The 121,896-nt window shown below is 37.4% G+C and overlaps 16 protein-coding genes, 1 long non-coding RNA gene and 1 pseudogene across 17 annotated transcripts; 10 read left to right on the plus strand and 8 right to left on the minus strand.

Moving 5' to 3' along the window:
* Positions 1–25,856: 25,856 nt before the first annotated feature.
* Positions 25,857–47,879, minus strand: LOC123865627. The gene is made up of 4 exons (XR_006796009.1): positions 47,869–47,879; positions 47,211–47,215; positions 33,332–33,341; positions 25,857–31,042 (listed from the first exon to the last, which is right to left on the minus strand). It is a non-coding gene; the product is annotated as an uncharacterized LOC123865627 (long non-coding RNA).
* On the plus strand, positions 39,692–41,755 carry LOC123865626. Its single transcript, XM_045906779.1, has 3 exons — positions 39,692–40,027; positions 40,873–40,996; positions 41,273–41,755. Exons 1-3 carry the CDS (start codon positions 39,842–39,844, stop codon positions 41,317–41,319), a joined length of 357 nt encoding a protein of 118 aa, XP_045762735.1. The 5' UTR covers positions 39,692–39,841; the 3' UTR covers positions 41,320–41,755.
* On the minus strand, positions 42,594–46,026 carry LOC123865624. Its single transcript, XM_045906777.1, has 3 exons — positions 45,632–46,026; positions 44,815–44,900; positions 42,594–43,560 (listed from the first exon to the last, which is right to left on the minus strand). The coding sequence occupies exons 1-3, from the start codon at positions 45,861–45,863 to the stop codon at positions 43,012–43,014; spliced, it is 867 nt and encodes a 288-aa protein (XP_045762733.1). The 5' UTR covers positions 45,864–46,026; the 3' UTR covers positions 42,594–43,011.
* Positions 47,880–50,200: 2,321 nt separating the features above from the next.
* On the plus strand, positions 50,201–51,694 carry LOC123865625. The gene is made up of 2 exons (XM_045906778.1): positions 50,201–50,991; positions 51,264–51,694. Exons 1-2 carry the CDS (start codon positions 50,734–50,736, stop codon positions 51,576–51,578), a joined length of 573 nt encoding a protein of 190 aa, XP_045762734.1. The 5' UTR covers positions 50,201–50,733; the 3' UTR covers positions 51,579–51,694.
* A 990-nt stretch (positions 51,695–52,684) lies between these two features.
* Positions 52,685–61,893, minus strand: LOC123865623. Its single transcript, XM_045906776.1, has 2 exons — positions 61,682–61,893; positions 52,685–54,931 (listed from the first exon to the last, which is right to left on the minus strand). Exon 2 carries the CDS (start codon positions 54,928–54,930, stop codon positions 52,810–52,812), a length of 2,121 nt encoding a protein of 706 aa, XP_045762732.1. The 5' UTR covers position 54,931; positions 61,682–61,893; the 3' UTR covers positions 52,685–52,809.
* LOC123865799 lies at positions 58,183–60,456 on the minus strand. Its single transcript, XM_045907034.1, has one exon. The coding sequence runs from the start codon at positions 60,454–60,456 to the stop codon at positions 58,183–58,185; it is 2,274 nt and encodes a 757-aa protein (XP_045762990.1).
* Positions 61,894–74,025: 12,132 nt separating the features above from the next.
* LOC123865800 (zinc finger BED domain-containing protein 5-like) lies at positions 74,026–83,619 on the plus strand. Its single transcript, XM_045907035.1, has 5 exons — positions 74,026–74,036; positions 80,839–81,327; positions 81,438–81,614; positions 81,718–83,081; positions 83,463–83,619. Exons 3-5 carry the CDS (start codon positions 81,444–81,446, stop codon positions 83,617–83,619), a joined length of 1,692 nt encoding a protein of 563 aa, XP_045762991.1. The 5' UTR covers positions 74,026–74,036; positions 80,839–81,327; positions 81,438–81,443.
* A 1,992-nt stretch (positions 83,620–85,611) lies between these two features.
* Positions 85,612–87,451, plus strand: LOC123865801. Its single transcript, XM_045907036.1, has 2 exons — positions 85,612–85,698; positions 87,066–87,451. The coding sequence occupies exons 1-2, from the start codon at positions 85,641–85,643 to the stop codon at positions 87,449–87,451; spliced, it is 444 nt and encodes a 147-aa protein (XP_045762992.1). The 5' UTR covers positions 85,612–85,640.
* Positions 87,450–89,628, plus strand: LOC123865802. The gene is made up of 3 exons (XM_045907037.1): positions 87,450–87,860; positions 88,812–89,324; positions 89,618–89,628. The coding sequence occupies exons 1-3, from the start codon at positions 87,575–87,577 to the stop codon at positions 89,626–89,628; spliced, it is 810 nt and encodes a 269-aa protein (XP_045762993.1). The 5' UTR covers positions 87,450–87,574.
* A 225-nt stretch (positions 89,629–89,853) lies between these two features.
* LOC123865404 lies at positions 89,854–93,955 on the plus strand. The gene is made up of 2 exons (XM_045906405.1): positions 89,854–90,276; positions 92,484–93,955. The coding sequence occupies exons 1-2, from the start codon at positions 90,102–90,104 to the stop codon at positions 93,260–93,262; spliced, it is 954 nt and encodes a 317-aa protein (XP_045762361.1). The 5' UTR covers positions 89,854–90,101; the 3' UTR covers positions 93,263–93,955.
* On the minus strand, positions 90,278–94,325 carry LOC123865398 (protein ANTAGONIST OF LIKE HETEROCHROMATIN PROTEIN 1-like). The gene is made up of 2 exons (XM_045906401.1): positions 93,903–94,325; positions 90,278–91,309 (listed from the first exon to the last, which is right to left on the minus strand). The coding sequence occupies exons 1-2, from the start codon at positions 94,184–94,186 to the stop codon at positions 90,391–90,393; spliced, it is 1,203 nt and encodes a 400-aa protein (XP_045762357.1). The 5' UTR covers positions 94,187–94,325; the 3' UTR covers positions 90,278–90,390.
* Positions 94,326–95,312: 987 nt separating this feature from the next.
* LOC123865408 lies at positions 95,313–98,021 on the plus strand. The gene is made up of 2 exons (XM_045906410.1): positions 95,313–95,329; positions 96,624–98,021. The coding sequence occupies exons 1-2, from the start codon at positions 95,317–95,319 to the stop codon at positions 97,415–97,417; spliced, it is 807 nt and encodes a 268-aa protein (XP_045762366.1). The 5' UTR covers positions 95,313–95,316; the 3' UTR covers positions 97,418–98,021.
* Positions 95,356–98,493, minus strand: LOC123865402 (annotated as a pseudogene).
* A 114-nt stretch (positions 98,494–98,607) lies between these two features.
* On the plus strand, positions 98,608–104,748 carry LOC123865803. Its single transcript, XM_045907039.1, has 2 exons — positions 98,608–99,000; positions 104,254–104,748. Exons 1-2 carry the CDS (start codon positions 98,650–98,652, stop codon positions 104,746–104,748), a joined length of 846 nt encoding a protein of 281 aa, XP_045762995.1. The 5' UTR covers positions 98,608–98,649.
* LOC123865407 (protein ALP1-like) lies at positions 99,139–108,300 on the minus strand. Its single transcript, XM_045906409.1, has 2 exons — positions 106,654–108,300; positions 99,139–99,149 (listed from the first exon to the last, which is right to left on the minus strand). The coding sequence occupies exon 1, from the start codon at positions 108,298–108,300 to the stop codon at positions 107,431–107,433; it is 870 nt and encodes a 289-aa protein (XP_045762365.1). The 3' UTR covers positions 99,139–99,149; positions 106,654–107,430.
* LOC123865406 lies at positions 99,465–102,180 on the plus strand. The gene is made up of 2 exons (XM_045906407.1): positions 99,465–100,027; positions 101,602–102,180. Exons 1-2 carry the CDS (start codon positions 99,680–99,682, stop codon positions 102,178–102,180), a joined length of 927 nt encoding a protein of 308 aa, XP_045762363.1. The 5' UTR covers positions 99,465–99,679.
* LOC123865401 (protein ANTAGONIST OF LIKE HETEROCHROMATIN PROTEIN 1-like) lies at positions 101,762–103,671 on the minus strand. The gene is made up of 2 exons (XM_045906404.1): positions 103,366–103,671; positions 101,762–103,205 (listed from the first exon to the last, which is right to left on the minus strand). The coding sequence occupies exons 1-2, from the start codon at positions 103,639–103,641 to the stop codon at positions 102,384–102,386; spliced, it is 1,098 nt and encodes a 365-aa protein (XP_045762360.1). The 5' UTR covers positions 103,642–103,671; the 3' UTR covers positions 101,762–102,383.
* A 9,134-nt stretch (positions 108,301–117,434) lies between the features above and the next one.
* Positions 117,435–120,614, plus strand: LOC123865395. Its single transcript, XM_045906395.1, has 2 exons — positions 117,435–117,443; positions 118,063–120,614. The coding sequence occupies exon 2, from the start codon at positions 118,070–118,072 to the stop codon at positions 120,575–120,577; it is 2,508 nt and encodes an 835-aa protein (XP_045762351.1). The 5' UTR covers positions 117,435–117,443; positions 118,063–118,069; the 3' UTR covers positions 120,578–120,614.
* Positions 120,615–121,896: the final 1,282 nt, after the last annotated feature.

The following is a 121,896-nucleotide window of genomic DNA, read 5'->3' on the forward strand; positions in this document are numbered from 1 at the left end:
TCTTTATTAATTTAGGTTTGAAACCCAAAAATGGTTAGGTTTACAATGTAGAACTGGGTATGACTCATGTGTGAGTGAGTCCATCAAAGTTGACTCATACCGTATGAGTCAACTTTGATGGACTCACTGGTTTATTTATTATTAGGGTTTGAAACCCACAAATGGTTGGGTTGACAACGCAGAACTAGGTACAACCATACTATGTCACACAAAAGAACAATAACAGATGACATTTCAACTTTTTATTTAAAGCATGCCATACTAGCTTCAGTATTATAGGATATTTTTTTTAATACTGAAGCCAATATGCATTAAATTATTTTTTAAGTCGTTAATTTGATTGACTCACTAGTATATTTATTTGCATTCGCAGCCCAAAAATGGTCAGATTTACACTGCAGAACAAAGAACTCTTTGGTAAAATACATTAACAACAACTGACTGACTAGTGAAGTGGGGCTTCATTTCTAGACATGATACAAAGTGCATCTGTTTGAGGGGGCCATTGAGTCGAGAAGAACTGACAAATATAAACTTTACTTTTCATGTCTGCCAATACTAGCTTCAGTATTGTAAAATAAAGAATATTGAAGCTAATATGCAAACACTTATTTATACATGTTCGAAGTCATTATTGCTGGACTCGATTTTTAGTTCAAAATCATATGATTAAGATTACAATCCAGGACAACACTAAGCCAATATTTTATAGAAAACAACAATCAATAACAGATCAAGATTGCATGTCCATATAATCATGGCCAAGCTTGAAACAAACACTCAATATCCATTAAGATATAATATAATTCGTTTTGTAGAAAACATCACCATAGAACATGTTACTAGATACCTCAAGACACCAAGAAATTCTTGTTGTTAGGAATTACTGAGGCAATGAAATTCATGGGCACTATATAATATACACATGGTAAACAAATAACTGACAAAACAGTTTGAAGACCGAAAGAAAAAATCTTCCACGGGGCCAGCATACTGAATGACGGAACCCTTTATCAAATAACCAAACAACGCAACAAGAACGCGACTGAACCACGCGCTTCAGTAAGCAACACCCATTGCTTATTGCTTTGATATTGTTGTTGAAGAATTGAAGAAGCCACCGACTCAAAAAGTAAATTTTCAAAAGCACAATTTTTTTAGCTTCTTACGCCATCACTTCTTTTTTTTCTATCTTTCATAGACATCACATTTTTAACACCTTTTCCTGGGCAGTCATCGCCAGAGAACCACAGTAATCACAGTATACTATTGCAGAGAGCACCATTGAATTTAATAACAATTACCTACGCCTAATGGTGAAACCACGTGAAGTGGTGAAACAGAGGAGTGGAAAGCACAGACCAATAACTTAAATGGTGGAAAGGATCTGAACTATTCGTATGTTGGTAGAAGCCTTTTACCAACCTACGAATAATAATCTACTATCGATATATCGATATGTTTGATATAGGTATCGTTTTTTCAATAATAGTTTTAAAGGTACCGCTTCATGCTTGTGGCAAACAACATACAGTAAGCAACGGCAAACATCACAGAGTACTTTTTTATACACAGTGTTTCGCTGAGGTTTGGCTAGCAGCTAATCGGATCAAACGACAAGCGCTCCCTACAATTGCATTCAATTTTCAAAACAAATCAATTAATTTTTGAAATAGTTGAGTCAACATAAACTCACTTCACATTGTTTGTCACTATCTGTTGAACGGAGTGAAGTTATGGCAACCCAGAGGCCAGAATGTCCTCTTGTCAGTCGGTAGTCAACTTGTCAACCTAACATGGTTATGGGCCCAGCACGCTAGAAGAAATTAGAATATAAAAGAACGGTACGCCGCAATGGAGGAACACGACAAAAAGAACAATTAAGGCGTCATGCCATTTGCCGGCTCAAATTACAGTAACTGGTTATTCAGAGTAAAGATTGTATTGCAAGCGCAAAATCTATATAGTTACGTATTTTCTTTCGTCAGATTCAGAAGAAAAACCGGATTCAACAAAGGAGACAAAATGCATAGACATTTTGGTACAATGCATCAGTACTTGGTAATAATCAAAGAATGTAAAACGTCTAAAGAACTATTGAAGAATGATGACAATTTGAAAGTGTATAGCGTCACAGTTAATTACAAGAAAACGACTATTAACTCAAAAATATGATGGAGTGAAAGGTCTTGAGAATTACTCCATTGTTTTTGACAAACTGGTCAGAGAGTTAAAAGAATCGGGCACTCAACCCAGTGAGAGTGAAATTTGCTGTTATCTTTTACTGGCTATGCCTTCAGCGTTCCAGTATGTGGTCACGGCCATAGAAACTTTGAATAGTTCAGATATTACATTAGAATTTATTAAGAAACGGTTATTAGATGAGGAAATTAATATTGCCAAGGATGGTGAGATATTAAAGGCACATGAGACAGGAAATATTTTTACAAAGGAGGTTAAATTGAAAAATGTGCTGTTTGTGTCAGACCTGCGATGCAATCAGTGAATAAAATAGAAAACTCCGGATTCGGGATAACATTTGAGAAAAATAAGTTGACTATTCACAAGAATAAGAAAACGATACTAGAAGGAAACAAAATAAATAAGTTGTACAGATTAATTCTAAATTTGAAAAATGAAGAATTGTATGGCATATGAGACTGTTTAATGAAGTTACCAAATTAAAAGAAATTCCCAAGCTGCAAATTGATAATGATGCAGCTATAAAAATTTCTCAAAATCCAGAGCTTCATCGACGTACGAAACATATTGCTTTAAGACATTTTTATGTCAGAGAATTAGTTTCAGAAAATTGATCTTGAAGTCAAATATGTTCCCACAGAATATCAATGTGCAGATATTCTTACTAAGCCTGTCCATAAGCCTAGACTTATGTTTATTTGTAAATTAATCGGCTTGGTGACATAAATTTCTCAAAAAGGGAGGATGTTAAAGAAGGTTTTGTATTAATTTATGTCTCACACTGGCCGTTTATTTTATTCTAATTCTGTTTAAAATTTGGAATGTCACTCTAACATGTCTTCTAATAAAAATATGTTATCTCAAAGTATAATATTTATTTTAATTGAATTTTATCGATCCTAAAACGGACTCTAATACAGAGTTGAGGAGTTGGGTCCTCGAGGTCAACGACAAAGTCTTTACTTGGTACAGATACCTTCAATAACAATCAATTTATAACCGACAGTTTCTAAATCCCATCAGTATTGATAGTGAGATCCCCTGCAGCATTAGGATTGAGGAGTTGGAATCCAATTTTTTTATGAAACAATGTCACAAAGTTCCTTTATCGATTAAAACAAAAATTACGCAAATCGGTTCAGAAATCTCGGAGATTTCGGTGTACATAGGTAGAAAAATACAACTCCCTTTTTGAAAGTCGGTTAAAAAAGTAGCCTATGTTACTCCCTGGTCAATCCTCTACTTGTCTGTGAAAATCTCGTCAAAATCGGTTCACCCGTTCCAAAGATTAGCCTTTTCAAACAAACAGACAGACAGACAGACAAAAATTTTAAAAACGTGTGATTCAGTGTCGGTATCGTTCAAATAACCATATGAGCTTAATATGAAGTAGTTATTTCGAAATTACAGACAGACACTCCAATTTTATTTATTATAGTATAGATTAACTATGAAAATGAAGTAAAGTTTGATTTTATAAAAATAAAAATAAAAATTGTGAAAAAAGTAGTCATTCATTTTGTATTGCTATTATATTTATTTTTTTATATATTTCAGCGACTTTTTACTTTTTCTACATCTGGCAAAATCTAGTGACTTTTTGAAGGCGTATTTAGCGACAAAAGATTTCAAAGAGTTGCCAACACTGGTGGTTAAAAATTTTCGGAAAGTTGGCAGCACCATCAAAAAATGCAAAATGGCATAGTGGCATCAATAGACAATATCCTATATGTTATTGGTCTGTGATCAAAATGGCGGTTCTTTTCTAATTTCGTTGTTTTCACTTCACTATAATTTTACTTTCTGTTGTCGATTTTTTGATAAGTTATAGTTATTTTGTGAGAGGATAGTAAGTTTTAACTTTTTAAGTGTTCATTTGATATTTTCATAGTCAGTGTTTGTATAAAGTTGTACCTTGTTTATCTTCAAAATTATCTGATAGAAATAATCTCGATACTTATATACATCGATGCTTATTTATGATTGGAATAACCTAATTGTTCATTTACCGCTAGCTATTGTAGAACCAGTGCAAGGGAATGGATATGTAAAGCTTTAATTGGACCCTTTGTCTCCACATTTTGCAGTTGACCCCCAGAAATCTACACTGACCTATTCAATGTTCCTACACAAGGGTTATGAGAGACCCCAAAATGAAATAGTCTTTAAACTATGTACACACGATTAAACTATGTCTTTAAACATGTATGTATGTAAATGGGGTGAATAGATACAGCTTGGAATTTTGAAATTGACATTCTCATTGTTTTTGATTCGTTTCTATGTATTTAATGCAACTATTATAGGTATTATGTGTCAAGGTTGGTTTTTTCTTGTGCTTCTCCACTATTGAAGGTTGGCCGACATCTCATCATATAGGTACTTAATTTCCTATCTTTCACCAAACTGAAACATTGTGCCATTTTGGCTATTCCAGCCCATTCTGGGATGTTCCTAAGCAAGGCTTTCATCTTCCACTGATGCTTGTCTTTCCTCAATTTTGCCTATTATGATGGTCTGAAGGAGAAGGCACTGGTCGGAGAACATACCCCAGATAACTGATTTGAGCATCAAACCAAACTGAAGGTGTTTGATTGTACCTACAACTTTCAGGACCATAAGCCCCGTCAAATAAAGATTCTGCTCACACTACTCAATCAACTAAAGTATTTTATAATGTTTAGCAGATCATTAGCAGTCAAAATCAAAGCACTTAAATCTTGATATGCTGCACCCATCGATGTCTGCACCTTGTTCAAGTGTAGCAAGCCACAACTTTTTAATAACATCTTCAGTTTTCCCAGTCTTCTTTCTTTCTTTGGTTTTTTAACAGTACAAGCATTTTCATTATCTTTCTTACCTGCGTCAGATAGTGTTGCCTAAGTTTAAAATAAAACAAAGCGTTGACACTTGAACAAAATATCAATTCACACAAACTCTTACAGCAAAAAAGCTTACAATTAAATCAAAAACTACATTCGAATGAACGACCACTGTCTAAATTGGTTGGATTTTCCTTCTTTACAGGTCATGGATATTCCCAGTTTTTCCCCACTCAGAACATAGACAAAAACATATTTTTTGAGACATTCCTTGTTCTTGGGTAAAATCTATTGATTACAAATGAAGGGTCCACTGCAATAATGATGAATGTCCTTTACTCTTTGTTTTAAGATAATTAAGTTTAAATTTTATAAACAGTGAAAAAACCCCAGAATAAAGAACAGAAAATAAGTTTTATTCTGGTTAAAGAATAGGTTTCACAATAATATTCCTTTGGCAAATAATAGTTCTTTGGTTATTATAAACTAATTAAAAAAATTATAATCTTTTTAGTTAGTTTAAAGGTTTTGTTGGAGGGTTGTTTGGTTCGAAGTGGGATGGGGGACATGGGGAAAAGGGGTTTCAGGACTCTACTCAGGTGTTGGGGGTGTTACCGGAGCAGTTCCTTTCTGTCCAGGGTTCTGGGGACACTGGCAATCCTCAACCCCGCTAACCCGCCCGGTTGCATCAAGGATGCCTCGTAGCCAAACTAGCCAATGTTCGGGGGCTGCCTGATATCGGCTGGGTCCCAGAACATTAACTAGTTCTACCAAGCCTGGGTTTGGATATTTATTAAATAATAAATATCCAAATCATATGAAAATCCTGACGCACCGCATAGCACATGTACTTTGTACCCCTATTTGACAAATAGGGAACAGCAGAAGCGGAATAGCAGAAACGGAAACAGATGTCAAAAGTAAATCTTAACGGAAGCGGAAACGGAAACGGAAGCGGAAACGGAAGCGTTAACACTATGAAAAAAAAGCACAATTGTACATTTAAAACTTTTTTTATTAAATTTCTATGTTAGTAGTCAAAATTAAACAGCGGCAAGTTATATTTAATAAAGAGTAACTTGGCCGCTTTTTCACCTTTCAGCCTATTTCGATGTTCTTCATATATTAAACCAGCTCCGCTAAATAATTGCTCGCTGGCTACACTGCTGGGGGGAGCTGATAAGTATTGGCGAACTATTGGCAAAATATTATTATATTTGTGCGCATTTCCATTCCACCACATAAGGGGATCCTCATGAAGAGGTAGCCTTTTTTCTTTCTTGTACTCCCGAAGGTGTGACTGTATCTTTAAAAGTAAATTGTCACCATCGTCAGCTGTAGAAGAGTCCTCCTCCTGGTCTTCATTTACACTTAACATCGATTCCAATATTTGCAATGATGCTGATGATTTGGAAGTAGAAGGCTGGACTTCAATGTCTTCAATTGCAATTTGAGTTCGGCTTCTTTTGGGGGAAGGTTCGCAGTCATCATCTTGGATGGAATTGGATTGTCTGGTTCTAATAGTGTTAATCGTCATATTAAGTAATTTAGATTCAACCTGCTCTGCAATGACGCTGGTGAAAAAATGCGATTTGTATCACGGATCCAAATACGTCGCAATAGTGTATTTGTCGTCTTCGACCAGGTTTCCAAATCTTACACTTGAATTCAATTCATCGCGTAATTTTGTTATAAAATTTATGAATTGTTCTGAAGTATTAGGTTTCGTCTCTTCTTGTTGTAATGTGGTCTTAAGAACTTGAATTAATGGTATGACTGATGAAATACTGATTTGAGAACTACTTAGATTTCTTGTTATTTCTTCAAATGGCTGCATCAATTGCACAAATTTTTGAATATTCATCCAGTCTTCGGGGGATATCATCGCGATTGGATTTGCGCTTAGGTACAAGACAAGCGAATCTTTGAGTTTTGAAAACCTTGCCATCATGTAGAATGTGCTGTTCCATCTGAAATTAAATCAAATCAATTCAATTTTACTTGCTAGAAATATGATCAATAAATAGATGGTCACAGAAAATAAAATGTTAGATATTTCACCCAATGATGGCTTGCAAAAATTTATACAAAATTAAATGTCAAAATATTAGTTCTTTTCAAAATATAAATCCAAATTCAATTACCTAATCTTAAAAATATATTTATTTATAAGTACAATCAAAAAACTCCTATAACTCATAAAAACATTTGCTTATTAGTAATTTAATAGGTATTTATATTTACCTTGTAGGACAATCCTGAATGACAGAAAGAGGAGACTGATTAAGGCGTTCCTTTTGAATTTTTGTAAGCTCTGCCTGTGCGACCAAGGAATGATTGAAATGGGTGGCAATTTTTTTCAATTTAGCAATAAGTTGTAGGAGCCACTCTTGAGATTCAACACCTGCTCGTATGCACAGCTGAATTTGGTGTATTGCGCAACTGATATCCTCAAAGCCTGACAACTGCATTGCTCTAACCATGTTGGATCCACGATCACGAACCATGCAGTGAACTTTTTGGCGATCAATGCCCCATTCTTCAAGTCTCAAGAATCGTTTGAAACTTTGTTGATATTATGGTGCCGTATGACGTTCATCCATGACTTCACATTTCAAAATTATAGTCTTTTTGCGAAAATCTTTTGAGATCCCATGAGCAGTTAAACTAAGCAATGAAACAGCAGAATGAAGTTCCGACCATATGTCGCTTGTAAAAGATAACTTGTCAAATTCTTCAAGTAAATCTTTGGTTTTCTTTGCTAACTTATTGTACAAATTGTCGCACACATAGGAAGAAAAAAAATCACGGCCTCTTATCTTGTACTTTGGAAGAGCAGCTTGCATTACTCTACGAAATCCTGTACCTTCGACAAAATGAAAGGGTAAGTTTTGGAGGGCAATCATTTCAGCAATCGTACGATCCATTTCTTGAGATTTGTGATGCGATGAATCCCAATAATCCTTTACTTGTAGACTTTGTTGTAATGTTAATTGTCTTTTAGCGTTTTCGGTTGGAGTTAACGTAACCTACAATTACAACAACATAAATTGGTTACGATTACTTCACGAAATAAAACACGTATCCATACTAATATTCGACCACTAGGCCACGCACGACCTCACTTACTCAAAGTTGGTAAAGTAAGTAATAAATAAATATTAACTGACCATTTGTTTTTTCGTTTCCGATGAAAGTTTGACAGCATCATTTAACTTCTCAAACTCTGCAAACCGTTCGGCATGAATTGATTTTAGGTGACTCTTTAAAGCTGTAGTTGTGCGGCCTTTTCGCGAATACACTTTTTCACAAAGTTTGCATTTGGCACTCGAGTCGTCGATTTCATCAAAATAGTTCCAAATGGGACTTGTTTTTGGTTTCATAATTGCACTCTTATTGCACTAAATACAACTAGGTATCAAGCAAACAATAACAGAAGAAAAAACAACTGAAAATGTCACTACTCAAAGTCACGGGGCGCGGAGATGCGCATAGTGAACTAAAAACAATAATTAAATAAACGAACGAACTCGTTGTGACACGTTTGTTTACCGCGCGCCCCTCCCTCCCAAAATACGCGGAAGGGATTCGGTAATTATCGGCAGCACGCGCGCCTGGACGCTCGACGCTCGTGTCATTCGTCCACGCGCGGCCCCCGCAACCGCCCGCGCCGTGCCGCCGGCCGTCGCGTCTGCTGCGCCGCTCGCTTTCTCCCCGCTTCCGTTCAGAGTTCTGTTATAAAATTTGCGGAACCAGAAGCAGAAACGGAAGTGAAAAAACATGCGGAACTTCTGCAGTTGCGGAAGCGGAAGCAGAGTTCTGTTGCAACACTACTATTTGTGTGCCTTTTTGGTGTTATATTGTTTCAAGCCACTTTGTCGAGTTTTTGGTTGGTACTTGGTATAATTTGTTCTGCGAGAAATTCTTTTAGTCAGATATTGCTTCATACCACACCACTGCGAAAAGCTTTTCTTGACTCAATCCTGGAAGAACAAAACTTTCATTTAAGGCTATGATTCTAGGGCAGAACATCACAACTTTTTACAACAAACCTTTGCAGATCTGCTGAGTAGTAATACTTGGAAGACTCTGCTTCATTGAAGGATCCTGTAACATCTTGTTGGTAATAGGTATGTGCTGTTTGGTATTTCTTGCTTTTTCTTCTGGTATTTGGTATTTGGTACTTCCTCTGGTATGAAATACAACCATCAATTCTGAGTGTCTTTGCATGCTACTTGATGCAGTTTGAGGCTTTCACATTGCTCGCATTCTTCATTGCCTAGCTGAGCAAAAGACACATTCATATTACCTTTTCTTAAGAATTTTCTGTCATATTCTTTCTGTCAGGGGCGGATTTTAAACTTTGGCTGCCCTAGGCCTATGGAAGATTGTCGCCGCCAACACAAAAAGTTGAAGGAGCTATAGCAATTAAAATGAAGTATCATGCAACAAAAGTATTTTAGTCATAAAAATGGTAAGCATCAGTGTCTAGATGCTTATCTTTTTTATTTGTTATATTTTGGGTATGCTTCTCGCGTTTTCGTAACTCGCAAAGTTAAACTATGATGATGACCAAAAACGTACAGAATCGTAGTTTTTTCCCGAACTCATTTCCGTTCGTTCAGCAGACTCGTCGAAATGTCAAGTTTACTTTTTTTGCGCTTCATTCCTTTTTCATATTCCTCTATTTTAGACATTTTTAAAGCTTTTTCTTCGTAATCATCGAAGTCATTCCGAGTTTCTCGGAATCGGAATAGCGCTGAATATGTCGACTCGACATCTACAGCCTATTTCCTCTGGTATGAAATACAACCATCAATTCTGAGTGTCTTTGCATGCTACTTGATGCAGTTTGAGGCTTTCACATTGCTCGCATTCTTCATTGCCTAGCTGAGCAAAAGACACATTCATATTACCTTTTCTTAAGAATTTTCTGTCATATTCTTTCTGTCAGGGGCGGATTTTAAACTTTGGCTGCCCTAGGCCTATGGAAGATTGTCGCCGCCAACACAAAAAGTTGAAGGAGCTATAGCAATTAAAATGAAGTATCATGCAACAAAAGTATTTTAGTGATAAAAATGGTAAGCATCAGTGTCTAGATGCTTATCTTTTTTATTTGTTATATTTTGGGTATGCTTCTCGCGTTTTCGTAACTCGCAAAGTTGAACTATGATGATGACCAAAAACGTACAGAATCGTAGTTTTTTCCCGAACTCATTTCCGTTCGTTCAGCAGACTCGTCGAAATGTCGTCAAGTTTACTTTTTTTGCGCTTCATTCCTTTTTCATATTCTTCTATTTTAGACATTTTTAAAGCTTTTTCTTCGTAATCATCGAAGTCATTCCGAGTTTCGCGGAATCGGAATAGCGCTGAATATGTCGACTCGACATCTACAGCCTGCAATTTTCTATTGAATGGCAATATTCAACCGGTTGAGTAAGAATCCTCAAAAAACGACTCCAAGTACTGCCAAAATCGTTAGCAAAAAAGGTACATCCAATCCAATAATAAATAAAAAAGACCATACAATGCGTTACGTAACGCCATGCCACCTGGTATGGCGTTACGCAACGCATTTCCACAGGAAACAATTCTCGTTTTAAGCGTGTTCAGAAGCTATGATATGCTTTGAAATATATTAATTTTCAAAATAATTCTTCTGCTTTCTGGCAGGATTTAGCTTTTTACTAATGTCTTCAGTGGTTCTCGATGTACGAATTTTGGTTAGTCAGCAGTAATTATAAACTGATAAAATGTGGACCAACTAAATTATTATTAATACTAAGTATACCCATCCACACATTTAAAGAAAAACGTCGTTGTGAGCCTTTTGGTCTCTTTTTGTTGTTTTGATCTATCTTAGGTGCCCAGAAGTGTGCATTATGGTAATTCGTGATCCCGTCTTGATCAATCTTGGACTCATCTGTCCATAGAATTTTTCTAAAAAACTTTTAGTTTTTCGTAAAAAAACTTTTTATTGTACTTGCCAGCGCTTTAATTTTTATCCTATTGTCTAAAAATAACAGGCGACTCTGGCTATTTATGCCTTTGTTTTGTCTGCACAGTCACTAGATAATGTTTTAATGCTCTTTTTATCATCCGAGCGGGCTGATTGGTGCACGTGTTCACACAAAAGATCAAGATATATTTCCGCCAATTTCTGATTTCTGGTACCTTATTGTATCTCGTAGGATAGCTGAGAAGTTGTTCATGTTTTTCATGTGTTCTGCCGATAAATTACTGCAGTAGTTTTTCTCATCTAATTTTGCTTTAATTATTATCAATGCTGAGCGCCGATAACTTTCCGTTTTGCAACTGTGTTAACACATGTGAAACTGATTTTAATAAACTACATAGCTGAAACTAGGTCATCCATGTAAAATGCCTGTGCTTCAATTTTGGTAACATCAGGATAGTTGATGTTCTATCCTTTTCCATGGTTGCTTTGATCCTGGTCCACCGCTGCTTGCATACATTGCCTGTAACAATAAATATTTTTTTTTTTGTTTTTTAGCCACTGGAAGTTTTCGAACCCTTTCATTTTGTGGTTCTGGACGTCCGCGTCAGTCCATTAACCAACCGGTACGTTGAAGATCAGGAACCAAATTCGAGTCGTTTTTGTATTTTTCTGCGTTACAAAAGTAAGCAACGTAATTACCATGGTCTCGTAATTTGCTGTATTTTTAATATCTTTCTTCAGACATTTAATCCTTTTATCGTGATTTAAAAGCTCTTGTGATTCTCTATAATTTACTACTCCAGTTACCGCCTTTCTTAAACGCAAAAAGTTTTCTACAACCTTTTTCCAAGCTTCACTGATGCAAAGTCGTTGTGGTTATTTGTTTTTTTTCCAAGTGCTATAAATTCTGTTGCAGATATTTCGTTGCAAATGATTTATATTCTATTCCATGCATTTCTGTACTTTTAGCAAAACCTCCTGCAATAATGTCTGATTCTATACCATTTGCACTACCAGACCAATTTTTGAAACATCTATGTTCAGATACATCTATATTGAGTTTTATACAATACCTGTATTTTCTAACACTTAGGACGAATCATTATTGGAACTGTTCATCAAATAAAAGAACCATGTATCGTTTATATCACATATGAAGAAGACTTTTATTGTGTTTGTTTTTACAAAATAAAATGACAAATCACAGAAGCATTTTTCTTTATACCATTGACTATATCTCTAGCATACTACATTTTTTCCCTTACAAACTTAAACACCTGAATTACTTCAGTCAAGGTACTAAGGAGATGTATAGCCAGAGGGTCTTCTTCTCAGTTTTTTGGGACGCTCGAAGTTTCTTTATTTATTTCATTTCTTTTAACTTGACATTCTTTTCCTTCTAGAATGAGTGTCTTCGTCCACTCAATAGAACAATTATTAACATTCACACTGTTACAATATCTGATACATCTGTTATAATACAGTAAGTTGGCATCGTGCGGTCGCACAGCACAGGCACCGTTGCTAAAAGGACGTCTTCCCTTCGCTTAATCCCGTCTGCTAAGGTGATCGTCACGGTTGGTTTCAGGAACTTACATCCGCGGGCTTTGAGCTGAGTGTAAAGCTGGTATCCACATAGGCAATCCCTACTGCGTCATATATGCCTATCCCGATTACGGGCCTCGGTCGGACGTCCGTCCTCACATTCAGTGCGCAAAAATCAACCTGCGCTTCTGTTTTAACGGCTTGCTTGGTGGGATTGCAGGTAGGACACCGACTGCGTACCACGTTTGGCGCGCCACAACCGTAGCATGAGATAGCCGGCTGTGACGGCGAGGGCCCCTACAGAGACCTTCATAGCGTGGTGCCGATTTTTTTTCCTGCAAGCCTCCGTGGTGTGTCCGATGGGTCGGCAGAAGTCACACCTCAGTTTCTTAAACTTTACTTCATCCGGAATGTCTGCCGAAATAGAGGTCTTTTCTCTGAGCAATTGCTCATCGTTGCGGGCTGAAGTTATTAATTCATCAAAGGTATTCACTGTATGGCGTTGCACCTTCTCCCGAATCTTCTGATGCAACTGACCGTAAATTACATCCATCTGCTGTTCTTCGTTAAATGGCAGGGAGTAAGGCCAACAGTGCCCTGTTTTCGGCTACAAATGTTTCGGTTAGCATGTTCTCCTGTTGCCGATGCGCTAATATCCTGAAAAATCATATAGCCGGATTTCTTGGGTGCGAACGCGTCTCACAGCCGGTTCTGGGAAGTCTCATCACGTCTTTATGCCTTCCTTCACGCCTTGCCATCACGTAGCCGCTTCTTTTTCAAGGATCAAAGGTAGACTAGAGATTGCGTCGTTTTCCGTTATACAAACATATTTTGAGATGTCTCATTTATTCTAGTTATCGATGATGACCAGTTCAAAATTGTCAACTTTCACGGCAGATTTGCAAACTCTTATCTGTTTGTGCGGATTTTTAATCGTTACGTAGTATTCTGCACTAAGATTTTTTGGTCCTCTAGATTCATTTTTTAGTCTAATTCCAAAACATTTCACAATACGGCAGTGCTGCAATATGAAATTATCTTGATCAAGTTTATTTCGCAAGTTATAGAAATTACGGTGCATCCGAGCAATGTCTTGCGTCTTTATTGTCGAGCAATAAAAAGTTGTACTTTTTTTATAACTGCACTGTGGAGGTTGCGGAAAGGATTTAGGAGCGGATTCTTGCTTGGATCCCTTTTGGAAACGTTTCAACTATATCTGACATAGATAGGAAAAAATTACGTATTGGGTCGCTATGGGGATCACGCTTTCTTTTCTCTTAAAGAAATTCTTGAAAGACTGTAGCAACATCTTTGCCTGAGTGTGGTGGTGTCTCGTTCGAGTTAGAAGTGCTTGGACGCATTTCAGATTCAGAATTAGATGGTGTCGATGGTGGTAGTGGTGTGCTAGGAAGCGAAAAGTGCTAGCGTGCTTGCCTTTTCGGTTTTTTATGGCTTTTGTGAAGTTATCTCGCAGTTTCTGCCAACGCTCCTTGCACTGATTGGCTGGAAATAATATAAAAATTTATTCATAACAATATAAAAAGCTGGAATTGCTGATTTAGGATCGTCCAAGCAAAACGTTAATAAAATAAAAATGTAGGGGTGACAGGGGGAATGAAAGCTGATTATGGTTATTACTTATTTTTTTAAACGCTTTTCATACATAAATGTCAAAAATGCGTTTCCTACATCCGTCACACTCGCATGTGAGGCGCTAGTGTCGCAGCCACGAGTCGAACTCAATTAGTAGAATAGCAAATGTGCTACATCTAAGGTAACATCCTAAGTGCAACCGATGTAAATATAATTTTACACTAGAGAATCATACAGCAGCATTGTATCTGTTATGAATACTGCAACTAAGTTCTGGATAGATGTTGTATTTCCAAAATTAAAAAATATATACAGGTTGTTTTTTGTTAATTAGTATATAATGACGACACGTTCCCATGCTACCTTGATCTGATAAACCCAATGCTGAAGTAAAATGACGAAATAAAATTATAACACCCCCCCCCCCCCCCCCCCCCCATACAATACTAGTGTTATCTACGGCAATACTATTCCTGACCATTTGTAACTAACTTCACAACAATAGCCACCAGTGCCATTTGTCTGCTGCGGGAAGTGAGATGTTTATTTCTACCGGTCAAAAAACGTGCCGCCAAGAATCTACTAATGGCTAAACTTAATTGTAAAATAAAATCACTACTTTATCGTCTTTTATGTTGTACAATTGTTTTCAATATATCATAAGTAGATAATGAGTTACATCAAGATTTATCAACAAGGTAGCTGCGGCCGCCATGATGGTAACGTACTTCGCCTACCCCTAGGGTTGTCACTTAATCTTTGATAAATTCATTTGTACCTATTATTTGAGATAATATAACATTTGACGAAATTGGCAAATTATATTTAAATGATATATTAATTAAAACACGTAGATATTACCTTTACTATTATAACCTAAAAGAAGAAATTTAATATTACACGAAACAAGGTGGTGTTTTCACTAAAATTAGTTTTGAATGCTGTGTAAAATTGGTGTTGAGTTGACTATTCAGCAGCTTTTTTATAGAATCAAATCTAACTTTAGTACATGTACAGTAATAAAATAAATGAATCTGGAATAATTGCAGGTCTTCACAATAAGTAAAAGAGCAAAAATTAATCCTACAAAAAAGAAGCGACAGTATACTAGTCAACATGACATGTCTATAGTAGAAATAGCTTTAGAATTAATGAGAAATAAAAAATATCCTCATATGAAGCCGAGAAAACGTTTGATATTCCGCGGAGAACACTTTTAGATAAATAAGTTACACAAAAAGCATCCACAAAATCCTGGAGCTAAAAGGCGTCTTACAGAAAAAGACGAAAATAACATCGTGAGGGTTTTAATAGCCGCCGGTGACAGCCCTTTAACACTCTTAGATTTAAGAATTGTAGTTAAAAATTATTTGGAAGCAAATGGCAGGAAGGGATATCTTCCATAACAAACATCCCGGCAGAAAATGGGCATATTTATTTTTAAACCGACAGACATAAGACTGAGCTCACTAGTCGTTCTACTCAAAATATAAAGAGGAGTCGTGCGAAAAAAATACAGACGAGATTTCTGAAAGAATTTCTTTAGATGGAGCACCTAAAGAAAACTTGGTTAACTATGATGAAACCAATTTTGCAGATAATCCTGGTGCACAACGATGCTTATTTTGAAGAGGTGTAAAATACCCGGAAAGAGTGTTAAACCACAGCAAAGGTGCCATTTCAGTTATGTTTGCTATTACCGCTGCTGGTATCACTTTACCACCTTATGTTGTTTATAGAGTTCAACATTTAAACAGCCAATAAATTGGCCGAAGGGTGCACGATATAACCGTTCTTCCTCTGGGTGGTTCGATACTGTGATTTTCGAAGACTGGTTTCAAACAATAATTATACCTTGGGCTAGAACCAAATCTGGTCTAAAAGTAATCATAGGAGATAATTTAGCATCACACAATCCTAAAATTGTAAAACTCTGCGAAGAAACAACATCCGTTTCATGTGTTTACCTCCAAACTCGTCACGTCTGACTCAACCTTTAGATGTGTGCTACTTCGGGCCGTTAAAGAAAATTTGGTGACAAACTACCGCGAACAACCCGCACTTGACAACGGACAGTCCGGTTTCTTCGGAAAATTGTTTAATGGCTTCGTCTTCTTTCTCCTTTCCATAATTAGTCGCAGGAGTGCCTTTAAATTGTGAATAGAGTAATGATTTTAATAAGCCTGCAACCGAGGTTTTTCTCCGAAGCTTGCATATTTTTCCAAAATTTGACGCCGTGATACGCTTGCGCCTTTCCATTGCCCACAATTCATTCTCACTCTGACCAATTGTATTTGCAAAGATTCAAGTCCGTTAACAATAGCCAAATCAATAATAAGAGTGGGTAGGTAAGTTTAGGTATTAGAGTAACGCAAGCTGCAGTCGTCGACATCCACATCCGACTAAAAGCAAAGCAAGCGATCGGCGGAGGTGCGGGTTGGGAGGGGCGAGGGTGAGCGTGGGAAGCGGGCGGCTGGCACACAAACACACTACTCGTTCACACATTGATAACTCGTTTGGTACTCATGTGATCGGGCGCAGCGCGACGGCAACAGTTTCTTCCAATACCTACTCGATAAATTTCTTTCGTCTCAGGTTTGCTCTTAATCCAACCTCCAGTGATGGTCCTGGTAGCCGGCTTACATTGTTTTCTAGGTGTAATAAATAATTCTAACCATTTACCTTCATTTCGTTTTTCTTGTGATACTACTAACAAACGGCGGATCCAGTACACTACATCTAAATTCTTGTCAGGGTGTTTTGTGACTTTCCGACCAGATTGCCTATGATCCGCAGAATCTGTCTTGGAACCAAAGGCTGGCCACATTATTATACAGTTGCCATCATCTGTAAAATGTTCTGGATCCGTCCTTAGTAGAGTGAGATCATGTACTCTTCGACCCGTGTGACGGGGTAGGCCGTCACAGGAGTAGGTAAATAAAAGTCCCGGGTGTGGGTCGATCCTGCCTTTAATCGTCTTTTCCACCGCACGCACCCTGCAGATGAGTTAGGACAAACGAGACTGGCCTGCTCCAGGAGGAATTCCGTGGCCTTCTGGGGTTCCGTCAGGCAGGTTAACGACGTGCTCCAGAGGCAGCTCCTCGGTGTTTGAGCGTTGCACCAGGCAGAAAGACGGCCGTTGAGTTCAGTGCCTATGCAGCGGACCTGGAACCCCAGAGTGGGTAGTGTGAGGAGAGGCCAAGTTGCTCGTCCGCCATGTTGTCTACGGTCCAGCGACCGCAAAGCAACACTACAGCGCACACAAAACAGTTTAGTTACAGTTTAGTTATTGGAACTCACCCCAGCGGGTCCTTATGGAGCACAAGCACACCTGTATTTTAGATAGGTTAGGTTAATTTAAGGACGTGTAGTGCGTTTAATTTTAATTTCTATATCCAGAACAATGAACCGTCCGTGCCGAGACCGTGTAGCGAGTGAAGCGCGCGCGCCGCGCCGGCAGCCGCGCGTCGCGGCCCGTGTGCAAAACCAGTTCCTAGTAGGTAGGGTTCACTAGCCGCCCGCGCACTGCAGTTCAGAGTATGAAACACGCGACCGGCGCGAACGAAGCTTGCGGGTTCCGTGTTAAATATTTATTTAGTTTTTAAGGAACACGTTACAACGTTACACCCGATGCAAGCAGAAGTAAAGTAGCAGTACGTTTTGAAACCTGATAGAAATTTTCTTCATCTGGGCTCTGCGCACTTAGAAATTCTAAAAGAACCTTAGGATTCCATATAGGAGCCTTTTGACGTGACAACGTCTTATAATTCGATAGAGCCGGCTGCACGCACGAAAAAACATGACTCATGCGGCGTTACCTCGCTCTGAGGCGTTCCATGTAAGGCTTGAAGTGCAAGCGAGAGCGCGGAACGAGCGACAAAGAAGCACAATCGGCCTTTGTTGCCACGTTCAACTATCGTCAGTAAACTGACTTTAGGCCGCGTCCCCATCATGCACGGCGCGGCGCCGTCACCGTACAACGTCACGACGCCGTCGCCGGGCCATGACACGGCGCCGCGCCGCAGCACGGTGCCGCGAACGGTGCACCGTCCATTGCCCATTCAGTCGACATTTATTTCGCTGTTGATGAACTCGAACTCGAAAGCACTCGAACGTGCTGGAGCGTGGATATGGATCGCGAAAGAATTATTCTCTTGTTGTTACTAAGACGACGAATGAAAAAGAAACAGAAACCGAAGAATTTGGGTAAATCCGTATATTTTTACAATGAACCCAGACGGAGGTTAAGGTTAGGACCAAAAGGAAATATATGGCGCTAAAATTAAGTGGAAATGAGAAATTTTTTGAATATTTTAGAATGACCTATCAACTTTTGAAGAACTACTTACCAAGATAGCACCTCGTTTACAAAAACAATATGTGTTCAGAAAACCTGTTGAACCTATGGAGATGCTTAGTTTTACTATCAGGTAAGAAATAAAACATACTTATCATAAATCAAAATGTTTAATTATTTTAAGAAAATGGTTTAAATAAAGTCTAAAGTTAGTTAAGTTAAAGTTTGTTTATTGTCTTTGTCACAAAAGCTTCATGAAATTTTAATTTCGGTTTATAAATTCCGATACAAACAAACTTTACTATTCGATTAAGAAAAATCGTATTCGGACTCCTGTGTGTTTGATAAGACAGCGCTTAATTGATGTGAAATGTCTTCTATGGATGGATTTGGCGAAGTCTGGCCATGGATGCTTGCTGTTAGAAGTAAAATTTAAATTTGAAGCCTAATGTTGCCCGTACTCACTGAAATAGTACTGTGTCTGATATGGTGTCTATGACCGCTCTCTCTCTTCTCTCTTGTCGGTGATCTCGGAAGCATATCAAGTCGTTGTAAATTATAAAATATTAATTTAATTATTAAATCAGTGATATAAAGTCATAGTGCACATTTTATTACTCGCTTAAAATCAATAGGTTAAGGGCCCGGAAGCCCGATTAAATAAAAGTTGTACGTACATTGTCAAAACAACCTCGCGACAACGTGCGCCGCATTTCGCACTAAAATAATTTTTCACAAAAATGTCATCGGCGAATCCACTTACATTAATAGAAAAACTCACAGGAAGAGATAATTATAATACCTGGAGATTTGCAGTGCAAACATATCTGCAACATGAAGATTTGTGGTGTTGCATAGAGTACGGTGACAATGACCACGTGGATCCGAAGCTGGACATTAAAGCAAAATCAAAGATTATTTTATTAGTTGATCCTATTAATTACGTACACATTCAAGAAGCGAATACAGCCAAAGAAGTCTGGGATAACTTATCACGTGCCTTTGACGACTCCGGGCTGACACGCCGAGTAGGTCTGCTGCGTGACTTGTGCACTACGACACTTGACCGATGCCAAAACGTAGAGGAATACGTTAGTAAGATCATCACGACAGCTCATAAGCTAAGAAAAGGCTTCAAAGTGGATAATGAGTGGTTGGGAACATTGCTACTCTCCGGTCTGCCTGATTCCTACAAGCTTATGATAATAGCAATTGAGAGCTCAGGTATGCAAATATCGGCAGACTCCGTAAAGTCTAAACTTTTGCAAGATGTCAGAGATGCTCAGAGGTTAGCAATGACAAAAGTTTATTCAAAGATGTCCTGTATATGCCGGAACTTGCTACAAATATACTATCAGTAAGTCAAATCATAGTGGTGGCCAAGTAATATATAATAATTTGCTGTTTTATTATTTCTGTGTGTTATTGTGAATAACTAAAATAAGAGAGTGGTAACAGCCAGCTTAAACAACAATATGTACCGGCAGAATACCTCTAAGAGCTATGCATACATATCCGATGTTGACAAACAAGATATTTACCTGTGGCAGCAGCAAGCTTAATCAACAACATGTACTGGCAGAATATCTCTAAGGACTATGCATACATGTCCGAAGTTGACAAGCAAGATACTTACCTGTGGCAGCAGCAAGGTTAATCAACAACATGTACTGGCAGAATATCTCTAAGGACTATGCATACATGTCCGAAGTTGACAAGCAAGATACTTACCTGTGGCAGCAGCAAGGTTAATCAACAACATGTACTGGCAGAATATCTCTAAGGACTATGCATACATGTCCGAAGTTGACAAGCAAGATACTTACCTGTGGCAGCAGCAAGGTTAATCAACAACATGTACTGGCAGAATATCTCTAAGGACTATGCATACATGTCCGAAGTTGACAAGCAAGATACTTACCTGTGGCAGCAGCAAGCTTAATCAACAACATGTACTGGCAGAATATCTCTAAGGACTATGCATACATGTCCGAAGTTGACAAGCAAGATACTTACCTGTGGCAGCAGCAAGGTTAATCAACAACATGTACTGGCAGAATATCTCTAAGGACTATGCATACATGTCCGAAGTTGACAAGCAAGATACTTACCTGTGGCAGCAGCAAGGTTAATCAACAACATGTACTGGCAGAATATCTCTAAGGACTATGCATACATGTCCGAAGTTGACAAGCAAGATACTTACCTGTGGCAGCAGCAAGGTTAATCAACAACATGTACTGGCAGAATATCTCTAAGGACTATGCATACATGTCCGAAGTTGACAAGCAAGATACTTACCTGTGGCAGCAGCAAGGTTAATCAACAACATGTACTGGCAGAATATCTCTAAGGACTATGCATACATGTCCGAAGTTGACAAGCAAGATACTTACCTGTGGCAGCAGCAAGGTTAATCAACAACATGTACTGGCAGAATATCTCTAAGGACTATGCATACATGTCCGAAGTTGACAAGCAAGATACTTACCTGTGGCAGCAGCAAGGTTAATCAACAACATGTACTGGCAGAATATCTCTAAGGACTATGCATACATGTCCGAAGTTGACAAGCAAGATACTTACCTGTGGCAGCAGCAAGGTTAATCAACAACATGTACTGGCAGAATATCTCTAAGGACTATGCATACATGTCCGACGTTGACAAGCAAGATACTTACCAGTGGCACCACCGGATGGCTAATTTGAACTTAAATAGTCTGGAAAAGATGAAAGAAAATAGAAAAGTGTTTGCTTATTAGAAAAGAAAGTCACTTTTGCATGTGCAACATGCAAGGAAGGAAAGCAAACACCACTGCTCTTCAAAAGTCAAGGTTCAAAATTGAATCATAATATATTAGAACTCATACACTCAGATGTCTGTGGTCTTGTTGAAACCAAATCACTGGGTGGTAGAAGATATTACATAACATTTTTGGATGATCTGTAAGAAAATATTTGTGAATAAAATAACATATAATGTACCTAAAGAAAGAAATGGGATCCTAAAGCTCAGAAAATGATTTTCATTGGATATTGTGATAATACTAAAGGTTATAGGTTTATTGTACCCAACTCCAAGACCGTGATTAAAAGTAGAGATGCTACTTTCCTAGAATCTACTGTCAAAAGAAATTATATACCCGTGGAGTTGAATACTACAACAGAAACACACCAGAGAAGTGATTCGTGTGAAAGTGAAGACAATCCCTCAGATAGCTCACAAGACACTGTCACTGAAAATAAGTCAGAAAGTGAATACTTACCTGATGAGACTAGTGAGTCTAGTATCGAGTCTCCTCTGATTTCACATATTACATTGAGACCTAGAAATAAAATAAGTACAAGAAAACCAGAAGAGAATACTTACCTGTGTTACAATGAAGATGTTCTATTCTGTACAGCTCCTGAAACATACAGTGATGCATTGAGTTCGAGCGAAGCAGATAAATGGAGAAAATCTATCAGTGAAGAACTTGAAGCTCATGAGAAGAATGAAACCTGGACATTGGTAGAAAAACCATCAGACACCAAAGTGATTGGATGTAAATGGGTCTTCCGAATCAAAGACGAGCCAACGGGTCCACGGTTCAAGTCACGACTTTGTGCCAAGGGTTATGCACAAACTGAAGGTATAGATTACAAGGAAACTTTCGCTCCGACAGTCAGTGTTCCAGTTGATCCTCATATAAAGCTCGAGAAAGGAGAGTGCTCAGCTGACAAGAATATCCCTTACAGAGAAGCAGTGGGTTCACTGATGCACCTAGCAATAGTAAGCCGGCCCGACATCATGTTTGCTGTAAGCCTGGTGAGTCGATTTCTTAATTGCTATAATGAATCTCACTGGAACGCAGTCAAGAAAATCTTCAAATACTTGAAAGAAACCAAGAATTATGGTCTGTGTTATCTATCTTCAACGAACCATGAAATCCTGGGTTACTGTGACGCAGACTATGCCAATGATGTTGACACCAGACGCTCAATCACGGGCTATGTGTTTATAAAGAATGGAGCAGCAGTAACTTGGTCCAGCCAACGTCAGCAAACTGTAGCTCTATCGACAACAGAGGCTGAATTCATGGCAGCCTGTGCCGCTACCAAAGAAGCCATTTGGATTAAACAGTTATTAAGTGATATTGGTGAATATAAACAACAGACATTGTGCCTAAATTTAGATAATCAGAGTGCTATAAGTGTTATAAGAAATGCTAATTTTCATAAAAGATGCAAACACATTGATATTAAGTATCATTTTGTAAAAGAAAAGTACTATGATAAAGTAATTGATTTAAAGTATGTTTGCAGTAGTAATCAGTATGCTGATATTTTTACTAAAGCTTTGAGTAGAGACAAGTTTAGATTGTTGAGAGAAAAGATAGGCTTGGTAACACTTAACACTTAATTTTAAATGTATCATTCTGTTGTTAAATTTTTGTTACTGTTTATTTTTATAAGGCTTAAATTTAGTGGGAGTGTTAGAAGTAAAATTTAAATTTGAAGCCTAATGTTGCCCGTACTCACTGAAATAGTACTGTGTCTGATATGGTGTCTATGACCGCTCTCTCTCTTCTCTCTTGTCGGTGATCTCGGAAGCATATCAAGTCGTTGTAAATTATAAAATATTAATTTAATTATTAAATCAGTGATATAAAGTCATAGTGCACATTTTATTACTCGCTTAAAATCAATACTTGCAGATGATGGATTGCAAGTTGTTTGATAAGTTGCTGTTGTTTGTTGTAGTTTGTTGTGGTCTTTCGTAGCCACTTTGAAATGTTTGGTAGCCGCTGTATGACGGTTGATTGTATTGATATGTGGGTTGATTGAAATCTGTCAATATTTGCATTACGCGACTTTGATAAGTCAATGTTTGTTGGTCATCTAGTTTTTCCAGAAATGGTAAAATTGATTTAAAAAATGAAACGTGTTTGTTTTCTGAATTTTTCAAAGTTTGGAGAATTTCATTCTCAAAATCATCTTCACAGTATTTTCTTTTACGAGTTGAAGTATAAGATTGGTAACGAGACCTTTTACAGTAGAGCCTCGATAATCCGAACTACCAAAAAATAACCCCTGTTCCGACTCACGGAGCGTTCGGATTACAGTATGTTAAAAAAATGCAAATATATTTTGACAAAAAATATTTATTCAGGTACTATAAAACACATATTTAAACCACAAAATATGTTACTTATTCATAAAGTCATCAATTTTAGTTTGGCGGGTTCTATTTATTGACCAAAAAAAGGCTTTGTCCCTCAAATTACGCAGCATCATCTTTTCGGATAAAGACAAGTCATTTTCATCAGCCCAATCTAAACAAGTATTCAGTGCTGATATAGCTTGTGAATGAGGAATTTTCTTGACGTTTAAAGCTGAAGTATTGTCAACAAAAGACTTGTCATTCCCAGACTCCTCAGTCTCTTGCGTAACAAAATATAAGATCAGCGGTCACGGTAAGGGAGAGAGAGGGGCAGTCGGCAGTTCGGATTACAGCGGCGTTCGGATTATTCAGAGTACGGATTATCGAGGCTCTACTGTATTTTCATTTGGCTTTGGATCTTCAGACTCTACTTCCAATATACTACTGTCAGTTAGATTTGGTGCGTTTTACTGATGAAGGGACTGGATTCTGCCAAACAATTTTTGTTGTCTTTCCACTAACAGACACAACCAATCTCAGAGGTACAAGAGAACTCAAAAAGATGTCGGCATCATCGTCTGTAATGTTGCTAAATATTTGTTTAAATTGGGTTTGGTGTGATCCATCACAACCCCATTTGGATATTAAGACAAGATGTTGCTTCTTAAACTCTGATAAGGTTTCAATGACTTCTTTCAAATATTGAATTAGTCTCGAAGCGGTAAAGCTTGCAGTTCCACTTCAAAACTGGTTTCAGTAACTTTTATAGTATCTTCACTTGGGTAACATTCTTTTTTAGCTTTTTGTAAAAGCGAATACTCTTGGCAGAGCGGTCGTGGTCATCATGAAGTGACGTTTTGGGGGGCAGATGTTACACGCCTCACTGGTTCCTTTTTCGCCGAAAATATTATTTCTCGGAATTTTTTAGCCCTGTTGGGCGTTGACGTAATTTCTTTGATTATCTTAAGGTGCGTATAAATTAAGCGCGGCAGCCGCGCGAGCCAATGTTCGACCAGAGTTGACGTTCATTTGCCGCGCGAGCCAATATGTAGATATAAAAGTTGGACGTGACAGCCGCGCGCGGCAGGCGATCCATCACGAACAGACCGCGGCGGATAGTCAGACCAGTTCACTCTTGTAAACCTGCGAGTATGTACGCGCGTGGTCGGGCGGCTAGCTGCCGCTTTCATTGTGATTCACCACCATCTTATTTGTAAAAAATATAAAAGAAAAAGGCGTTGGTGGATGAAAAAATTATATCTAAATAGATCGCTATATGGCGTGAAACTTCTGGAAGACATAAGATATGAAGCGGTTGAAGACACTATAAAAATTTTTACGCGAGTGTCATCTACAGAGTTCGAATTAATAAAATCATTAATAGAACCAAGTGTTAGGAAAATGAACACACTATTTCGAGATTCAATATCAGTTACTGAAAGATTAGCAATAACTTTAAGATTTCTGGCAACTGGAGACTCCTATACTAGCCTGCAATACCTTTTTCGAGTATCTAAACAGTCAATTTCAAGAATTGTTCCTGAAGTTTGCGATGCGCTTTGCGATGCACTAAAAGACTGGGTAAAGGTGAGTAAATAAAATATCTAGTTTTCTTTTATTATTATATTTATTTATTGATATAATTTTTATTATCATTTAGGGGAAAAAATCGTCCATAGGCAATGGCGTTGGTTCACGTTCAGCAGTAGGTGGGAATATGTCGACTCGACATCTACAGCCTGCAATTTTCTATTGAATGGCAATATTCAACCGGTTGAGTAAGAATCCTCAAAAAACGACTCCAAGTACTGCCAAAATCGTTAGCAAAAAAGGTACATCCAATCCAATAATAAATAAAAAAGACCATACAATGCGTTACGTAACGCCATGCCACCTGGTATGGCGTTACGCAACGCATTTCCACAGGAAACAATTCTCGTTTTAAGCGTGTTCAGAAGCTATGATATGCTTTGAAATATATTAATTTTCAAAATAATTCTTCTGCTTTCTGGCAGGATTTAGCTTTTTACTAATGTCTTCAGTGGTTCTCGATGTACGAATTTTGGTTAGTCAGCAGTAATTATAAACTGATAAAATGTGGACCAACTAAATTATTATTAATACTAAGTATACCCATCCACACATTTAAAGAAAAACGTCGTTGTGAGCCTTTTGGTCTCTTTTTGTTGTTTTGATCTATCTTAGGTGCCCAGAAGTGTGCATTATGGTAATTCGTGATCCCGTCTTGATCAATCTTGGACTCATCTGTCCATAGAATTTTTCTAAAAAACTTTTAGTTTTTCGTAAAAAAACTTTTTATTGTACTTGCCAGCGCTTTAATTTTTATCCTATTGTCTAAAAATAACAGGCGACTCTGGCTATTTATGCCTTTGTTTTGTCTGCACAGTCACTAGATAATGTTTTAATGCTCTTTTTATCATCCGAGCGGGCTGATTGGTGCACGTGTTCACACAAAAGATCAAGATATATTTCCGCCAATTTCTGATTTCTGGTACCTTATTGTATCTCGTAGGATAGCTGAGAAGTTGTTCATGTTTTTCATGTGTTCTGCCGATAAATTACTGCAGTAGTTTTTCTCATCTAATTTTGCTTTAATTATTATCAATGCTGAGCGCCGATAACTTTCCGTTTTGCAACTGTGTTAACACATGTGAAACTGATTTTAATAAACTACATAGCTGAAACTAGGTCATCCATGTAAAATGCCTGTGCTTCAATTTTGGTAACATCAGGATAGTTGATGTTCTATCCTTTTCCATGGTTGCTTTGATCCTGGTCCACCGCTGCTTGCATACATTGCCTGTAACAATAAATATTTTTTTTTTTGTTTTTTAGCCACTGGAAGTTTTCGAACCCTTTCATTTTGTGGTTCTGGACGTCCGCGTCAGTCCATTAACCAACCGGTACGTTGAAGATCAGGAACCAAATTCGAGTCGTTTTTGTATTTTTCTGCGTTACAAAAGTAAGCAACGTAATTACCATGGTCTCGTAATTTGCTGTATTTTTAATATCTTTCTTCAGACATTTAATCCTTTTATCGTGATTTAAAAGCTCTTGTGATTCTCTATAATTTACTACTCCAGTTACCGCCTTTCTTAAACGCAAAAAGTTTTCTACAACCTTTTTCCAAGCTTCACTGATGCAAAGTCGTTGTGGTTATTTGTTTTTTTTCCAAGTGCTATAAATTCTGTTGCAGATATTTCGTTGCAAATGATTTATATTCTATTCCATGCATTTCTGTACTTTTAGCAAAACCTCCTGCAATAATGTCTGATTCTATACCATTTGCACTACCAGACCAATTTTTGAAACATCTATGTTCAGATACATCTATATTGAGTTTTATACAATACCTGTATTTTCTAACACTTAGGACGAATCATTATTGGAACTGTTCATCAAATAAAAGAACCATGTATCGTTTATATCACATATGAAGAAGACTTTTATTGTGTTTGTTTTTACAAAATAAAATGACAAATCACAGAAGCATTTTTCTTTATACCATTGACTATATCTCTAGCATACTACATTTTTTCCCTTACAAACTTAAACACCTGAATTACTTCAGTCAAGGTACTAAGGAGATGTATAGCCAGAGGGTCTTCTTCTCAGTTTTTTGGGACGCTCGAAGTTTCTTTATTTATTTCATTTCTTTTAACTTGACATTCTTTTCCTTCTAGAATGAGTGTCTTCGTCCACTCAATAGAACAATTATTAACATTCACACTGTTACAATATCTGATACATCTGTTATAATACAGTAAGTTGGCATCGTGCGGTCGCACAGCACAGGCACCGTTGCTAAAAGGACGTCTTCCCTTCGCTTAATCCCGTCTGCTAAGGTGATCGTCACGGTTGGTTTCAGGAACTTACATCCGCGGGCTTTGAGCTGAGTGTAAAGCTGGTATCCACATAGGCAATCCCTACTGCGTCATATATGCCTATCCCGATTACGGGCCTCGGTCGGACGTCCGTCCTCACATTCAGTGCGCAAAAATCAACCTGCGCTTCTGTTTTAACGGCTTGCTTGGTGGGATTGCAGGTAGGACACCGACTGCGTACCACGTTTGGCGCGCCACAACCGTAGCATGAGATAGCCGGCTGTGACGGCGAGGGCCCCTACAGAGACCTTCATAGCGTGGTGCCGATTTTTTTTCCTGCAAGCCTCCGTGGTGTGTCCGATGGGTCGGCAGAAGTCACACCTCAGTTTCTTAAACTTTACTTCATCCGGAATGTCTGCCGAAATAGAGGTCTTTTCTCTGAGCAATTGCTCATCGTTGCGGGCTGAAGTTATTAATTCATCAAAGGTATTCACTGTATGGCGTTGCACCTTCTCCCGAATCTTCTGATGCAACTGACCGTAAATTACATCCATCTGCTGTTCTTCGTTAAATGGCAGGGAGTAAGGCCAACAGTGCCCTGTTTTCGGCTACAAATGTTTCGGTTAGCATGTTCTCCTGTTGCCGATGCGCTAATATCCTGAAAAATCATATAGCCGGATTTCTTGGGTGCGAACGCGTCTCACAGCCGGTTCTGGGAAGTCTCATCACGTCTTTATGCCTTCCTTCACGCCTTGCCATCACGTAGCCGCTTCTTTTTCAAGGATCAAAGGTAGACTAGAGATTGCGTCGTTTTCCGTTATACAAACATATTTTGAGATGTCTCATTTATTCTAGTTATCGATGATGACCAGTTCAAAATTGTCAACTTTCACGGCAGATTTGCAAACTCTTATCTGTTTGTGCGGATTTTTAATCGTTACGTAGTATTCTGCACTAAGATTTTTTGGTCCTCTAGATTCATTTTTTAGTCTAATTCCAAAACATTTCACAATACGGCAGTGCTGCAATATGAAATTATCTTGATCAAGTTTATTTCGCAAGTTATAGAAATTACGGTGCATCCGAGCAATGTCTTGCGTCTTTATTGTCGAGCAATAAAAAGTTGTACTTTTTTTATAACTGCACTGTGGAGGTTGCGGAAAGGATTTAGGAGCGGATTCTTGCTTGGATCCCTTTTGGAAACGTTTCAACTATATCTGACATAGATAGGAAAAAATTACGTATTGGGTCGCTATGGGGATCACGCTTTCTTTTCTCTTAAAGAAATTCTTGAAAGACTGTAGCAACATCTTTGCCTGAGTGTGGTGGTGTCTCGTTCGAGTTAGAAGTGCTTGGACGCATTTCAGATTCAGAATTAGATGGTGTCGATGGTGGTAGTGGTGTGCTAGGAAGCGAAAAGTGCTAGCGTGCTTGCCTTTTCGGTTTTTTATGGCTTTTGTGAAGTTATCTCGCAGTTTCTGCCAACGCTCCTTGCACTGATTGGCTGGAAATAATATAAAAATTTATTCATAACAATATAAAAAGCTGGAATTGCTGATTTAGGATCGTCCAAGCAAAACGTTAATAAAATAAAAATGTAGGGGTGACAGGGGGAATGAAAGCTGATTATGGTTATTACTTATTTTTTTAAACGCTTTTCATACATAAATGTCAAAAATGCGTTTCCTACATCCGTCACACTCGCATGTGAGGCGCTAGTGTCGCAGCCACGAGTCGAACTCAATTAGTAGAATAGCAAATGTGCTACATCTAAGGTAACATCCTAAGTGCAACCGATGTAAATATAATTTTACACTAGAGAATCATACAGCAGCATTGTATCTGTTATGAATACTGCAACTAAGTTCTGGATAGATGTTGTATTTCCAAAATTAAAAAATATATACAGGTTGTTTTTTGTTAATTAGTATATAATGACGACACGTTCCCATGCTACCTTGATCTGATAAACCCAATGCTGAAGTAAAATGACGAAATAAAATTATAACACCCCCCCCCCCCCCCCCCCCCCATACAATACTAGTGTTATCTACGGCAATACTATTCCTGACCATTTGTAACTAACTTCACAACAATAGCCACCAGTGCCATTTGTCTGCTGCGGGAAGTGAGATGTTTATTTCTACCGGTCAAAAAACGTGCCGCCAAGAATCTACTAATGGCTAAACTTAATTGTAAAATAAAATCACTACTTTATCGTCTTTTATGTTGTACAATTGTTTTCAATATATCATAAGTAGATAATGAGTTACATCAAGATTTATCAACAAGGTAGCTGCGGCCGCCATGATGGTAACGTACTTCGCCTACCCCTAGGGTTGTCACTTAATCTTTGATAAATTCATTTGTACCTATTATTTGAGATAATATAACATTTGACGAAATTGGCAAATTATATTTAAATGATATATTAATTAAAACACGTAGATATTACCTTTACTATTATAACCTAAAAGAAGAAATTTAATATTACACGAAACAAGGTGGTGTTTTCACTAAAATTAGTTTTGAATGCTGTGTAAAATTGGTGTTGAGTTGACTATTCAGCAGCTTTTTTATAGAATCAAATCTAACTTTAGTACATGTACAGTAATAAAATAAATGAATCTGGAATAATTGCAGGTCTTCACAATAAGTAAAAGAGCAAAAATTAATCCTACAAAAAAGAAGCGACAGTATACTAGTCAACATGACATGTCTATAGTAGAAATAGCTTTAGAATTAATGAGAAATAAAAAATATCCTCATATGAAGCCGAGAAAACGTTTGATATTCCGCGGAGAACACTTTTAGATAAATAAGTTACACAAAAAGCATCCACAAAATCCTGGAGCTAAAAGGCGTCTTACAGAAAAAGACGAAAATAACATCGTGAGGGTTTTAATAGCCGCCGGTGACAGCCCTTTAACACTCTTAGATTTAAGAATTGTAGTTAAAAATTATTTGGAAGCAAATGGCAGGAAGGGATATCTTCCATAACAAACATCCCGGCAGAAAATGGGCATATTTATTTTTAAACCGACAGACATAAGACTGAGCTCACTAGTCGTTCTACTCAAAATATAAAGAGGAGTCGTGCGAAAAAAATACAGACGAGATTTCTGAAAGAATTTCTTTAGATGGAGCACCTAAAGAAAACTTGGTTAACTATGATGAAACCAATTTTGCAGATAATCCTGGTGCACAACGATGCTTATTTTGAAGAGGTGTAAAATACCCGGAAAGAGTGTTAAACCACAGCAAAGGTGCCATTTCAGTTATGTTTGCTATTACCGCTGCTGGTATCACTTTACCACCTTATGTTGTTTATAGAGTTCAACATTTAAACAGCCAATAAATTGGCCGAAGGGTGCACGATATAACCGTTCTTCCTCTGGGTGGTTCGATACTGTGATTTTCGAAGACTGGTTTCAAACAATAATTATACCTTGGGCTAGAACCAAATCTGGTCTAAAAGTAATCATAGGAGATAATTTAGCATCACACAATCCTAAAATTGTAAAACTCTGCGAAGAAACAACATCCGTTTCATGTGTTTACCTCCAAACTCGTCACGTCTGACTCAACCTTTAGATGTGTGCTACTTCGGGCCGTTAAAGAAAATTTGGTGACAAACTACCGCGAACAACCCGCACTTGACAACGGACAGTCCGGTTTCTTCGGAAAATTGTTTAATGGCTTCGTCTTCTTTCTCCTTTCCATAATTAGTCGCAGGAGTGCCTTTAAATTGTGAATAGAGTAATGATTTTAATAAGCCTGCAACCGAGGTTTTTCTCCGAAGCTTGCATATTTTTCCAAAATTTGACGCCGTGATACGCTTGCGCCTTTCCATTGCCCACAATTCATTCTCACTCTGACCAATTGTATTTGCAAAGATTCAAGTCCGTTAACAATAGCCAAATCAATAATAAGAGTGGGTAGGTAAGTTTAGGTATTAGAGTAACGCAAGCTGCAGTCGTCGACATCCACATCCGACTAAAAGCAAAGCAAGCGATCGGCGGAGGTGCGGGTTGGGAGGGGCGAGGGTGAGCGTGGGAAGCGGGCGGCTGGCACACAAACACACTACTCGTTCACACATTGATAACTCGTTTGGTACTCATGTGATCGGGCGCAGCGCGACGGCAACAGTTTCTTCCAATACCTACTCGATAAATTTCTTTCGTCTCAGGTTTGCTCTTAATCCAACCTCCAGTGATGGTCCTGGTAGCCGGCTTACATTGTTTTCTAGGTGTAATAAATAATTCTAACCATTTACCTTCATTTCGTTTTTCTTGTGATACTACTAACAAACGGCGGATCCAGTACACTACATCTAAATTCTTGTCAGGGTGTTTTGTGACTTTCCGACCAGATTGCCTATGATCCGCAGAATCTGTCTTGGAACCAAAGGCTGGCCACATTATTATACAGTTGCCATCATCTGTAAAATGTTCTGGATCCGTCCTTAGTAGAGTGAGATCATGTACTCTTCGACCCGTGTGACGGGGTAGGCCGTCACAGGAGTAGGTAAATAAAAGTCCCGGGTGTGGGTCGATCCTGCCTTTAATCGTCTTTTCCACCGCACGCACCCTGCAGATGAGTTAGGACAAACGAGACTGGCCTGCTCCAGGAGGAATTCCGTGGCCTTCTGGGGTTCCGTCAGGCAGGTTAACGACGTGCTCCAGAGGCAGCTCCTCGGTGTTTGAGCGTTGCACCAGGCAGAAAGACGGCCGTTGAGTTCAGTGCCTATGCAGCGGACCTGGAACCCCAGAGTGGGTAGTGTGAGGAGAGGCCAAGTTGCTCGTCCGCCATGTTGTCTACGGTCCAGCGACCGCAAAGCAACACTACAGCGCACACAAAACAGTTTAGTTACAGTTTAGTTATTGGAACTCACCCCAGCGGGTCCTTATGGAGCACAAGCACACCTGTATTTTAGATAGGTTAGGTTAATTTAAGGACGTGTAGTGCGTTTAATTTTAATTTCTATATCCAGAACAATGAACCGTCCGTGCCGAGACCGTGTAGCGAGTGAAGCGCGCGCGCCGCGCCGGCAGCCGCGCGTCGCGGCCCGTGTGCAAAACCAGTTCCTAGTAGGTAGGGTTCACTAGCCGCCCGCGCACTGCAGTTCAGAGTATGAAACACGCGACCGGCGCGAACGAAGCTTGCGGGTTCCGTGTTAAATATTTATTTAGTTTTTAAGGAACACGTTACAACGTTACACCCGATGCAAGCAGAAGTAAAGTAGCAGTACGTTTTGAAACCTGATAGAAATTTTCTTCATCTGGGCTCTGCGCACTTAGAAATTCTAAAAGAACCTTAGGATTCCATATAGGAGCCTTTTGACGTGACAACGTCTTATAATTCGATAGAGCCGGCTGCACGCACGAAAAAACATGACTCATGCGGCGTTACCTCGCTCTGAGGCGTTCCATGTAAGGCTTGAAGTGCAAGCGAGAGCGCGGAACGAGCGACAAAGAAGCACAATCGGCCTTTGTTGCCACGTTCAACTATCGTCAGTAAACTGACTTTAGGCCGCGTCCCCATCATGCACGGCGCGGCGCCGTCACCGTACAACGTCACGACGCCGTCGCCGGGCCATGACACGGCGCCGCGCCGCAGCACGGTGCCGCGAACGGTGCACCGTCCATTGCCCATTCAGTCGACATTTATTTCGCTGTTGATGAACTCGAACTCGAAAGCACTCGAACGTGCTGGAGCGTGGATATGGATCGCGAAAGAATTATTCTCTTGTTGTTACTAAGACGACGAATGAAAAAGAAACAGAAACCGAAGAATTTGGGTAAATCCGTATATTTTTACAATGAACCCAGACGGAGGTTAAGGTTAGGACCAAAAGGAAATATATGGCGCTAAAATTAAGTGGAAATGAGAAATTTTTTGAATATTTTAGAATGACCTATCAACTTTTGAAGAACTACTTACCAAGATAGCACCTCGTTTACAAAAACAATATGTGTTCAGAAAACCTGTTGAACCTATGGAGATGCTTAGTTTTACTATCAGGTAAGAAATAAAACATACTTATCATAAATCAAAATGTTTAATTATTTTAAGAAAATGGTTTAAATAAAGTCTAAAGTTAGTTAAGTTAAAGTTTGTTTATTGTCTTTGTCACAAAAGCTTCATGAAATTTTAATTTCGGTTTATAAATTCCGATACAAACAAACTTTACTATTCGATTAAGAAAAATCGTATTCGGACTCCTGTGTGTTTGATAAGACAGCGCTTAATTGATGTGAAATGTCTTCTATGGATGGATTTGGCGAAGTCTGGCCATGGATGCTTGCTGTTAGAAGTAAAATTTAAATTTGAAGCCTAATGTTGCCCGTACTCACTGAAATAGTACTGTGTCTGATATGGTGTCTATGACCGCTCTCTCTCTTCTCTCTTGTCGGTGATCTCGGAAGCATATCAAGTCGTTGTAAATTATAAAATATTAATTTAATTATTAAATCAGTGATATAAAGTCATAGTGCACATTTTATTACTCGCTTAAAATCAATAGGTTAAGGGCCCGGAAGCCCGATTAAATAAAAGTTGTACGTACATTGTCAAAACAACCTCGCGACAACGTGCGCCGCATTTCGCACTAAAATAATTTTTCACAAAAATGTCATCGGCGAATCCACTTACATTAATAGAAAAACTCACAGGAAGAGATAATTATAATACCTGGAGATTTGCAGTGCAAACATATCTGCAACATGAAGATTTGTGGTGTTGCATAGAGTACGGTGACAATGACCACGTGGATCCGAAGCTGGACATTAAAGCAAAATCAAAGATTATTTTATTAGTTGATCCTATTAATTACGTACACATTCAAGAAGCGAATACAGCCAAAGAAGTCTGGGATAACTTATCACGTGCCTTTGACGACTCCGGGCTGACACGCCGAGTAGGTCTGCTGCGTGACTTGTGCACTACGACACTTGACCGATGCCAAAACGTAGAGGAATACGTTAGTAAGATCATCACGACAGCTCATAAGCTAAGAAAAGGCTTCAAAGTGGATAATGAGTGGTTGGGAACATTGCTACTCTCCGGTCTGCCTGATTCCTACAAGCTTATGATAATAGCAATTGAGAGCTCAGGTATGCAAATATCGGCAGACTCCGTAAAGTCTAAACTTTTGCAAGATGTCAGAGATGCTCAGAGGTTAGCAATGACAAAAGTTTATTCAAAGATGTCCTGTATATGCCGGAACTTGCTACAAATATACTATCAGTAAGTCAAATCATAGTGGTGGCCAAGTAATATATAATAATTTGCTGTTTTATTATTTCTGTGTGTTATTGTGAATAACTAAAATAAGAGAGTGGTAACAGCCAGCTTAAACAACAATATGTACCGGCAGAATACCTCTAAGAGCTATGCATACATATCCGATGTTGACAAACAAGATATTTACCTGTGGCAGCAGCAAGCTTAATCAACAACATGTACTGGCAGAATATCTCTAAGGACTATGCATACATGTCCGAAGTTGACAAGCAAGATACTTACCTGTGGCAGCAGCAAGGTTAATCAACAACATGTACTGGCAGAATATCTCTAAGGACTATGCATACATGTCCGAAGTTGACAAGCAAGATACTTACCTGTGGCAGCAGCAAGGTTAATCAACAACATGTACTGGCAGAATATCTCTAAGGACTATGCATACATGTCCGAAGTTGACAAGCAAGATACTTACCTGTGGCAGCAGCAAGGTTAATCAACAACATGTACTGGCAGAATATCTCTAAGGACTATGCATACATGTCCGAAGTTGACAAGCAAGATACTTACCTGTGGCAGCAGCAAGCTTAATCAACAACATGTACTGGCAGAATATCTCTAAGGACTATGCATACATGTCCGAAGTTGACAAGCAAGATACTTACCTGTGGCAGCAGCAAGGTTAATCAACAACATGTACTGGCAGAATATCTCTAAGGACTATGCATACATGTCCGAAGTTGACAAGCAAGATACTTACCTGTGGCAGCAGCAAGGTTAATCAACAACATGTACTGGCAGAATATCTCTAAGGACTATGCATACATGTCCGAAGTTGACAAGCAAGATACTTACCTGTGGCAGCAGCAAGGTTAATCAACAACATGTACTGGCAGAATATCTCTAAGGACTATGCATACATGTCCGAAGTTGACAAGCAAGATACTTACCTGTGGCAGCAGCAAGGTTAATCAACAACATGTACTGGCAGAATATCTCTAAGGACTATGCATACATGTCCGAAGTTGACAAGCAAGATACTTACCTGTGGCAGCAGCAAGGTTAATCAACAACATGTACTGGCAGAATATCTCTAAGGACTATGCATACATGTCCGAAGTTGACAAGCAAGATACTTACCTGTGGCAGCAGCAAGGTTAATCAACAACATGTACTGGCAGAATATCTCTAAGGACTATGCATACATGTCCGAAGTTGACAAGCAAGATACTTACCTGTGGCAGCAGCAAGGTTAATCAACAACATGTACTGGCAGAATATCTCTAAGGACTATGCATACATGTCCGACGTTGACAAGCAAGATACTTACCAGTGGCACCACCGGATGGCTAATTTGAACTTAAATAGTCTGGAAAAGATGAAAGAAAATAGAAAAGTGTTTGCTTATTAGAAAAGAAAGTCACTTTTGCATGTGCAACATGCAAGGAAGGAAAGCAAACACCACTGCTCTTCAAAAGTCAAGGTTCAAAATTGAATCATAATATATTAGAACTCATACACTCAGATGTCTGTGGTCTTGTTGAAACCAAATCACTGGGTGGTAGAAGATATTACATAACATTTTTGGATGATCTGTAAGAAAATATTTGTGAATAAAATAACATATAATGTACCTAAAGAAAGAAATGGGATCCTAAAGCTCAGAAAATGATTTTCATTGGATATTGTGATAATACTAAAGGTTATAGGTTTATTGTACCCAACTCCAAGACCGTGATTAAAAGTAGAGATGCTACTTTCCTAGAATCTACTGTCAAAAGAAATTATATACCCGTGGAGTTGAATACTACAACAGAAACACACCAGAGAAGTGATTCGTGTGAAAGTGAAGACAATCCCTCAGATAGCTCACAAGACACTGTCACTGAAAATAAGTCAGAAAGTGAATACTTACCTGATGAGACTAGTGAGTCTAGTATCGAGTCTCCTCTGATTTCACATATTACATTGAGACCTAGAAATAAAATAAGTACAAGAAAACCAGAAGAGAATACTTACCTGTGTTACAATGAAGATGTTCTATTCTGTACAGCTCCTGAAACATACAGTGATGCATTGAGTTCGAGCGAAGCAGATAAATGGAGAAAATCTATCAGTGAAGAACTTGAAGCTCATGAGAAGAATGAAACCTGGACATTGGTAGAAAAACCATCAGACACCAAAGTGATTGGATGTAAATGGGTCTTCCGAATCAAAGACGAGCCAACGGGTCCACGGTTCAAGTCACGACTTTGTGCCAAGGGTTATGCACAAACTGAAGGTATAGATTACAAGGAAACTTTCGCTCCGACAGTCAGTGTTCCAGTTGATCCTCATATAAAGCTCGAGAAAGGAGAGTGCTCAGCTGACAAGAATATCCCTTACAGAGAAGCAGTGGGTTCACTGATGCACCTAGCAATAGTAAGCCGGCCCGACATCATGTTTGCTGTAAGCCTGGTGAGTCGATTTCTTAATTGCTATAATGAATCTCACTGGAACGCAGTCAAGAAAATCTTCAAATACTTGAAAGAAACCAAGAATTATGGTCTGTGTTATCTATCTTCAACGAACCATGAAATCCTGGGTTACTGTGACGCAGACTATGCCAATGATGTTGACACCAGACGCTCAATCACGGGCTATGTGTTTATAAAGAATGGAGCAGCAGTAACTTGGTCCAGCCAACGTCAGCAAACTGTAGCTCTATCGACAACAGAGGCTGAATTCATGGCAGCCTGTGCCGCTACCAAAGAAGCCATTTGGATTAAACAGTTATTAAGTGATATTGGTGAATATAAACAACAGACATTGTGCCTAAATTTAGATAATCAGAGTGCTATAAGTGTTATAAGAAATGCTAATTTTCATAAAAGATGCAAACACATTGATATTAAGTATCATTTTGTAAAAGAAAAGTACTATGATAAAGTAATTGATTTAAAGTATGTTTGCAGTAGTAATCAGTATGCTGATATTTTTACTAAAGCTTTGAGTAGAGACAAGTTTAGATTGTTGAGAGAAAAGATAGGCTTGGTAACACTTAACACTTAATTTTAAATGTATCATTCTGTTGTTAAATTTTTGTTACTGTTTATTTTTATAAGGCTTAAATTTAGTGGGAGTGTTAGAAGTAAAATTTAAATTTGAAGCCTAATGTTGCCCGTACTCACTGAAATAGTACTGTGTCTGATATGGTGTCTATGACCGCTCTCTCTCTTCTCTCTTGTCGGTGATCTCGGAAGCATATCAAGTCGTTGTAAATTATAAAATATTAATTTAATTATTAAATCAGTGATATAAAGTCATAGTGCACATTTTATTACTCGCTTAAAATCAATACTTGCAGATGATGGATTGCAAGTTGTTTGATAAGTTGCTGTTGTTTGTTGTAGTTTGTTGTGGTCTTTCGTAGCCACTTTGAAATGTTTGGTAGCCGCTGTATGACGGTTGATTGTATTGATATGTGGGTTGATTGAAATCTGTCAATATTTGCATTACGCGACTTTGATAAGTCAATGTTTGTTGGTCATCTAGTTTTTCCAGAAATGGTAAAATTGATTTAAAAAATGAAACGTGTTTGTTTTCTGAATTTTTCAAAGTTTGGAGAATTTCATTCTCAAAATCATCTTCACAGTATTTTCTTTTACGAGTTGAAGTATAAGATTGGTAACGAGACCTTTTACAGTAGAGCCTCGATAATCCGAACTACCAAAAAATAACCCCTGTTCCGACTCACGGAGCGTTCGGATTACAGTATGTTAAAAAAATGCAAATATATTTTGACAAAAAATATTTATTCAGGTACTATAAAACACATATTTAAACCACAAAATATGTTACTTATTCATAAAGTCATCAATTTTAGTTTGGCGGGTTCTATTTATTGACCAAAAAAAGGCTTTGTCCCTCAAATTACGCAGCATCATCTTTTCGGATAAAGACAAGTCATTTTCATCAGCCCAATCTAAACAAGTATTCAGTGCTGATATAGCTTGTGAATGAGGAATTTTCTTGACGTTTAAAGCTGAAGTATTGTCAACAAAAGACTTGTCATTCCCAGACTCCTCAGTCTCTTGCGTAACAAAATATAAGATCAGCGGTCACGGTAAGGGAGAGAGAGGGGCAGTCGGCAGTTCGGATTACAGCGGCGTTCGGATTATTCAGAGTACGGATTATCGAGGCTCTACTGTATTTTCATTTGGCTTTGGATCTTCAGACTCTACTTCCAATATACTACTGTCAGTTAGATTTGGTGCGTTTTACTGATGAAGGGACTGGATTCTGCCAAACAATTTTTGTTGTCTTTCCACTAACAGACACAACCAATCTCAGAGGTACAAGAGAACTCAAAAAGATGTCGGCATCATCGTCTGTAATGTTGCTAAATATTTGTTTAAATTGGGTTTGGTGTGATCCATCACAACCCCATTTGGATATTAAGACAAGATGTTGCTTCTTAAACTCTGATAAGGTTTCAATGACTTCTTTCAAATATTGAATTAGTCTCGAAGCGGTAAAGCTTGCAGTTCCACTTCAAAACTGGTTTCAGTAACTTTTATAGTATCTTCACTTGGGTAACATTCTTTTTTAGCTTTTTGTAAAAGCGAATACTCTTGGCAGAGCGGTCGTGGTCATCATGAAGTGACGTTTTGGGGGGCAGATGTTACACGCCTCACTGGTTCCTTTTTCGCCGAAAATATTATTTCTCGGAATTTTTTAGCCCTGTTGGGCGTTGACGTAATTTCTTTGATTATCTTAAGGTGCGTATAAATTAAGCGCGGCAGCCGCGCGAGCCAATGTTCGACCAGAGTTGACGTTCATTTGCCGCGCGAGCCAATATGTAGATATAAAAGTTGGACGTGACAGCCGCGCGCGGCAGGCGATCCATCACGAACAGACCGCGGCGGATAGTCAGACCAGTTCACTCTTGTAAACCTGCGAGTATGTACGCGCGTGGTCGGGCGGCTAGCTGCCGCTTTCATTGTGATTCACCACCATCTTATTTGTAAAAAATATAAAAGAAAAAGGCGTTGGTGGATGAAAAAATTATATCTAAATAGATCGCTATATGGCGTGAAACTTCTGGAAGACATAAGATATGAAGCGGTTGAAGACACTATAAAAATTTTTACGCGAGTGTCATCTACAGAGTTCGAATTAATAAAATCATTAATAGAACCAAGTGTTAGGAAAATGAACACACTATTTCGAGATTCAATATCAGTTACTGAAAGATTAGCAATAACTTTAAGATTTCTGGCAACTGGAGACTCCTATACTAGCCTGCAATACCTTTTTCGAGTATCTAAACAGTCAATTTCAAGAATTGTTCCTGAAGTTTGCGATGCGCTTTGCGATGCACTAAAAGACTGGGTAAAGGTGAGTAAATAAAATATCTAGTTTTCTTTTATTATTATATTTATTTATTGATATAATTTTTATTATCATTTAGGGGAAAAAATCGTCCATAGGCAATGGCGTTGGTTCACGTTCAGCAGTAGGTGTAGTGTCTGGAATCTGAGAAGACGGAGTCGAGGCCTGAGGAGACGGAGTCGAGACCTGAGGAGACGGTGTTGAGGTGTAGTGTGACTGTGAATAATTTTGGGTACAATACCCATAACTCGAATATTTTCCTATGTCAGCTTCAAATGTCACATTGTTAATCGCTTGCTTGACGTATATTAAAGTGCGTGGATCATATTTACGGAGTTCATTAGCAATGTGAGAAGCGTAAGAAAAATATGGGTCAGCAGATGATGCAGCGGATTCAATTAGAACCTGAAATGCTTTTTTCAGCATAGGGGAATCTTCTTCAGCGTTTACCTTTTTCTTTTTCTTTACTCTCAGATTATCTGGTGTTCCCGCTCCAGCCCGCCGTGCTCTGAGGGACCGCAGGTCGTAACAAAAAAACCACGGTTTGTTCTAAAAGGCCGGGCCGGTTTATTGAACCCAAGGACGAACACACTTGATCAATATTTTACATGAGTATATATTCCTTACATAATCGACCAAGACCGCGACATATTGGTCGTACAGCGCCATCTATTATCTGGCTTGGTAAACAGTATAATTGGTCTTGAACATCTGGAGCGTTCATAATGTCACTTGGTGGTTCTATTTCTTGTTCCATAGCAGAAGGTGTAATTGGTCCTGTATCATTATTTTGTGCAATTTGTGCTGTTGCCGACTATAAAAAAATACGAATGTTTAATTAATTGTTGCAGGTACCGGACTCAGAAGAAGAATGGTTGCAGATAGCACACGATTTCGAAAACAAATGGGACTTTCCTCATGCAGTAGGTGCATTGGATGGCAAACATGTAGTGTTGCAAGCACCTATAAACAGTGGTACAGAATTTTTCAACTACAGTTTTTTAGTATGTAAATGTGGGCTGTCAAGGTAGACTATCTGATGGCGGTATTTTCAAAAAATACAAACTTATACAAAAAACTAGAAGAAAAATCTATGAGACTTCCTCCTCCATCCATTCTTCAAGTGCCCTATTCCTTCAAAGTACCATATGTGATTCTAGCTGACAAAGCTTTTGCTTTAAATGAATATACTATGAAACCGTTTTCAGGAGATCTAGAAAGGGGTTCCGAGGAAAGAATCTTTAATTACAGGTTATCTCGAGCACGTAGGTGTGTGGAAAATGCATTCGGGATTCTGAGCTCAGTTTTTAGAGTTCTACGCAAACCTATGTTACTACAACCAAAGATTGTTACTAAAATTGTTTTAGCAACAATACATTTGCATAATTATTTGAGAAAAAGAACTCTGACAAGATCACAGTACACGCCGCAAGGATGTATAGATAGTGAAGGAAATGAGGGGCAAATTATACCTGGAACTTGGAGAAATGAAACTACCCCTACATCACTACTGCCTCTTAATTATATCCCAAGAAGAGCGGGAAATTTTGCACAACAAATACGTTCACACCTAGCCCATCACTTTGTTACCAATGGTGCAATATCTTGGCAAAATAGATATTAAAACTTGTACTCACATTTTCAGACATTGTGTCCAATGTTTCATTGGGTAGATCTTTATCCCTCATGAAATTAAAGTCATCGAAAGCAAACCACTTCGAAACGTAAACTTCATTTGTGGCTGTAATAAAAATTAAAATTATTTACGTTATTAAAAAATGAGTTTTATTTTTTGTTGTAAATGCAAAATAAATAGGTACTTACCAGAACCAGTTCGACAACTTTTAGCTATTCTAGATTTTTCTCTTCTGTAGGACGCCAAAAGTGTAGTCATTTTCTTTTTCAACTCAGGAATCAGGTATATCCATTTTCTTACTGATTTCTACCCACGCATCATACCTCAGCGATTTATTGTGGTATTGGGAGGATTTGCTGTTCCACAAAAATTCTTTAGCGCTAAACAATTGTATTAGTAAACGGCACTTTTCGTTGTCCATTTTTACGTATTCGCCGCGCGAGCCAAATCACCAAAACTAGAACCGTCCCCACTGCGCGCGAGCGAACGACTGAAGCTCCTTTGGAGCGGTCTCAAAAACCGACAGCGAGCGGATCGCCCCGCGGCACGTTCGAGCGCGGCAATTTTCGCGTCGCCGCGCGCGGCGATGCCGTCTACATAGAGCGCGGCCGCCACGCGCGCCAATGTTCGATGCTTTGCCGCGCTTCATTTATACGCACCTTTACGGCGTGTCCAAACATAGCGCTGCGAGTGCGCGGCAGCAACACGCGGCAATCGCGAGACACAGCTCTGATGCGCGACTAGTGTAGACATCCCAGAAATGTGTGCGCGGCAATACTGCGCGGCATGTCCTAGACACGCTGTGCTCTCAGTTTGCATTCGATCCAAAATGAAAGCGGCCGCGTGTGTTGTAGCTCTACTTATTATTCGAAAATTACGCAGAAGGAAGAGACTGAAAAAAACAAGGCAATGCTGGATACGACCACTTTTCCAACAGAGGGTAAAGAATTTGAAAGTGATTAATTATGAAATCCACTATCGAACAACACAGTTTTTAAGATTGACCTTGGAAGAATTTGAACATATACATACACTGGTGGAACCATTTATTAAAAAAACTGATACACACTGGCGTGTAGCAATAACGACGAAAGAGAGACTCGCAATAACTTTGCGATATTTGGCCACAGGAGACTCATATACTAGTCTACAATATATATTTCACGTGTCAAAGCAAACAATCTCAAAAATAGTCCCAGAGGTGTGCGATGCCCTAGTGAAAGCTCTGAAGGATGTGATAAAGGTAAAAAAGAACAACTTTATTACTTACATTATTTTTATTAAGTTTTTAATCAATCATAAATATGTGCATGTTTAATGTGCAGACAATAAAAATGAAACAATCACTATTTAATTATAAACTATTCTCAGTATTCAAATCGTTAATCAATTGTGTAAGTCCGGATCCCATACTAGAGTCACTAGAGGATGCCGTATTGGAGATATCGGTATAATGTGTAGTAAAATAACCTGGTCTTCTTTCATCGTTTTCTTGAATTGTAGACTGATTGAGTTGGTTTATACATGCCATATCAGCGTCAAATATTATAGTATTTATGGAATGTTTTACTCTTGCTAAGGTTATGGGATCGTATTTTCTCAACTCTGCCGCTACGTGCATGCCAAAAGCAACGTATAAATCGTTGCTGTTATCGCTTTGTTTTCGCATTTCTTCCAATGCATCTTCTAACATTTTATTCTCGGCATCATACTCCGGATCTTCGTGTGTTCTCTTTGTTGGCTTCCTTTTAGTTGGAATCGTAGATGCAGTATTCATGTTAGTCGTATTTAGTTCTGAAGTGCCTTGTTCTGTAGCGCTTTGTTCTGTAGCGCCTTGTTCTGTAGCGCCTTGTTCTGTAGCTCCTTGTTCTGTATTATGTGACTGCGACGATGAGCCACAATCCTGTAATCAAAACAACGATTTTTAGTTGTGTTTGTAGAATATAGGTATAGTCTTTGGGATTTAAGAAGTGTCTCCGTTTCAGCTAGGACTAAAATGCTTTCGTATGATGTCCGACTGTTTTCATTTATATCTGTCGTAGAATGTCGTAGTTAGATTTCCACGCGATTCTTTGAGGTTACCCACCCCCACCCGTGTTAAGATAAATTTCGCATTTTTTTAATGTGAACTTTATATTTTTCAGTTACCAGTATCGGAACAAGATTGGAAGATAGTCTCTAAAGAATTCGAGGAAAAATGGAATTTCCCATATGTCATCGGTGCTTTGGACGGAAAACATATAACTATTCAGGCTCCTTTTAGAAGCGGCACCGAGTATTACAATTATAAAAAATATTTTAGTATTGTACTTTTAGCATTAGTAGACTCAAATTACAATTTTATGTACGTTAACGTTGGAAGTCAAGGTCGAATATCAGATGGAGGCGTTTTTAAACATTGTGAATTGTACCGAAAGTTAGAAAATAATCAACTTAATGTACCAGCACCAGAAATTTTAAATATACCCTACACAACAAAAGTACCCTATGTCATATTAGGAGATCAAGCTTTTGCTTTAACTAAATATATGTTGACACCTTTTGCAGGAATTCATTCAAAAGGGTCTAAAGAACGGATTTTTAACTACAGACTATCGAGAGCACGTAGAGTAGTTGAAAATGCTTTTGGTATTTTGGCGTCTAAATTTAGAGTACTGAGAAATGCAATTATGTTAAACCCAACATCAGCTAAAAAGGTAGTTCTAGCTGCTGTTCACTTGCATAATTTTCTTCGAAACAGCTCTTCAATAACAACCTCTAATAACTCAATGAATGAATCAGTTACTTTAACACCGAACGAATGTATAGGTGGCACTCCAACCGATATTCGTAATTTTTTGGCAGAACATTTTATGGCAAACGGGTCGATTATTTGGCAAGATAGATATTAAATAATTACGTTATGAGAAACTAGATGACGCCCGCGACTTCGTCCGCGTGAATTTATTTTTTAAAATCCCTCGGGAACTCTTTGATTTTCCGGGATAAAAAGTAGCCTATGTCACTCTCCAGGTCCTCAGCTATACCTATGCAAAAAATCACGTCGATCCGTAACTCTGTTGCGGCGTGATTGAAGGACAAACCAACAAACACACTTTCGCATTTATAATATTAGTATGGTTATACATGAATGTATGTATGAAATTAGCGTACTTACCACTGTGTCAATAGGATTACCCCTATCATGCAAAAAGTGGAAAGATTCGTAGGCAAACCATTTAGACTTGTAGGCCTTGTTTCTATCTGTAACAATAAAAGTGTCAATTCTGTTATATCCATCTGCTTGTGAGAAATACTTTCCTAAACATGTGTGTATAAACTCACGACCATCAGTCTAGTTTACCAGCTGATCAGACCGTTAAACATATTTTACAACGGTCACATATTTTAACCAAAATATTTCGATGATGATTATACGTATTTCGAAAATTATTCAATCTACGTAATTGCATTAATTCATTGATTTATTAAAAACATTCATTCAATGATTTTGCGCTCTAAGAAATGTCAAACTCAATCGGTTTGCCATATTTATTTATATTTTGGGTCGTGCATGAAAAAACGTACTATACTTAGTTGAGCATTACAAACGTGCGAACTGCGTACGAACCATATTACTATCATTACCTGCTATAGTTCTTGCAATTCACGAGGGCGGGTGGCTCATGGTTGTGTGTGTATCGCATCTGTATAAGTGTGAGCGAGCGCAATGCATGCGCCTGACCGCTCTCACCTAGGCTCCGACAGGCACGCACACTTACACAATTATACATGTACACGACGTAACCACAAATAAAGCTCACTCGGCTACGTAAATTCCAAGAACTACATATACCACAGTATACATTTAACTTAGATACCTATATGTAAGTAGAATAGAATCTTTTGTTACAAGTACTTCATTTTGTTATTGTTTGCTGTAGGAGTACTTATTGTCATTTCATCAATATCATTAAATAAAAGATTAAACTTACCCGAACCAGTAATGTTACTCGTTTTTTCTCTGTTTCTCTCCCTTCTGTATGAGCTTAAAAGACTTTTCATTTTGGTTTTTAGAACTGCTTTCGGTTGCTCGAAATTTTTTGCGATTTCATCCCACATGTCTTCTCTTAAATTATTGTTATGATATTCTTTGCGCCTGGTGTCCCATAATGCATTAAATGAACCATATATTTCAATAAGTCGAATTGCCGTTTCGTTATCCATCGTTTACGTCCACACACCTTCACTGACGAACGAACACTACGCGCGCGGCAACCTCGTTCGCGCGCGGCAGCAACACGCGGCATTCGTGCGCGGCGGCCGTCCAAACACAGCGCGGAAATCGCGCGCGGCATGCCGCTCACGATTGCCGCGCTATGTTTGGACACGCCTTTAGTATTACTATCTTTAGTCGATGCAGACTATTGTTTTACGTATGTAAATGTGGGCTGTCAAGGTAGACTATCTGATGGCGGTATTTTCAAAAATACAAACTTATACAAAAAACTAGAAGAAAAATCTATGAGACTTCCTCCTCCATCCATTCTTCAAGTGCCCTATTCCTTCAAAGTACCATATGTGATTCTAGCTGACAAAGCTTTTGCTTTAAATGAATATACTATGAAACCGTTTCCAGGAGATCTAGAAAGGGGTTCCGAGGAAAGAATCTTTAATTACAGGTTATCTCGAGCACGTAGGTGTGTGGAAAATGCATTCGGGATTCTGAGCTCAGTTTTTAGAGTTCTACGCAAACCTATGTTACTACAAGCAAAGATTGCTACTAAAATTGTTTTAGCAACAATACATTTGCATAATTATTTGAGAAAAAGAACTCTGACAAGATCACAGTACACGCCGCAAGGATGTATAGATAGTGAAGGAAATGAGGGGCAAATTATACCTGGAACTTGGAGAAATGAAACTACCCCTACATCACTACTGCCTCTTAATTATATCCCAAGAAGAGCGGGAAATTTTGCACAACAAATACGTTCACAGTGTGAAGTGTGTGTGTGTGTAAAGTGATGGGCTAGGTGTGAACTTCACACCTAGCCCATCACTTTGTTACCAATGGTCCAATATCTTGGCAAAATAGATATTAAAACTTGTACTCACATTTTCAGACATTGTGTCCAATGTTTCATTGGGTAGATCTTTATCCCTCATGAAATTAAAGTCATCGAAAGCAAACCACTTCGAAACGTAAACTTCATTTGTGGCTGTAATAAAAATTAAAATTATTTACGTTATTACAAAATGAGTTTTATTTTTTGTTGTAAATGCAAAATAAATAGGTACTTACCAGAACCAGTTCGACAACTTTTAGCTATTCTAGATTTTTCTCTTCTGTAGGACGCCAAAAGTGTAGTCATTTTCTTTTTCAACTCAGGAATAGGTATATCCATTTTCTTACTGATTTCTACCCACGCATCATACCTCAGCGATTTATTGTGGTATTGGGAGGATTTGCTGTTCCACAAAAATTCTTTAGCGCTATACAATTGTATTAGTAAACGGCACTTTTCGTTGTCCATTTTTACGTATTCGCCGCGCAAGCCAAATCACCAAAACTACAACTGTCCCCACTGCGCGCGAGCGAACGACTGAAGTTCCTTTGGAGCGGTCTCAAAAACCGACAGCGAGCGGATCGCCCCGCGGCACGTTCGAGCGCGGCAATGTTCGCGATGCCGTCTACATAGAGCGCGGCCGCCACGCGCGCCAATGTTCGATGCTTTGCCGCGCTTCATTTATACGCACCTTTACGTTAACTTAAAACCGACAGCGAGCGGATCGCCCCGCGGCACGTTCGAGCGCGGCAATGTTCGCGATGCCGTCTACATAGAGCGCGGCCGCCACGCGCGCCAATGTTCGATGCTTTGCCGCGCTTCATTTATACGCACCTTTACGTTAACTTAAAACCGACAGCGAGCGGATCGCCCCGCGGCACGTTCGAGCGCGGCAATGTTCGCGATGCCGTCTACATAGAGCGCGGCCGCAACGCGCGCCAATGTTCGATGCTTTGCCGCGCTTCATTTATACGCACCTATAGGCTTTTGTGATGCGTCATCGCGCGGCTATGCAGTTTGCGTCTATTTACGCAGTATAGACGAGGGCGGAAGGGTTAAGGTTCGATTACTGACAAGCAAATCTAAGGTTGCCCCTTTAAAACCAATTTTATCAATTCCTAGACTTGAATTAATGGCGGCCGTGCTGCTAGCAAAGGTTTTACGATTCGTAATCAAAAACCTAACTGATTTTAATTTTTCCATAGTCGCCTTTAGCGACTCCAGTGTCGTTTTGTCACAATTAAAACAAAGCCGTGACACTATCGTGCGTGTAATTCAGTCGAACCATTTTGGTTCTGAGATTGAAATTTTAAATAAAAAAATTGGTTGTCTGTAAAGTCGGTTTACTGACGATAGTTGAACGTGACAACAAAGGTCGATCGCGGCGTTACCTCGCGTTACCTCGCCTGCGGCGAGGTCACGCGAGGATATATATGGATAGGTAGTTATATTAAGTTGTACTAACTTGTATTTACTTTGGTAAATGACAAGTCCGGCGCCTGCGCAAGACAGTGGCGCCACCAATCTACAACTCACTTGCCTTGCGGTTGTGAGCAAAGTAGGAGCTCGCATTTTGTGTTCCTATCACTTCCCAAGAATCCACGTGGAACGTTTCCCTAAGGATCAAACAAGTCAAAGGAGTCTCTGCCTACATTTCGAGTGTGTGTGTGCTTACCAATCAAGTGCGCCGTGCGTGACTAGAAGGGACGAAGCATATGTTAAAGAAGATATCAGGTTAGTGCAATACTTTCCTATCTATTTGGGCAAGAGATTTCGTCATATTTCCTAACAATTATACAGTCCACTAAGTAATAATTATAATAACCAGTGCAACATTCAAATTGTGTGCAAAAACCACACACATGAGCTCGATGTATTTGGGCGATTACTTTCTATATCTGCTGACTCAACATCTAATGTCTCATATGTCATGAGAACATCAAATATTGCTCTTTTTGCTTGTAATTTCCGTAAAGGTTTCAGTTTTCTTAAAACTGCTTTAACGTGTTCGGAAAAAGACGACAAATCATCATTATCACTATTTCTTAAATTTTCTAAAACTTTCTAAAGGGGATCTATCTTGGGTCGACGTTTGACTACTTTGAGACTCTTGTGTAGTGATGTCAGGGGGGTCAACGTTGCAAATACTCGATCGTTCTTTTGGTACCGATTCCAAAAAGGAAAACAACTTAACATAAGCGTTAAATTTAGATCTTGGATTTTTAGCTGCTACAGACTCAGTCCCACTCTTGTTTTTGCGTTTCTGACGTAAATATGTGAGTTGGTAAATATCAAACTGCTTTATGTACACTGTATGTAAAATTTGGGAAATGAACGTTTTGAGTTTCACATTTCTCTCAACTAATATTGTACTAACTCAGTGTTATTCAGGTAACTGTTGGTCTTTTGTACATATCTAGATGAACAATTAAATAATAATATTTATAAAAACCTAAAGGCAAGGGTAATCATAACAATAACATCGTACAAATTAAACTAGTGTCAACGCAAATCATACAAAATCAAACACCTCATCCATCAAGTATTCCTCGGTATTATTAAAGAATGTCGCCTTCGGTTTCCTGCACTTCACCACTATTGATCTCATTATTTTCTGTTTCTGATAAAACTTTTTTGTAGTACTCTAGAGACTCTAAATCTCTCCAGCTTTCACCATAGTGTTTCTTTAGTAAAGAATCCACATCTTTAAGTTTCTCTTTCTTTACTCTAGATGTCACTTTTTCTGGCTGTACCGATGAAATGTTTTTGTGTTTTTTGGTGACACCTTTATCAATCCCCGTGTCATTTCTATGCGATATCTCACCCCGTACGGTTATTCCGCGAGCCTGACGTTTCAGAATGATTCGTTTACATTTACTCAGTTGAAAGTGCCAAGTCTGATTGCCCTTTAGGTTTTGTTTGGTTGCTGATTTCCAATCAAGTACGGGTATATCTTTAACAAGACAGTGTAGTGTACTGTTGCATGTTTTGATATTATTTCACAATATCTTCCCTTAGCTTACAACACCGCTCAAGTCGAGAATTGGCGGTTTTCACATTTTGAATGCCTCAGATGTAACCGCTCATTGCGCGTCTAACCATTGGTCACATGATATAGATTTCAGCCAATAAGAAGCCGTAATTCGAAAAGTAGTGACAGCGCGCAAGTCGGTTGGCCTCTCAACACCGCACAAGTCGTTAGTCTGCCATACTTTACTCGTAAGAGTACTTTGCGCTCCGTGATTATTATATTTTTACTAGCTGATGCCCGCGACTTCGTTCGCGTGGATGTAGGTTTTTTAAATTCCCGTGGGAACTCTTTGATTTTCCGGGATAAAAAGTAGCCTATGTGCTAATCCAGGGTATAATCTATCTCCATTTTAAATTTCAGCCAAATCCGTCCAGTGGTTTTTGCGTGAAGGAGTAACAAACATACACACACACACACACACATACAAACTTTCGCCTTTATAATATTAGTGTGATGTGATGTGAGTTTTATCGCTGAAAGGTCTATGCAAGAAGTTTTAATAGAAGATTAAGAGGTAAGCTATATAATAAAGTAATGTTTATTGATTTACGCGTATTAATATAAAAAGAAATGAGCTAGCTTTCTTTTTTAACTTAGGCGGTGTTTCAAATTGTATTTTATTTATTTTAGAAAGCTCAATAATTGAAATTATACTATGGATGGAAAATAAATTGATTCCTGGAGTGATCTGAGTTCAGATGAAGAATGGTTGTGTGCACAATCACAAGAAGCAGGGCTGATGTCAAAACATATTAAACGGCGTAAAAAAAAGTTGCAAAGAATATAAAAAAAGAATTAAACTAGGTGAGTAGCGTAGGTTTGTTTTGAGGACCGCATTTTTTTGTTATTTATATTTTTAATGCAATAATTCCTATTATTCTTTTTAGAATTGAATCAAAAAGATAACACTAGTTCTTCTGATATCAAAGCATGCAATTTTCCTAATAAATACGAAATTATTGCAACACCAATAAACGAACCAAACTTCGGGGACTCCATGAAAGGCATTATAAGTAGCCAGAACAATACTGTAAAAACAATATTTGATCAAAACATAGACTTGGATATCGAAAACATTGACACTAACAATCTACAAGTTATAGAGATAGTTGGTAATGATCTGCAACAGGAACCACCCGAATTCGCTACGGTGGCCATCGAGTATCCTCAGCCTTCTTTATTGAATGCGCAAGACCCAAAATCCAGTGCCTCTACTACTCCATCGTGTTCCTCAAAATTGGTCATACTGAGTAATCACACTAATATTATAAAGGAGAAAGTTTGTATGTGTGTGTGTGTGTGTGTGTGTGTGTGTGTGTGTGTGTGTGTGTGTGTGTGTGTGTGTATGTATGTTTGTTACTCCTTTACGCAAAAACTACTGGACGGATTGGGCTGAAATTTAGAATGGAGATAGATTATACCCTGGATTAGCACATAGGCTACTTTTTATCCCGAAAAATCAAAGAGTTCCCACGGGAATTTTAAAAACCTACATCCACGCGAACGGAGTCGCGGGTATCAGCTAGTGTTCCATATCACGGTGATTTGTTAAGTCATAAAAAACGACAGAACAAGGCGGCAAAAAATCCCAAGAAATATCAACGCAATGTTAATAAAGAATTACGAATGAAAGGTGAACATTATTTTGGATACAGAAAAGCAAAGACTAATGAAAAATTTAAGGTGAAACAAGACGTATTTGAGCCTGCAAGATCCATGAAACCACCGTGCACTTCTCCGTTTTGCAAGAAATCGAAACTCGGATCATGTGACAACATAAACGAACAACAGCGGCAATATTTTTTTGAAAATTTCTGGAAGAATATGAACTGGCAGCAGTGAAGATCGTTTATAACTTCTCACGTTAATAAAGTACCAAAGAAAATTACAAAAAATCCAGAATCATCCAAAAGAACTAATAGTCAAACTTACGTTTTGACGATTGATAATGTACGTCACCAATTCTAAAAAAATGTTCTTGGCCACTCTTGGCATTAAAGATTGGTTTGTCAGATATTGGCTAACAAAAACAGACTGTGCAGACAGTCTACAGACAAACAGAATATAATCGGATCAGACGATTCTAAGGCCCTGTGAAATAGATCGGTCATTGTTTTTATCCGATCAATTTTCCTGGAATGGTGCTCACGATCACTTCTCCAATATTTATTTCTGGACTCGGCTGCTTGCTCGGAGAGCATACCAATTGGGAGTGTTGTAGATTTGATTATTTCAGCGCCATGAATCCATATCTTGTGCAACGTCACCGTCATAGGATGCCAGGGATAATTTTCCACATATTTATAAGCAATCTCTTTGCAAAAGTCGCCAAATTTTTGGTCGTCAATTGGCAAATCACTGGACAAAACGGTTAAAATCACATGTAAATCATCAATCAATCAATCAATTTATTTATTTGCTGATACAGGTATTACAGGTGTAATTATAGAAATAGTCCGGCTGTATCACGCCAAGCTGGCATGCAAATACATTAATTCAAAATAGTGAATAGACAAATTAAATTAAAAGTAAAATTTTCGTTTGTTTGAAATAAATGAAGTTATACAATTAAAGGAATTTACAATTCTGAATAGGGTCGTTGTGGCAACAGTGGGTCGCCCATTTTTCACAGTAATATTGCTCCGAAAATAAGCAAGCTATTGATGTCAAACTCTAATGGAATTGAGGTAGGCTAGTTAGCTTACTTTGATCAAAAAGTTATCTACATAAGTCTGACGGTTTTTGAAATAAATATATTTTTTTTTTAAATGGGAATTGACCCAGTGTGTCCTATGGGGAGTACACAGTGAGTCAGCCCTAGGGACACAGTGGGTCAGGAGGGTATTTTGATATAATATATATTTTGATTCTATAGGAATGACCTCTTTAAGTGTTTATAAAAAAATTATTAATTTGTAAAATAAATCAGCAATAAAACAAAATGGAAATCTCAAACAAAATAATGAATTCTTTATTTTTTTTATTGCCTACCAACTCTATGAATCACAATTATTGAGATCTTAGTAACTTGATATTTTTTATGAACTTCGACATAATATAAAATCAATCTCAACTAACGGATATCAATTTGGGAAAAGTCAACATTGAAATAGTAGTAAGACTGTTGGCGTAAGGTGCTTCCTCCTACACAAGGCTTAGGCAATATAAGTTTTACATCACACTCCTTAACGTATGACAAATCAGGATTACTTGGCATGTGGAACTGATATTTGCGATTTACACGGAGGAAGCTCACGTAATATTCTAAGTTTTCATTACGGTCTTGCAAAACTTTTCCTACAAAATAAATACTTTTCCTCTTAGTTGAAAAACGAACGAGAACGTAATCTTCCTCCTTCAGAACTCGAGGCAAGACATTGAGCTGTAATTTTTGATCAGTTAGAATTTCAATTTCGTCTTCAACTTCGTCTTCCTCGCACCAATCGGAGTCTTCGTCGTCAAGAGAAAAGTTTTCAGCGTCATCTTCTGATTCACTCTGCAAGATTTTTCTAACTGCTTTTTTATTTGGTTTATTTGTATTGTTTTGCTTGGGTAATTTTCTTTTTTTGATTTCCGATCTTTGTAGTCTAATATTTTCCTTCTCCGGTGTATCCGTGGCGATTAAGCTGCGACCAGGTTTTCTTCTTCTTCTTATGTTTGCCCTTGGCATAGCTTTGAGGGGTTGTCTAAACTGACTTGGGCTGACAAAACCACCTGATAATAGCGATGTATCTTTAGACTTAGAACACTGAGGCTTGGGTGGTTCTTGGGGTTGTTCTCTCTGTGACTCTAGAGGTTCTTGTCGTGAGTCATGCTCTGGCTCTTGCTGAAAAGTTGGAGAATTTACTGATGGCCCAAGGAGTGTTTCCTTTTCTAGAATTGTCGGACTATTTTGCTCAATTTCGCTGATATCTTGAAATGATACGTTAAGTGAATTTTGGGGGACATTAGGATTGGGACGATCAGTCACAGCGCTCGGTAAAAAGTCTTCTTCTGTGAAAACATTCCTATCAAAAGGATGGATCCCGGTCTTTTTAAAGGCATTAATAATATTTGTTGGCGTCATGGTTCTGATAAATGCGGTCCCTATCAGCTCAGCTAAATCATATATTGTTACACCTTTTCCTGGATTGTTTAGCAGCCATAATTCCATAGCGGCGTTGTAGTAGCTTTTAAATGGAGAATAAATGCCCACATCCAAAGGTTGCAGCTTTGCTGACGTATGAGGGTGTAGTGTCAATATTGTCACACCGTTTTCCTTTGCTATATCTAAGGCTTCAATGCACAAATGCGACTCGTGGTTATCCATAATTAATATTGAAGGGTTTTCTTTAGAGCTCGATGTGTTTTTGATGAAGTGTTTGATTGTGTCGACAAATAACTCGCTATTCATCCAACCAGATGGTGTAGCTAGCCCTAATGTTCCAGGGGGAGCACCTTTAATCATGTGATCCTTATAGTTTTTCCTTGGGAAAATAAGTACCGGTGGCAAAGCTTGACCAGCTGCACTGATAATGCAGCAAGTTGTTACTAGGGTGCCTTTTTCGCCACTTGTTACTTTCCCGATATTCTTACCTTTAGGACCTATTACTTTTTGGGGTTTCTGCACTGTAACCGTTGCCGTCTCATCAAGATTGTACACTCTGGTACCATCAGCAAATGCAGAATGTCTTTTATAAACTTCTTGTAGATTATCGAAAAAGACCTTCACGGTTTCCTTATTAAAAGCTGTTGCTCTAGCCAGACTGCAAGCTTCCGGTTTGCGTAAAGAAAGTTCATTATGACGCTTGCGAAAAGATTTTAACCAGTCGATACCTGCCATCTGGTTAACAATCCATGACTGTGGCATTTTAATTTTGTTTATAACAGCCATTTCATATGCAACTTTTCGACAATCTTTTGTTGTTAGGCCGTAAAACATAAGAGCGCAGTTTTTATAATATTCAGTAAGTGCTTGTTCTTGCTCATCCGTAAAAACTCTATTAACATCATAATTCGGAACAAGCTTTACATTTTCTGTACTTTTGGATGCTTTTACTTTGACTGCATAACGTTGTAGCGTTGAAAATGGAATTCTTTTATCCCTTGCTACAGCACGTATCTTTTTTCCTGACTCAATTTCTTGAAGCGCTTCCTTCATTTGTTCTTTTGTGTGATTACCAATTTTTCTACTTATCGGGCGTTTTTTTGGCATTCTGTAAAATAAAAATAGCTATTGTAGTCATCTGGCCGATTGTATTTAGAGACGCCTGGTGATAGGTACACAGTGGGTCGACTCACTGTGCCCCCCTTAGAAACGACCCACTGTGTACACTCATAACATTTTAATTTTATGACGCAATAAGAAAAACTTTAACTGTGCTGGCAATCTCTATTTATTGTCAAATGAGACCTTTTAATAAATACTTATTACGTATGTTGAAAATGATACATTGACTCGTAATCACACACGTTTATTTTCTCGTAAAAACACTGGTTTAAATTCACGTATTATTTGTACAAGTAGTTCGTTTCACATCTCGTTTTACTATTATTGTATTTGTAACTATTTTATGTACACATATCGCTTTAAACACTAAGAAACTGTAATATTAATTTGGAAAACATGTTACTTAAATGATCTTCGTAGTAAGACAAAGGAATTGTACTGTGACAGAACTATCTAATATTTTTAGGCTCGGTAGGCGGTACCCGCTTTCTTAATTTAATGAATCGCGCGAAGTAAACTTAAATCAACGACATCTATCTTACGTTAGGGAAACTACATTTTCCCTGAGATGCAGAACTATTTTTAACATTCCGCCCATCAAGAACTTCGTTCTTCAACGTAATCACAAAAAATAGTTCAAGGTACCTACTAAAAAGTAATAAACAATACAAGTAATTATTATAACATCCAATGTACAATGTAAAACATTGAGCCGCCCACCGTGATATAACGACAGTTACAATCCACGTAAAAAGTAAGTTAAAACCAGAGGCGGCTCGTGAGATTTGTTCATGGGTGTTCACAAAAAAAAAATCTTGCTTACTACTACTAAATACTCACTGTGCTATGTTGCTGTCAAGTTCGCACTGCCATCTTGATATGTATCTGCCATTCTTTTGTCACTATTACTTAACTGTCAATGTCAATGAACTTATATTAATTTACCCAATGACCTCTGTGTAGTACGGTAATCAACCAAACCTCTATATATTCCGGGATTGACTGATTCCGCAGATTCATCGTGCCCCCCGTAATGCAATTTGGAATGCACCACAAAAAACTACACAATCTATTAATCGTCTTAAAGTTAAAATATATCGATTTTCATCAACGCGTTCATTAAATTCTTTAATAGATTTTCGATAAGCAGAATCGAGCGCCTTACGAATATCTTGCCGCCCGATGGATGCCAATTGCACTTCATTTAACATATGTAATCGAGACTGTGAATGTTTCTTTACTTTAATTGATAGATGCGCTAAATCATCAACACCTGTTTCAGTCCATACAGACTCACCAGTACCGCTGACGCCAGATCCAAACACAAGACACGGGAAACAAAATAATTTGTTGGTATCTTTACAACCGCACAACCACGGTGTTTTAATATATTGTTCAGGTTTGAAAACACGCGTGTAAGTTTTAGTTTTTGCACTACATTTTTGAGTTAGTTGAATTGCAGGCCGTGGTGGCCCCTTGGCCTTTAGTTCGAGACGTACCTCTAAAGTCTTTTCACAGTTTTTTATAAAAGACACACTGATTTGTTCCATTTTAACAATAAATAACAACAACAACAACAACAAAAAAAAAACGCAAATAAACAATTTTTCTTATAATTAAACGCTATCTAGATACTCGTACAGTGATTAAGTAACAGCCGTCTTCGCGCGCAAAGTGACTATGAGGTCAGAGATGACCCTATGCCGGGACGTTTCAGTTTTCGTTTTCACAGATGTTTACATAAAATAGGCAACGCCGCATTATTGACCGTTCGGTATGATCCTTGAGGTTTGTTTTTCTAAACTGCGAACTCTGCGAACTGGCAACGTTGCATAGGAGCGGCGCACCACATTCAGCTAATTTCTCGTACAAAATCTTTTGTTTCACGTGTCGGAGCATGCTGAGCTTTCCCTTTCGCACCCCTTGAGTTCAGTATTGTTTCTTGTATGGAGATTTATTTCATAGGAGCGATGTTGCTGGCGCTCCACTCAGTAGTCGGTACAATTTTGCCCAAGTATTTAAAAAGGTACTAATTATACTCGTATACATTATATTAGTAGGTAAGTAAAAGAATGTGTTACGATAACCAATTAAGTAGAAATAATAAATTGACTTAAAAAAATATTTTGATACTTGTAAAATTTTGTGGGAGTTCACTGCACCAGCGCTCCTTAGAAAGAGCCGCCGGTGGTTAAAACACAAAGTTATTGTAAAAGTAAATCCAAAAAGTTCTAGTAAGTTACACACTGCTAAGCTAAATCTAAGTTCATGTAAATGGTAACTCAAAGCAAAAGTTTAGAAGTAACTATAGAATGAAACGTTTTTTTTTTCTAGTATTCCGTAGTAATGTAAAAGTAAGATAGTTAATTACATTCTCGTAAACCACATCAAAATTAAAGAAACTGTATACTTAATTAACTCAAAATCGTTTGGCACAACCGCCCATCGTGATAGTGTGTATCGAGCTACTAAGACTCAGTTAATAAAGACAAAGTTTAGTAACTGAATGTTTGTTAAAAAAAACTTAAATTCTCGCCTCACATCATCAAGCAAATGCAAACGATTGTTTACAATTTTCCATAAAATAAATTTTACAAGTAAAACATCGGTTTCTATGAATACCACATTTCGTATACAAATTCTAAGATACCATTTAGTTATGTGACTTAAGTTGTTCAAAACTCTGTAAACAATTAAATAATTGATCAGTTTCTCTCTATCTAAAATTACGTTTTGATCCAAGTACTTTGTATCAGTAATATCTAATAACAATTCACTTATACTAAAATGACCAGGTGTTAATGGGAGAGGGTCATCTGGGTTATGTGTTTGAACTAATAAAAGTATCGCGTTAATAAATGCATGCCCTAATTCGTTTACAATCCCCGATGACTCTTCTCACCTGAACGTTACCTCTTCGAACACCTGCTTCTTTCTTACGTACTCTCAATATCTTGTATTTGTATCTCGTAGAACTCGTTACTTTTCGAGGACCATAATTTAAAATGTTTGTGTGAGTGCTAATGATTAGCTGACTAAGAGGACACTTAGCTGAAGAAATATTTGTATACTTTACTTCTTCTTTAGCTTTCTTCAGCTTCACTCAGACATTTACCAACTCTTGAATTTCCATTTTCTTTGAAAAAGGGACGAGGAATGGGTATAGGGCTCTGTTTGACACAACCTCTGGTCTCTAATAATAGTATGTCCTCGTTGTAATTGTGTTTTTGATCTTGATTAGTGTAAGGCTGCAAGGGTTGATTCAACTCGTCTGGTGGGGATTTTCACTCTTTCTTCTTTGTGTATAATCTTCTTTAAACTAATCTCTCGTTTATATTGAAAATCAGGTCCACTCTTCCAAAGTTCATAATTCTCCAACGTGGTATGTTCGTCAGCGAGTGCAGTATTAATTCTCAGGTTTTTCTCTAACGCATATACTTTTCTCGTATCAATGTCACATGATTTACCATCTTGACATTGCAGCTCAGTAGTTTTAAACGGTAAACTCATTATTGGGTTTCCATCTTCTCGTATTGTATTTTTCTTGTGTTTCTCTTCTCTAGTTGTTTTTCTCTCAGTAGTGTTAATCTCGTTATCTATTTCCCAATTTCTTCGTAACTTGTCTTCCTTTATTTGTATATGTAAACTAGTAATGGTTTCACTATGTAAATCTTTTGACATTTTTCCAGACACAATCCATCCAAATATAGTGTTCTGGGCTATAAGATTTCCATACGGGCTCTTCTTAAATCCTTTCTGTAATATTTCTCCATACACGTCTGCACCGAGTAGTAGATCAACTTTTCCAGGCGATGCGAATCCAGGATCAGCGAGAGGTAAGTTTTTCAGCTCCTGCCAATCGGGGATATGTACTTCGTGCGACGGTAATAAAGAGGTAAGTGATTTAATAACGTAAGCATTAACAGTCATATTCTTTCCAGGTTCGTAACGTGACTCGACTTTAATACTAACCGCATGTTTGATACTTAGCTGACCGTCTCCCAAACTTGACACCTTTTCATTAACATTAGTACGCTTAAGACCTAGTACTTGTACAGTATCTTCACTGACAAAAGAGGCTTGAGAGCCTTGATCTATCAACGCTCTAAGAGCATGCGAATCGGTTGTAGGCGTCGTTTTTACAATAGCAGTAGGTAACAACACATGGTAAGTTCTCAAATCGCCTCTAGAAAAATTAGCAACCACAGTTGTCTCATCGTTGGTAGGTTGTTCTGCCTGTTTATCATTTAGTCTCGATGTATTGAACGCTTGCTTATCCTCTTTGTCAAAATGGAGCACCGTGTGGTGTTTTCGACGGCACCGGCGACAAGAAGTTCTCTGGTGACACCTAACTACAGGATGCGTAGGTGCCATGCAGTTGAAACATAGCTTCTTCGTTTCTGCTATCTTCTGTCTCTCGATTACAGGTAACTTCTTAAATTCAGCACAGTAATAAATGAAGTGTGAACCATCACACATCGCGCAGGTCGGTTCAGTAGTGCTCACTTTCTCTTCCATTGCAGAATGAAATGCCTTAGTTTTTACTTCTTGTTGAATGTTCTTCTTTTGTGTTGGTTTAGTGCTACTCGTCTGTTTAGTATCAATCATTTCCAAACTTCTAAATCTTGTTTCTAAAAATGTTTCCAATTGTGACCAAGTAGGTAGCTCGTCTGAAGTCTTACTTACTTCTTGTTCCCACTGTCGATGAGACTCATGATCCAACTTTGAAACTACCAAGTGTATGAGTATAGCGTCCCACTGATCAGTCTTGATGCTAAGATTATTGAGTGCTTTCAAACAAGAAGTTGTAGTGTCTAGCAAAAGTCTGATGGCACTGGCAGATTCATTCTGAATAGGTTTTTGTCCAAATAAAGTCTTCATAATTGAATTACAGTTATACCTCTTGTTGTTGTAACGTTTAGTCAATTGTTCCCAGGCTTCAATGTAATTAGCGGCTGTTGTAGGAAAGTTTCTCAATAACATTTCTGGTTCTCCTGATAAGTTTGATTTTAAGTAGTGTAATTTTTGTACTGGCGCAAGTGTAGTATTCTCGTGTATGAGTGAGACAAACATGTCAAAAAACGATTGCCATTCTGTATATTTCCCAGAAAATTTAGGAAGCTCTATCCTTGGTAATTTAACCTCTAAGCTGTTCACATTTGTCACTGTACTCGTGCTCGAAGCTGTCTTTGTAGTCATGGTGGTTGGATTTGCAAGTGTTATATATTCCTTTAGAAGAGCTTTATATTGTATGTAAAATTCCTGAAAGTTGTCCTGCATATCATCTTTAAAATATGGTAACTGTAGTGTCTGCTCTGTTGAGGCATTTGCAACAATCTCCAAGTGATTTTGACTAAAAGCATCTCCTAATTTATCCAACGCTTCCATTCTAGCAGTCAAATAACTATATTTTGACCGCATCTCTTGGTTGGCTTTCCTAAGATTACGCTCAGCTTTTCTTAACTGTTCAAATAACTCTTGTTGACCTTTTATTAGGCTTGTTAACTCCATGGTTAATTTCAAAAAGTATTAATGTATGCGTTAATAAGTAAAGATATCTTCCAAAAAAGTTCACTAAATGTTTGTCAAATCTTCCCAAAATGTTCACGTAAAATAGTAAAAAGTTTAGCTTCAAAGTCCAAAAAACACATCCAATAAACTTCCAAACTTGTTTAAAAAAGTTCACAAAAAAGTGCAAACAGATAACCTTAAAGTTCAAAATGAATATCTAAAAAGGTTCCAAAGTTGTTTTTTGAAAGTTCACAAAAAATGTAAAAGTCAATTTTGGATGCCTAATTTGACCGGACTATTTTTATTAATCTTCACATTTGAACGTCTACTTTGGCCGGACTATGTGTAATAATCTTCTTAAAATATTCTCGTAAAAGTGCATAATGGTAATTTTCTAGGTTCACTATAATTTATGTCCAAAAAAGTTCCCAAGTTTAAAAGTTCACTTTTCAAGTTTCAAAATGTTAGGTGTCATAGGTTATAAAAATGTTCGATTATTACTCACTGTTTTTAAAGTTCATCAAACCTTGTGAAATTGTTTGTCTTCTAGTTTCCTTAACACTGTATTTCTGTCTAACCTAACATTTGAATAATATTCTCCGTAACACGTTAATATTCTTCATATAACATACAATAATTTCCCGGGTTTCGGCACCATGTTGAAAATGATACATTGACTCGTAATCACACACGTTTATTTTCTCGTAAAAACACTGGTTTAAATTCACGTATTATTTGTACAAGTAGTTCGTTTCACATCTCGTTTTACTATTATTGTATTTGTAACTATTTTATGTACACATATCGCTTTAAACACTAAGAAACTGTAATATTAATTTGGAAAACATGTTACTTAAATGATCTTCGTAGTAAGACAAAGGAATTGTACTGTGACAGAACTATCTAATATTTTTAGGCTCGGTAGGCGGTACCCGCTTTCTTAATTTAATGAATCGCGCGAAGTAAACTTAAATCAACGACATCTATCTTACGTTAGGGAAACTACATTTTCCCTGAGATGCAGAACTATTTTTAACATTCCGCCCATCAAGAACTTCGTTCTTCAACGTAATCACAAAAAATAGTTCCCGAGGCCCGTACCCCCGTCTTGACATAGGTCAGATGGAGAAGACCCCGCTGCTGCAGAACTATTTTTAACAACGTACAAATAATAACTAAGTAGATAAAATTAATAACTACAAGAGAAGAAAACAACAAAACTTACGTGATTTTTTTACTTTTGTAGTCTTAAAACACAAATTAACGTGTATGTCGTACACCACACTTCCGAACGGCGCACCGACTAGCGTGAAGCGAGTCACGTCTGAACGCGAATCTACTGTGAAAGAGATGCAGCTATTGTCCTACTCTTTTTGCCCAATATGGTGCCGACTCAGTGTGCCCACTTGACCCACTGTTGCCACAACGACCCTACTTAATATTAAAAAAAAAATATTACAGGTCTTAAAAATATTAAAACAAACAAAATAAAACAAAAATGTCATCTTAGATATTCATCAACACTATAAAAGGTATTCTTAGTTAAATATTCAAATAATTTCTTTTTAAGGCCTTGTATTTTATTTACGTTTACAAGTTCTCTTATTTCCAAAGGTAATTTATTTACAATTTTTACTGCCATAACGTTAAAACTATTACTGATGAGAGCGGTTCTATGTGACGGGAATCTTAATTTATGTTTTTGTCTTTTATTATCAAATTCTGTAAACATATTTTTATTATTCGCTACAAACAAAATAATTTCATAGATATATAATTTCATAGATAGATTTCATAGATCATCAAGCAGCCATTTTTCGAAATCCAAAATTTCGGAAAAGATTTGGCGGTTTTTGTCAGACAAAGCTATTCGCGCTGTGTTTCCGTCATTTGTAGTGCCAGAATTTGGACGAACAACATCTACTAGTAAGCCTAATCTGTTCCTAACTTGGTTTTGGATCTCTTTCTTCCTAGCATCTACGAGACGCTTTTGTTCAGAGTTCTGAGGTATTCTCCACACCTTTACCACTTTCTTATAAGCAAGGTGTAAAAGAAACTCAAGGGTTCGAATCCATGCATGCTATGGACTTCTACCATGCTTTAAAGCCTCCTTATTTATTGGTTGCTCCAAAGCCATGTCTATATTGTTAAACTGGGTAGCAGTTAGGCTACAGTATGGGCAACGCATTTGAGAGGAAGTGTTTAAAATTGTATTTAAAACCTTTCCATCAGTTGCCGCTAAATATAGGTCACAAAGTACCTTTATTTTATGTCCCTTGGTTGTCTCGCCTAGTAATGGGGTCAGATTATCAATTTGATTTTGTACCCTTGAATTTTCGGACAGTGCGGACTCTTTAGTTTCTTTTCGGTACTGGATTCGTAACGGTCTACAGTACCGATACGACTGTGGAGCTGGATTTCTCTAAAGAATGTAGCCTTTACTCGTTTTCAACACCAATGGAATAAATATGGTGGCTAAAAGGCAATTTTCACAAATATTAGAAAAATAATAGAAAATTAGAAGTCTCTAGCTTCAAGCTCACTTATGTTAGTATAATTGCAGTTTAGCTTCAAATGCAAAAATTTTATTCGTCATTTGTCCGATTATCTTGTTAGGTCCCTGCAATTCTAAATTAAGATTGTTAAACTTCAGTGTAATATCGGTCAAAAAAGCCATAAGTGCCCACCATTCATCATTTTGAAGTTTGGGATAATCCTTACCAATTTGTTGTACAAATAGAATTATTTCAAAGGGGTTGTTCCATCTGTGGCCAGGGGTTCATACTTTAACCCCTATTATTTTTCCACAAAGTCTTTTATTACGTCCATATAATCACTACCTCTTGTCTGACCTTTCATGGTTATGAGAGCCAGGAAATCTTCTTCTATGATCCCGTCCATTGTGCAGGAACTCACAAATAATGAGCATTGAGCCATCGACGTTATATCTGTGCTGGAATCACACGCAAGACTGAAGTATTTGCAATCTTTAAGTTTTTGAATTATTGCATCAAACATTGTTTTTGAAATATCTTCAACGCGGCGGTGACAGGTTGATTCAGAACAACAAACAGGCAGGGGGGGGGGGGGGGGGCCGATAACAGGTGGGCGGCGGCGTGGGAGAAAGTGAATTCTCACGCCCGAGATAAACAAAGACCTGCGGCATCACAAAGGTAGTAGTAATTTATTGCAACGAAACCACCTGCCACCATGATGTTGTTGGTACATATGGGATGCTCCATGGTGGAGTCCCCATTCTGCGATATTACTTCTTTATTTTCGCACACGCATCTGGAGCACTTCGGTCCCATTTTTATTCTATTAATGTTTTTCTTGACACGTAGAGCTGCTGCGACGGCTTTGTCTGAAGCGTCCGTGACGAGACCTAGTTTAGCATCGGGATGAGGATGCGCCAGTAGGGCTGCATTGCACAGACTTTTCTTGCAGTCCTCGAAAGCTTGCAGTGATCCTCCTTCAGTGACGAGCGGATGGGAAGCTTTTACAAATCCGGTTAGCAGAGCGTTCAGAGGCCTAGGTCCAGGTAGAGGTCCAGAGTGCCTGGATTTGGGCAGCGTTGGGCAAAAATCGTCTGTAAAAATTTATCATGCCCAAGAATCGCCTCAGCTCTCTGACGGTTTTGGGAGCAGGGGTATCCGCAATGGCCTTGACTTAGCTATCTAAGGGTTCCGTACCTTTAGCATCAAATCATCCTGAGTCTCTGAGGGTTGGCAGGGGACATTCCTTAATTCCATCTTGTTTTGATGCACCTGGCGTTCCAAATCCTCAATAATATTGTTCAGATGCTGGATCTTGCTAGAACACGCTTTTGAGTCTATTTCTACTATTTTTATCTTATCATTTATTCCATCGTATTGGTTTGTGGAGAACTCCATCGATCTTTCTATTTCCCGATTTCTGTTTGAAATTTCTTTAATTTCCTCTTTAATTTTTGTGTAATTTGAGTCCTGTCCACAGAGGCGCGTGCTGTGCTCCATAACTCTGGATTTTAACTTCTCATTCTCTTTAGCCAATTTCTTATTTTCCTCTTTCGCGCTGATGTTAGCGCCGTGTCGCCTCAGTTAAGCGACGTGGTATAGTACAGCGGTTCCCAAAAGGTGTTCCGCGGAACCCTGAGGTTCCGTGAAAGACCCTCAGGGGTTCCGCGAAAATTCAAGATTTCCATATTGTAAATCGTTTCACTTGTGATAATATTAAATTGACGTAATTTATTATTCATTTTCAATCAACTTGTTTTAAAATATTGCATTCCAAAATTCCATTTAGGCGCCATGTAGGTAGGTAGGTACGCTGTGCGTGTCACGTGTCGCGTCGCCCGGTCGCGCCGCTCGTCGTCCTCCCACCGCCCGCGCCGCTCGTCGTCCTCCCACCGCCCGCGCCGTTCGTCGCTCTCCCGCCGCCCGCGGCATACCGCGGCAGCTTGCGACCATTCAGTTGAGTCAATACGATTACTAGGACTGCACGTGATCAAGTTTTTGATACCAAATTTTAAAACTCGAAAATAAGCTAAGAATAAATTCCGTACCTAGATAGTGATTGTTTATAGTTTTACGAGCACTGTTTTAAGCAGGTATGTTTTTATTATTTTTACGTATTATAATGATAAATCAAATGCTACTTATAATAGTTCCACAAAAACAGGTCGTTTTTGCCTAGGAACAGACGCCTGCAGAAGTCCGGGAGAGTACCCTGACGGAATGGCAAAGCGAATGGACAGGATTAGGGAAGGGGGCCTGGACAAGGGAACTGATTACAGACCTAAAAAAGTGGCACAAGAGAAAGTATGGAGAAGTAGATCGGTGGCTAACGCAGGCTCTGAGCGGTCACGGGGTGTTTAACACCTACCTCTACGCAATTAAGAAAGCACCGAGCGAAGGGTGCTACTTCTGCGGAGAGGAAGACACCCCGAGTCACGCAATTTTTGAATGTCCGGGTTGTGCTGACCTAAGAGTAGATGCGCTAGGATCGACCGACGCGGAGGGTGTGAATGCCCGAAACCTTATACCGCGCATGCTGTCGAGCGAAGACGCCTGGCAGCGATACAGCCAAATGCTGAGAGCTATAATGATTAGAAGAGAAGAGAGGGAAAAAGAAGAAAAGAGGAAGACCGAGATTTGGGAGGTCAGCACGAAGTAATGCCACGCAGTTCCGTGCTCACCTTGGACGACATGGGGAGGTTATTTTAGTCCGTGCAAGTCGGACACACCCTGCCAGCCGGCAGAAGTCCGTAGGGATTTTTTCCTCCCCCGAAGAAAAAAAAAAAAAAAAAAAAAGGTCGTTTTTGCCTAAAATATTGCTGTGTTTTACTTACAGTTCACGATGGATAAATGGCTAAAACCTGGGATTGCTAAGGGGAAACGTGGTGCTAGCTTTGTGGACAGTAATGTTAATACTTATCAATCTAATCAAGCTTTTGACCAAGTCTCATCTTCACCAGAAGGAGAGACAATTGAAAAAAAAACGGAAATTACCAGTGGTGCTAGTTGTTCAGTAAGAACTTAATTCTATTTTTTATAATTTATTTCAATTTGTTAAAGTTACACGTATGTGTCCGCGCTTATACGAACTGTTTTTTATTGCATTTTTTTTTCAGGGTATTGGTACGGAAGACACTTTTGTTGAACAAAATCAGCAAAACACAGTGATACCATCTACTACCGACCATACTGAACGTCAAGCGGGAATATCTTCAAAAAAGAGAAAATATGATGAGTCCTATCTGTCCTATGGATTTATACCGATAGGGAATGCTGAAAATCCTGATGGAAAATGTGTTGTTTGCAGCAAGATTTTGTTGAATAGCTCCCTGGCACCTGCAAAGCTTAAGCGTCACCTTGATACTAATCATCCTCACCTCAAAAATAAAAACATTAGTTTTTTTGAAAGACAAAGAGATGTACATCACGCAGGTGTGACCGCTTTACAAAAATATGCAAAAACTGATAATGAAAACGCCACGAAAGCCTCATTCATGCTAAGTTATAAGATTGCACGAGCTGGAAAACCTCACACAATAGCCGAGGATTTTTTGAAACCATGCATGACTGAAGTTGTTGCCTGCTTGCTTGGAGAGGATTCAGCTAAGAAAGTGGCAACGGTACAGTGTTCGAACAACATCGTATCTGACCGTATTCATAAGATTTCAGACCACATTGAAGATGAATTGATTGATAGATTGAAAGAGAGCAATGCATTTGCAATGCAACTGGACGAAAGTACGGATGTTGCCGGACTAGCAATACTGCTAGTTTTTGTCAGATATCCATACAGAGAATCTATCGAAGAAGATTTGTTTCTCTGTGCTCCTTTGGAGGCCAATACAACTGGAGAAGAAATTTTTAAAGTTATTGATGAATACATGAAAAAAAAACAAAATTGATTGGAATAAATGTATTGATGTATGCAGCGATGGAGCTGCAGCCATGATTGGTAAAGTAAAAGGAACAGTGTCAAGAATTAAAACTGTTGCGCAAAATTGTACTAGCAGTCATTGTATTTTACATCGTCATGCTCTTGCCGTGAAAAGAGTGCCATCTGATTTAAAACAAGTCCTTGATCAAGCCGTACAAATCGTCAATTTTGTGAAAACACGTCCACTGCAGTCAAGGCTATTCAAAAAAACGTGTGAAGACATGAAAAGTCAGCATCAATCACTCCTTCTACACACGGAAGTGAGGTGGCTTTCCAGAGGAAGGGTTTTAAACAGATTATATGAATTGCGCGATGAACTGAAAGTTTTCTTACAGACCCTTCCTTCGCCTGCAAGTGCTAGCTATCTTGAACTGTTACGAGACGAGCGATGGTTGATGAGATTGGCTTATTTGGCTGACATATTTGATAAACTGAACACAGTGAGCAGCTCTTTGCAGGGAAGAATGATAACCATATTTACAGTGAGTGACAAAGTATCTTCATTGAAAGAGAAAATCGCCTTGTGGATTGAATGTCTTGGACAAAAAAGGTATGAGTGTTTTCCACTACTTGAGCAATTTCTCAAAAAATATAATCATCTTCAAATCGCTACAGACGTAGAGATAAGTATACGTGAACATTTGACAAACCTAAAAACATCTTTGGAGGAATATTTTCCAGAAGAAAAGCTTCGGTTACGGGAAATCGAATGGGTCCGAAATCCATTTAGGATTAGTACCAAACCTTTAACACTGACTGTATTGGAATATGAAAATTTAATTGATATTAAAAATTCATCCACACTCCAACAACTTTTCGAATCTGAAGCTATCATGAACCCGAGTCAATTTTGGATTGGCCTGAAAAACGAATACCCGGGCATTGCTGAAAAAGCTATCATAGCATTACTCCCATTTGTGACAACTTACAGATGCGAGGCTGGGTTTTCAGCGTACGCCTACACGAAAAATAAGTTTAGGAGTAGGTTGAATGCTGCACCAGACCTCCGCATCCAATTGTCGGACATAAAACCTGACTTCGATGTAATTTTAAGGAAAACTATGAAGAGATTTCATTCATCACATTAAAATTTTTGTAATTACCTTTTCTTCTAACTAAGTAAATATTTTTATCTTAAAAAGTCTTTCTCTTAACATCAAACTTTGCGGACACCAATCCAAAAAGCCTCAGATGGTGTGATTTCACGAAAAAAAATGTTGCTGTTAAGGCGGAAATATACTTACGTGGCGTGGCATGTCGTGGCGCGCCAGGATCATACGTTTTCATACATTTGACAGGACGTGACACGACAAGGCATACAAGTATGTCTTTAACCATATTAAATGTATGAAACCGATATGCTTCTGGCGCGCTACCACACGCCACGAGATGTAAGTGTATTTCCGTCTTTAGTTTACTTCTTACTAAAAGCTAGGGTTCCGCCGAAAAATGGTGAAACAAAAAGGGTTCCGAAGCCAAAAGAATTCGGGAACCGCTGGTATAGTAAGCTGTAGCCGACGATTGATGTGTCGTCTCGGTGAGGTGACGCGACATGCTCGATCAGGCAGACGGAAGAGCAGTTAAGAGCGTTGAAGCATGAGCTTGGAACACAAGTTTAGGTATTTACCCGAGGTTCATTGTTTGTTTTCGTGAACGGACGTACCCAGCACAGTTTAGTTTATAACAAAGCGTTTTGATCCTAGACGATTTTCAAACAGATTATTTTTTTCAATATTTTTAAGTATGTGGTGTTAGTTTGTCGTTTTTTTCAAAACAATGATGTTTTTTAAAACAGTGTATTGTCTTTATAGATTAAGTACCAGTGAATAAAACTTATAATTGTAGTCAGTACTTAATACTAATCTTTTATATACTTGTGTAAGTATAAGAGAGTCAAGAAAATATTTACGAAAATATGGTTCCCTTATCATGCACAGTATAAATAGTTACACCTACTATAATAATTTTCACACATATATTTATAAAGGCTAAAATAAATGTGAAATCCGTCTAAAATTTAAACAGTCTTAAATATTTAATTTGCAATATTATCAAAAATATAATGCAATGCTAATACTCATAAAGACATTGAGCATTTTTTATTTATTTATGGTCCTTTACAATCTTTTCAAATTTTATTGTTAGTACTAAATCGTACTTACCGTAAGTGCAAGACAATGGACAGTACAATGAAAGGGATTAACAGGTACAAAAATGCAGATGTTACACTTGAGTAGGTATTTATTCATCAAAAATAAGTGCATTGCTACACGAGTAAGCTAGGGATACAAAAACAAAATAAGATAAAGTTCAAAACTAAAAGTACAAAAACCCACCTACTACTTTTAAAGACTTCACCGCAGATGATTGATTTATATTTGAATATGTATAAATTATTATATACATGTATTCGAAATTTTCATAGTAACTGCTATGATTTGATATCAAACTCGATCCATCTATTTCAAGTTTATTTTTTCTCGATATACATTTCTTTTTCATGTCATGTGTAGGTAAACCAATTTCAATATACTTTTTGGGTTTTGTAGGTTATATCTCTTACATTCGTTTTGATTATGATAAGTTCTTTTATGACATATCGGAAAATTTTATGACATATGACAATATAGCCTCTAACACACGGAATGGTAAAGCGAAGCCAAAGAGAGATCTCATTTATCAAAATTTAATGTGCAGTTTGGCAGTAATAAGTGAATCGATGAGCCAATAAACAAACAAATACGCAACACAACACGTGACAGGTTGTGATGGCAATCAGGGTGGGGACGCCCCGCACACCCACACAATCCCTGGACTAATCCGGTGCGGGATAGCGCGGGTGACGTGCGGGTGTGCAGAACGTCCCCCGCCTCATACCTCGATTGCCATCTCGACCTGTCACGTACTATACATAGCTCCCGAAAACTCAGTCCTCTCTTAGTTACATACTATAATATTATAAATGCGAAAGTGTGTCTGTCTGTCTGTCTGCTACGCTTTCACGGCTCAACCGCTGAACCGATTTTGATGAAATTTGGTACCAACTTAGGATATTTTCCGGGAAAGGACATAGGCTACTTTTTATCCCGGAAAAATAAACAGTTCCCCCGGGATAGCACGCTGTGTTTCACGCATTTGTCGTTCAATAACGCCGCAACAGAGCTACGGTTTGACGGCATTTTTTGCACAGACATAATTGAAGACATAATAAGTGATACAGAATACTTTTTTTCCAAAATAAACAAACAGTTCCCAAGGGACAGCACGCTATTTTTCACGCATTTGTCCTACAATAACGCCGCAACAGAGCTACGGATTGACGGCATTTTTTTGCGTAAACATAGTTGAAGACCTTGCAAGTGATATATGCTACTTTTTCCAGAAAAAAAACAGTTCCCACGGGATAGCATACTATTTTCTCGTATATTTGTGGTTCAATAACGCCACAACAGAGCTATTTATTAACGTCAATTTTTTGCATTGACATAGTGGAGGATCTAAAAAGTGAAATAAGCAACTTTTCTCTCTAAAAATCAAACAGTTCCTGCAGGATAGCATGCTATCGTTCAGGCATTCGTCATTCATTAACGCCGCAACAGAGCTACAGATTGACGCTTTTTTTGCAAAGACATAGCTGAGAACCTAATAAGTAATAAATGAGACTTTTTCTGCCGAAAAATATGGACACTTCCCGCGGGATAGCATACTATTTTTCACGCATTTGTCGTTCAATAACGCCATAACAGAGCTACGGATTGACAGCATTTTTTGCACAGACATAGTGAAGAATCTAAAAAGTGAAATAAGTTACTTTTCTCTCTAAAAACCAAACAGTTCCTGCAGGATAGCATGCTATCGTTCAGGCATTCGTCATTCAATAACGCCGCAACAGAGTTACGGATGGACGCTTTTTTTGCAAAGACATAGCTGAGAATCTAATCACACTAATATTATAAAGGAGAAAGTTTGTATGTGTGTGTGTATGTTTGTTACTCCTTCACGCAAAAACTACTGGACAGATTGGGGTGAAATTTAGAATGCAGATAGATTATACCATGGATTCGCACACAGGCTACTTTTTATCCCGGAAAATCAAAAAATTCCCACGGGAATTTTAAAAAACCTACATCCAAGTGAACGAATTCGCGGGTATCAGCTAGTCACATCACACTAATATTATAAAGGCGAAAATTTGTATGTGAGTGTGTGTGTGTGTGTGTGTGTGTGTTTTTGTTACTCCTTCACGCAAAAACTACTAAGCGGATTGGGCTGAAATTTAGAATAGAGATAGATTATACTCTGGTTTAGCATATAGGCTACTTTTTATCCCGGAAAATCAAAGAGTTCCCACGGAATTTTTAAAAAACTACATCCACGCGAACGAAGTCGCGGGCATCAGCTAGTAAGTAATAAATGCAACTTTTTCTCCCGAAAAATATTATATGAACACTTCTCGCGGGATAGCATACTATTTTTCACGCATTTGTCATTCAATAACGCCACAACAGAGCTATGAATTGACGTCATTTTTTTAGGGTTCAAGCAAAAACGGAACCCTTATAGGATCACTTTGTTGTCTGTCTGTCTGTCTTTCCGTCGTGTCTGTCAAGAAACCTATAGGGTACTTCCCGTTGACCTAGAATCATGAAATTTGGCAGGTAGGTAGGTCTTACAGCACAAGTACAGGAATAAATCTGAAAACTGCGAATTAAAAAAAAATGTTTCAATTTTCAAACTAAGGTAACTATACCAAGTGGGGTATCATATGAAAGGACTTTACCTGTACATTCTAAAACAGGTTTTTATTTATTTTTATGCATAATAGTTTTTGACTTATCGTGCAAAATGTTGGAAAAAATAGCCGAGTACGGAACTCTTAGTGCGCGAGTGTAACTCGCACTTGGCCGGTTGTTTTGCATAAACATAGTCGAGGAAAAAGTATTATAGACTACTTTTCCTTTCAAAAAAAACAAATAGTTCGCGCAGGATAGCATGCTAAAACACATGATAAAATAACTTAGGCATTGCATAAAATATTGTAACAAACCTCAATTATTATTAAAACCTTGAATCACGCGAGTGATGCCGCGGGTAATAGCTATTTCAAAAATAAAACCATCATAAAGATCCACGAGGGATGACCACGTGCAAATGATAGTTATTATCCTATTGTTTCAGGTGTTATGGTAGAGTGTACAATGTATACAACCAAAATCTAAATACAAAATACCGTACTAATGCTGTAAAAGACAATAAACTAATGCTATTATGCAAATGAAAAAAAAGAAATCATAATGGAATACAAGAAACCGCGCTAATGCCATAAAAGGACGATGAATCATCAAAATTTCATTTAGCGGCTAGGACAAATAGCAAGGCTATTGGGATATAGCATTGTCAGCCGGTAATAACTGTAAAACTATAAGCCTTTAAGAATATTTGATTCTGAAAAATTATAATTCTAGTCAATAACTAATTATACAAAATTCAACTTTCCGTTTATTTAAAAACATGGTTTTCCTTATCACAAACGGTATAATGAAACCTTAAGTATTGAGTTTTACATATTTATAAAAGCTCTTGAAATAAATGTGAAACCCATGTAAAATTTAAACAGTTAAAAATTTATTTTTTAGAAATTATTAAAAATATAGATCAATGCCACTGCTCTGATAGGCATTGATCTATTCTCTACCGAAATCGCGTTTTACAATTTTTTTCAAATTTTGAAAATTAAATTATTCCCTTTCAATGACAGGGAACAATAGATACCAATGCAGCTATTTGCTCGAGGCAATACTTATTTATTAACTAGCTGATGCCCGCAGCTTCACCCGCGTGGATTTAGGTTTCTAAAAATCCCGTGGGAACTTTTGATTTTCCAGGACAAAAGTAGCCTATCCGTAATAGCCCGTCCCCGGGATGCAACGCATTTCTGTACCACGTAAAAAACATCTAAACGGATGATCCTTTAAAAATCCCGAGGGATCACCAGGATTTAGGAATGCAATTCCTTACAGCATCATATAAACACAATTTAAAAATATACAAAAAGTTTTAATCTATCTTTAAGAAAAAATAGCGAGTATTAAAAATACCTAGTATTGAGAAGTGATAGTCGCACTACAATTTCAGGTAAATTGTAAATAATCCGATAACAATTGCTAAGCAAACAAGCGTTACGTCCGTTCTCGGAGAGGCCTCGGCCGATACTAATTTCCTAGTTCAATTTACTATTGCTTGTTGCACGGTTTTGTAGTGTGTTTCAAGATTATTTTTTGGAAACAAATATTAATTAAATTTAAATATTTTTTTTCTGTTTATATTGCAAATATGTTCTTCTTTAATGAGTACTTAATTTTATTTATAAATGAAGAAAAATAACCCACCTAAATGACAGTTTTATGTGTCTGTAGTTTTATGAAATGATGACTTTTTTGTTTGAATTTTTATAATGTAAAGAATGCCAAACGAAAGATTTGGTTCTGTCATCTTATTAGTTCAGGACCTTTTCTTTGGTAAATATATCTCTTTGTGAGAATCGACCAAGTAACTTTTGATGTAGTGAACGTCAAAGATGACACGAAATCCAAAATTCAGTAATAGTCTTTTGGTATTTTAGGCAATAAAAGGTAAACTATGAATAAATTGCAAAATGTTGTCTGTTAATTTAATAAAACAGGAAATATTCTACAAAGTAGTATATACATGTTTTACATAAATGCAGTGTTTAATAAAATATAGGGGGGCAAAATGGCTTAAGAATAGCTCATGCCGGTTCAACACTCTTAAGCTTCAGGTGTCAAAGAGAGCACCTGTCGTCGTTGCCTAGATATATATAATTATTTATTTGAAAATGATGTTTTGGAAAACTCAGATACTTCGGATCGTAGGCGCGGAATAGTCCAAGAAAATCAGTTCAGCCGTTTGAAAGTACAGGTATTTTCGGTCTTTTCTAGTTACTGTAACCTTCACTTGTCGGGGGTGTTATAAATTTTTAATTTACACTTGTTTTATAAAATTCATTCATCTTTATGTTAGGTACTTTTATATGTACCTGCTGTTTTGCAGATTCTAGCTGCCCTACATTTTATACCAGACAGAAGTTGGCCAGGATAACTTTCTTGGCCTAAGTCAGCCAACTGTTAGCCGTTGCCTTACAGTTACAGCGGATGTAATTGTAAGGCTACTTACCCCAGAAAGCATTAAGTTCCCAAAGAATACGGCTGAAATTGAATTGGCCAAGAGAAGATAAGCTTCATTTTTTAATAGGCTTAAGACAAGTGTCTGCCCATTTTAATGGAAATTTAATTGAAATTTTTTAATGTAAATCTACAGGGTTTGATTTGTTACAGTTTCCAAGAACGCCAAATGCCTAATACCCTAGGTGCAGTAGATGGGACCCACATTTCCATAGCCAAACCAGTTCTTGTTATCTGAAATGGCAACACTTACTATTCAACTCAAACGTCATTTTAGAGGGCCATTTAGGGTATTTAAATTTAGTTGAAGCCGAAAAAGGAATGCGACTTAGAGATAGAGAAACTAAATTTAAAGAATCTAACATTTAGTTTAGGTTTAGGCTATGGTGCAACGGAATCGGTACCAATGTCCGACGGAGCAACGACCACGATGCAAGGTGATATGTGTGGCGTAGAATTAAAAATGCCACGAGGAATGTGAAAGATCTAGATACGTGCTGGCAGCAGTTGCAAATATTTAAGGATTCCTTTAGAATATTCATACTGGCTGGATTTGAGAAGTTGTCAGAGTCGAGAAAAGCTCTGACTCCCCCCAAATTTTATTATTTTAACTATGAAGTTTGTCATTTAAGTTTTTTCAATGGCGGGTATAATGCTTTTTTCGGAGTTGGTTAAAAATTGGTATTATATTGAATAAGTATATTTTGATTTTTAAATAAATTCCTTTCCTATTAAATCCTATTAAAAATCCTTATATTCATATAAAGGGAACAGCTAACTGACTGGTCTATCAATGCACAGCTTGAACCGGAGGGCAGGAGGAAAGGAAATTAAACATGTTTGCATTTAGATTATGATTAATTTAACCGAACAGGAAGCTTATTATTCTCGTCAAATAGGATTGTATGCATTATGTATTATGAATGTGAAAAGTGATGATATTAATATATTCACTTGGACAGAAGACCAAGCTGGTAAAGGAAGCCTTGAGGTCTCATTGGCCTTACTAAACTTTTTGATGAGTAGAGATTTTGGAAATAAAAAGAAATTAAGGCTTTTCTGTGATGGTTGTGTTTCACAGAACAAGAAAAATATAGTTCTACGCACATTATGTTATTTCATGACCAAACTTAATAAAATAGAAGAAATACAACTTTATTTTCCAGTGCGTGGTCACAGCTATCTCCCTGCGGATAGAGTGTTTGGAAGGGCAGAAAAAATTCTTAGAAAGCATCAAGTAATATTAACTAAAGAGGAGTACCATAAGATCTATGAAGAAGTTGGAAAATTAAAAATTATCGGAAAGGATTGGAATTTATATGATACCAAAGCACTAAACAAGCAGTTCAAAGGATTTAGACAAAATAAGTGAATTGAAAAGAATATTCATAAAGAAAACAGAGTCTAATGTACTTGTTAAAGGTATGGAAAATTTTAATTTTGAGTCCACAGAAGAGTATGTTTCACTTGCTAAGAGAGGTGTGAAGCAGAGTCAGGTGCGCAGGCTCAATTTAAAAAAACTTCCTTTAAGTCATCCAATTACCAAAGAAAAGAAAAAGAGGTAGAAAATCTCTTACAATCCATGTTTGGGCCTGAATGGAAAAACGATGATGGTTTGGCGTGGTTTGGCATGGTATAAAACCATTTTATTTAACCAACCAAGCAGTATTCAAGAAGAAGAAGATATTGTGTGTGACTGTTTGGAACATGAGATTAGTGTAAGAATATAAATTGTTATAGTAGATGATTGAATAATATGGAGACATACACAACATTTTATTTCTTTAAAATATCTATTTCTAAAATACCTACATGATACTGCCTGTAGCAAACTAAAAGTGTTTTGTCCCCAACTAGTTCAATCATAAAGTGATAAGTCCCTTGTTTTCATTCAAAATAAGTTTTGTCCATATTTTAATTGTAAATAACAATAATATAAAGCACATTCGACTACAAAATACTTTGTAATTATACATTATAAACACCCATTATTGTAAAAAAATGTCATACTGTAAGCCTAAGTGCATTATCGCCCGATGTAGTAAAGAGACAAAAATCACGCTTTTCAAGGCATACTGCCAAAACTTCTACTCGGGAAGCTTGTGGGTCAACTTTTCAAAAAAGGCCATAGACACCCTAAGGGTGCAGTATAATAATGGTTTTAGGATGCTGTTGGGCTTGCCGCGGTTCTGTTCAGCCTCAGGCATGTTCGCAGACGAGCGGACTGATGACTTCTTTGCAATAATGCGGAAGAAGTCCGCATCACTGCTGAAAAGACTGCGCTCAGGTTCCAACAGCATCCTGAACATGTTTGCGAGCAAGATGGACTCACCAATGCTTAAACACATTGTTAAAGTGTTGGTGAGGCCACCTTTGTAAATAATTCTGTCTGTTGCCACGAATATAGTTTAGGTAAGGTACTAACATTAGGTTTTTAAGTGTCTGTATACTAACAAATTGAGCCATAGTTGCTTTAAATAAAAGGATTATTATTATTATTATTATTATTATTATTATTATAAATATAAATACAAGTTTTAATCGTTTTCCCAAAAATCTGATTTGAGTGACAAAACATGTTTTGAAAGTTTGCTCCTCACATATGCTGATGCATCTACCCCAACGCATACACCAGAACCCCAAACAGGAGTCCATACTGCAACTGGCGACGAGTTGCACTTTAGCAACATTGAAGAAATAGTTAACCAGTTAGAAGATGACACACAATAAATAAATTTGATTTAGATATTTGATAATTATACTGATTTGTGATTACACTTTTTTTACTCACCTTTACATACCTAGTCCTTTAAAACATTAGTCATTTCCGTTTGCCGTGGAGACCCTGGGGCCATGGAGTCTTAGTGCAAAGAAATTTTTACGAGTCATTTCACCGCGTTTAATAGCCTCATCGGGTGACAGAAGGGCTGGCTCATTTTTTGCGCAACGGATCAGCCTGGCTGTCCAACGCGGAAATGCAGCCAGTATTCTTGGCACCATTCCACGCGGGCATGATTTGTATAGTAATTAGATAAGGCTAGCTTTAAGTTTTATTGTAATATTTTCAATTGTTATAATATATTATATTTTTTCTTATATAATAATATATAAAAAAATTCCTTACAAACTTCTGGTATGATCTTGCTGATCAATTGTTTTGATATTTTAAAGGTATATGACAGTGAGCCATATGAGTCACCTGTTGCAAAAAACCTTAAAGTAACAAGTAGTCTTCTCTGAGGCTCAATAGGATGCCGAAATTTCGTTTCTTTTTTTTTATTGATGGTCCAATCAATCTTAATAACATTTCAAAATCAGTTGGTGACATTCTTGTGAAGTTCTGAAATGACCCATCAAATCCGCGGAGGTCATTAAATATATAACTTCTATTCAACAAATAGTTTCGAATCCACCACCTTTTCTTCTTTTTTTTTCGATTAATGCTCTTGTGAATTATTATGTAAGCAGCAGAGAGCATCACTACCTCCTCGGGCGACATCCTGTGAACAACTGACAAGTGTGGACGGCCAAGTTTCAGAAAAATGTGTTTATTGTAAACTTGTTTAACGCTAGTCATAAACAGTTTATCAACTTTCACTAATGAATACGTGGCTTTACTTACAGTATAGTAATTCGCTTAAGCTGTGGTGGCAATATTGCATCGAGAACAACATTGACGTATTTGAACCCTCGAAAAAATCCATACTCACATTCCTAACAACACAATTTAATAATGGTTGTGCGTATGGCAATCTAAATTCTCACCGTTCTGCTTTGTCAGCATTTATAGGTTACAACGTCGACTCATATGAGAGTGTGAAGCGCCTTTTTAAAGGTGCATATAAATCGAGGCCTATAAAATCTAAGTATTCGAGCACTTAGGATCCTCAAGTAGCTTTAAACCTTATTTCAATATGTTTCTTAATACCGAGCTTTCCCTCGATAAAATCACGAAAAAAATTGTAGGCTCTTTAGCTCTCTTATTTAGCTCGACAATATCAAGTTTTCCAAGAACAACGTCAAGATAATGATAATAGACGATATAAAACGTCTGTACATGCTAGGGATCAACCAGTTCTGTGCCTGCCATACTTTAGAGAAAATAGAAGTATTTGCTACAGGTGGGCAATATATCAGATTACGTTTCTAAAACTAGAAATATAAGAACTGAAGGAAGAGATACGCTACTTTGACTCACAAGCGAACACATAAAGCTGCTACAACGCAGTCCATCAGTAAGATGGATAAAACAAGCCCTGTCAGAGAGTGGTGTCGACGTCGGTCTATTCGGTGCGCACAGTTCGCGCCGACAACAAGGGTTCCAAAAACGAAAATAAGGGTTTGAGAACAAGGTTCCTTAGCCAATAGCCGTTTCCACAATATCTACACCTTTAACCAATAATCCCTCATGGCAAGAAGGTTTTGTTCTGGATGGCGAGGTTCAATCGAGAGAGCCGCTGACGATTTTCCGTCGATGCGGCCGATATACCTAGGTTTTGTTGAAAGCTGAGTACAAGGCGATATCCGATGTAGACAAATTACGCATTGTTAATAAACTAAGACAAATATATTTAAAAAAATAATAGTGCGATTGGCAACGCAGCTAATGAGCAATAGTTAACAATAGTTCAGTTACCCATAGTTGCTAAGCCCTTCAAATGTTGTTCTCAGGTAAATCACCTTTTTTAATCACCAGAATTTTTCTTAAGAAAAAATGCTTAAAAAAGAATGCTTAAATAGATCGCAATAGAAATATATTTCAGCGTCTAATTGATGTTGTTTGCTTTTCAACGTCGTCTATAAATAAAGGAAATTATTTAGAATTGGTTGATTATTTAGCTAAATATGACGGTGTTTTAGAACACAATTTACAAACGTCAACAAGTTCGTTTACGGGTTTATCAAATACAACGCAAAGCGATTTGATCTCGAGCATAGTCTGTGTGATTAATGACAAAATTAAAGAAGAAATAAATTCATCTGACTTTGTCGCTGTAATGATTGACGAAACGCCAGATGTAAGCTCTCGCGAATAGTTAGTATTGATTTTGCGATACTTTCATAAATCTGAAATAGTTGACCGATTTATTAAATATATCGACGTCAGTTCCCATCGGACGGCAGCTGCGTTAAGTTCTTTGGTTTTTCTTTGGTTAGAAGTACTGAATGAATACAAATGTTCGTCAAAATTGGTTGCTCAAACTTATGTCATGTCGTCTGAAGTCAACGGTGTTCAAGCGATTATTAGACGTACGCACCCGCAAGCGTTATTTGTTTGGTGTTCCGCACTTGTTCTCAACTTAACTCTTTCAAAATCTTTTGAAAGAGTTACCGAAACGAAACGGTTTTTTTTACACGATAAAATCATTAGCCAATTTTTTCCACTGGAGCTGCAAACGGTTATCATATTATAATGACTTTGCAGAAATGAAAAAATTACCTAGTGTCGCCGAAACGAGATGGACTTATGACTCGCGGACGGTAAACGTTATTTGTAGAGAACGCATACATTTGATTGGGACATGAACATACGCAGGAACACGATGACAAGTGGGACGGAGAAACTTTGTCGCATTTTTCATCATTTTTAATGAATTTAAAGATTTTGAATTCAATTTCTTTTTGCAAGTATTTTCAGATATTTTTTCATGTTTAAAAACGAAAACGTCTTGTCAACGAGTGCGCTGATGTTCGTAGGAAAATATTAAAGAATTCTGGGAAAGAGTACATTTCCAAAAGAGGTAAGAACGTTCCAGCCAAAACTGTGTATTGAGAGAAAATTATGAAATTTTTAGCCTTGGAACTATTCGGCAAAACAGATTGAAAGATGCTAACAAAAAGTTACTTACTGAAAAGAGCCTGAAGAAAAAAGGTAGTCCTGAACATTCTGTCAAGTAGTTTGTAATAAAAATAAGCTGAGTCTGGCAAAGTGGTTTGATGATAAACAAGTTATTTTAATCAGCTCCTATGTTGATGCATATCCATTAGAAAAAATAAAAAGATTTAGTAAAGAAACCGGTGGTCGTGTTGATGTGACTTGTCCCCAGATTGTCAAGCATTATAAACGGCATATGTGTTGATTTAGCAGATATGCTAATATCACTATACCGTAAAAATTATATTATGTAAGGAAATGTTAAAATTTGAGGCTGCTAAAACATAGTTAGTGCTTCTGAAGCGTTTACTTGCTTAGATATTGCCTTGCGCTGGTTTGAAACACAGGCCGAAAGCGACCAATATCAAATATCTGTGTGCCTAGTCGGAGATTTTTAACCTATTCGATCGCGTAAAAGTTAACTGCGTTTTGTATGGAATTGAAACAGCGCCATCTAGTGACAAGAAGAGGAAACATAATTTGTGAGTGCGAGTTTTTTACGTCTTCGGGACCGACTATTGTTTACCCACTCGCATTCGAAAGTGACAACGTGAGCGCACGTGATTGGTTGATTCAAGAACTAAACCCTTAGAGTGCGAGTCCGACTCACACTTGACTCATTTTTAATACATAATGATGATGTACATACTATACCTATTCATCTCTCATCTGGTCTCCCGCTGAATCTACTGGTGGTATCTAATCATTACTTTCCCTTTTGAAAAACCTCCAAAACATGTAAGACAGCCACGTAAAAACATAAACTGATAGACGCTAAGTGGAGTCTGTATAGTGTAGCTGTAGAAAAGAAAATCAATAATTTACCAGAAATTAGTCACTCTAACATATTAGAATGCTCACAAGCATTATCTACAGCAGCGGTTCCCAAAAGGTGTTCCGCGGAACCCTGAGGTTCCGTGAAAGACCCTCAGGGGTTCCGCGAAAATTCAAGATTTCCATATTGTAAATCGTTTCACTTGTGATAATATTAAATTGACGTAATTTATTATTCATTTTCAATCAACTTGTTTTAAAATATTGCATTCCAAAATTCCATTTAGGCGCCATGTAGGTAGGTAGGTACGCTGTGCGTGTCACGTGTCGCGTCGCCCGGTCGCGCCGCTCGTCGTCCTCCCACCGCCCGCGCCGCTCGTCGTCCTCCCACCGCCCGCGCCGTTCGTCGCTCTCCCGCCGCCCGCGGCATACCGCGGCAGCTTGCGACCATTCAGTTGAGTCAATACGATTACTAGGACTGCACGTGATCAAGTTTTTGATACCAAATTTTAAAACTCGAAAATAAGCTAAGAATAAATTCCGTACCTAGATAGTGATTGTTTATAGTTTTACGAGCACTGTTTTAAGCAGGTATGTTTTTATTATTTTTACGTATTATAATGATAAATCAAATGCTACTTATAATAGTTCCACAAAAACAGGTCGTTTTTGCCTAAAATATTGCTGTGTTTTACTTACAGTTCACGATGGATAAATGGCTAAAACCTGGGATTGCTAAGGGGAAACGTGGTGCTAGCTTTGTGGACAGTAATGTTAATACTTATCAATCTAATCAAGCTTTTGACCAAGTCTCATCTTCACCAGAAGGAGAGACAATTGAAAAAAAAACGGAAATTACCAGTGGTGCTAGTTGTTCAGTAAGAACTTAATTCTATTTTTTATAATTTATTTCAATTTGTTAAAGTTACACGTATGTGTCCGCGCTTATACGAACTGTTTTTTATTGCATTTTTTTTTCAGGGTATTGGTACGGAAGACACTTTTGTTGAACAAAATCAGCAAAACACAGTGATACCATCTACTACCGACCATACTGAACGTCAAGCGGGAATATCTTCAAAAAAGAGAAAATATGATGAGTCCTATCTGTCCTATGGATTTATACCGATAGGGAATGCTGAAAATCCTGATGGAAAATGTGTTGTTTGCAGCAAGATTTTGTTGAATAGCTCCCTGGCACCTGCAAAGCTTAAGCGTCACCTTGATACTAATCATCCTCACCTCAAAAATAAAAACATTAGTTTTTTTGAAAGACAAAGAGATGTACATCAAGCAGGTGTGACCGCTTTACAAAAATATGCAAAAACTGATAATGAAAACGCCACGAAAGCCTCATTCATGCTAAGTTATAAGATTGCACGAGCTGGAAAACCTCACACAATAGCCGAGGATTTTTTGAAACCATGCATGACTGAAGTTGTTGCCTGCTTGCTTGGAGAGGATTCAGCTAAGAAAGTGGCAACGGTACAGTGTTCGAACAACATCGTATCTGACCGTATTCATAAGATTTCAGACCACATTGAAGATGAATTGATTGATAGATTGAAAGAGAGCAATGCATTTGCAATGCAACTGGACGAAAGTACGGATGTTGCCGGACTAGCAATACTGCTAGTTTTTGTCAGATATCCATACAGAGAATCTATCGAAGAAGATTTGTTTCTCTGTGCTCCTTTGGAGGCCAATACAACTGGAGAAGAAATTTTTAAAGTTATTGATGAATACATGAAAAAAAACAAAATTGATTGGAATAAATGTATTGATGTATGCAGCGATGGAGCTGCAGCCATGATTGGTAAAGTAAAAGGAACAGTGTCAAGAATTAAAACTGTTGCGCAAAATTGTACTAGCAGTCATTGTATTTTACATCGTCATGCTCTTGCCGTGAAAAGAGTGCCATCTGATTTAAAACAAGTCCTTGATCAAGCCGTACAAATCGTCAATTTTGTGAAAACACGTCCACTGCAGTCAAGGCTATTCAAAAAAACGTGTGAAGACATGAAAAGTCAGCATCAATCACTCCTACACACGGAAGTGAGGTGGCTTTCCAGAGGAAGGGTTTTAAACAGATTATATGAATTGCGCGATGAACTGAAAGTTTTCTTACAGACCCTTCCTTCGCCTGCAAGTGCTAGCTATCTTGAACTGTTACGAGACGAGCGATGGTTGATGAGATTGGCTTATTTGGCTGACATATTTGATAAACTGAACACAGTGAGCAGCTCTTTGCAGGGAAGAATGATAACCATATTTACAGTGAGTGACAAAGTATCTTCATTGAAAGAGAAAATCGCCTTGTGGATTGAATGTCTTGGACAAAAAAGGTATGAGTGTTTTCCACTACTTGAGCAATTTCTCAAAAAATATAATCATCTTCAAATCGCTACAGACGTAGAGATAAGTATACGTGAACATTTGACAAACCTAAAAACATCTTTGGAGGAATATTTTCCAAAAGAAAAGCTTCGGTTACGGGAAATCGAATGGGTCCGAAATCCATTTAGGATTAGTACCAAACCTTTAACACTGACTGTATTGGAATATGAAAATTTAATTGATATTAAAAATTCATCCACACTCCAACAACTTTTCGAATCTGAAGCTATCATGAACCCGAGTCAATTTTGGATTGGCCTGAAAAACGAATACCCGGGCATTGCTGAAAAAGCTATCATAGCATTACTCCCATTTGTGACAACTTACAGATGCGAGGCTGGGTTTTCAGCGTACGCCTACACGAAAAATAAGTTTAGGAGTAGGTTGAATGCTGCACCAGACCTCCGCATCCAATTGTCGGACATAAAACCTGACTTCGATGTAATTTTAAGGAAAACTATGAAGAGATTTCATTCATCACATTAAAATTTTTGTAATTACCTTTTCTTCTAACTAAGTAAATATTTTTATCTTAAAAAGTCTTTCTCTTAACATCAAACTTTGCGGACACCAATCCAAAAAGCCTCAGATGGTGTGATTTCACGAAAAAAAATGTTGCTGTTAAGGCGGAAATATACTTACGTGGCGTGGCATGTCGTGGCGCGCCAGGATCATACGTTTTCATACATTTGACAGGACGTGACACGACAAGGCATACAAGTATGTCTTTAACCATATTAAATGTATGAAACCGATATGCTTCTGGCGCGCTACCACACGCCACGAGATGTAAGTGTATTTCCGTCTTTAGTTTACTTCTTACTAAAAGCTAGGGTTCCGCCGAAAAATGGTGAAACAAAAAGGGTTCCGAAGCCAAAAGAATTTGGGAACCGCTGATCTACAGTATTAATTGAAGCTGCAAATGAAACTTTTCCTGTAAAAAGATGTGGTATGGAATTTATTCCATCACCACCATGGTGGGATGTAGAATGCACTAATGCAGTTAAACAAAGAAAAGAAGCCGAGAAGCAATTTTGCCAAAACATGACTTATGACAATTTTGAGCGTTATTTACAAATTGCTAATACTATTATGGAGCTACTTCGGGTAAAAAAATATGAAGGGTGGCACAGGTTTTGTAAATCTTTAAGTCCTAATGTTTCACCATCAATTGTTTGGCAAAATATAAGAAGGTTTAGATCTGCATTTAAAGATTCACAACAGAATAAAATACCTACAGTTCTAGCAGAGCGAGTCATGGATCGTTTGGGTCCTCCTTATGTACAATGTCCCATGGCCTTAACGCCCATATTGTTTAGTAATTATAATGTAGGTTTAAATTCGCCATTTACACTTAACGAATTGAAAGGCGTACAACCTTTCAACGACTAAAGATTCTGCGAACAGTAGATATAACTAGTTAAATTTTGATAGACAGCTGCTTCCATATAATCACTTCATAGAAATTTTATTCTAAATTTGGTTGGTTTATATCACGACGCCAACATTACAAAAATAATAAACGCCATTTACGGGAGGCGTATGGGCTGGTTAGCTTCGGTGGTATGGTATCTCGCGATTCTCGATGCGTTTGAGGTTAGCTCGGTTTAAGCAGTAGTGAAGTCATTCGAATAATTTTGTGGATCTCCCACTCGGCACACTGTTCTCAAAAAAGTACGTGATCTAGCCGCTCGTAAGCGGGTAGGCTTGCTTCGGCAGACGAAGATTCAAGATTTTTTTAAGCGTTAATTGTAATTAGTTAAGACTAGTTTTACTACAAATTGTCTGCACTTTTTTTTGTTTATTTCCTATTTGTCGTTAAAGATATTCATAAATGTAAATAATATGGTTTTCATTTGAGTCCTATAGAAACAAAACCAGCAAACTGACGTCTCCCTAATCTGTGGTAAATAAGAAAAGTTATTTTCGTTCATGAATAGTTCATAAAAGCAGTGTTGCCAATTTAGCAAATTTTATGCTAGATTTGGCATATTTTTATGTTGTTTAGCATTTTTATAAGTTATTTAGCAAATAGCATATTTTTTGGCATATAAAATAATTATGAATAACAAGTTTACTTTCCTTTTTTAAGTCCAAATACTTCAAAAATATATATAAAATATACTGTAATTATCATTTGTTTTTTATTGTTGATGTACTTCTTTATAGTTGGATAGGGCATCACTGTCTGATATTTGATGATGGTGCCAACTTAACGGCAAGGGTAACCTTTACGTCAAACGCTCTCAAGCGTGTTTCGGGGATTCCCCAACAAATCTAATTCAATATACCATAGACAAACAGCATTCTTTCACTCCCTCCTTCCTTTACGAAAGAAGCGAGATAGATTGTAAGTACTATACCGCGATTACCGCGTATTCACGTATTTACTGACACTGTAAATGAAAGAAAGTTTAAAAGTTTTACGTGCATTATTAATTAATTGCTTAATAGTCGTTAATATGCCGCCTTAATACAGTCAGCATTACCGGTCTGAGTGGGAGCAAATGCTGGATTTCAAGGATTGGTTACAGCCTGTCAAAGATGATACGACGAAGGCCTATTGTAAGTACTGCAAGTGCGAGATGATTGCAAAAGTCCATTGTTTAAAGTTACATATTTTGTCAATAAAGCATAAGAAAGCTATAGAACCAGTAAAAAGTCAAAGAACAATTAATTTTCCCAAAGTTAAAAAAGATCTAAATACACAGAGAGCAGAATCTTCACTAGCGATGTTTGTGTGCGCGCATTGTTCGATTATGGCTGTCGATCATTTATCAAACTTATGTAAACACCGATTCGGTGATAGCAAAAGTGGAGACTTACGAGTCCATCGTACAAAATGCACAAATATTATAAAAAATGTTTTGGCGCCTCATTTTATTGAAGAAATTGTGTCAGATTTGGGAGACCAAGAGTATAGTCTCTTGCTCGATGAGTCCACGGATATTTCTGTAAGCAAAATGTTGGGAGTATCGATCAGATATTTCAGCCGATCTTTAAAAACAATAATATCCACATTTCTGGGGTTGGTCGAGATTGAAGATGGCACTGCAAACAGCATAGTCAACGGTATTAAAGGATTATTGTTAGTTTTGAATATTGAAATAAAAAAAAGATCGGTATTGGCACAGATAATGCTACGGTGATGACAGGCACTAACAACGGAGTACATGCCCTATTAAAAAATGAAACTGGTAATGATAATTTGGTATTAGTTCGCTGCGTGTGCCATTCATTACAGTTGGCTTTATCGCATGCTTCGGAAGAAACTCTACCACGGAATGTTGAATTTCTAATAAGAGAAACCTACAATTGGTTTAGTCATTCTTCGAACCGTCGACTATATTACAAAAATATCTACCAAACAATTAACTGTGGCTCCGAACCATTGTTAATTCCACAGATGTGCAACACCCGATGGATATCAATTGAACCAGCAGTCAACCGTATTCTGGAGCAATGGGTGGAATTAAAACTCCTGTTTGAAGTTGCTAGGCGCGATAACCACTGCTATATGGCAGAAACACTATACTCCATGTATAATGATCCTGTGAATCATTTGTATTTATTGTATTTAAAACCTATTTTGGAGGAAGTCCAAACTGTGAACAAGCTATTTGAAAGCAACAATATTGACCCAACAAAACTTTACAAAGATTTGTGTGCCTTACTTCAATCTACAAGTCGGCGTATTTTGAACCCAACTGCGAGAGTCGATATTTTTACACAAAATATAGAAAGTTATTTGGATCCGAAACCGTACATGGGATATGCTTTTGAAACAAAATTACGGGAATACAACCTTCAACCTGAAGTGGAAAATAATTTACGTCAACGTTGCCTGAATTTCACACTGAAACTTGTTTCAGAGCTGCGTTCTAGATTACCAATTAATTTTAATATACTTGAGAAAGTATCTTTATTTTCAGTAGAAGAAACTTTAAAAGCAGTCAAGCCTTCTCTAATCGATATTGCCCAAGAATTCCGAGTGGATGCATCTACAATGGATAGGCTCATGTCTCAATGGAGAAACATAGTGCACATTAAATGGGAACGCACATCTTCCACTGTAGAATTCTGGAATGAAGTAATTGATTACAAAGATGCAGCTGGTAATAACCCCTTTGCAGATTTATCTCAGTTAGCAATATCATTATTATCACTACCTCATTCCAACGCAGAAATTGAACGCGTTTTCAGCCAAATGAATATAGTCAAAACTAAACTTCGCAACCGTTTGTCGATAAAAACTTTAAATGCCATTCTATACGTCAGATTCGGCCTAAAGAGGGCAGGGAAATGCTGCTATTCTTAAGCGGGTTGCAGACCAAGAGCTAAGCTAAGTTAGTTTAGCTTAGCTCGCATAGCTGACGCAGTTTTCCATACTTGTGTGCAGACCGCAAACTATGTGAACTAAGCTATGTGAGCTAACTAAAATATGCGAAGCTATGTTAGTTGTGTATGCCGATGCGCAGCTACGCGAGCTAAGCTATGTCCCTCCCGCCTTCCCCGCACGCCCTTCGCACATCCTTCGCCAGTGCTGTCCAGTGTCCTTTGTCGTACGCACGGTCGTTTCGTAGCGAATATGGAGCAATTTATCGAAGTTGTTAAACAATTTCCTGTGTTATGGAACACACAGTTAAAGGACTATCACAATTTAATTAAAAAGGATGTTGTATGGAAACAAATAGTGGAGGAAATAAGTAATCCAGACATACCAGACGGTGAGTTTAATTATTTTTTATTTCAAGTTTAATCTAATTTACATTATTAAAATAATTACAAAATAACTCTCTGACACGAAATGCTTCTCTAGTTGCTCGTAAGTTGTCGTATTGTACTGATCTTAAAGTTTGCTGTTCTTCAATATTGACGGTATTGGCGTTACTAGTTGTCGTTCTTGAAGACATTAAATAATTGTGCAAGACACAGGTAGTCTTTGTAATGACGTCCACTAGTTCCAATTGACATTCAAATGGTCGACGAAACACACGAAATCGCGCTGTTAATATGCCGAACGCATTTTCTACTACATTTCGTGCTCTACTGAGACGATAGTTAAAGGTGTTTTTTGCTCTGTTATCTAAACATGTACTCCGTGGGTACGGCCTCATAAAGTGTTTTTGTAATGGGAATGCTTGATCACCTATAAACACAAAAGGTGTTGGATCGCCATCAGGCGTTAAAGGTTTATGATTGGGCAAGTTTAATTGCCCGTTTTGTAATTTGTGGCCAAATGCACTATCTGCAAAAATACCTCCGTCGCTAAATCGGCCCATTGAACCAACGTCTATTATAATAAATCTTTTGTGTGCATCAACGACTGCGAGAAGGACGACAGAATAAAATTTTTTATAATTAAAATAATTAGAACCCGACTGAGGAGGGCATTTTATTGAGATATGCTTCCCATCCACGGCACCAAGGCAGTTAGGGAATTGCCATTTATCATTAAAGTCTTCTGCAATTACTTCCCATTCACTTTCTGTCGGTAACTTCATATATATTGGTTGCAAATGAATCCAAAGTGCATTGCACACATCTTTAACAATCAAAGAAACTGTATTATTACCCACTCTGTAATTGTATCCAATTGTTCTAAAGGAGTCGCCAGTAGCTAAAAACCTGAAACACATAAATATTTATTACTAAGTTTGACTTGGTGTTTGTTACAGTGAAAACTGCGAAGAATGAGTGGAAAAAATTACGAGATAGTCATCGAGAGTCACTCAAAAGGATGAAAGCCAGTACAAGTGGTCAGGCTGCTTCTCCGGCAAATAACTGGAAATATGCCGAGTTACTCGAATTTCTTTTACCCCACATGAAAAACCGTAAGAGAACTGGTAACGTATCAATTAATGATAAAAATACTTTGGCCAGTACATCAACTCAAAGTCAAAATACTTTGCCCGGTACTTCGATCGAAAGTCAAAATACATTGCCCAGTACATCAACCGAAAGTCAAAGTACTGAGATTTTCGAAGAAATTCCGAATGATGATGATGAAAATACTTCCGAACCACCAAGGATAAAAAAAAAAAAAGTTGCCGATGACGCATCATTAAACGACTTACTTCAGAAAGTCGATAACGATTTTATGAAGCGATGTGAGCAAAGAGAGCAACGGAAGGCTGAGGAGGCAAAAGAGGCGGAGAAACACAGACATCCGTTAAATTTATTTTTTGACAGTATGTGCGAGTCAACTAAAAAGCTTCCCGATTGGATACAAAGAGATGTAAAAAAAAAGCTTTTTCAAATTGTAAACGAAGCAGAGGAAAATATGAAAGTTATTTGTCTAGGCAGACTTATCAATATGGGTACTCATCATCATCCACATTTTCGACGCCAACTCAAAACGATAACTTAGATAATTTGTAACCTTTTGGCATTTACCAATAACAAATATAAATAAATGTTTTTTTTAATTAAAATAGTTTTGCTTACCTTAAACAAATAGCTAATCTTTCTTCTGGGGTTATAGCCTTCCGATAGTTAGTATCTTGTTTAGTAATATCTCCGATAATCAATGATAACAAATCATAAAACTGAACTCTTGTAACACGATAATATAACTGAAAATGTTCATCATCTAATTCGTAAAATAAAGTTCTAAACTCTCCACTTGCGTGCCGAGATTCAATGTGTTGACATATCCAAGGTCTAGAATGTCGTTTTCTTATATAATAATAATAAGTCAGTATTAATCTTCTTTTTCTATGTGTAAGGGCGCTTTTAGTGTCACGCGGATTTGCTCACGCACGCGGGATTGGACCGCATGCGTAGCATCCGCAAAGAACAATTTCATATAGGTATCTATTGTAAAGCGTGATAAACGCACGCGGGACGCGGGGCGCTGTGCGGGGCGTCACCCCGGTGCGGGGTATCCGCATGCGTAAGCGCTGCCTACAACTTCAGTGCCCATTTTAGAGTCGAGCGGGGCGCACGCGCCGTATTGTACTACCGAAATGAAAATCGATACAGAACGAGTAATCATTGAAGTTCATCTGCGGCCCGTTTTGTGGGATAAACGCAATGAATTATACAAAAACAGGGACGCGAGGGAGGCTGCATGGAGAGATATTTTGAAGGAATTGGCACCTAACTACGAAAATTTGAGCGAAGAGGAAAGAAAAGAGGCGGGTATGTGTTTGGTTCATTATTTTATTTATACAAGCATCATTACTTTATTAATATAAGCATAATTATTTAATTCACAAATAACATCAAAAACCTTCTAAAACCTTTTGAGTTTAGTTAATTAATTATATATCGGTGTTGCCAGGAGACTTTTCCTTCATTGATAAAGTAATCTGCAAATATATCTCTGATATTACTTGCCGACGTATTACTACTTTCAGTCTGCTGCCTGGGTAGTGGTCCCGTAAAACCATTTGTGACAAATGTATGGCTGACCTTGTAGCCATCCCGTTTCCTTATGAAATTGTGAAGTACACATGCCGTCTTGACTATTAATTGTGCTAGATCTAACTTGACATTCATGGATCTGTGAAATATTCTAAATTTATTTGACATAATTCCAAAAGTGCATTCTATGTACCTTCTAGCTCTGGACAGACGGTAATTAAATATTTTCTTTTTGTAAGGTAAATTATCACGAGCATAAGGCCGCATCACATGTGATGATAAACCAAATGCCTCGTCTCCCACTATCACGAACGGCAACTTTGCTCTTACACTAGATGGATAAGCTACTTCGGGGCAAATAATAGGCAACTCTTGCGGGTCAGGGATACCCAACGTGTTACTTTCCAGTTTCGTATACAATTGACTCCTTCTAAAGATGGTTGAATCGGCGTTGCTTCCACTGGTACCGACATTAATATATGTAAAATTATAATCAGCATCACACATTGCGAGGAGCACTACAGAATAATATTTCTTATAATTAAAATATAGTGATCCACTGTGCGGCGGCCGAATCACTCTTATATGTTTTCCATCAATTGCACCCAAGCAATTAGGAAAATTTGTATATGTGAGAAATCCCTCTGCGATTTCTTTCCATTTGATCCCATTAAGCTGTGGAATACATTCAGACTTTAGTTCAATCCATATTATGTAACAAACTTGTCTTACTATTTCGCTAATTGTTGCAATTCCAATCACATAGGAATAGTGTAGATCAGTGAATGTATTACCAGTTGCCAAATATCTGAAAACAAAAACAATATATTAATAATATGATAACATAATATATTAATAATGCTGACATCAGACATAAGACAGCATGCACCGCTCGAATTTTACTTCAGAAGAAAAATAAATACCCTTAAGGTGAAAGGGCACGGAAGTAGCTAGCGCTAGAAGTTTTTAATTCGTTTTAACTACAGTACTATAGCTACGTTAGATTTCTATGATTTGCCGAAAATTTTATCATAGGGGGGTATTTATGCAGTTATGATTTCATATGAAAAGTTCGAAGTATAGTTATGTATCTCATATCTGCTAAAAGTGGCCACTTTTAGCAGATTTGAGACACATAACTATGCTGTAAATATTTTATAAGAAATCTTCTCTGTATAAATTAACCCCTATGGTAAAATTTCCGGCAAATGAAAGGAATCTAATAAATATATATAATATAATATAATGAAATATCGTTTATTTCAGGCAATATTTACATTACAAGATGTCCTCCTTCATGAAGGTTGACAGATGCAAATAAAGCAAATTTTTGTTAAAACAAATTAAAAACTTACAGCGCTAGTGACTTCCGGAAGTTTTCACCTTAATTTTGATGATGGCAAATTTTACTGTAACAAATAAACAAATTGCCCGATTCAATCCGGTGTTTTTCCAAAAATCCTTAAATGAAGTTCTAATTATTTTTGTAAAAAATGAATTATTTCGTCGATGTCTGCGCCGCGCCGCCCCGGCCGCGCCGTCTGCGTCTAGTATAAGATTCACTTTGCGCTATCGTTCGCGGCGAAATTGACCGGCCTGCGCCGGCCCGCCGTTTGCGTTGCGCCTAAGGGTACTTTTCCTTCAACTGCGGCCTTATTTTTCCACTCTGTATAGGTATATATATATTGCTTGATTTATCTAATGCTTCATGAGACAGTGTAAAGTTGACAACATGTGTGAATTAAGGAGGGCCTTTAATCGAATGCAGTTAAATATCCAACTAATATCAGATTTGTACACACGGCCACAGATCAAGCTTCCCAAAACCAGTATAAACAGGACTCATGCGTTGTTTATTATCGTAGACGACTCGGCGCCCGGCGAGGCCCTAGCAAGTTCCGTTTATTGGTACTGGTTTTGGGTAACTTGATCTGAAACTGTGTGTACTTTTGCCACTTACTTATTATATTTTGTCATTTCAGACAAGAAAATACAACAACGCTGGCGAACAGCAAGGGACACTTACCAGAAAGACAAGATATCTGAAAAAAATCAGCCATCCGGCTCTGGGAGTAAGAAGAAGAAGAAGAAATATTCTTACTATGACATTTTGACTTTCTTAGACAGTACAACGGAAACTGCTGGAGAAGAGTCACTCTGTGAAGAAATGTCTGAACAAAGTAATTTAGAAACACCTAATGAGTCCACGCAACCAGATACTTCACGTCAAGAAAGTTCTCACCCAACATCAAAACAAAAACAAGTAAAATCTAAAAAGCAAGCACCATCTGAATTTGAGGCACAGTTATTAGAATGCTTAAAGTCTAATCAACTGGAGCTAGAAAGTGAGGATTTGGCTTTCTTTCAGTCTCTGCAGCCTTCATTAAAAAGATTCACTAGATATCAAAAACTAATGTTCAGAACAAAAGTGTTAAATATAGTTATGGAAATGGAAAGTCAAACACAACCTGCATACTACAGTCCCATACCTACAACAAGTTCTAGTGCTTTTACTGAGCTTGACAGTTTGTCACCGATAAATCAAGATTACCAAACCAATAGTATAATCCAGGATACTTCGAGTCTTAACGACAATGCTATTAGTTCTGCTGCAGTGAATGACAATGAAACTCTTATTTCGACTGAAAGCGGCCTGTTTAATATCACGTCTTATGACGTAATTTATACCCCAGCAACAACATCATCTACAGGCGAAAGTAATGTCAACGCTCAGGATACAAATTTACAAAGAAATGAATGATGTAAAATTTGATTTTTTAATTTATGAATAAAACTCTTTTTATTAAAATGAGTACGATTAACTTTTTTTCTCCAGTTTCTCTCTAATTGTTTGTTTAGTCATATGAGTGCGGTTGTACACACGGCACAGATCAAGTTACTCAAATCCAGTATAAGCGGGACTCCGACGGGTTACCTAAGTATGATAATACGCAAGGCGCGAGTTCCATTTATGCTGGTTTTGGGTAACTTGATCTGTGGCCATGTGTACTTTATCAGATAAAAAAAAGGATTGTGTATGTAGGTTGAACGTACCAATCCCAAACCAATTAAGGACTTTTTTTGACTTTAAATTACTGTCATGTGCAAACCTATAACTTTTATCTATATTATAATAAGTAGCGTGTGATGAAAGGTAGGAATGATTCCACTTTAATGGCGACATTTTATGAGTGAAATAATCTTATTTAATGAAATTTCAACATGAAATTGAATGAAATTATGAACAATGAAATTTCAGAGTACATGACAAAATTTTTTTTTTGCACATGTAAATTTACACATGACAGTAATTTGAAGTCAAAAAACGTTTATCCTACCTGTTCAAATCCCTTTCCACTAAATCATAGCAGGAAATTAAATATTTAAAATTTAAAACATACCTTAATGTAATAGCGAGCCTCTCAATCGGTTGTATTGTAATCCTTCGTAAACTGCTTTTTTGTAGCTTATTCTCAATTTTACACAACAGTTCATCAAAAGAACGAATGGACATTCGAAAGTAATTTTTAAATTTACGTTCATTATTTTGTAGTTTTCCAAAGCGTGTAACAAACGCCCCAGCAAGAAGCCTATTTTCAAGAAAGGGATCAACATGTACTCTTGTCTTCTTGTTTCGTCGTTTGTAAAGTATGTAAGCGACACATATTCTTCTGACATTGATCATTTTTGAACACGTCTATACCGTTACGCAGCCCGTAGAAAACTGAAACTCATGCTGCGTATGATCCGCAGCGTGAAATTTTACGCATGCGGTCCAATCCCGCGTGCGTGAGCAAATCCGCGTGACACTAAAAGCGCCCTAACGTATTCATCATCGGAACTTTCTTCATCGATTATATTCATAGCAAGCGCCTGACGTCCGTCTAATTGAACTCCGCAACACTAACTGAGCTTTGGCTTAGCTCTTTGTGTGCACGCCATTTATTTCTATCTTAGCTTAGTTTGGCTTAGCCTAGCTTCCCTAGCTTAGCTTTGGAATAGCTTAGTTTTCGGTCTGCAACCCGCTTTACACAGTTCCGGATAACGTACTGCGCTCTATAGGTACCAAGGAGAGTTATATTCTTGAGAATAAGGCTTCCACGTCTACATGCACATCAGCTGCCGAGCCTGCCGATGAAGACGAAGATATTAACATTTTATTTAGTAACATAGTCGATTAAAACGTAGAATAAATCAAAATTTTGTTGATTAATTAACATTTAAAATTAAATGACGTTGTATTTGACATTGAAAAATGTTAGCTTATTTTCTGGCAATATTATAAAGCAATTAGCATAATTTTAACATCAGTTTAGCAAGTTTTAGATTCACCTTGTTGGCAACACTGTCTGTTGGAGCGCGCCTGCCGCGGCGAACAGTACCGCACCTTTACACGGCGGGGACAGTAAAGGCTTGAGCACATTATGCCGGGCCGCAGCGTGCCGGGGCGGAGCGCAAAAATCCGCTCAAATTGCTTCAATACAAATTGTATGAAATAACGCACACTGTGTCGGGCCGCAGCGGCTCGCATTATTGCGCGGCGGATTTCCGTCAGTGCGATGCGGCCCGCCCCGCCCCGCTGCGCCCCGTCAACAGTGTGCTATATAGCAAGCGGATTGGTGTGCACGCGCAGACGTGTTCATTTTACGATATTTGCATTTTTTGGTACTTTCGTGTTCCTTTGGTGTTCAGAAAAATGAATGAAGAACTTTTGATTAATTTAGTTCAAGGATACAAAGAACTTTATGATTTGCAAGATCCTCGTTACAATGATCAACAAAGAAGAGATAATATTTGGAAGGAAAAGGGGACATAATGAAAGAATCTGGTAAGTAAACACTGTCATATATTCATTTCTTATGTTATTACTATCATAACGCACTTGTATAGTGATGTAATAATAATCACATTTTTGAAAATTACAAAGTATTTAGACCAAGTAATATAATATACAAATACAACGTGTTAATGAATTAACTTAAAATGAGAAAGAGAAACCCGTCATATGCGAGTCCGACTCGCACTTGGCCAGGTTTTTTTATAAGTAAGCGGGTAGTATCGCTTAAATCACTTTAGTGTCAAGATATTAGTTTCTTCGCATACCTCTTCTAATAACCCTCGACTGCCACTCAACAGTACCAGTTGGGGATACGAAATATCTTTTAAATTGATCACGGAGATACATTGCGTCTAGTGCTGCATGGCCTCCAATATATGGCAAATCTGTTATGGCTTCTGCTACCACATTTCTCTGAGCTTCCTCTTTAGACCAGTAGCAAATGTCGTTTCGCAGCAAATTGTGCAAACAACAAGTGGCTAATATAATAATGTTTCGGCAATAACGAAAAACGTCTTTCGTATACTCTAAACTTTTTTACTAATAGACCAAAAGCATTTTCGCTCACACGCCTAGCTCTACTCAGCCTATAATTAAAAGCTTTCTTATCTTCGTCATTTGTCAACTGATTTGCTGGATATGGTCTCATCAAATGTCTGGTTAATGGAAAAGCTTCGTCACCAACGATGACATGTGGTAACTTTATGTCTGTACCCGGTATTAAACGACCAGCAGGCAAATTTAACTGTCCATCGATTAAAGCTTTGCCAAAATTAGAGTTAATGAGTATTTGGCTATCAGAATTTTTACCCAATGCACCAAAATCGATGACTGTAAAACGGTAGTCCGCATCGACTAAGGCCAATAAAACTATAGTAAATGTTTTTTTGTAAGAAAAATAAAGGGAACCGCTATTCGGTGGTGCTTCAATAATAACATGCTTTCCATCCAGTGCCCCAATGCAATTTGGAAAGTTCCATTGGCTTCTAAAACGCTGTTCTTTACGTTTCCAGTCTGCTTCTGTCGGTACGGGCATGACATTAGATGACAGCTTCTTAAATATGGCTGTACATGCCTCGTAAATAATTTGTCTAACAGTTGATTCACCAAGTCGAAAAGTAGTGGCTAATGACTTCATTGAATTTCCTGTTGCCAAATATCTGAAACAAAAAAAGCAATTTGGTTCAAACATCTTACATCTTTTGACTGATCCTAATGGCATGATTATCAGCCTATTTATGCTTTATGTTTTAACTTCACTAATACCTATTTTTTTCTTCCACAGCTACAACTTGCAGAGAAAGATGGAGACGAATAAGAGACAATTACAGACGCGCTAAAAAGTTAAGGAAAACAAAAAGTGGACAAGCTGCCACTAATATTAAGAAACCAAAATATGAAGATTTATTGTCATTCCTTAACCCCTATATTAGCAACGAGGATGAAACTTTTTCAAATTTTCCACCGAATAATGTTACCCAAGACTCAAGTAATGAGGATAATAGTCTTTTAGATGATATTCATAGCCGTGATAGCCCTGGTTCAAGTACTGCTGGTACTTCTCAAAGCACTATAGGAAATCGTCCTGGTTCTTTAGAAGACAGTTCACCTCATCCTTATAAAAGAAATTGTAGAACTTTAGATGCTCCACCACAGCTCTCACCGACACACTCGTTATTGCAAGAGTATTTAGAAAAAAAATACAGTGCCAATAAAAATGAATCACACAAAATAGTTGACTTTTTCAAGAACTTGGGGGAAACTGTTTCAAATTTTCCGGAAGATGTACAAATTCGTGTAAAACGTGAAGTTTTTAAAATAGTTACCGATGCAGAGGAGTTGGTTTTCAGGGACAAGTCTAAACCACAATATGTATTAGAATTATCTCAAGAGAGCGTGTCGCCCATAATCGTTGTAAATCCAAATGATGTTGATGCGCAACCTCCAAACCAAATAATAAAACCCACTTCAACAAACGTGAATCCAAATAATATTGACACACAGGAAGAGATTGATCTTGATGATAACGCATTAAATGCTTTTTTCAATTCTATTAAACAAAAACAAAATAACCAATGAATGGTATTTTGAATGATGGGATAATAAGAAGCCAAACACAAAGAGAAATGGAAGATGTTGATTAATAATAGTTTTACTAGAGTTTAAGATTTTTGTACTGTGATTATTTTTGTTCTGTGATTTTGGGATAATAAAGAAACCAAACACAAAGAGAAATGGAAGATGACGATTAATAATAGTTTTACTAGAGTTTAAGATTTTTGTACTGTGATTATTTTTGTTCTGTGATTTTGGGATAATAAGAAGCCAAACACAAAGAGAAATGGAAGATGTCGATTAATAATAGTTTTACTAGAGTTTAAGATTTTTGTTCTGTGATTATTTTTGTTCTGTGATTTTGTGATAATATAATATTGACATTATGTGTTTCGTTTTTTTTTCTTTAAAATGAAAACATACCCTAACTAGCGCCACTGCTAACTATTAAAAAGACAAATATCCTTACGTACGATCTCGCTAACAATTTAAGATACAATTTACACAGGATTAAATGGAGGATTAGGTCGTTTACGCTCTGCCTACCCCATTAGGGATAAAGGCGTGTTTATAAGTATGTATGTAAATGGGAGGATAAAAGGATAATCACTAGGTATGCTAAAGTGAAACTTACCTTAAACACACCACAAGCCGCTCTTCTGGTCCGATAGGCTCACGAAAAGTTGTAGTTTTTTTATGCAGATCCTCCTTTATTATTTCAAGTATTTGAAAATATCTATCAGAGGTCATCCGAAAATATCCCCAAAACTTCTTTTTGTCTGCTAAAAGATCGGGAAAAAGATGATGGTATTCGCCGAATATCTTTCTCTTGGAACAAATGGGATGTATCCATATTTTACGTTTTCTCTTTTGACGAACTTCTTGTCTACGCTGTTCATTAAATTCTTCTTCTAAAAGCAGGCAAAAAAAACGAAAGTTCTTCGTCGGAGCTATCCATAGCACACTAATTCCAGCAGTACACTGTACTCAAAATCCGTCAATGCAATGCGACCCGGCCCGTCACAAATGTGCTAGGTACGCATTTTGCGCTGCGCTGCGGCCCGCCCCGCCCCGCTGCGGCCCGACACAATGTGCGCGATCCCTAATGGCGCATCCACACATGCCCGGCGGCACGGCCATGCCGCCGGCTCATGCATCTTTTACCTGCGGCACGCGCGGCTTTTGGTGCCGGCGGCAAGTTTGCTTGCGGCTTCGATACGGAGTGGTAGTGTTGTCGTATTCATTTAAATAACAAAATGACAGAATTTAACTGGGATGATAGTGCTGTACTTTTATTAATAGAAAAGTATCAAGAAAATGAACTATTGTGGAACCCAAGGCATATGGATTTCAAGAATCGCAACAAAAGAAACGATGCTGTTAGGGATATTGCTTCTGTGTTCAACATAGCATCAACAGAAATTGAGAGAAAACTGAAGAATTTATCTAGCCATTATTTTCGAGAAAAACGCAAATTTGAAGAATCTAAAAGGAGTGGATCTGGACGGGATGATGTTCAATTGCCGAAATGGTTTGCTTATAAGGCGTTATCATTTCTTAATGACAAGAATGCACCGGTACCGACTCTGAACAGCCACACACCTAGTGTAAGTACCCATCAAATTCTTATAATTACCTAAGTAGACTAGTTGGTCGACCATAATAAATTTAAAATACATATTTCATTATGCAATATTTTCGTTAATAGGGGTAGGTACAAAGTTTTTGCTTCGCGTATTAATATTTTAGATACCTACTACCTACAACCCGGTAACAATACATAATACCACGGAGCGCGGGCGAGCATACTCTCGTTTTTGACCTTATGTAGTCGGCATAACACTTACCGAAAGCGAAGTATTCGGGAATAAGCGCTCGTGAAGAGTGTACAGGGTTACTGGTGAGACATTTGCAATACTTGAGGACGTGATATATGGCCAACTAGCTGATGCCCGCGACTTCGTTCGCGTGGATTAAGTTTTTAAAATCCCTCGGGAACTCTTTGATTTTCCGGGATAAAAAGTAGCCTATGTCACTCTCCAGGACCTTAAAGCCGCATTTTCATTAGGGGACATTTGTAGCGCGACTCTGTCGCTCGACACGAAATTCACGTGTCTCGCGCGATGTCGCCCGACGTCGTCCGACGTCGCTTGGGACATTTACGGGTCGCGCAACTTGTCGCTAGTCGATGGTCTGCGAGCGTCGACGCGCGCGACTTTCGTGTCCCTCGACAGTCGCCGGACAGGCTTTGAGTGGTGAAAACGTGTGTCGCTTTGTGTTGCGAAAATGGCAGTAGTGTGGTCCAACGAGAATATATTGACCCTGATCGAGATGTATCAAAATTCGCAATTATTGTGGGACACTTCACATCGTGATTATAAAAACAAAATTAAAAAAAATGATGCATGGGAATCTATCGCGACTACATTAGATATACCTAGAAAAGACGTCGAGGGAAAAATGCATAACTTAAGGTCTCAGTTTCTCAGGGAGAGAAAAAAAATTGCAAGCTCAAAATCCACTGGAAGTGGAAGTGGGGATGTTCACAAAAGTACCTGGTTTGCGTATGATTCGCTGCTTTTCCTAGTAAAAGGGTCGACAAGTTCAGGCAGTATGGACACTATGAATACTCAGGTAAGCTCCCGTTAATATTGTTTCTATTTTTTTTATTTTGTACCAGTTTACAAATCATTTTTGAGTTAAACAATTTGACAGAAATGAAACAAAAAATTAGGGCTAATTCGGGCGTATAGTATTTTTTGTTTTGCACGCTTGTTTTACTAGGACTGTTATAAATCTGTATCTAGAGCCACGGTCGTCAAAGTGCGTACCATGGGTTACCATTTCAGGATTTGTCCTGAGATATTTTTGTCTATTTTACTACATAATTCCATGAAATCTAAACCGATTTTAATAATTCTTTTTTTATTTGAAAGTGCACCTCACATATAATTTTTTTTCAATTTTGGTGAAGATCTGACAAATAATATCAGAGCTAGAGGATGGAACTCTTAACGGATAACAGCAATTCACTCGCATAAAGGTTAACGATCTTATTAAATGCATTTCATACATATTTATGAGGGTCTTGACCATCTATAATTAATATGGCTTCACCAATGAACTCCAGTTCTTCAATCTTGATGTTGCTGGCTACTAACCACCTAGAACCTGAACAGTGGATATTGAGGGATTTTCGATTGTGAATTTATATTATAGGTAGGTACCAACTAAGAACTAATACACTAGTGGTTCGCCCCGAACTGAGACCTCGCGGTGATTCAAACGGTATCCCGTAATTATGCATAAATATATTATTGTTATATATTAGTACTTGAAAATAATAATACTTGATGTAAAAGTATTTTTTGCAATAGTGAATGAGAGCGCCATCTATTAACATCATTGTGAATTGAAAATACTAAGGCTCTTTAAAAATGAAATAATTTTGTTTGTGTATAATATTTATCTAATTTTAGTATTTGTTGTTCAAGTACAGTTTAAAAGCCAAACTTTGCGTAATTTTCACGTTTTAAAGTATACAATATAGGCTCCACCTGTAAGTACGGTGAGTTTGTTTTGTAGCTTACCCGTGCGAAGCCGGGGCGGGTCAACTAGTTTTCAATACAAGAATTAACGAAAATTACTTTTCGAGAAGTACGACTGCAACGTATCGATATTTTTAAATGATATTTTTTTTGTGAATCACTGGATATTGAACTATAGTGTTATATATTTTTGGAATCTACTCATCATTTTCTAGTTGATGATAGTATACTTAATCTCATTTTCGAAAAAATTTTTCAACTTCAGTCTTTAATGCGGGACCATAGTCACCCCATCAATTTTTTTTTAATTTTACTAGCCTATGTCACCTGGAATAAGCTAAGGATTCTAACAATACCTCATTCATAAAAACCGTTCAGGCGTATAGAAGTTATGGTGGAATATAGGAACTCACATACATACATACATACTTGAACCCTGAAAACAATATACTCCTTTTTTCAAACACAATATACTCCTTTTTTCAAGCAGTCGTATAAAAATACAGCTTATATTCTATAGATAATCTTCCTTTGGTAATAAATGCACAATTAAAATCTCTGTAGTTTTTTATACAATTTATTTTTATTTCTTGTCTTTTGTTCTTCGCCTGCGAAACTGTGATTTAATGTTTGTTTTACACTGATTTTTTCCTTTTATAGTCATCCGAAAGTTCGGTGGCACTCGAAGAAATACCAGTGGCATCGCAAGTATTAACGCAACCACCAGAGGCATCAACGTCGCCGCCATTACCAACTCAACCAATACCGGTGCCGCTTCCAAATACTCAAAATAAAAGGAAAAAAGATGATCTGAGTGAGGTATATGAAATAATGAAGAGCGCAAAAGCCAGGATGGATCAACCAAAAGACGAATTTCAAGTTTACGCCGACTATGTAGCTTCTGAGTTAAGAAATATAAAGAATGAACATGCTGTGCTACAGGCGAAGTACTTTATTAATAATATCTTATTAGAGGCTAGGATGGGAAAATACAACTATGCAGAATACCAAACGGGAAGTAATTCAAGCCATACTCAAAGTTATGGATACCGTTCTGCTCCTCAACAGTCATCCTATTCGACAAATTCTGTTAATGATGATATAGTAACTGCTAATGCTTCTCATGTTAATAATGATAATGAAGCACCAACTGCACCAACTTTCACAGAATTACGACAAATTGAGAATATTGAAGAACTAGTTTCCCACTTTGAATCAGAAACGCAGAACAAAGAATAATTATAATACTTATAATAATACTAATAACGTTGATTTTCTGTCACTTAAACATAGATTTTTAAAAAATAATAGTTAATAAATACTTAAAAATAATGAAAACTTATTAGTTAGTAGTTTTTTTTATATGATGCTAAGTTTATTATCATTTATTCCTTGGTCTTTAGCCCAAAGCTATAAAAAACATCATTCAAATTTCTTGCAGCCTATGATTGAATAGTTTGCCATGGGACACTTCCTTGAGCACTGCAGAAATATTCAGCAAAGAGGTTTCTTATTGTCTGAGCGGATTGAGGAGGAGGTCTGCCTTGCCTACTTAAGTTCCTCATATTATTATTTGTCAACTCCCTTCGCCACGAACCTTCCACAACATTATGACCAGCGTCTTCAAAATCAAATGTGGTATTTGGTGTATACCTCGCGGTTGAAGTTGTATTACGTCTCAGGAAATTATGTAGGTACACGCAAGCCATTACAACTAATTCAGCATTTACTGGACGTAATGGGATAGCTTTACGAAATACGCGAAACACTACAGACATAATGCCAAAAACATTTTCAACAATTCTTCTTGCTCTTGACAGCCTGTAGTTGAAAATCCGCTTTAAGCTTCCCTTTTCATGAATGCCGGGGTAGGGCCTCATCATGTTTTCAGAAAGTGCAAATGCACTATCTCCCACTAGAACGTATGGTATTTTCGGACCACCTTGGACCAGTGGCTCAGGATCTGGTAAATTCAGTTGCTCTTCATTAAGTGCTTTATAAAATGTAGTCTCCTGGAATACTCCACTGTCAGACGACTTCCCTTTTGCACCACAATTAACATATACAAAGTTATACTCAGCATCCACAATTGCTAAGAGAACTAAGCTAAAATTCTCTTTGTAATTATAATAATCACTGCCAGAATTGGGTGGCGCTTCTAGTAACACATGCTTTCCATCTATCGCTCCGATGCAGTGAGGAAAATTCCATAATATTTCAAAATTACGAGATTTCTCTTTCCATTCATTTACATCGGTTGGCGTCTGAAATACAAGAATAATATTAATAAATTAACATACAATATTAAGTATCAATATAAAATTTAAAATACCAATATAGTTTACCGTAACCCTTACTTACGGTAAACGTTTATGGTATTATTACTGTAAGTAAGGGTACATGAGATTAAATAATATTAAATACTTTAACAAAAGAATTTAATGCCTTTATCAATTCTTTGCAAACTTCTGGTATAGTATGACAAATTACTGATTTTGACACTCTAAAAGTATAGGACAATGAACCATAACTATCGCCAGTTGCCAAGTATCTCAATGTTATAGCGAGTCTGATGTGAGGGTCGATAGATTTCCGAAACTTTGTATCTTGCTTGACTACGGCCGGCCCAACCATATTTAAAAGTATCTCAAAATCGGTTCTAGACATTCTAGTAAAATTTTCGAAAGATCCATCGCGCATTCGAAGACTGGTTATTAAACTTGAACTTTCCCTTTGGAGTAAATATTCCCGGACCCACCACCTCTTTTTTTTACGTTTTGCTAATGTCTTCCGAATAATTATGTAAGCTGCACTGAACAACACTACTTCCTCGGGCGACATACTGATCACGACTGGCCAATGTGAACGAGTCATATGTCGCGGGACATTGTCCCACAACTTTTGCAGAGACAACTACGTGAATGTCGAGCGACAAGTATCTGCGACATGTCGCCTAGTGAAAATGCGCCTTAACTATCCCCATGCAAAAAATCATGTCGATCCGTAGCTCTGTTGCGGCGTGATTCAAGGACAAACCAACAAACACACTTTCGCATTTATAATATTAGTATATATTAGTATGAAGTATGAAGTATGATATGTAAGATGAAAAAAAATATATAAAGAAATAATATCAATTATTTACTGAGTAAATGTAGCTTAAACTTACATAATTATTTGTATACACTATACATACATGTTATGTTTATAAGCTTGGTTTTTATTTAATATTTACATACTGATAGGATATATTCAAAATATAGTATTGAAGCTTGTTTGCAATTATTTATAAGATTTCCTTTTTATTTTCAGTCTTCTCAAGATAATATCACTCCCCAGACTACGCTACCTTCGACAAGGACTTCACGAAAGCGAAATATAGAGAGAGAACCTGAAGTTGATGAAGCTTTGCAATTACTGAGGGAGATCACGTCTAATGCAAGGCAACGCGATGATGCTGCTATATTTGCAGACTATATAAGTAGCAAGTTGAGGAAGATGGATCATTACACGATGTGTACAGTACAACATCAAATCCAGAATATTATCTATGAAGCAGAAATGAGAATGGGTTCGATGAATTTTGATACTAGTAATACTACTCAGCCTCTTCGTTATCAAAATGTTCGTCCAGGATACTTCACCGGCCAACCTACAACGTTAGCAATGTCACCGTCGCCCTCAACTTCGCGCTCTTACTCTGTTCTATCAGACTATGAAATGCAAAATAGCCCAGATGTCAATACAAGTGACAGTCTGTTACAAGTCTTGGAAAATAATTTAACCGAAAATAGTGTAATAGATTAAAATAAGGTTACATATTAAAATGACGAAAAACGCAATGCCTTTACTTAAAACTAAAATAAATGTTTATATTTTCGGTTAAATTATTTTATTTTAATAAAAGCTTAAAATTATTGATACATGTTTCTGATTCCTAAATAAAACAATTATTTGAATAATCATATTTTATTTCTTTCAAACATTATATTTGATATTGCCAAGGAAGCTGACCTTGTTCCGATAGAAAATAACATTTTAGCTCATTTCTAATTACACTTGGTTCTACATTTAGAGCGATCTGCGGTATATTTTGTTGCATTTCGTTAAAAACTCCATCAGTAGTTCTTTCATTTCTCTTCATAAAATTATGCAGATGCACACAAGCCATCACGACAATTTTTGCTTTCTCATTTTGTAAACCAATGCGTGAATGCAAAATTCTGAATTTATTAGATAAAATGCCAAACGCGTCTTCTACAACCATGCGCCCGCGACTAAGTCTATAATTAAAAACCCTCTCAGGTGATCCTTTTGCATGATATCCAGAAAACGGTTTTATTATATTCTGTGAGATGGGGAAAGCATCGTCACCGATGAAATAAAAAGGTACAGGTGTATTTCTCCCTTGTAATGGAATCGCTTGTGGCAGACTTAAAGTTCCATCTCGTATCATATCAAATAAAGTTGAATTTCGTAGAACTCCACCATCAGATATTCTGCCCTGACATCCAATGTCTACGTATAAAAAGTTATAATTGGCATCGATTAAAGCTAGCAAAACAATACTGAAATATGACTTATAATTAAAAAACTCAGAACCGCTATTAGTTGGACATAGTATACGTATATGTTTCCCATCGAGGGCACCTACGCAATTAGGTACATTCCATTTCTGCATGAAACTTCGAGCCACTGATAGCCATTCTCCATGTGTATTCGGCATCTGTAAAAAAAATTGTTTGTGATATTTGTGTGTTTAGTTCTAGTTATATGTATGTAAAATGTGTGTGAAGTTCCAGGTAGGGGAGAGTGGGTAACGGTGGATCAAGGGGTACAGTGGATCGAACGCGGCCTATATAATGCGCACATTTACACGATATAGCATTTTACGTTCTATTTTGTATTGCCCTTGACTCGCTACCGGGGTGCGACGGAAAAGTAAGTATGAAAGCAAAATATTTTGATGTTTTAAAAATGTAATGCTGCAGTTTGTAAAAAGTATTTAATATGAATCAAAAGTCACATGGCGTCATCAGATATGACTATTTTTTTAAAGAAAGGGAAATCCTTTCTTTAAAAAAATAGTCATATCTATAAACCTGAGAAAGGTAGCCCTAAGATTGCTATGGCAGTGTGTACCTTATTGATTTTGCTCAGGCTTTATTATAAAAACACATTCTAAAAGTGTTAAATTGTGGCAATATTTAGCTCTACAAAAAAGTTGATTCACTGTTACCCATTGCACTCTCCCCTACAGTATAAAATCAAATATTATAATTGTGTCTTGTACATGCCGTAACTGTGTGAATGTATGTGGTCTGTTTTGTTTTCTAATGTAGGTGTTCAGTTTCTAACTACCTAATGTGTTACGGATATTTTGTACTTACCCTTAAATAATTGGATAATGTAGACACCAAAGTTTGACAAACATCTAGAATTATTAAAGAAATAACTTGTGGAGACACTTTAAACAGTGTACCGAGTGAAAAATAAGAGTCTCCTGTAGCCAGGTATCTCAAAGTAATTGCTAGTCGATCGGAAGCTGACACAGCATTTCTCCAGCGGGTGTCAGTTTTTGATATGATGGGTCCAGTTAAATTCAGTAATATTTCAAATTCTTCACTAGAGATCCTTAGAAAAGTGTTAAATTTCGAACGAATATTTCTTCGGTTTATGTCGTCCCTTCTAAAATCTTCAAGTATCGGGGACACATTACGGCGCTTGTACACGCTAAGAAAAAACGCCGGGCGTACCTAAGAATTCGTGTCGTAACTAGAAAATAACTGTGTACACTGCTCGCAGCGGTGCACGAAAAAAATCTTGTCTGCGCAAGACACGACGCGGCGAACGTTGTTGCGGAGCGGCGGGGGGGCGGTGTAGTAGGGTTGAGCCAGCCCAGTTTTTGTTGTGCGTTGTGCGTTTGGTGTGGACGTGTATTGCAGCGTAGAGTACAAAATGGCTGATGAGTTACTTATAACTTTAGTAGAAGGACGACCGGTATTGTGGGACAAAACTTTAGACATATATAAAGATAAAAGACTCACATACGAAGCATGGAGAGAAATATTTACTATCTTAAACAAAGACTTCGACGAAATGACAAATGTCAAAAAAAATGAATATGGTAAGTACTTACAACATATTACTATCTTTTTACAATTTTCAAAAATTCAGATTACTAGATATATTCTATATAGCTATATATTATTATAAATATTAATCATTGTCGTTACCCACATTAAATACATCTACAATAAAAGATTTAAGTTGCAAGCAATCATAAGTTCAATAGCGCTAAGTAGCATACGGACACGGCTTTGCTAAAAACGATAATGACTAATACTTATAATAAAATACGTATAAACATGAAAAAAAATATAACATGTAATTGTTTATTTAAACAATATGGCAGGTAAGAATAATTCCTTGTTTCACACTTTTTGGATTAAAATTTAGTAGTCGGGTTTTAGTTTTAGAACTTATTTTTTATGTGTATTTATCTTGCCATGGCAGTGATCCTTCATCAGAGGAAAAATATTCAGTATATTTTTGACGAATTTCGTCTGCTGTGAGATTATTGCCTTCTAAATGCAATGGACTATTTAATCGGTCTCGATTGATTAAAGGCTCAACGTGACCTTCTTCTGTATGAATAAAATTTTGCAAAACGCAAGTAGTTTTTACAATAGCAACTGTTAAATCGAGACTTAAGTTTAAAGATCGGTGCAGAATTCTCCATTTGTTGGCCATTATTCCAAATGCACACTCGACGTATCTTCTTGCCCTTGTCAAGCGATAATTAAATATCTTTTGTTCTTTTGTGAGTTCGTTACCACCGTAGGGTCGAAGTACGTTAGCATGAAGTGCGAAAGCTTCATCAGCTACAAAAACATATGGTAATATATAGTTAGTATTTATTATAGAGCATGGGGATGGTATGTTTAACGTATTGTCAACAAGTTTTTTCCAAAACTGTGTTTCTTTGAAAACATTTGAATCACATTCTTTACCATACGACCCTACATCAATAAAAATGTAATTGTAGTTGGAATCCACAATAGCCATGAGAACAATAGAAAAGAAATGTTTATAATTTAAAAACATTGATCCACTTTCTTCGGGTTTAATTATTCTAATATGTTTCCCGTCCAGTGCTCCAAGACAGTGTGGAAAATTGGCATTTATTTCATATCTTTGTGCTATATTCAACCATTCTTCTTGTGTTGGCATCCGCATATAAACTGTAGATAATTCTGACCAAATATGATGAGTAACTTCACGTACAATGTTCGCTATTGTTTTTATTCCGATTCGAAAATCGAAATGAAGACGTGCGAAGGCATCTCCAGTTGCCATGTATCTGTAAAAAATTGTAACAATGTCTTAGAGCAAGAACACACTTGCAACTTGCAGTGCGATTAATTGCAAGTGTGTTCTTACTCTTACAATGAGGTCATTTCCTTTTTTATATGAAGTTTATGTCTACTTGCAATAGATGGTACCTACTTTCTAACGGTAGTTCGTTTTTTGTTTCAGCAAAGTCTACAGCAAAAAAATGGACAAGTTTGCGAGATAGGTGGATGAAATGTCACAGAAGACTTAAAGAAATGAAATCGGGATCGGGTGCTAAGAAGATTCGTAAATGTGATTTTTACGACGAAATGTTATTTTTGACAAAAATTGTAACACGCCGAGACACTGAGTCAAATATACCCGAAACAACAAACGTGGAAAAAAGTCCCGTAGAACATACACCGATCGCGAAAAAAAAGAAACAGGATGTTAGCGAGGTGGACAAAAATATGGCAGAATTTATAAAGGCTGCTACCAAAGAAGAAGAGAGCCGTGCCATGTCATTTTTTAAAAGTATAGCTCCGAGTGTTGATAAGTTCAGTGATGAGGAAATGGTGGATTTCCAGTTTGAAGTTTTAAAACTTGTGCGTTCTACGCAACAACGAAAGGGAAGTGATGTTCAGCATCAATGGAGTACTGAGTATTACAAAACAACGCAGCCTTCTACGTCGTCATTTAACGTACCCGGCCCATCATACTCGACTCGACCAGGTTACAGTACTCAAAAATCTACATCCATTGAATTTGACACTGAAACTATTAGTAGTGTGGAAACATCGCATACAGATGAATTTCACTTTGACTTTTCTGAAGAATATGAACATGTGGAGTCTGTTGAATTTGGAAACATGTAACACTTCAAAGACATTTATTATTGTATAACGTTCAAATCAATATGCTTAAAAAAATTACTTACCTTAATGTTACGGCCAATCTAATGTATGGAGGAATACTTTCTCGCATTTTGGTATTTTCATGTCGTATATTATTTTCTATTGTTGTCAAAAGCTTGTCAAACGTAGAAATTTTCATGCGAAAATAATCCACAAATTTTTCCTCATGTTGTCGCATGACACGGTAAAGGGTAATGAACCCGCCAAACTCATTTTTCTCTTGTATAATTGGATGAACCCAGTAAAGTCTCTTGTTTTTTGTTTCCTTTTTTATTTTGTTATAATAATAATACGCAATTATCATTCTTTTTTGCTTTGTAGTTAACATTTATATAAATAAACGAAACTCACTGATTACACTTGTTATTACTTGCGCGCCCTACGCCCGACTGTCGACTGCACGAAAAGAATCGTGTCGTGTACACGTTTCCATTGGTCTTGTCTGCGGAAGACACGAAAAGTTTTCGTGTGTGGAACAGACAAAATTCTTGTCGTCTACACGAAGAATTTGTCTTGTCTGCCGCAGGAACGGCAAATTTTCTTAGCGTGTACAAGCGCCCTTAGGCCTATTTCGAAGACTTGGTCTGACCCAATATCTTCGTTTGATTTTGCGGTTCTTTTTATGAATAATGACATACAACACTACACTTGCGATACACGCAACTATATCATAGTCCAACATCTTTCGATTCTACGTACACGACTAATTTCAACGAAAGTCACAACACTACTGCGTAAATTGCAACCGCGACTGCAGGCCGCCGGTAAAGCCGGCGGCAAAGTCAGCGGCAAGGCGGTCTGAAAGTCGGCGGCAAACCCGGCGGCATAAGCCGGCGGCATGTGTGGATGCGCCATAACAGAGCAGTCGATGAGACGACTGTTGAGGCCTTTCGTCGTCTGTTGTACATGCTCTTACGTGATAAGGGCGATATGCATGGTAACCTGTACCATGTACGTTCTTGAAGAGCAAACGGAAAAATACTAACTCTTACCCAGCTGCTATGAATAATGGAGTTTTGTCATCTACTAGTGGAGCTGAGATCTGTAATATGTTCGCAAAACATTTTGCTTCGGTTTACGATGGCGCTCAGAACTTCTGTAACTTAGATTCTTCCTCTCATTTACGAAAGATCCTCAATTTAGGTAATAGTGAGTATTTTGCTACTATAGAAATAAGTCCGAAAGATATTCTTAAAAAGCTTAAAGGCCTAAATGTTGCAAAAGGTTCGGGACCAGACAACTTACCACCGGCATTCATAAAACGATGCGCTAATTGTTTAACCTTGCCTTTGTATCTAATTTTTAAAGCCTCCTTATGCTCTGGCAACTTTCCATCTCTTTGGAAACGAGCAAAAGTTGTCCCGATATACAAGAGCGAAGATGAGAAGGATATTCGCAATTATAGGCCCATATCGATCCTCTCCGTTTTCGCCAAGGTCTTTGAATCGTTAGTATGTCCACTGATTCAAATTCACTTCAAGCACTTCGTTACTGAAGATCAACATGGATTTCTTCCAGGTAGGTCCACTGCCACTAACCTAGTCAGTTTCACTACCTTCTTATCCGATGCTATTGACTCGCAGAAACAGGTTGATACCATCTATACTGACTTCAAGAAGGCATTCGATAAAGTGCCTCACGGTATTCTGGTCGAAAAATTATCGTTCTATGGGTTTTCAGGCCCAGTGTTGCAGTGGCTTACATCGTATCTGCATGACCGTTCTTTTTATGTAGTAGTAAATGGTTTTAGCTCTTCAATAAGTATGATTACGTCAGGTATTCCTCAGGGGTCGCATCTTGGGCCAATTCTGTTCAATATATATATTAACGACATTATATTTTGCTTTGAAAATTCCACACCATACTTATATGCTGATGATCTAAAATTTATGAGAATAATTGATTCACCGGATGATTCAACTCTACTACAGAATGATCTAAATAGATTAACAACCTGGTGTGAATCTAATGGTATGCAACTTAATATTAATAAATGTCTTCATATTAAATTCACTCGAAAGATCAATATTATACCAACACAATATATTTCGAATGGCAATAGTTTCAAGGAAGTTGAGCTAATACGAGACTTGGGTGTTACATTAGATAGAAAACTAACCTATCTTAACCACATAGAAAATGTAATGAACAAAGCTTCAAAATTGTTGGGATTTATTATGCGACAAGGTCGAACTTTTAAAGAACCAAAGACGAAAATCACACTTTACAATAGCCTTGTCCGCAGTCAACTAGAATATTGTAGTACTGTTTGGCGTCCACATTATGCAACCCACTATTTAAGGCTAGAGCGTATCCAGAAAAGATGTATGTGGCATCCATCATACTTAGCGAAGATCGACAAAACAGTAATTTCTTATAAAAAAAGACTAACTTATTTTAAAATGATGACACTAGAACAAAGAAGAGATTTGCTAGATTTAATGTTTTTCTATAAATTACTGAGAAATAACTTAGACTGCCCTAGCTTACTAAATAAAATCAATTTCAGAGCACCTAAAAGATATCCCCGTCACGCTATTACTCCTTTTGTACCTCCACGCACCCGAACTGTCTTCGGCGCCAACTCCATCATCCCTCGGTTATGTAAATTATGTAACAAATTCAGTCAGTCACTCGATATCAACATAAATCCACCTGGTACGTTTCGAAAAATAATTATTAGTAACTTAATCAACCAATCAAACTAATAGTGTTAAGAAACATTCTCTGTGTACCTACTAATTAATGGCAGAAATTTCAATTTTTTCAACATATTTTTTTTTTTACTATTCTTACTCCTAGGTTAACTTTGCTTTATTATAGTTTTAGATTTATTCAATTACCATTACACCTTGAATATTTTATTTTATGTTTTCACTAATTCGGAAAGTTTTTAGCTACTTTTTGTATCATTTTACTAATGTGATTAATATAACTGTTCCATGTTAATTGTGTGAATGTGCATGTAGTGTTTGCTTTAAAATGATTTTACATACAACGTCATGTAATTTAACTTTATTTAATTTAAGATCATTTTTGTAAAAATCGCTAGCGAACCTTATTAATAAAAATAAAAATAAAATAAACCTGCTCATTCCATATACAAAATATTTTGACGGGTGGGGCACTGACGTCAATTTCGTCGAATTTTGCAGGAGGGTGCTACCTTCTTTCTGCACGTTCAAAGACCATAGGTATGGTATGCAGGCCCCATCCCTTAGATACGTGTTCTTTAGACATGTGTAAGTAATGCGATTGATGCATTACGCGTAATATTACCCGACCGCGTACTGTAGCATTACATATTACACGACAAAATCAAGCATTACACATCACACTAAAACATGACGCGGACAGCGTTTCGCGCTCGCTGCCTACTGACTGTTCGGTCATGTCATTCGGCAATCGGCATATCTCGGTGCGTGGTTTGAGAATCGTAAATTGTGCTAGTGAGAGAGAGTGAGAGAGAGATACTCGTGCTTCATATCGGTTGCGCGGCCAGCCCGATTTTATATACTGTAGTCTGTAACTGATGCAATAAGGTTTACGTTTATTTGGCTCCGCCAAGGTACTTAACTTAGCTCTTCAAAAATTCGTACGATATGATTGTTTAACAATGAATTCTTTGTTTATATTTATTAGTAATTATTAGTATTTGACAAAGCGTGGGCGGTCAAGGACATTTTTCACTTATTACGATAGGGTTCAATGAATATTTTTAAAATGCCAAATTAAGTATAGTGTAAATAAAATTAGTGTTACTAAAATCTAAATGACTTACTTTATCGTGTAAATAATATTATATTGTGTTAGTATATTTTAATTTTTATGATAAGACAACTAAGCCAATGGACAAGACTGATATTTATACGTGTAAATAAATAAATTAATAGGTACCTATTTGCAAGTGCGTGTGTATAATTAATAGGTATGGCGACTAAAAGAAAAACTAGCCCCATTTGGAATCACTTTGAAGAAGTTGTTCCAAGCAAAAAGGCAAAATGTGGATACTGTTCCCGTATATTGGCAATCTCTTCCAGCTCTATCGGAAGTCTGAGTCGACATATGAAGTCGATGCATCCTACTATACAATTAAACAGTAGTAGACAGCTTGCTACTGTTCCCGAAGCCGAACTTCGTGATAGACCGGTCGACAGTGAAGTTGAAGTAGAGCCGATTCCATCATGCAGTAAAAATTTGGACTTACCATTAAGATTTCCCAATAGACAAACAGTTCCTTCGATGGCAGACCATGTGTTCTCAAAAAAAACTTTACCAAGGAATCGAATACAACAGCTTGACGAGCAACTTGTTAAAATGATTGCCAAAGGCTACCATGCCCTCCGAATGGTCGACGAAGTCGAGTTCCGAAAATTCGTCGAAATGTTAAATCCAGGTTATACCCTGCCAACGCGGAAAACTCTCTCGGAAAGTTTACTTCCTAAATTTTATAATAAAGTTCTGGAAAATGTTCAAAAACAAATAGCAAAAGCAGCAGCTATTTGTATTACAACGGATGCCTGGACGTCTATTGTGCAGGATGGGTAATGTAGCTCTCACCGCGCATTTCATCGATATAGAAACGCACAAGCTGTGCACTGTCATGTTAGGGTGTATCGAATATGAACAGAGACACACAACTGTCAACCTTAAAAACTTTCTAGAAGCTAAGTTTCTTGAATGGAACATACATCACTACGTGAATGTGATAGTTAGCGACAATGCCCCAAATGTGTTAAGTGCTGTTCGCCTAGGAGGATGGCGCTCACTTCCTTGTTATGCTCACACCATTAATTTGGTTGTGCAGTCAAGCATTTATGAAATAGCTGACACCGTAAACAGGGTAAAGGCTGTCGTGGAATATTTTCATAGAAGTAATCCAGCTAAAAAGAAATTAATGGAGATAGAAGAACAAATGACTATATCGCCATTAAAACTCAAACAAGACGTGGCGACAAGATGGAACTCCACATATGACATGCTCATGAGATTTTTAAAAGTTAAAGAAGCTCTTATCGCCACGTTAGCAATAATGCGACCAGACTTAAGTTTACCGCAAGACGATTGGATAATAATAGAAAAAGCGACAGAGCTTTTAAAGATATTTTACGAGGTTACTGTAGAAATCAGTGGTGAACAATATGTGTCTGCATCAAAATATATCGTCTTTTGTAAAATTATAAACAAGACACTGAGCAGATATTCATCAGCATGTCCAGAAAATATTGAACGACTACATAACGCACTGAAATCACAGATGCGTCTAAGGTTTGGAGAAGTTGAAAACAATGTGATTCTTTGTGAGGCCACAATATTAGCCCTTAATCAAATACTGGGAAATAATTTCCCACTTAGTCAGGACGAATATTTTCCATATTTTTTTTTTAATGACAACACCTGGGAGTGCCAACCATAGATAAAACTAATTTTGAATATATTTGTTAACTGATAAATGGCAACATTTGTCCAGAAGTTGAAATCCTGTCAGTATACGACAAGTCAAAGTCAAAAGTTGTGGTTTTTCTATAAAATATCGCAATCTCGTCAGTTTTTTTGAAACTTTGTGAAAAAAAAATCTGGTAAGTGAGTTCACGTAATATTATAGTAAAATAGACATATTTTCTGAACTTTTCGCTGGAATATAACCTAGAAAACAATAAGTTTCATTGAAAATATTTCATGTTAAATTAGTGGGAAATAATTTCCCATTGTTTGTTCCGGATTTCAAAAATCTGATAACTATATAAAAATAAAAGTGTGCCCATTCATTGACCAAAACATGACTGTGCCTTTGTTGTCCTTTTTATGATTTATATTATTTTATTTTTAGCAACTTCAAAAAAATGATTGCCAAAAAGTATAAAGTACTAAACAAGAAGAATCTGGAAGCCGCTATTGAGAACCTAGCAGATATATCCGATTTGTCCGGATCAGATAGTGATGATGACCCATGTTATGCCAATAGTGTTGATTCTATTCCAATTAGCTACTTGAATCAACCTGACGATAGCATTATAGAACAGCGTCTAGAAGAAATTTTTGGCACAGAAGATGATTACGAGACTGTGGAAACTGAACCCATTGTACATACAACAGAATCATTATTGTCAGTTTTAAATCATCAATCTGACTCTGACAACACAACTAACACAGGTGGCATAGCTCAATCAGTTGATTTCAATTTTGATCAAGATACATATAATAGCCAACTTCAAGTACAAGAAAAAGACACTGAAAATCAAGGCAGTCCTGAGGCAGTATATCTTGAAATTCCAAAAGACGATAGTAGTAATAGTCCACTCCTGGAGCCAGTTATTTCTAATAGTCCACTCCTTGAGGCTGAAGCTACCACTGCTGTGTTAGATAACTATTTTCTAGACAACAATCTAATAAACGACTTTTTAGAGGATGATCAACAAGAGTCTCGCGCTCATAATGTAGTACTTAGGGACCGCTCCCAACCAAGAGAATGGAAAAACCAGGATTTAGCCCATGATATTCCTCCTTTTGAAAAGCGATTTGAACCCAGGACTAGGGACACCCACAAAACTACACCATTGAATGTTTTCGAAAGGTTTTTTCCAGATAAGGTTATACTAATTATAGTCGAACAAACAAATAGGTATGCTCGTCAAAAAAATAGCCATAACTGGATACCTGTCACTGATCAAGATATTAAGGCGTATTTAGGAATTTTGATCATGATGGGCTTAAACCCTCTACCAGACATGGAGTTGTACTGGTCGACAGATCCGTTTTATTACAACAAAGAAATCGCCCAGGTTTTTCCAATAGTTAGATTTAAAAAAATAACGGAAAACCTTCACTTGAACGACAATGCTACTGAACCACCAAGAGGCTCTTCTGCCTATGATAAATTATACAAAGTTAGACCTCTGCTCACTGAACTTAATAATGTATATCAGAATGAAGCTCACAACTCGGCGGTACAATCGATTGACGAGTGTATGGTCAAATTCAAAGGCCGTAGTTCGTTAAAGCAATACATGCCTAAAAAACCAGTCAAAAGAGGATTTAAAATTTGGGCAAGATGTGACGCAAAAACAGGATATTTATATCAATTCCAAGTATACACCGGAAAAGGCGACAGCACTGAAAATGAAGGCCTTGGCTATAATGTGGTAATGACGCTCTGTAATAATGTACCACGAAACACGTTACTCGCGTTCGATAATTTTTTTACGAGCTGTAATCTTTTAGAAGACCTATATGAAAAAAACATTTATGCAGTAGGAACAGTCAGAAGTAACAGAAAAGATCTTCCTGACATGATAAAGAAAAAACAACCAAAAGCATTGAGACTAGAGAAACATGATTTTGCAGCTGTCACAGCAGAGCCAATCACAGCCATCAAGTGGTGTGATACTAAAGAGGTAGCAGTTCTCTCCACAGCACATCAGCCACGAGATGTAATGTTCGTGAAACGAACACAGAAGGATGGCTCTAGAAAAGAAATTCTCTGTCCGAAAGCCATAGCTTCATATACCCTTAGTATGGGTGGGGTAGATTTATTTGATCATTTCAGGTCTTCCTACCCAATAAACCGCAAATCCAGAAAATTCTGGATGAGATTGTTATTTTTCTTATTTGATGCATCAATTATCAACGCGTTTATAACCTACACCTATACACATGTGGCAACGTTGCACGCTCATAGGGATTTCAGGTTGCGTTTAGCACGTTCATTGATAGACAATTACACAACTCGGAAAACAGAAGCACAAAAAGGAACAGTGTTTAAAAACAAGAAAGGCGGTATCTTCGGTGTCCCGGATGAAATCCGTTTATTGAATGTGGGCATACATTTACCAGAAGGAATCAGTACTTACAAAAGATGTAGATTCTGCAGCACAAAGAGACAAGAACAGAGGACCAAAATTCAATGTACTACATGTAAAGTAGCTTTGTGTGCCAAGAATTGCTTCAAAACTTTTCATACCTGTCCATCTCAATAGTCAATACCGTCAACTAAGGCGTCTTTACCTTTCTTTGTTATCTTTACCTACCACTGACTTGTATTAAGAAAAATAACTTTTATCAAAAACTACAAATAGAAGATATTTCATAGACACACTGGTAGATTTGTAATGAGTCACTGGTCACACATATTTTCTTTTACGCTGGTAACACTGTCAATTGACAAGTTATTAACGTTTGTCATTATTCGCGGGACAATTGTAACTGCAGATTCTGATCGAAATTTTCATTGTGTTTGTGATTAACTTGGCCGAGGTAAGTAGAATTGATACAAATTATGTGTAACCTTCCTACGAAGACGTGGGTGCTGTTATCATGATCGTTTCTAAACAATTTTAAGAGAAATTTGTAAAGGTAATGATAGTTGGGGTTAGGTAAAGTTGCCACAGTTTCTATAGTGGCGTTTTTACCTGTAGCCAGGGTTGTCACTATTGTTGACAGGCTTGTTACCTACATAAATGAGAGAATTGTTTTATTTATTTACTGCGAGGACTTACAGGCTAATTACAAATTACCTAACAATAATATTACTATATAATATGTATAACACTTACTAGTAATATTATTATAGGTTCTTACAATCTAAACCGTTTCCGTGATGTAATGATTTTAAGCCACTGCCTGCTAATTCAGAGGTCGTGGGTTCAATTCTCGACGAGATACCTTTATATGGTACTTGGTTAGGTAATTAGGTAGGCTTAGTAAATTAGGGTTTTGCAAATTTCTCGTCTGACTAGGGTGGGCAGTGCCATAGCAACTCCCTTATTCGACGGCGGTGGCTACTTATCATCAAATGGACCGTCAGCCTGTCTGCTTCCCTTGGGGCGTAAAAAAACAATACTTGCTGGTACTTACCTGGTTTTCTTCATTTCAGATCAAATATGACTCGCCCTAAACCAAAAAAGCGGAACAGAAGAAAAATAGGAGCAAGGCCCTATAAGAATTATTCAGAGGAAATGCTCTTATTAGTGGTGGAAATGTTCCTTACCAAAAAGGTGTCATCTTATGACGCTGAAAAACAATTCGGTATACCACGCCGTACAATAGAAAAGCGGGCTAAAAATTTACATACCAGCAAACCAGGTCCACGATACCGATTCACGGAGGAAGAGGAGTCGCAATTTGTAAAAGTGCTTATTGTTGCCTCTGAATTTGGATGTCCATTAACACAGTTAGATTTCCGCATGATCGTATTCGATTACCTTAAAAAAAAAAATAAAGCCTACATTTTTAATGACAATCCTCCAGGTGACTGGTGGGTTAAGAACTTTTTGATAAGACACCATGACAAACTGACTGTGAGATCTACACAAAACATCAAAAAAGCAAGAGCCGAAAAATCCCTTCAAGATTTTCAGATATACTTTGAAAATTTGAAGAGCTGTGTTAAAGATTTGCCGGCAACTCACATACTAAATTACGATGAAACTAATGTCAGTGATGACCCAGGGGCAGTCAAATGCATTTTTCGCCGGGGAATCAAATATCCGGAAAGAACAGTCAACTACTCAAAAGGTTGTATTTCTGTAATGTTCTCAGGAACAGCCAGTGGTGATCTTTTAGCCCCGTACATCGTCTATAAATCTGAGAATATGTGGACACAATGGTGCGATGGAGGTCCAGAAGGGGCACGTTATAATCGAACTAAAAGTGGTTGGTTTGACTCGGCCATCTTTATAGATTGGTTTACGACCATAGTGATACCATGGGCTAAAAGTCTAGAAGGACCAAAGCTTGTCATAGGTGACAACTTATCAAGCCACATTAACTTAGAAGTCATAGAACTTTGCGAGCGTTACAATATAAGGTTCGTATTACTACCACCCAATTCAACGCATATAACACAGCCCCTCGACGTCGCATTCTTTGCCCCACTAAAACGAACTTGGAGAAAAATTCTTATGAAATACAAAATTGAAAATCCAAAGCAGACATCACTTAATAAAATGCACTTTCCGTTACTTTTAAAGCAGTTAATTCAAGACGGAAACTTAAATAATGCTGATAACTTAATCAGTGGATTTAGAGCAACTGGTATATTTCCATATAATCCACAGAAAGTATATTCAAAAATTCCAGAATATTGTGAAGAAATTACCCATGACATAGATAAATCCTTACTTGACTATCTAAAAGAGAACCGAAATCCAAATCCAATAAGAAGAATAAAAGGAAATAAAAAAATGAATGTAGCAGCAGGAAAATCAGTCACCAGCTCGGATATAAATAAAGATGTAACTAAAAAAAACAAACTGAACAGCACTAGTGAGTTGACAATCAAAACAAATTTTGCTGCTAACAGTGGTGAACAAGTAGTGGGAAACAAATTACCAGAAAAAAAGAGGCCTAAAATAACTATTCTTTCAGAAATAATAATACCCCCGAAGGCAGACGGCAATCAAAAATCACAAACAACGAAAAATGAACAAAGAAAAGCTAGAACATCTGATTTTACTACAAAAAGTGAAGAACCAAAAGCTGGACCATCCGGATTTATGATAAAAAGTAAAGAACAAAGAATTTCAAATAAAGATGTTAAAAAGAGGGGTATCAGAACCAAAAGACTCCACGACGATTCTACAGATTCAGATTCTGAATGCTCTATACAGTATGCAGATTCTTCGGATTATGATTTCAATGAAGACATGCAGGATTACTTATTAAAGCAACTGATAGAGGATCAGAAAATGAAGGAACAGGAAATAGAGGAACAGATTACCGAATTAGAAACAAATGTACATGGGACGGAAAGCTTGAGAAAAAGAAATTATGAAAGGAACGGAAAGGAGATGGTAAATGAATATGAAATAGAGCAAGACGCATGGGAAAAACAGGAGTTAGAGGAACAAATGAGTGAATTGGACACAAAAGGGACTGAGACAGAAAGCTTAAAAACAGAAATTAATGAAATGGGAGGACAGAAGATAGAACAAAAGGTAGTAAATAAATATGAAATCAAGCAAGACGCAAGAAACAAACAGGAAATAGACCAAGAAATAAACACTTTGGAAACAGAAGGACATGAGACAAAAAGCTTGAGAATAGGGAGTATTAAAGGTAATGAGACTTTATTAGAGGAGGAGACAAAAAATGACTCAAACAGGACAGACAAAGCCAAAAGTTTATATATTGGACAATACATATTGGTAAAGTTTGAAAGCACCAAAAATACAAAAAAGTATTACTGCGGCCTGATTACGAATATTACCGAACGTGAAGGTATTTTTGCGAAATTTATGAGATTCAAAAACGGCGGGTTTTACTGGCCCACAGTTCCCGATACAAGTATTATATTTAAAAATGATATAGTGCAAATTTTACCCAATCCGTACAAAAACCGGCGTGGAATTTCATATTTTGACGTAAAATTTAAATACAAACTAGAATAGTAATTTGTTCATTAATAAATATCCAATAACATTTAAACTTGTTTTTTTTAATAATTAATAATAAGTTAAATTTATACAAACAAACATATTGATGAGATTGAAACTACTATAGTATAGCTGATATAATAATTATGCGACGGGTAGTGGTAGCTACAAGTTATAATCGCAAAAATAAATGAAATGCATAGGTACTTTGTTATAACTTGCAATTTTTACTATCGCATGCCATTTTCACAACTCTCCTTGCGAAAATCTAACTTGTGTTTGTGTTTTGTGATGTTTTTTTAAGGTACATTTTTTTAAATACATTTAACTGGTGGCAGCCCTAATAATAAATTACATTAGTATGAAAATTTCAATGGAATCAATGTCATCTTTACCTACCAGCCTGTGTTGCTAGTATATAGCTTTTTAGATTAAAGTACCCATACATATAAACTGAGAAAGTAAAGCGGAATGGTATCTTTACCAATTTCAGTTAAAAAGGCTTCATTCTAATGAGAATTACTGTAAAGGTAAAGTTGCCAATTTTGTGGCTTCTTTACCTGTACCATGCTTATGGTACTACTTTAGCGGTTTTACAGTTATATGTCGCAGGGAATTATAAAGCAACAGAGAAGCACTAAAGACATCGATTAAAAATCTTAGCTTAATCCTAAATGTTTATTTTTTCGATTTATTAAGTTTTTTCTTCAAAATTATGGTAAAGATGCCGTGGTTGACGGTAATTGAAATATTATCAATGCTATGTCTACTCAGTGAATGAACATCTGACACATGGCATCCAGATAAAGTTCATAATTCTTTTTTTTTAAATATTATATTATAAATATTTACTACCGATAAAATTACAAGTCTGAGGTACCTACTTCATGATTATGGAACTTTATGTGGTGCTGGTGATGGTGTCAAATGTCCAATCACTGAGCAAACAGAGCATTGAAATGAAACCATAATTTTGCATTTACTTTTATTTTTGTCATTAAACTATTAAAACCTCTACACTGTTTTATTTTAGAATTGCATGATATATATTTTTTATTTTTTATATAAAATAAAATGAAAAGCAAAGCAGGGTGAAGAACTAGTATATTAGCAGTAGTAAAATTCTTGAAACTATCTTAAACTACACTGAATAATGGGAAAATATTTCCCACTTGATAATATTTTGCAATGCCGTTACGAACAAAGGGAAATTATTTCCCACCGCAAAATCCCCTTTTCCCCCCACTTTTTCATATTATTTTCATGAGATTTGAAATCTACTCACAAAACCCCCCCTAGAACCGGTCTCAGTTTTTATGTATCTCTTAAAAAGT

Source organism: Maniola jurtina, chromosome 5, assembly GCF_905333055.1.
Source record: "Maniola jurtina chromosome 5, ilManJurt1.1, whole genome shotgun sequence".
NCBI classification, from domain to species: Eukaryota; Metazoa; Arthropoda; class Insecta; order Lepidoptera; family Nymphalidae; genus Maniola; species Maniola jurtina.

Bases quoted from the DNA above. Each gene is read 5' to 3' on its own strand.
- LOC123865626 (XM_045906779.1), top strand. From the start codon at position 39,842: ATGAACACACTATTTCGAGATTCAATATCAGTTACTGAAAGATTAGCA. The intron at 40,028-40,872 runs GTGAGTAAATAA...TAATTGTTGCAG, and splicing joins CACTAAAAGACTGGGTAAAG to GTACCGGACTCAGAAGAAGA. The intron at 40,997-41,272 runs GTACAGAATTTT...CTTTAATTACAG, and splicing joins GCAAGCACCTATAAACAGTG to GTTATCTCGAGCACGTAGGT.
- LOC123865624 (XM_045906777.1), bottom strand. From the start codon at position 45,863: ATGGATAACGAAACGGCAATTCGACTTATTGAAATATATGGTTCATTT. The intron at 44,901-45,631 runs GTAAGTTTAATC...TTATTGTTACAG, and splicing joins GAGTAACATTACTGGTTCGG to ATAGAAACAAGGCCTACAAG. The intron at 43,561-44,814 runs GTAAGTACGCTA...TTTTGATTACAG, and splicing joins GTAATCCTATTGACACAGTG to GATTGTGGCTCATCGTCGCA.
- LOC123865625 (XM_045906778.1), top strand. From the start codon at position 50,734: ATGAAAGGCATTATAAGTAGCCAGAACAATACTGTAAAAACAATATTT. The intron at 50,992-51,263 runs CACACTAATATT...GTATCAGCTAGT, and splicing joins AATTGGTCATACTGAGTAAT to GTTCCATATCACGGTGATTT.
- LOC123865623 (XM_045906776.1), bottom strand. From the start codon at position 54,930: ATGCCAAAAAAACGCCCGATAAGTAGAAAAATTGGTAATCACACAAAA.
- LOC123865799 (XM_045907034.1), bottom strand. From the start codon at position 60,456: ATGGAGTTAACAAGCCTAATAAAAGGTCAACAAGAGTTATTTGAACAG.
- LOC123865800 (XM_045907035.1), top strand. From the start codon at position 81,444: ATGGATAAATGGCTAAAACCTGGGATTGCTAAGGGGAAACGTGGTGCT. The intron at 81,615-81,717 runs GTAAGAACTTAA...TTTTTTTTTCAG, and splicing joins CCAGTGGTGCTAGTTGTTCA to GGTATTGGTACGGAAGACAC. The intron at 83,082-83,462 runs GTATGAGTGTTT...GACAACTTACAG, and splicing joins GAATGTCTTGGACAAAAAAG to ATGCGAGGCTGGGTTTTCAG.
- LOC123865801 (XM_045907036.1), top strand. From the start codon at position 85,641: ATGCTGGATTTCAAGGATTGGTTACAGCCTGTCAAAGATGATACGACG. The intron at 85,699-87,065 runs GTAAGTACTGCA...CTTTATTTTCAG, and splicing joins TGATACGACGAAGGCCTATT to TAGAAGAAACTTTAAAAGCA.
- LOC123865802 (XM_045907037.1), top strand. From the start codon at position 87,575: ATGCGAAGCTATGTTAGTTGTGTATGCCGATGCGCAGCTACGCGAGCT. The intron at 87,861-88,811 runs GTGAGTTTAATT...TGTTTGTTACAG, and splicing joins TAATCCAGACATACCAGACG to TGAAAACTGCGAAGAATGAG.
- LOC123865404 (XM_045906405.1), top strand. From the start codon at position 90,102: ATGAAAATCGATACAGAACGAGTAATCATTGAAGTTCATCTGCGGCCC. The intron at 90,277-92,483 runs GTATGTGTTTGG...TTGTCATTTCAG, and splicing joins AGAGGAAAGAAAAGAGGCGG to ACAAGAAAATACAACAACGC.
- LOC123865398 (XM_045906401.1), bottom strand. From the start codon at position 94,186: ATGATCAATGTCAGAAGAATATGTGTCGCTTACATACTTTACAAACGA. The intron at 91,310-93,902 runs GTATGTTTTAAA...TTTTGTTTTCAG, and splicing joins AGGCTCGCTATTACATTAAG to ATATTTGGCAACTGGTAATA.
- LOC123865803 (XM_045907039.1), top strand. From the start codon at position 98,650: ATGACAGAATTTAACTGGGATGATAGTGCTGTACTTTTATTAATAGAA. The intron at 99,001-104,253 runs GTAAGTACCCAT...TTTTATTTTCAG, and splicing joins TGAACAGCCACACACCTAGT to TCTTCTCAAGATAATATCAC.
- LOC123865406 (XM_045906407.1), top strand. From the start codon at position 99,680: ATGGCAGTAGTGTGGTCCAACGAGAATATATTGACCCTGATCGAGATG. The intron at 100,028-101,601 runs GTAAGCTCCCGT...TTCCTTTTATAG, and splicing joins TGGACACTATGAATACTCAG to TCATCCGAAAGTTCGGTGGC.
- LOC123865401 (XM_045906404.1), bottom strand. From the start codon at position 103,641: ATGCGCGATGGATCTTTCGAAAATTTTACTAGAATGTCTAGAACCGAT. The intron at 103,206-103,365 runs GTATTTAATATT...CTTGTATTTCAG, and splicing joins CATTAAATTCTTTTGTTAAA to ACGCCAACCGATGTAAATGA.
- LOC123865407 (XM_045906409.1), bottom strand. From the start codon at position 108,300: ATGGCAACTGGAGATGCCTTCGCACGTCTTCATTTCGATTTTCGAATC.
- LOC123865395 (XM_045906395.1), top strand. From the start codon at position 118,070: ATGACTCGCCCTAAACCAAAAAAGCGGAACAGAAGAAAAATAGGAGCA.